General features: G+C 42.8%; 2 protein-coding genes across 3 annotated transcripts; both read left to right on the plus strand.

The window, feature by feature from the left end:
* The first annotated feature begins 10,601 nt into the window (after positions 1–10,601).
* Positions 10,602–24,445, plus strand: IL20RB (interleukin 20 receptor subunit beta). Its single transcript, XM_056335084.1, has 7 exons — positions 10,602–10,687; positions 16,299–16,436; positions 17,150–17,340; positions 19,555–19,679; positions 23,172–23,322; positions 23,629–23,771; positions 24,320–24,445. Exons 1-7 carry the CDS (start codon positions 10,602–10,604, stop codon positions 24,443–24,445), a joined length of 960 nt encoding a protein of 319 aa, XP_056191059.1.
* Positions 24,446–37,291: 12,846 nt separating this feature from the next.
* On the plus strand, positions 37,292–96,581 carry GSG1L (GSG1 like). Of its 2 annotated transcripts, XM_056338187.1 has the most exons (7): positions 37,292–37,680; positions 54,770–54,817; positions 71,592–71,744; positions 75,933–76,044; positions 80,763–80,930; positions 94,648–95,253; positions 95,742–96,581. In XM_056338187.1, the coding sequence occupies exons 1-7, from the start codon at positions 37,380–37,382 to the stop codon at positions 96,166–96,168; spliced, it is 1,815 nt and encodes a 604-aa protein (XP_056194162.1). In that variant the 5' UTR covers positions 37,292–37,379; the 3' UTR covers positions 96,169–96,581. The 2 variants fall into 2 exon arrangements, with proteins under 2 accessions (XP_056194162.1, XP_056194163.1); XM_056338188.1 differs by lacking the exon at positions 80,763–80,930.
* Positions 96,582–105,967: the final 9,386 nt, after the last annotated feature.

Here is a 105,967-nt window from a genome sequence, read left to right on the forward strand (position 1 = left end):
TAATGCAATAATAAGCCTGTGTATGTCAACTCTGCAGAGAAGATAATAGCTGAAGAGCTAGCTTTCCTTTCCTCTTTTCTAGACTCTTCTCTTTTTAGACTCATTAGTCAGACAATCCTGCAGACAGAAACCTTTTCTAGCATCTGCTTTATTTCAGCTTAAGTAAATTTCCTACAGTTGTATTGAACAGTTGAATAAAGTGTTAAAGGAATTAATTTATGTCAGCTTCACAGAAGCACTAATGAAATTACACACTACATAATTTTTTATCAATTTATGCCTGATATTGGGGATAACAATGTATAGATCACTCTAGATCACTGAGTAATGTTTGCCTTTTTAGAGAAGGAGTATTTACAAATATATATAATTCAAGGACAATAAAAATCTCAGCTATACTCTGTCCAATTTTTTCTCATTATACATTCTGTCATCCTTCTTTATAGATGACTACACTGAATGCAACAAGGCCGTGAGCCTGTTATGTCCAGAGTAAAGATTACACATTACATTAATGAGGCTTGCAGTTTGGAGCTCATGGTTTCTTCCCTCCTCTTGGAGGTGCTCAAATCTGAATTACATAAAGTAGGTCTTCTGTGGCTGCAAGAACATTCATCTTCACCAGAAACAAAAGAAAGATTTAAAAGTTAATATTACAGAAAATAAAAACTAACAGGGTTATCTATTCATTTTAGCTTCCATCAGACCTGTTCTAATTTCCATATGAAGTTAACCTATAACTTTGGCTAAGTACAGTACAGCTACCAGGTTTTTCTTTTAAGACCTACCAAAACATCTATAATCTGATATTTGTAAATGGAGATGTGACTCCTAACACTTATATCTGTACTGTTCTTAGTTATTTCTACTTTGAGCTTTTATAGACTTTATGATTTTAGAACAACCACCAGCTCTGGTGTCACAGAGCCCTCCACTACAGAAAACTCCCTGGATTCTATGATTGTAATATACTGGCAGCATTTCAGCTTTAAGAAATCTCCTTTTATTTATTCATGGAGTCATCATTTTATATGGAAAAGAATAGTAATAAATCAAAATCTCAGCCATTCATCATTTAGAGGGGTGCGTCACCTTGTAAATTCAAATTGGTTTAATGGTTTGGCACCACTTTATTTAATCTTCATTGAAGGAAGAACAGCTAAGAGCAGCCAAGCTTATACATCATTACATATATGAATCGAAGGAAAAAACAAGAAAAGCAACAACAGGAAATAAAAGAAAATGTTACTTAGAGGAAGAAAAAGGAGTCAGACAACCTTTTTTGTTTCAATTTAGGTGTTAAAAAATACTGTGCCTTTGTAAGATAATAAAAGCCCTAGGATCTGCAGGATACTGATAGTTCAGTTTGGAAGTTGGGGCGAGTGCTCCAGGGGTCTCTGGCATGCTTGTCTATGGCAGAGTTGAACCTTTGGGGGAAGTTTGTCAAATGTGGTTGACGGTGGTTTTGCCATTGCTGTGGTATGCTAGCCAAACACATTCAAACCTATTCCCTGCTCTATTGTGCAGGGACTCTAGGGGAGCAGCAATATAGAAGAGCTTTATAGCTGATCAAAGCTGTCCTTGCAGTCTTGTTTGCTCTTATCTCCAGTTCTGTTCTCCTCACAAGCCTTATTTCTTTGCTGTTTGGGGCTGCAGAATTTAATTTCATTAGAAAAAAAAAAAAAGTATCATTTAAATTCTGTGTTACTTAGAACAACTTTATAACTTAAGTGGGCAATAGGAAATAGATTATGAATTCCAGGGGAGTTCTTAGGTTGTGCTAATTAAAAGAATGAAGATAAAGCACAAGAAATTATTTGCACTACAAAGTGAATGTTGTAGGGACTACAAATTCTAGCATGTATGTTACTTCAGTAGAGGAATAAATGAGTCAGTCTATATTCTCCTATCTCTTTAACTTGCTGCTCAATCCTTAATGAGGAACAGGTCATGCTAGATTGTAGAGTCAGATGGAAAGCATCCATCCCCACTTCTTGAGTCAGAAAAGAACTATGTTTTCAAAAGGTAAAGAAGGAAGGAACAATTTTCAAATAGATGTGTTTACCACAGGAAGTTTAACTAAACTACTTTCTACTGTGTTCATTACCTCACATTTTAGCAGAAAAGAAGCTTCAGCGATAGCATAATAAAGGGATGAGATCTGGGCATTAACCCCTTCTAAACAAAACGTTAGAAACGTTGCTGTTTCCTGCCCTGTACCTTTTTTTCATTCCCTGACTCCTCCTTTCTCATTGACCTCTTCTGAAAATCCTCATGTTGTTGACATCCGGAACAGTGACTGTGTGCTTGTTGCACATGCAATGTGCTTGTTACACACGCGATGGCTACAGCTTTGTTCAGAAATTGTATTTGGTCAAGTAAGATGGCTCAATAGCTACAGGACAGGCCATTTGTGTAATCCCTAAAATCCCTAATTGTGTGTGACACTTGTGAGTTGTGTCATTCCTGAACTGGCCTTATTGTGGTAGCTCCAAGCCAAGAATTATTGTTTGCACTTTGGTGACTGATAGTGTAGATCTAGTGGGGAGTTGCAAAATAATCAATTTTCCCATCTTCTAGCCATGCAACTGACTAACCTAATAGTGCCGTCTATCTTGTACTTGCCCCTGCCTCATTTTATCATTTTTTAGACCATTTCTCCAATATCCAAGATAGTTCTAAATTGCTCTCCAAAATCTTTGCAGCTTTATTGAACATTTCTTCCGATATTCAGTTTCCAATGTGTAGACCAGGAATGAAAACACAGTATAGAACCAAGGCTGTTTGAGTGTCCATCCTTCTGATAAAAGCAATACAGAATGAAACCTTTACTAATAAAGTAATATCAACATACTGGATATCAGCAGCTTTTTCACAACATCATAAACCCACATTTCTCTTAATTCATTTACCCTACTGAAAATGCAGTAGTAACAACATTAGCATGCGTATATGTCATTCATTCCAGCTTTTGTGTGCTTTGCTGTTCCACCTGTGTTTTTCAGTCTCGATTATTCATCGGTAACAAAAGAACTAAACTTTTGTTTAATGTTCATAAGATTCAAAAATCTAATATTAAAATAGAAACAAAACACAAACACAAAAAAAAATGTGTTCAAAAGGAAAATAGTAAATGGAAAATTGTAAATGGATTGCAGTTTGTCAAAACATATTTAGCAACATGATTTTTCTAGAAGGAGACCTTCAAACTAGAGGGATCCAGTGGTTGTTAGTATTCTGCAGTGATATGCAGGCCTTGGCAGAATATAAAGAATTTTTAGAGACTGATTATGCATTCTTTTTTATTGGTGCCATGTTTGTAATATTTGTTTGTCCCTGGCTGATGCCACAGTAGGTGATATAAAAAGATGTATGAATTATTTATAAAAGAACTCAGTAGTCATCAAAGAGCAGTGCTCTGATGGTGTAGTATGCATGAAGGCCTTGGATAATAGATTACAGTGGAAGACACTGGAAGGATACATTTTGGTCTGCATGTTTTTTGCTTCATTTCTAGAGGTCTAGGCACTTTAGACATCTTAAGCTGCAAAAAGAAATTTTCCAAGTAAAAGCATGTTGAAGGTCTATAGTTTCTCCAAATCCTTAAAACAATGAACTTTGTCATACAGAAAGGTCACCGAATGTATATATTGTGTTAGCAGGTTCACTTAGATATTACCTGAGGCCTTTCATCAGAAAGACGTCAATTCTGTTTGTAAATCAGTATAATCCGTATGTAGGTGATTATTCATAATGAGCAGGCTTACTTCTTTTTTTTAAAAAGTCAATGTTATTAGCCTGATCTTAAAAGGGAAACAAAACACTGGTGGTTTCAGTTCTGCGTCTCCACATCAGCATTTCACAGAACAAACTGCTGCTGTCACTTAGAACAGTAAAAATGAGAAGGGATTTAACTTTTGGACCATTGAATGCAAAGGCATTATTATTTAAGATGAGAATCTGGCTGTGTATGAAATACCTTCCGTTGGGACAAAAGCAGAAGCTGCCTGGAGGGAGGTTCCTAAGAGTCCGCTTTCTGGTTCCCTCCATTTTGGACCATAGGAAAGAGGTGTGGCACAATCAAAAGCAGTAGTTCAGAACTTCTGAGATACGTTAAACGTAAGATGATGACCAGAGAAATAAAACTTTAGAGTCTGTATCTAGTCTTACTGAGAGGATGTCAAAACATTTCTCTGTGCTAGCACTGTTCCCTGTACCTTCAGAGAAGAAAACGTGATCCTTTCATTAATGATTCAAAGTGGCTAAGGCTATTTTGAAATAGATCAATGACCTGTGAAAACTGACACTTTGGCTCTTAGAAATTCAGGCTTTGCTCAAAGTTAAGTTAAGGTTGCCTTAACTTTTCTTTCATGCAAATGTTAAGAAAATTAGCAGGCTCCTTGAACAGAAGCACGAGGCAGAACTGTATTTTAAATTTTATTAAGGTCAGTTCCACGAACTTGAATATAATAATTCAATGTATATTGCCTATGCTCATTCACTTCCTTGTGCTCACATGCAGTAATAAGAAATCATGAAGTTTATGCTAATAGTATATTAGCTGGTGCCAAAGTATGTGCTTGAAGCGCAGGGTTTTAACAGAGGGTAAGGCACCTTGTGCCTATTGGCACCTTACCTCTCTTATCCTTCCTCCTCCACTTCTCCACCCATTTATTTAATGTGTGGTGTCTCACCTTAAGTCAAGACTGCAGACAGACGTCGGCAGGTGGTGGTGAACCTGTGTAACTGGATCAGAAGTTCCCTACTGTGTACAGGCAAGAATGAGGTATCAAAAAAGTACACTGAGCTTCAGCGGTTACCACATGGTAGATTGCTTTGTCCAAGCTAGTAAAGTCAGGCAGAGGTCAGAGAACCCTTCTGACCTTCTCAAACACCACATGGTGTATAGCAAAATGGCATTCCAGGAACTGTGGAGCATTGGCAGCTGAAGCTGGTAAAGAACAGCAACAGCAGAGAATTTAAGCCAATGTTTTTTGAACAAGTACGGGAGACCAGGTGAACTGAGAGACTACTGCCTCGGTAGCACCACATTATGGACTAGAAACTCTTCTAAGGGAAAGACATGACAATCTAGAGAGCCTGTGATGATCAGCAGCGAAGTGTATGGACCTACGTAACAAACTAAAGTAGGAAAGGTAATTTTGAGGGGATTTAGTAGAATTAATGGTCTCGGTTTTAAGCACATCTTTTAAACTGTCTAGAGTACAATTTTTGAATACCAGATGGATTATTCTCACCTGTCACAGCTATGCTATCAGATATATTTTTTTTCCTCTTAATTTTGATTCCTGAGATATCTTCAGCACAAACAGGACTCTCTTTAAAAAATCTAAAATTCTCATCCTGAGCCCCGATCACATGCTGAGTGAGAAATGTTTTCTGAGTTTACTTCCATATTCATCTGCCAATATCTGACCATCAGGCCAAACACAGCGTTTTTACAATAATGCATGGTGTCTCTCATAAACCTACAAACTTTAAGAGTCAGACATTCATGTGCACACTCCTGTACCTGTCCAGAGTATTCAGTATGGATGATCTTACAGACTTCTACAGGCAGTTACTGGGACCACACACAGACAGCTTTGGAGTCAGTCTCTATAAATTACTCTATAAAATAGCAATCTGTTCTCATCCATGGAGCTCCAGTACATATCATATATTGTATATAACCTTGAAATGTATACCATTTTTATCTTTTGAATAGCATAGAAATAAACGTAACCTTATGAGCACATTTTGCAGTTACAGAAGACATTCAATTGCCATAGCGCTGCATATAATGAGAGACTTGAGAATTAAAAAAATTAGTATTAGTGATCTCACAATGATTTCTTCAGTCACAGGCTGTAACCTCATATGTGGAAGCTCTCCCCAGACTGACTTTACTGCAACTCTACTGAATTTGGCTTAGTTTGTAAAGAAACAGAGAATGTAAGGTCTTGCTTTAGAAAATGACAGTAACTGGCAGAGATGACCTTCAGAAAAACAAATATGCAGTTCCCATGTTAGTGTCCTGAGAAATAACCATATTTAATATATATCATATATTATACAGGTATAATAAAAATATATAATATAAAGATTAATTTATAATATATATTTATATTATAAATATAAATAAATATAGAATAAGAATTGTCCCTTAGCTGAATACTTACATATATTCTCTGAAGTCTAAGAGGCTTTTAATACTGCAATTTGGCTCCTACACCTGCATAGATATTTCAAAACATGCTTACTTCTCTCCTGTTAAGTCATTTTTTCTTAAAATCCTTCTACACTCAATTTCCTCTAACCTACACTCTCTTTCCTTATTTCCTTACTTCTGGAAAATCTAAGATGGAATTCATGAAAAGCAACTGCTATATACACAGCAAAACTCAAAAATGGCTCACCCTATAGCAAGAAGGTATCTTCTTTGTTAACCGTAGCTCTGTTGTGTCTTTGGCAAGACTCTCTTGTTCACTTGTGCTTGAGATTCTTGGACCAGCTTGAATTATTTAAGCATTCATCTAACCCAGAGATACTTTTTTCAAAGAGGAAAATATTAATCCTCAGTAGAATATACATTAAGCTTGTTTCCAAAGTCAAGACTTCCAGATTATCTTTTGGCACTGAATTGCTGGATGTATCTGTTAGAGATTTCTATAATACGTTCCACCAATTTTTTTCTTCTATAATGGTACCTTATTTTGCCTCTCTTACTCCTACTGAATTTTGACAAAACCCAAAAAAATTAATACACTAGGTTTTCTCTATTTATGGTTCTAGAAAGCATACCAGATAGCAAGGTTTTTTAAGAAAAAAAAATAAATAAAATCTTGTGGACAGGGTTAACAAAGTACCTGTTTTTCTAAAGTTAATATTCTTTCTTAGCTGCATTAGCTGAGGATAGGTCTCATCTAGAAGTAACACAAATACATTCACAAGTATGTATTATAGCTTCCAAAGATTTTTTGTCTTTAGAAGTTATCTTTGACAAAATAAGGTGCCTGCAGCCATTTTGTGGAGCAACAGTGACATTTAGTGGTCACTGAAGCAATTCCTAAATCCTGTTGACCCTTTATTGTCTTGTTGACCGCAGGAACATTTAGCATACACTGTCTCTCACCCTTTCTGTACTTCACAGCTAATTTCCCCTTCCTCCTATACCCATACTTTTGTATATTGTAATGTAATATTTGTGAAGGGGTAAAAAGCAATTTTCTGTAATAGATTACTACAGACATTTTAACAACATAATTTTTTGTTTTGAGGGTCTTGAAAGTCAGTTCTTCTGCATATTATGATAAAACACTTAATAATAATGAAATCCAAGTTGTTTGAGAATCAGGCCAAAACAGCACATTGTACAAATCAAATTGCAAGGATTGGCTAGAACCACTATTTCCCTTAATTTTTCACTTGGTTATCACAGCATTCTGGTATTAAGCTCAGATTGTTCATTTGTGGGTTTGCTTTGAACCCTGAGCATGACGTATTTGCTTCTTCAAAGTCCCTGTTTCCTACTTCACTTCATAGGAAGTCGCTTTTCCCAGATGTCTTGATACAATTTACAATTGTGTCTGCAGAACTCTGCAAATAAACTGGAAGAGCAGAGCTAAAGCTTTCCTAGCTGGCATGCTGTACCACCACAAGCAGCTCCCTTCCTGACCTTAAAAGCCACAGGCTTAGGAGCATAAGGCGTCACTTACTCTGCAGCACAAGCCAAGCCATGGTCTGTCTATTAGCACAGAGTGAACTGCCAGTATGATTATTCAAAGTTACTCTGTTTTAAAATAGACATAGGTTCCTTCTGATGTAGGTTTTAGGAAAACTTTTGCAGAGCACCAAGAGAAAAATGGTCAACGCTGAGTGTGTGCAGCCTAATGCTTCAATACCAGAACACTGAAGTACATTCTTGAACCTACATACTATTTCTCACATTTCCTATGAAAGTTACAGCCTGTCCAAATTCAGCATCTAACTAAATTTTCCCTCCCTCCTATACACTTGTGTGTACGCTGCTATGTATTGTTAGATGCCAGCTAGACTTCGCTAGATACATAGAAGCAGTTTCAGTGAAGGATTAATAAACCATTGCATGTGAAATTAAGCCTACGAGTTCCTTTGCGATTGGAAGCATTAAATAAATATGAATGAGTGTTCTGTTTTGTTTCACTCTGATTTTAGGAATTCCATACATTTTAACAAAGGAGATCAAGTGTTTGCTAATGATCATCTGAACATAAACATGACATTTAGAGCTTTTGGCCCTATTTTTAAACATAATTATTTAGCTTAGCCCATTGACAGGATCCACATATCTACTGATGTGTAAACTCTTGAGATATCATCCTTTGTCCCATTCTGGGTCTCTAATACCTATAGAGAAAATGCTAGTTGAAAAACCAAAGGAGAAAATCAGGCATTGAGCTAAGGTAATTTTGAGTACTACAGCAGCAGCTCTTGTACTCATCTTGTCTGTATTATAGATTGCCATTCAATGGAAGGACTAAATTAATACCTACATAATTGGAAGCATTGAAAAAGTAGAGATGAGAGTCTTGGGAGAGAGTTGGACGGATAAAACAGATAGTTTTGCTGTTTGACTAATTATGGGAAACAGGACATGACTATCTCTTTCTAAGCATGCTCATTTCATTGAGCACTTAATTCCTGTTTTTCCACTTAAGGCAATATTTGCACTTAGTGTCCCAGTTTGGAGAAAGCTTCTTATTACCTGTACGCCTGAGCCCATAAGCATCTGTGAAAGCACAGCACTGCAGTTTTTTTCAGCCAGTACTAAAGTTATCTTTCGAGACTCCTGAATTTAAAGGGCTATTTCAAGGATGTATTGTCTGTCTTGATGAAACTTCTTCCCAATAAAGAGCTTTGACAATCTTTTCTAGATTTAACCACAGCCAGGAGTTTCTTTCAGGTAGTGCTATAATTTCTCTTTGAAGAACTTAAAATTGTGCTTTAATATAGTACTTCTCCCTCTAGTCATTTATTTTCTTCTGTCAGCCTTGTTCCTGCTCGTAAACAACAGCAGTAGTTGGTATGCCACTGAAGTGCAATACAGACACATCTGATTCAGCCAGATCAACATAGTTTATTTACCAGCAGCAGGAAGCTCAGCAGCTTATTTATGCTGATGCTTGGGTGTGTTAGTCCACGCTGCGCTTTATGCATAGCTCAACTTGGTAACTACTTCTTCCCCAACATACTTATTTTTTTCTCAAGCTTTCTTAACTGGTTCTGTGCTTTCCACTCACCTAGCAAATCTGTTACACACAACAGCTAACCTTACAGCTAAACTTGTTGTGATTTACTAAGAATGTAAACAAACCAACCAGCTGTACATATTTTGCTTTGATATCCTTCTAATTTGGGTATTCCCTTAGGAAATGTTGGCATATCTATCAGCAAGCCTTATGTTTGTAAACGGCCTTCTGGGGTTTGAGCAATTTATTTTTGGTTGTTTTTTTTTTCAGAATAGTAGCAAACGATTGAACTGTTTTCTTTACCTTCTGCATTACTGTTGATTTCCTCAGTTTTGCAAACTGAATGATCATTGTTGCAAATATGTTTGGCAAATGTCATGACCTATTTTAGAGTTCCCCTGTTCAATCACACGTATTAGAAACAGAACTACACTCACAGACCCTAAGGCAATCAATTTTTCCTTTTCTTGGTAGTGGCAGCTTTTTTTCCTCATGAGCAGCTAGAAAAATTGTTAAAACTCCATGGCAAATTCCAGTTTCTCAGTATGTCTTTGTCTTTCTTTTGCTGATTTTCACTTGCAAAGCCAAGCCTACCCAAACATTAATAAACCAATTTATTGCCAATTTATTTTAGGGGTCCTCATTTGTCTCAAACATACCAAAAGCTCAACTCTGTTTACATATTCTGCCAGTTTCCCTTCTGTCCAGTTTTCCACTATTTCCTTGCAAGGTTAAGCTGGTGGTTAACTTGAAGCACCATGTCAAAGGCTGTACAGTCTCTTTTTTTTCTGGATGTAGATTTTGAGTATCATCAAACTAGTGTTAATCAAATTTTATGCAACAGAATCTCATTTCTGTCCTCCTCAGCCAGTGATTGTGATGCTGATGGTAAACTGTCTAAACTGACCACCCAAATATAGTTTTGCAGCATGTTGGATTGATTTGTATGAGCAAAATAATCCAGAATACCTCCAAAGTAGGCAACTGTTGGAATTTACCCATAGTTTCTTACTGAAACTATGTAAACGAGCATTTACAGCTATATAAGCTACATGGAAATGTCGAATGAATCCTGTTTCCTCCTTAAAACATCTTTAATACACGTAATTGCTAAGTGAAACAAAGTCATGACATCTAATTGAGCAGTTGCACAGACCTGTAAAGAAACGCTGGCATCAGATTACCTGGGCACTCCCTGGAACTACACCCTTACAAACAATGTGTGTGTGTCTTTGGCATTGGTGCAGGCAGGCAGAGAAGCTGTGGTTTGCAATATTCCCCTGGAGTCTTCACTTCGCTCACATCATGGCTGGCTCAGATAGGGCTCCCTATCCAGGAGGGGAAATTTCTGAGCTGTGCAACAGGGTATGAATGTGGAAAAAGGCAACAAGAGTGAGCAAAATGTCATTAAAGCACATCTGCTTCTTCCTCTGCGCTCTGATTGCACCAAATCTCACAGGTAAATGGCTAAAATATCTTCAGTTGACTTAAGTCAGAAGGCAAAGGGGTTGTGAGAAACAAAAAGGGTTTTGTCCTTTTGTTAAAAATGCCTCTACAAAACTTAAACCAAATAGTATGAGGTCAGGTGATCTTGCATTTTAATCCTTTGTCTAAAATTAATACTAGAAAAAGACAATCCATAAGTTCTATGTTATGCAAGTCAATTCTGAAATCTAAATGGGAGTTTCAGTTTGAAGGAAATTATCTTACTGACACTGTATTTTTCTCTGCTCTTTTGCTGTTCTGTGGGAAGCTGAACTTTAAAGTCCTCTTTCAAATGCTGATCTCTTTGAACACAGGGTATGCCCTGCCTGTGGAGTGGATGCAGGGTCAGAGAGGAAGGGTGTGAAGTGTTAATTAATAGCTCAAAAATGTTCAGTGAGGGTCTCCTTCACCATGGAAGGAGGCTGTATAATTTGTGATCTTCCCCAAGTAAATACTAGGCTTTTCTAGAAGGAGTTTAGCTTCAGATCTCCTGACGACACTTTGGTGGTTTTGCCAGTCCTCTAGAAAGCAAACATGGCTTGCCACTGTGCTCAGATTTTTCTCAGTTCCACCTTTCTAAATGTGCCATCTTAGCTCCTGAATTCACATTGTGTCTTGCTCCATTTTGTTCTCTGCCTCAGAAAAAATAGTTGCATAGCTTCCTTGGCCAGCAAAACAATTTAGGTAATTGTTTATAGTTCTTAGTTGCTAGCTACGGAAACCACTGACTCAGCACCAGGTTGCATATGCTCTGAAAGTTTATTCTATGGAATAGGAAAGATTATGACAAATGTTTTTTTTAAAAGATGGCAAAGCTGGGCAAGTATTCTTTAAAGAAATCTGGGTTTGTTTTTACTGTATTTTTGTTTCAGGTCTGGCTAGTTTGTGATGTTTCTGCTGTGTGTAGTGACTGCCAGCCTTGCTTAGCTGCAGACACATCCAATTTTGTCTTCTACACTGAACAGTAGGAAAGAAAGGTGGGATAGCTGATATTGTGCCCCCCATTTTCTTGGTCTTGACCTGAAATATGAAAATTTGTGTCCTAGTGTCCTTTTTGAGCAAAGAACATCGTGTGATTATTTACATCTAAATCTGCCCTGCAGTTGCACAGAGCAGACAGCAGGTTAAGAGGGTGTTCCTGGCTAGCCTGGGAGTCCAGGCTTTGCATCCCGGGTGCTGGGGAGAAAAACAGTCAAGGGGGGTATGCCCTGGGGTCTTGCCTTTTGCAGTCAGTTTGTGCAGGTGGCAAATGGGGGAGGGGATATTCCCAGAGCCCTCAGGTTAGATTTACAGCCAAAGAGATGGTTTAGCATAATTTACTACTGTTGTCTGAAATTGTCACCATTTAGCTTACAAAGAAATTCCTTTAGCTTTTTGTGGTGTTACAGACATTACTCTGTTTTCTTGTCACCAATAGAGTGCAGAATTCTCTTGTCATTTTCCTCTTCACTGGAATTTCCTCAAATGCAGAGGCAGACAGTGCTCAAAGATACAAGAAGCTAGTGACTGTTGTCCTCCAGATTAGAAAAAGGAGATTAAATGACACAATGCTTGGAAGTTAAAAGGCAATACTTACTAACACAGCAGTAAGGAGGGATTTCTCAGCCCTGTATATAAAAGTTTAAGGGTCGTGCCAGAAAAAGTACAGATGAGCTGAAGTACTTCTGAATGGTATGCAACACTGATTCTGGAGTTACTGTATCTTCTTGTGTTTGTTGAGCCCCAGAAAGGAGAGGCTATTATGAATAAAGAGGTAATTTTATTAATATTTTTGCAGTGTTCACTTACATTTAACAGTAAGTAGTGGTGATAGTAGTGATGAAGTAACAGCAAGTAATGATCAAGTAGTAGTGATGAAAGATTATTGGGTTCTGTATTTACAGAGAAAGAACGGTATCAATACCTGTCCCAGAGCAATGAAATTTTAATAGAGTTTATTTAAGGTATTTTAAACTGAAAAAAAAGAATGTACTGGACTTGATCTTTTTTTTTTTTTAAATGTAAATTCTTTCAGACAGAGTAGAAAAACATTAAACAAAAGAGGTCATCACCATTCTAAACTGGAACCCATTCTTCGCGTCACAAAGTAAATGAAATATACTGCTGATAGGGTAGGAGGCAAAAATGCTATTTACAGAGAAAATCTGGACATGTCTTTTCTCTGGCATGAATGGACATGTTAGGAGTTAAAGTAGTATGACTTGAAAGACACCAGTTTGTTTTTTCCTGTGAGGCTATTTACATATTGCTTGTGAATCCAAAATAAAGTGGAACTGGCATGCAGCCTTGGGCTAACAGCTTTCTGGGTCCTGCCTGCTCTCTCTGTTCAGTTGTCTCCTGCACTTCATATGATTGCTGTCTCTTTCCCCTTCAGTATGTATAGACCAGAGTTAATGGAGTATTTTAGTACTGAAGCAACATACTTCACCGTTTATACTCAGTGCTTTCCCTGTTTATAAAACCTGAATTGCCTTTTCTCCCAGTGTTAAACATGTATTTGCTTGCAATCATTTTGTGGGCTGTTGCAACAGACAGATTGGAGAAACCACAAATACAATTTATTTGGATATGACACAGGATGCATTATGTCTGTACCAACAGTATTTTGGAAAAGCACGAACCTCTCTTCCAAACTACAGCTTTCAGCATAGCTCTGGGTCCCAGGCAGAAAGCAGGGAAGTGCATTTTTTCTTTTAACGGTTAGGGACCCCATTTCATTGGTGTACTGGCTGAAAAGATCTCAGGTTTTAGCTTCACACCTTTTTGATTTAGTCCTGAGGTCTGGCCATTGTGTTTGCAGTAGGGCATGGTTATGCAGTTACAAACATCTCTATACGTACAATCGAGTGAGCCATACTAAAGCTGAATCGTAAGTTTCACTCTAGTGTATTTGTTATTTAATTATTTAACTTACTAAGCACAAAATTTTATACTCATATATATACATATATAAGCTACACTTGCATACATATGTATACTTATGCCCAGATACCTCTTTCTATATTGTTTGATTATGGAAGGTAAATAATAACTTCCTCTAAGGATGCAGCTCCCCTCATCTGAAGGCAGATGTCCAAAGTAGTGCACTGTTGATGTGAACTGTTTGTCCATAACACTATACCTCATCACTACCATCTTACCTGCAGTGCTGGAGACTTGTTTTCTGTCACTAAATTGCAAACACTCCATGGTACTGAATGAACAGCTGCTGTGTGCTGTGGTTCTGCCACAGAACATACGTGGCCCTGTAAAAATCAGCAAACACACACAAGTATTAGGGTTTTATATCTTATTTCTCTTGGAAAAGAGTTCTTACAAGTAGCAGAATTTGTGCCCATCCTGAATCTATTAAGAACAATCAGAAACTTAAACCAGTGAATTTTTTTTTATACAGGTCCACGGCACTTTCATTAGGCCCAGAGTTTTTTCTAATGAAAGGAAGAAATCTTAGTGTCTGTATCTGAGCTTCTGTGGTTCCGCTGAAGTGATGCAACAGATCTCACTGTGCCAACAGGAGAGTCACTGGTTTTGCCAGCAAACCAGGCAAACAGTGTACTAAGCCAGGCATAGCCAGGAAATGAATATTGGTCTCAACCAGATAGAAAATAATTTTTGAGCCATTAAAAGGAGAATAATCCAAATCAGAACTATCTTCTGCTTTTAAAACTGGTTTCTAGGCAGTTTAATAAGCTTACTTAGTAAGCTCAGTACTATTGAGCACAAAAAAAAAATATATATCCAAAAAGTCCTAAAGTCAAGAACTTCAAAATTTGGAAACACTCCAGTGCAGTTCACCCCTGTTCAGACCTGGAACATCATTGTGTGCATGAGTCATGTGGAAAAATTAGTGTCTGTTCATGTAATTGAAGTCCGTTGCAGAATTCACACACTTAGGTATGCCAACTCCCCAAATTAACATGGGAACCAAGAGTACAAGGAAAAAATACCATAGAATCACAGAATGGTTTGGGCTGGAAGGGACCTTAAAGGTAGTCTAGTTCAACCACCCTGCCATGAGCAGGGACACCTTCCACTAGAGCAAGTTGCTCATCCAACCTGGCCTTGAACATTTCCAGGGGTCAGAAAAGTAGTAGCAAACAATCTAAATGTTGAGAAGCATGGACAATATAAGAGACCAAATGGGTGTTTAAGCTGCAGAGTGAAAGTCAATACTTTTTTTTAAGACAAAACGTGCCTTGACCCTGGCATGGACCCTCAACCAGCCAGAAACAATAGAACTGCTGATATGGCAGACAGTGACTCTTCCATTATCTAAATGGCAAGGAGAGGAAAGCTGCTCATCCCAGAGATATCTGGCTTCTAATTTAAATAACAGCTGAGCTTTGTGTCAACATATCCATATAACTTATGCCAAAGAATCATTAAAAGGGTTGGCATCAAGATTCTCCACATCATTAGTGATTTTATAAAGATACGAATACAGGGAATATTCTAAGGGCAGAAAAAGGACCAATGTTGTTCCAATGCTTTAAAAGAATAATCATGATGAAAACATTGTTCATGGACTTGTCAACCTGGTTTCGATCCTGAGTAAAACAACTGACATTAAATAGTTAATTTTGTAAACACAGCTTAAAAGACACCCTCTTCTTGATAACACTTAGCAAGGTCTATTTTCCATTAGTCTTTAAGTGAAATAGACATAATTTTTTAAAAAATCTTAGGAAATAATCTTTAGGTAACCTACATATATTGTGAAAGAACAGTTACAGTGTTTCTAGGAGATTGTTGAAATGACCACTGCTATGCTGGGTTGGTTAACCTGCTCCATCCGTTCCTCCCTTCTGGTGATTCCTTGGGAACCATTCCATGCTGAGCAGAGAAAACATAATTTTCTTGGGACTGGAAAGTGGCAGAACAGAGATAACTCTGTTCCCATAGTGTAGTGCAGGGTGTGCCCATGGGGAATCCTGCCTTCTGTGCTTTGGTCCAAACACTGCTAAGGATTTTATGTTAAGATGCCATAGGATAAAATTAACTACACTGTAGGTACTAACCCATACTTATGTTTTGACCATCTCAGAATAATGTAGTAATTTCATTTATAGTCCATTGAATACATCTATTCCATTAAGAGGTGCTTTGATTGCAGTCTGCAAGCACTTACATTATTAGAATCCTGCAACATGAAAAAAACTGTGCCAGAGCTAGGATCTTCTACAGTGTCCAACCCAGTCAAGTCTGGAAAGAAATGGCACTTTTCAAACCATAACATCCAGTGAAACAGTCTATAGAGTGCAATAGCATAACTGTTACTTGACTTCATTAAATTGAATTGGATAGCTTTATAAAAGCTTGACTTTTTTTGCAGTGTTTTGCTGATATGAAAAACTGAAATAATGAAAAGGCATGCTTTGCCTTTCTGTAAGCAGTGCCAGCCTAATTGCTTTGTCATTTCCTCTTTGGTTGTCATTTCTTCTTTGCAAAACCCTTTCAAACACTGAAGTAACAAGTAGTGAAATGGAGAGTGTGTACTTCTGATGCAAAACACAGTTTTGCACTGTTCTTCTAAGCTTTTTTTGTAGTACATTCATATACCTTTTTTCTTTCTTTTCTTTTACTGGGAATTTTAGGTGAAGATGCTTTGTTGCCAACACCTCAGAATATCTCTATTCTTTCTACCAACATGAAACACTTCTTAACTTGGAGTCCTGTGATCATCCAGGGAGAAACTGTGAGATACTCTGTGGAGTTTCAGGGGTAACTTCTGGGTTTTTTCTTCTTTGCTCTTTGAACACTGTTTACATAGACTAAAAATCCTGCACTGTTAGGATGTCTTGAGCACTGTTCAGTTCACAGGCATAAGAGAAGCTATATACTCCAGCACTGTTGCTCACAAGCTGGGGAGGTGTGGTGTCCTTTTGCTCCTATTCTGAGACTGTTTACAGATTAATAGATACCTAAAATTGCATTAAGCCCACATATGAAAACAGTCTCTGTCCAAAGATTTAAAAAGGTAGGAAGATTAGCAACAGTTTACTTAAAAGAGAGAAGAGAAAACATTTGAGATTTATTGAGTGTTAATCTTTTAAACATTTAGCACACATTACAGGAGGTTTCTGACACATCTTGAGCTATGACTTGTATCACAGTATGGTTTTGGAATTCTGTTTTACCAGGGATGATCAAGTCAAGTGAGTGGGCAGGATTTGATGCATCGACACTGCGTTTGCTATCCCCACCTCCTACAATATCACGCTGCATTTGGCTCATGAACAAGCTGTTTCTGGGAGATTTTATCTAGATAAGATCTAAAACACACCCATACTGGTTTCACACACTCCTGGCGTTCCAGTCCCAATGTATCCCAGTACTGGTTTTACCTGGAAAGAACTAGCAAGCAGCCTTAGCCTATGTCACAGATAGATCTCTCATCAGACTGTTGTCTGTCTGCTTTCTTTTCCTTTCCTCAGTGAATATGAACGCGAGTATGCCAATGAGAGCTGGATTCCGATCTGTGAATGTTCACTCATCACAGCCACAGTGTGTAACATCACAGAAGATATTTCAGCCACTGTGGCCTATAACCTGCGTGTAAGGGCAGATGTTGATGCTAGAAGATCAGAGTGGGGCACCCTGAAAGGTTTCTTCAATCGCATCACAAGTGAGTTCTGCTATTTGGCTTCAGCTACATTAGTCATGTTAATCAGAGTTCAGTGTTGAGGGATTGCTCATGTGCATGTGTGTGTACTGTGCATGTCACAAAGCCCATAAACACACAGAGCACAGCCTACTCAGCTCCTCTCGCGCCCCACTGGGTTTCACTCTTAGACAGCTACACTGTGTTCTTGGACATGAGTTCCTCCTGAGGCAGGGCTTGAATTTCAAGGGCTTCAATGATAGGGAAGACTACTCCAGACATTTCTTTTGGCAAGTTGGCCATTCTTGCCTCCAATTTTGAAGGGTCCTGATCAATTACGGTTGCTGTCAATGCTCCATCTATTCCATGTCACCTAGTCAGTTCTGAAGATCCAGAACTTGATCCTATGGAAGCACTCACTCTAGAAAGTCAACCATCTGCCTCATGCTGTCCTGGAAACCTTCTCACTTCCAGACATGATTTCCTCCTCCTATGTTGTCAGATCTATGAAGTAACCTCAGAAGAGGAAAGAAAAACAAATCACAGCATTGCTGCAGTCCTAGCAGTGTAGGGTATTTTCTCCACATCCTTCTAGCTCCAGGCAGAGCTTCGCGCCCAGCTCAACCCAAGGAGCATGTTGCAGCCTAAAATCAGCATATTATTTCCAGTGTTTCTCTGGAATCATTACCTCTGTTCTCTGCCATGCGGTCAGCTGAAAACTGTGGTGGAAAACCTCTGTTGAGGTCACTATTGGAGTGCAACTCAGTCTGGGATGAGCAGCAGTCATCAGTTTTAGCCAAGGAAGAAGTCTGAGAGAAACTCAGGAATTCAAAGCTCAGCCCACAGGTTCTGTATGTGGTTCATAGACAGTCAGGGCATCAGCATAGCCCACGGTACTTCTAGACTAAATAGCTCCAGTGTCAAACCTTAGGTGTAGAGACACATGAAATATGATAACACATGGAAAACACTTGTAAAGGTTCTTTCTAAAACCAACAATTTAGTTGGTCTTCTTCTTTTATCAAAATTCAAATAGTTAGTTGGTATTCAGTGTGCCAGCACAGAGATAAATATAAACGCTCCTGTTTGGTTAGTAGTGGCATCTTGCAATGTCCATTTGTCAATACATTAGCCTGATATTTGTTGTTAACCTGCAAATGTTACCACTTTTCAAAATTTTGAGTCATAGCATCAAGCAGATGCTCAGCTTTTAATTTAAAAGTATAAAATAGTTTTACAGGCCTCCCATATGTGACACACTTATGAACATACTTTGATTTTATGTTTTCATATTGCTTAGTATTAATGACAATTCACTGGATGCAAAAGCAAATTCTGTTAAGAACATCTCTTCTGTATGTGGCTATATATTGCTCTCCCTCCTTTCTTGAAAGCAAGGTTGAAACCGGTTTCACCTACAACAGAGTGGTGAAGAGTGGCATAGATAAGGAGTGCAAATATGACCTCCATACTGCCTTGGTTCCCAATTCACAAACATACAGTGTGTAGTTTCATCCATGCTTGATTGATTCTGATTGTTTCACTAATACTCCTTGCAACAGAATCCCAGATTGAAGCAAGTTTTGAATATCAAAGTAAGCGTGAAGCAAATCATCTACAGATTTACTTGCATGCATTTACAAAAACTTAAGTCATAGCAGGTCACCAGCTCAGGTCTTTTCAAAACTATGTAGATGCTGAAAGATAATTAGGATTCATGTGAACTGCCAGAGTTATCCTGAGGCTCATATTGCTTTTTCCTTCACCTTTGAATAACTGCCAAAATTCCCATGAAGCAGCAGTGGTTTCACAGCTCCTGTTCTGCATGTTAGTGCTAAGCTAATGCCCAGGAGCAGAACTGGCCATATCTGGTGCCTCAGCTTCTGGTCACCCAGCTGGTTCTGCTGCTGTTGATCACACAGGACCTCCAGGCCAGCCACTTCCTCCACTGGAGAAATTCCAAACCTTTCAAGGTCTGTGCAACTCAGCTATTACCAAACTCCTGTTTACAATGCCAGTCATGGTCCTCCTTCTGCTCAAAGTCTGCTACTGTATCTAGACATACTGGGAAGTAGAGCAGAGACAAGTTTCTGCCCCACTGAAGCAACCAGATATTATTCCAGATTAATATTACTGTGCTCGTGACAGCAGCTTCCCTTCCTCTCCCAGCTAGGAAAAAAAAAAGACAGTTTAAGGGTTGCCTGTGATGCAATAACAGTGCTCTCTCTGTGTTGGCAGCTTCCCTGACCCCACCTCTGATGAAGGTCATAGCAGATGGGTATCATTTACTAGTGGAGCTGGAAGACATGGGGCCTGCTTTTCAGCTCCGTGTGCTCTACTGGAAGAAGGGCCAGGAGAGTAGGGTGAGTTTTATCCTTGGGTTTAACAGGGAGCCCACATACTTATAGAGTGCAAGCATGCAGACATTGCCCAGGGCTTGTTCGCCAGTCCAAGCTCCTGCTGTGAGGCTGGATGACCTGCCTGGAGTCAAGGTGTGCCAAATTCCTCTGCACTTACCAGTGGGTTGCTCTTACTCCCATTGCCGCAACACTCTCAAAACTAGTAGGCTACAACAAGGCTTTTACCATCAGGCAGATTCTACTGTCCATGCTGTATGTCCTTCCTCCAGAGATCAGACCACACCACTCCTCTTCCAACCAACCACTTCTCCCATGCTCCTCAGGGCTATTTAACCACTTAGTGGGAATGAGCTACAGCTGCACATCACCCATGTCAATCGACCCACTGCCTCTGAGGCAAGGCCACAGCTGCATACCATCAATGCCAATCAACCCACTGCCTTCATTCCTCTACACCCCATGGGAAGCTTGTTTCTTTCCACATTTCCTTCTCTGGGAAGAGGAATCCCCCAGGGACCTCAGTTATTGAAAGAAACCAGAAATCAAGAATGGAAGGTGTTCATGCTGATTTTCCTCTCTGAATGTCATTTGGACACACAATTAAGGTGTTGCACTAAGGTGCTGACAAAGTTTTCTCGGGAGTTTTTTGTAAAACAGCTTGCCTGTGACAGCAAACTGTAACTTGCTTAGCTGAGGGCATTGCTTACACCTGGGTAATACTGAAGCAGTGACAATTTATGTTCCATTCAGGTCTTCTTGTTTTTACTAGACATATTTTTTCTTTTTCTCCTGGGAATTTGGTGCTTCTATAGCACCTAAGAACATAAAAGCATGAAAGCAGCCATATAAAGTCAGATCATGGGACTATAAAACCCCCCATCTTCCTTCTGCCAGTGGACAATGGATATGACCAAGGAAGATAATAAGGAGAGAGCCTGTGTGTAATTACACTTAGATTATTTTCTGAGATTTCAGAGAGACAGCTCCAGGAAATTCCTGAGGCAGACATGGTATCATTAATAACCCTTGATGAATTTTTGTTCAATTAATTTATCTGTTCTGGTTTTCAAGCTATGTAAACTTTTACTATGTACACCTTTCTGTAGTCAGGAGTTCTGCAGGTTAACTGTTGTGCAGTCTCAGCCTTGGTTTAGCGGGGAGAGAAACAATTATTCCCTATGTGCTTTCCCCACCACTCTAACAGGTTTATATTGTCTATTTTTTTCCAGGCCAGGGACTCCCAGATTGCTTAGTTGTTGACTGTGGAAGCCCTTCTAGCTATTTTTGCCTTTACCAAGGTGGGCTGGGAGTAAACCTGCACGGTTCGAGGTGCAGGAGCACTGTAAGTTAGCACCGTAAAACAAAACAGGTCTTCACACTCTTTTTCTTTTCCCAGTAATTGTTAACATAGGTGACTACCACAGAGCTATTCCATGAAACCTGAACACCAGGTTCCTGTTTCTGATAAGGGATGCTCAACTAAGGTTCAGTCACTGTAAAAATAAAGGGGTAAAATTCTCATGAGCATCATTTTGCATTTATCTGTGTTGAATTTCATTTTTCATTTTCTTACAAGATCCTCCTGCCGTTCTTCACAGATGGCTGTCACCTTTATTATTCTGAAGTGGTGTTTTTAGTGTCATTAGCATGTATCAGTTTTCAGTTTTCTTCCTGATCATCCGTAGCAATATGATGGTGATCACAGATCTGCATGGGTCTCCACCATGACTTCTACTCTGAGAAAGGATTAGCAATCTAAGCATACAGAACTCTTTCTCGTATCAGGAAGCAGCAAGGGTAGGGCTGCTCACTGTGAGCAGGCAAGCCAGGAGCAAAGGGTGATCCCAGTGCAAGCAGTGCCCTCCCCAGTGAAGCACAAACCCACAGAGTGTGACCACAGTGGACAGAACCAAGTACTGGTAACAGGGTCCATTGCCAGCCCCAGACAAGGCAAGCGCCAAACCAGGCCCAGGGTCTCTACAGGGACCCCAGCCAGGAGCAAAAGGAGATGGGAGCAGAGGCAGGGCTTGACGATGAGGCTGCAGTGTGCTTAAGGGTCCACCCTGGAGACAAGCTACATACAAAGTATATCCGAGGTCCCTGCTGGAGACAGGTCTGGAGACAGGCATACTTCCATCATAACTCAGACTGGGACTGAAGGTCTTAGGCTGAGCTTAAATGGGGCTCCTGAGCTATGGACAGGAGAGTGAGGACAGGGAGGCAGACAGGGCTGGTCAGGACCATTCCAGCCTGGTTAGGGCACTCAGAGCTCCGATGTCTTTTTATCCCATGGCTATTAGCTTAATAAGCTTTTGAAATAGATCTTCTTCACTATCTTTTGGAAATGCAAGTAAATGAGATCAACCTTGTCTGTGAGCTTTCTGACACCTTAGAAAAAAGCATATAGATTTGTATGTGATTGCTTTTTATGAATGAAATGTTAACTATTCTTCAGTATATATTAGCCACCTAAACATTAATTCCAAACTTCAGAATACTTTCTACTAACTGGACTGTCACAAGCATCAGATTTGCTGGTCAGTTCATGTCCAATTCTCTGCTGGGGCTCTTAATTTTTTTTTTAAATGACTGTTGCATTTGACATGTCTGATTTGAGGTTTTGCAAGAGGTTACACACCTCAAGTAGTCGCTGACCTGATTTTGTCGTTGAAATCTTCTCAGACTAATGGCCCTCAAGATCATGTTTCAGTGGAGAAGGCTATTTTGATGGAAAGAAGGACTTGCCCTGCCAGGAGAGCCTGACTGGCTTGTTGGAGGTGTCCATATGTGTGTGGTGCTGGAGGCTGATCAGGCCTTCTGTGAGGCAGGCTTTGCATCTGCAACACAGCAAGATTCAGGAGCAACTAGTTAATTGTTATCTGTCTCTTATGACTGAGGAGACTGGGAGTAGCAATTTCATTTTGCTAGCAGTTAATGGAGTCCTATTACAAGAAAATGATGTACTGGTGTTCATATGGTGTTTAAGGGTTGCTGAAGTGTTATAGTTGCACACACCAAATTCACTCACTCCTCACTAGCCTGGTCCATCTCCTGTCTGTGCTCTAGTCATGAGAGAGCTCTCACACCCCTATCACAGCATGGTTCTGGCACTCCTATCATACCATGCTAGCATCAGCATGATTTTGGTATCCTAGCAAAAACTTGGATCAGTCAAGATCAAGACCCCCCTTCCATGAGGGGAGTAGGTCATGGTCCAGTGTTGTGGACCAACATCATGATTATGCCTCTTTGGCTCACAGCCCCTTGTTTCCATCCCCTCCTACCCTTCCAGACACATGTGGTCTCATTCTGTACTCCACTGTGCTTCCTTGTTTGCTGTTTTTCTCCCTCTCCCCTCTTATTCACGCAGTCCTCTGTCATCTCCTGCTGCTCCTTCCTTTTCTCCCAGTAAAGTCTGGGCTAGCATCATGTTAGGACTCCTCAGTTATGTCCTTGCTCTATGTTCTGATGCTCTCTCCCCTGGGCTTGTGGCAGATGCAACAGAAACTGGTGAAAGAGGTCAGCCCAGTTGTTCATCTGGACACCATGGAGGCAGGACCTGATTATTGTGTAAAAGCTCAGACGTATGTCGAGGCAATCAACAGAAGTAGCAGCTTCAGCCAGACACAGTGCGTGAGGGCACAAGGTAACACCCAGCCTTCCTCCCCATTGCCCAAGACAGATACCCCAGCAGCTCTTCCTTTCATTTCCACCCAATATCTCATGTCTTGTTTGCAAATGTGCTGCCCTTTTGTTCCTTGGGGGAGGCAAAAAAGGAAGACTCAGGAGTGCAGCCCTCTGCACTGCACTGGTATCCTTTCCTGGAGTGTACTAGCAAAGGATCTCACCAGGATGGGTGGGAAGAGCAGTCACAGAGGGTGTAGGCTGACTGCACTGAGTAGTTCATCCTAGCAATCTCTCTGAGAAGTTTTGCTGCTTCTGTTATTTCTAGGTGGGACATCCATGTGGCTGGTTACTGCCCTCATCTCTGCTGGCTTTGCTGTGGCTGCTTTGGCCCTGCCTTTCCTTACCTGGAAAACAAGTAAAATCTTTCAGTATTCCTGCTGCCCTCTTGCAGTCCTGCCAGACACACTGGTAAGTTGTGGGGTTTTTATACTTTATTGGTTTTTAGGGTGCTGGGTATTATAGGAGCATGAGGCAGGCAGCGTGATGACCTGTGCTGCAGGGGTCAGGCAGCACACGAGCTGGCTGCGCAGCTGTCACTGCTTTTGGCCCAGAGCCCTGAACAGGGAAGATGCTCCTGGTGCTTGTGGAGAAGCATCTCGGGGGACATGGACTGACCCTGCCTCACAAGCTGCTACCTGAACAAAACAGCTGTGTCACTGGCAGTGCTGCTCCATGTCCCCAGGTACCAGCACTGAGCTTCTCAACTTCTTCGTGAGGAGAAACCATCATCAAAAGCAACCTCTTTTCTCGTGCACTCAGGAGGAGTATGTTTAAGTCAGCAGCTTAAATGTGCTGTCCAATTCAACTGAGAATGCAGGCAGCAGCTTTTGTGTGTGTGGCTTCCTGAGCACTGGATCTCTGGGCAGTTGTGGCAGGAAGGATGAAAGGAATAGTTTGTGGGGAAAAGTAGAAGATGGACAGACCAGTTCATCAGCCTAAGTGCATTTGTTTTACAGCAAGTACCAGAGCCCCCCACCCAGCTGGTACTGTGCGGCAATGAAGAAGCTGAGCAATGTGATCTTATGGTGCGTGTGGTGCCCTCAGAAGAAGTTCTCCGACTGTGGATTCAAGAAACACTTTAGAGCACCCCAGAAAAAAACAGCCTGTGGGAACAGAACTTCTAAGCAGAGCCGCCAAATTTTGCCCCCACCACTTTCCTCAGAGTGCCAATAAGTAACATGGTTTTCTTCAGGTCTAAGAGCTGCTGCAAACCAAAGGTGTTGTGTATGATGAGCATGTGGCCTCTTGTGGTCCCCTTTGTAGCATCTTCCTCCATCTACATAAAAAGCAAGTGAAGATCACAGGTGACAACTGCATGTTTCTGTTCTCCTTCATATCCATACCCATGACCAGACATGAGTTAACTCATGTTCCCTTTACCTCTGTCAGCCACATCGATGGTCCCAAGGCAGAGCCCCCCCTTCAGCCACCAGGATTTCACCAGAGCAATAAATGCAGAGCCCAGTTTCTTACTTCCAGACAATTTCAGCCTCATGATTTTTGCCTCAGTAAAAAAAGAAATTAAGCAGCCAGTAAGAGCCTCTCACATGGCTAAATCAGCTGGAATGAGTAGGAAATTATTTTTTTTAAAGCTATAGGCCCTGACCTATGCTCATTTAAAAGGCATCTGGGCTCATTTAGAAGGATGCTGGGCATCCCTGTAGTTCAACACCACACCTGAAGCCAGTCATTGACTATGTCACAACTGGAGTGCCTATCTTGGCTAGCAGAGGAATATCAGGACATATGGATCAAGCATCACAGCACTGCAATGTTAGTAGCCATTCCAGGCCTGACAACATCATTATCTTCCAAATATCTTGTCCTCTTAAGGAAGGAAATTGCAAAAGACAAAGAGAAATTCCTTCTAAATACAAGTAAAATATAGTTTGTGCGCATATTACAGTTATGGTTGTCACTTCGAAGGAAAGTAATTTATTACCTGTGAAGAAGAGACCTGCGTTAGCAAGGCATGAAAAGACTTCGAGCTGAAAAGCTTTTTGCGAAGACATCAGTGGATCTAATGAAATGCAAGACAACGCTTAAAGAAGGTGCCTTTTAAAATTTCATTCTTGCAACCTTGCATCAGGCCATCAGGTGGCAACGAAGCACCGTGAAAAAAGTAGAAGTGACAGGCCTGCTGGTACCTCTGTTCTCTGGGGAGGCAGCTCACGCCCTGGCTCCTGGTTAGCACCTCACTTTCCCGTTGCAGCCCAGTTGTATTCCTGTCTCGCTAGCTTCTGCCTGGACAATATGGGACTATAGTGCTTTGGTGTTAAATCATAATATTGGTACTGCTGAATATGTAGCAAATTACAGGGTGAGAAAATCTGTGCAAGTCTGAGCCTTGAGGAGTCAAGATTAAATTTTACATTGTTGATACCTGTGAAGTGCCTAGTTGCAAACACCCATGTGATGCTGGGAGCAAAGAGGAGAAGGGCCTATGCAAGGGCTGATATGGCAAGTGCTAAGGGACCCAGCAGCTCTCTCGCCTTCCCTGAATCAAGCTGGGGTGGCCGTGGGAGGCAACAAACAACTGGCTGATTCCGGCAGCAGGCAGTGGAGAGCAATAATTTTGCTGAGGACAGGCAGCACAGAAGTGCACTCCCTTGCACGGCTGTGCGTTCTTTGTCAAACAACCCCTTAAATGGCTTTGCCCAGTGCTTGAATTTTCAAGGCATAGCTCCCCACTACAGATGCCTTAGTAGTAAGTCTGGTTTAGAGAGCTCCTCTGCCTCAAATTTATTCTTATTTTATTCCCCACTGATTTGGATGAGTTCAGTGTCTTGGTTTCTAATGTGCCCCACAGGAGTGCCCCCATGCAGGAAAATGTCCTGTTGTCCATTCCATTGCTATAGGTCTGAAAAGCCTCAGCAGTTCCTCCTGTATTTTCCCTCCCGACATTGTTACATTATGGCAGTTACCAGCAATTGTTCAGGAATACAGAGAAAAGCAGGGAAAGAAAAGGCCCTTGAATGTGAAGGGCTTTTAAAAATTATTTTAATGCATGTTTTCCACCTGCATATTAAGCATAGAGCATATGTTTCTTTCTAACCTGCAATAACAGATTTTATGCCCTTTCTCATTGCCAATAAAGCAGTTAAACTGTTGTACCAAACTGCGCAGACAATGTTAAACAAAAGAAATACCTGAAAAAAATTCTTACAATAGGGAGATGGAAGGGAATTGTTTAAGTGCTGCTACCATCTTAGCAAGAGCATATTCAGCTTGCATCAGGATATTCCAGTTCATGTCTGTGGAGACTTGAAGCCAAAAGTGCGATACTGATTGAAAGTCCCTCGAAAGCTGCTCACTTTGAAGTATGTGCTGCATTTTCTTAAGCCTGATAATCATGGTATAGAACAAGAGCAATTCCTTTGCCATCCATGTACACAGTACCGTGGTGGCATTGGTACAGGCAGCTGCCATCAGTCACTATCTTTAGTGCACTTCTGCGCACTGCAAGAGTTAATCATGCCTTAGCAGTCATGGCAACCGCTGCCTTTGATAACTGATTTTGCTTCCACAACCATGATACTACATTTCAAAGAAGGACCAGACAAGTAACTGCAGCAAAAAGCAATGTGTACTGATGAACTTTGGTGTTTCTTTCCATTGATGTGGTAGTAAGTGGCTCCATTTTTTCAAAATATACTTCTTTTTTATTTTCCTCAAAAAAAAGTTACATGAAAATAAAGCACAAACCTGCACCACCTCTTCAGTGGGTTTTGTTTCTGTGCTGCATGGAACCTGTGGGATGTGATTCCAAAAAAACAACTTTTTTTGTGAAGACTTGGAAGAACAGAAGAACAGGAGAAATGCTGATAAGACTGGTTTTCAAAGGAAAAATGAGTCAGTCTATTAAATGCAGACCAGTAAAAAGACTGTTGATTACATGAACATTTTAAAAAAGAGTTACATATTACTGGCTTGACAAGAAAGCGAGGAATTGAAATATCTGTTCCATGACACTAACTGGCTGGAATACAGACTAATTTTTCCTGTGAAGTATATTTCCTTAGAAGTATATTAATGTTTCCAAATTTAAAGTGCTGATATTAATATATAGTCCAGCATTTCACTGTCCAGTCAAACTGAAATCTTTAACTTAATAAATTACCATTTTAAATATTTTCTGCATATGTATGTTTTGTTTCTTTAAAAGTTACCTTTTTTCTTACAAAATCAAAAAGTAACCGAAATCACTGCTTTGACTACAAATCGATGCAATTTCTTGTGAAGGTGGTACTGTGTCCTGCAAATGAACTGCTACAAAGATAATAAACATCTAAAACACTGCAGATAAAGATGTTTATTGTTTAAAGACTTTATGTACAGATGATTCTGTTGCTATTAAAGTACAAAGCTGCAGAAACAGAAAATTACCCAGTTCAGGTCTCTTGTGGTCTTCTCAATAAATGGAACTATAAAAAAATTCAGAAATTACTAAATCAAGGTATATAAGGAATTAAAAGATGGCAAGGTTAAGTGAAATTGCCCAAATAAATACTGCACACAGAGCCCTAATTTGGTTTCATTCAGCGTATGTGCTATAATTTAGCTATTACCACAGAAATGGCTATTTCTGAGGAGTTTAATGTCTGTGATTCGCTCGGGATCAAACTCTGACCTTCATTAACAGCCAAGGACGTGCTCTCATGGTGCAGGCCAGCAGGCAGTGATCCCACCCAACAACATCTCCTGTTCACCCCCACAGCCTTCAATCCCAGAGCGAGGTTTGACAGGAGCTTGCGCTTGCTTTACAGATCTTCAGCACTGGAATGAAAGAGAGAAATGAGGAAACTGGCAGCCTGAACTTTCCTGGTGCAGCTGTATTTAACGATGTTAATGGCTAACTTTGCCCACACCGGGGTGTGTCGTGCCGCCCCGGAGTCTGTCATTCCTCACCCGGACCCAGGAGGAGAGCGACAGCTCTGCAAGGTGAGGTGAGCTAGCAGCAAGGTAGGAAGGGCTGCTATCTCCCAGCAAGGCACAGCTCCCCTAGTCCCACACAAGAAGGTCCAGGGGCAATGGTGGGGGTCAGGCGTAATCACTGGACAAGTCTGCAGTGATGAGGCTGGTGGATCAGGACTGGGGCATCAAACACGGCCAGGCACAGACAGAGCCAGAGTGTGGCTCTGGCAATGACCAAGGGCCAGGGCTTGAGTTCAAAGGCTCCCCCAGCAGAGGGGGGTCCTAGTAAGAATTTTCACAGTCCTCCCCCACAGCAGTCTGAAATCAGGTGACATGGGTGCACCATATCAGAGCTGGTCTTGGCCATAGGCCCTCCAGCCACTGACACCAGGGGATCTACTGACCTCCTCTACAAGTAAGCTGAAGGACCTGTGTCTTCATTGTCCCTTGGGACATTGACAATATTTGATTTTTTTGTCATTTTTTTTTACATTATCCTTAATTTTTTGATGAGACATCTGAATCAAGAGCATGAGGCCTATTTAAAGACACAGCACAGGCTTAAAGTAATACATTCCACTTATTAAAAATGACTTTAGGAAGAGCAGAGAAGTGATGGCAAGGTGAAATAGCAAGGTGAAGAATGATAATACAAGCAATAAGGCATCCTTCAAAAACCTAAAGTCATATCCAAATGAGAAGAAACAGGAGGGATCAAAATTTCCATCTGGTTAAATATAAGCACACACTAGATCAGGAGAAAAAGAATTTGAGATACAACTTCTTACAACTATCTAAACTAATAATAGATCCTAGAAATGGGATGCTTGCCAGGGAGTCTACAGGGCCAACAGATGATCATGTATCAAGGGAGCTCTCAGAGAACTTAGAGCAATGGCAGAAAAACAAACTAAATTTGTAACAACTTCGTTTAATGTGAAGGAATTTACGAAGGTTCCCATGCTGAATTTTCATGCCTGAAAGCATAGGATTACCTTTCACAAATGGATGTGCTTGGAATGTTTGTTCATTAGGAATGTTTGTCTACTAGGAACAAAATGGATAAATTACTCCAATATTCAACCTGGAGTTTCTCTGTGTGTGTGGGATATATGAATACTAGCTGTGGTGCACAGCTCTCCCATGATCCCAGGATAATCCAGGCTGGAAGAAACCTCAGGAGGTCCCTAGTCCAACCTCCTGCTCAGAGCAGGGCCAGCTCTCATGTCAGAGCAGGTCAGTCAGGGCTTTACCCAGTGTGGGCTTGGAAATCTCCAATATCGGAAACTACACAACCTTTCTCAGCAACCTGTTCACCTTGGCTGTCCTCGTGGTGAAAAATGTCTCCTTAAGTCTGGACAGAAGCACTCTTGCATTATACTGGGCATAGTACTGAACTTGTTTGTCAGGGTCCCCAGTAGTTTTGATCTAGGTGTGAAGTTAGCTTGGAATTGGGGGTTGGATCAAAAGAACCCCAGTTAGCCATTCCAACCACAAATATTCTACACTTCACATTTGGCAGAACTATTTTAACTGAGTCTTCCTACCTCTATCAAATCATGCAGTCGATTCTGTCTTATGGGGGTTATATTAAATATACAGAACAACAGATTTCCGTGAAAACTGAACCATTTGGAGACTACCCGTAGAGCACATGGTAGAGAAAAGGGAGAAATCTAAAAAAATGCACACAGCCTTAGAAGCTAAGTAGAGAGGTGGAGTGTTCCCTACCTGAAACCTTGTAGGAAAGTGAGAATAGTGAGGGCTTTTCCCCATCCAAAACTCAGCCAAGGAAGGGCTTTGAAAGAGTAAATATTCAAGATCAGCCGTGAGCCTGGAAATACAACCCCAGACTCCTAGGCTGAGCAGGCAGTCCTTAGGCTACTGCTGAACTTCATCCCTCCTGCAACTTCATTCCTTTTTAAGTTCCCAGAAGATTTATTGCATTTTTCCTTTGAACAATTGCTTTTTTATTCTGCCCCCCTGCTGAAGCCAGATAGCTCACATAGTCCTGTGAAAGCAGTCTGTGATACAAACCAGCTGCAGCTCTATACTTTTTAACATATTGTGGTCTTTGAACCAACCTCCCACTGTATAATCCCTATCTGTTCACTGCTGTGCTTTCATTCTGGTAAGTACTGTCCTGCTTGTCCTCCAGGTTGCCCATATATCTCATCCCTCCTGCTGCTATCCAGACAGGCTGATGGCGAACATTTTCTCTCTTTTTGCCAAGTCCTGGCCTTGACTTCCTCTTCTGCCATCTGGTACAACTTCATTGTTAATTTTGACATTGTTCCCATCACTCTGCTGAGTTTGGTGCTACCTCAAATGTCCTGCAGTTTAGAGGATGTCTCTCACCATGACACTGTGTCTCATTATGGGATAGTGTTACCCAGGCCTTCTCAGCTTCTCATATTGTCCATACAGTTTGGAATTTTCTTACTCACTTCTGCATAGCCATTCATTTTTCTTCCAATGCACTGTGAAATATTGTCCCCTGCTAGGCACAAGCTTCCTGTGCACCAGCCTGCCATCCGCCTGTTGACCTTTTCTCTTCTACTTGGAACAGTTATGCAATTACCTAGCTTTTCCATGAAGAGACATTTTTACTCTCTTGTTTTGCTTTTACTATTGATCTCTTAATTTTTACTTCTGTTGCTTTGTCTTCTGCTCCCTTCCCAGGGGGAAAGACTTCTGCTCAAATTGAGATTTGGTAGCAAAATGTTTTAAATCTCCTTGCTGTATGTACAAATTTGCTGTGTTCTGTAGCTTCTGCCTCAACATAGACTGCAGTATTTTGCAAAATTCAGCTTTAGCTTCTAGAGCCAACCTGACTACCCTGCCTTCCCATGGTTGCCAAACTTTGCACTGACCTTCAGGATCACTACCCCGTCTTCCATTTGTCTCTGAGCCAGCAACACTACTTGAGATCATGAGCACAGCCTGGGGGCTCTTGATCCATTGGCTTGGAATATGCATTCAGTGACAGAATGTAAGCTCATTCTCTGCAAGCCATACTGGCCCCATCAGAAAGCCATCCCTGTACATAAGTAGCCTCTCCTGCTCTGCTCTGGTAAAGTCTACTTTCCCAAATGTATTTTGTACAGGATACAATTTCTGCAGAGAATATACAGAAACATGAACCGCAGGGTACAGAGCCTGCTCAAACAAAGCTGCCTGGCTACCCCTTTTTGAACTAAAATCTCATTGCCAAATCATATTCTACCACTTAGAATTCCTAGGCATAGAGATGAATCCTCATTATGGGAATAAAATACATGGATATACAAATAAACAACATTATTCTTCACATAAATGACATCAAATGTACAGAGTTTACTCCTTTGCCAAGCAGAAACTGAAAGCTATAGTCATTTAAATATTATAGCTTCTGTCCCTAAAAATATATTGATAATAGAAGGGGGAAAATGTCTTTTAAAAAACCCAAAAAACAACGGATGGGCAAGGGATATCTGAGAGGAGTTAAAATGCTATTTCAGAGTTTGAATCTATTTTGAGGAAGTCAAATTTTCATTAAATCCATCTTAAATCTGGTTGCTTTGCCACAAGGGCTAGAATGCAATGTTTCTGAGATCTCTGTGATCTCAAAAGGTTTTGATCAACCGTCAGTGACCAACTAGTGCCAGTGTAACCTTAGCAATGTTTCAAAAAACGTAAGTGATATAAATGAATCAATCTCTAGTTAGGGGATTAGGCAATTCAAAAGGCACAGTGGGATATGGCAATATATAACTTTATATAAACATGGAAATCAGGTGCCTGGATTATAAAAGAGCACGTTTGTGTAACTGGCCCTTTGACACTTCTCAGCATTGCTGTTTATTGTGGCTACCTTTGTTTTGCGGCTACTATTTTGCCAGGCCAAGGAGTCTACGAATACTGAAAGGCTCAAAAGCTACTATTAAGGCTTTGATGAGCAAGAATGCTTCTTTTATTGTAGCAATAAAGAATGTGAGTTCAGCTTCTAGGGTACTTAAGTAAGCCTCTAACTTCTTGCAAAAACTTAAACCTATCTGAGAAAAGTTAGCCTTAACAAAAGTACTAAATATTAATTAAACTTTCATCTTAATCCAATCCAACAGTATGCATCTTGATTGTGAAGAAATAATTCTTGTAACTCCAGGGCAGAAAAATTTCTAATTTAGGGTCAAAAGTAGGATGCCATTACATTTTATTCACTCCCAGAATAAGCAAACACATGTAAATGGCCTATTGGGAATAGTCACAGAAATATCTTACTTGTTCAGCCATGACCTTTTGGACTGCCTTTTCAGGCAACTTAGCCAGTCAACTCTCCTGGACACGATCTACAACATGACTCAGGCCTGTCACTTCTTTTCATCTCCCTTCCTCTCCACCAGCTGCTGGAAGAATTAAATGCAGATACCAGATAAGTGCAAATCTGTTAGCATCCCATTCCTATTATAAATATATGGACCACCCAGTTCTTACGCAGAGAGTAGTGCTGGATGATTAATCTGACTCTGTTGGTGACAGACTGCAAATCAGATTGCTGCAGAGACCCCATTTGTTATCAGAGGAAAGAGTGCTTATAGTCTGAATGGCACAGTCCTGGTGACCAAGCAAGGATGAGCAACACCGAAAACTGATTAAAATAACCAAACCAGCTATACTGAAGAGCATAGTTAGGAGCGCCTTGTCTACTGACCAGTGACACTGGGCCAAGGAAATTGTTATGGGGAAAACGTACAGGAGAATAAACATTTTTTTTTTGCTGCTTTCCTTTCTGTCAAGACTGCTAAAGGTCTTCGCTACAGTCGTGTCAGAAACCATTTTTTGCCTGGTCAATTTAAGAGGAGAAAAATTTTCCTAAGCAATCTTCTTGTGCTTGACTCAATGCCCACAAGCAAAGTGCATAAAAGACACACTTCAAGTCAGATGTTAAACTGAAAGACCAAAATTTCATATGGTATAAATATGCAGCCCACTTTCAGATATACACTAGTGGGATTGTCCATTTGCTGAAGGCTTAATTTCTGTAAAAAAATCTGTAATGTCTCTCAGCATCATCTCTGAGATGAACAGGATTGTACAGCTCAGCCTGTGGGCTCAGAGTGCTAAGCATCACTGCTGAACACAGACTAGTCTGGGTCAGAGTTCTAAGCAAAAACTAAAAAATGAGGTGAAAACAACAAAAGGTAGCTTATATATGGAATGGAAAGAAGACAAACTATGCATAGTTGACTAACACACACAGTAGTGATCTGAGGAAGTATATAGACCATTTCCATCCTAACCCACTTCTCCAAATAAAAAAATCAATACTGTTATGTGACTGAGGTAAGGAAAAAATTGCCATTTTGCTGGACAGAGTGGGGACGGGGTAAGTATACTGGGGGCACACTAACAATTCTTATTTGCCACAGTAAGAGATCAAGAAAAAGATGAGCTGTGCAGATCACTATTCCAAAGGAGGAAAATTCTGACCAGAAAAAGAGATTTTAAACCATTTGCAAGATGAATTAATTAAAAAAGTGGTTTCTGTGGCTCTGTGGTGCTGAGAAAAAGCACAGATGAGCTACCAGATGGGGTCCAACCCAAGGTTGGTGGCAGAAGGAGGTGGGAAGCCCAGTCCAGTGACAGCTGAAAAAGACAATACAAACACATAAGAAAACCCAGGAGGATAGACCTGTAAGAAATGAGAATTTTAAGAAAAGCTGTAGGGTTTTTAAAATGTTGATTTAAAACCAACATATAATTCCATGCAGCTGACACCACTGGTCTCAAATAAACAACCAGACTAAGCTCACCAAGCCCTCTGTCATCACCAGGGGACCCGAAAGTCAGGCTTCCTCTCATTTCAGTGAATGTTGCTTCTGTTCCCCACTAGTGAGAAAGGGCTCCCTTGCAAACGCTATCATTATTTTAAATCCTCTGGGTCAAATTTTTTTCGTACTTGAGTAAATACTGAGGAGTAACAATTTACACTGATCCTATAAGAAAGTAAAGGAAGAGGGGTTTAGCTATAACTCATGAAGGTAGTTTTTCTCACAACATCAGAGAAAAGCTATTGCTGCAAAAAGGATTTTAAAGGTTCTTGTAGCCACAATATGAAAACTGCTTCTCTATAGCATTCAAACCCTTCTGTTTTACTATTAAATCTAATACCACATAAATACAACTTAATCCAGGCATCTGAAATGCCTTCTGCAACATACACATGATCTTTCCATTTTTATACACAACAAATCTGATAAACAGATTATATAAAAAGAAGTCATCGGAGCATTACAGCATGAGTATAGCACAGACTAGTTTCTTTCTTTTCAAGTAATGCCAACATATACAGCCAGAGTAGTCTAATAATTGGAAAAAAAATACTTAGGAAAAAGAAAAAATCATGTTAAAAAAATTCCCTGACTTTGAGCATAGTTTACTTTGTGCTGAATATTTTTAAATGTTTAAAATTCTAAAAGCTCTCTATCACAAAAGAAACTAAATTTCTGCTTTCTTTTGCTTTTTTTTTTAAAATATACTGCCACCATCTCTATTCTCAACAGCCCTGTCAGCCTGAAAACCATGAATAAAGAAGATAAGGAGGAACACAAATAGAAATATCTGTTAGGATTAGAAGTAAAAACAAAATTATCACAGATAACCAAACTCCTGGATGCCCACCCCACAGGGAGAAGCAGAGTCTGCAAAAGTTGGTGCTGAGACCAGAATACGCAAGCCATGGAGCAGCAGAGAGAGAAGATTTGTGAGAAAAGACCTGCAAAGACCTGTAGTCACACTTGGAAAAGTGTGATGATTCAGATACTGACAGCCACTTGAAAGATAATCCTGAAGAAGAGCACTAGCTTTCTTTTGAAGGCATTCTGTCAGAGTTTAAAGTGCATTGTTTATTCCTCTAAGCAGGTAGATAAGCCTGAGAAACACACGAACATACAAATTCTTTACTAAGTAGGATGTTCTGCAACATGAAAATAATTGAAGTAATAATCCTGTTGTCCTCTAAATAACTATCATCTGTATTTCTTGCATGCAATTAAACCCAAGCAAATAATGCTGATTATTTGGCTGCTAAGACTGGAACTGGGAGGGGGGGTGGAATTCAAAGAGGACAAAGGAGACTGTGCACAGAGGCACTCTGCTAGCACAAGCCACTGGAAAAATCCAGCACTGAGGAGGCAGCAGTCATCATGTACAAGCAGGAGTGGGCAAAACGGAGGCCGCTCAGGTAGGGAAGTATCTGCAGTACAAAGCTATTTCACTAACCTTGTAATTTTGCCATCACAATTGTTCTCACAGAGCAGAAGTTTCTAGTAACTTTCTGGTTAATTTATAACATAAAATGGCTGAAGTCAAGTGAGTCGGTTTAAATCGTGAAAAATCACATTGACAGTTGGGACCACACATGCAGAACAGGCAGCAACAAGAAGCATAATACGGAGTCCTATGGCTACCTGTGAGGAGGGCATCAGGGAGGCAGGAGCACATCCCTGAAGTCCTGTGTGGTGGCTTGCTAAGGAGAAACTTCACCTGGTTCTTGCTGGCTTTCTTCAAGGAGCTGGAGAAACTACCATGACAGTTAATGTCTGCAGGCAGTAAGGCATAGGATGAGCTTTGCATATTGAGTCAATGTGCTGACTTAACAGAGTACAGGGTGTGAGATGAGAGCATTGTCCCATCTGCTAGTATGAGCCTGTGTGGCTGCTTGGTTATTTCCAGGGCTTGCTGGAAACCCACTGCTGAATTGCTCTGAGAGGCCACAAGCATCCCCACAGCCCTTGCAGGGAGTCCAAACAAGGCTGGAAGGAAATGTCACTCAGCCCAAAGTCCAGGAGGTACGTGCAACTTCACCACAGAAAATTACATTCATCTACTATGGACACAAAACTGTTGTGTGACAAATGTGGCCAAACTCAGTGCTTGGATACGAGGTCTTACAGGTTGTACCACCACCACCATCAGGCACCCTGGTCTCCCCACAGCACTCAGTATTCACCAGATAGCTCTGAGCAATGTGGAAGAGGTCATAAACTCAAGTCAGCCAACAAACAAGAATGGACGATAACTTCTCTCTGAAAATGTGATACTATGCAGTGCTCCCTGCTCTCAGAGCATTGCCATCTGGCGAGTAAAGGCCAGGGTTTGCTCTAATTAGTTCTCTCCTCCTGCACAAACCAGGACCCTCAGAATGTCCTACAGACCCATGTCAAACAGAACCTCCGCATGCACTGTGGCTGGGAATGAAAGCCTGAGAAAAGGACTCCACCTGGTATTGAGAAAGATGTGGGGTTTACTCATTACACACATTCAAATCTAAATTCCTCTGGGGCTTTGCTGACTGCCCTGAAGACAGAGATTTACACCACTATGCTGACAGCAGAATCAACCCCCTGATGTACTACCCGCTAGCTCAGAGCAGGAATGTTAAAGTACCACTCCATCCCTCCTCCTCCTCCTGGATGAATCTCTGCCCTCTGGTATATGAAAAACGTATTTCACAGCTCCAAATAACAATTCTTTTTGGGACTAAGATGTGACGCCTCCCCCCAGCCCAACTCAACCGTCAGCATGCTGCAGTGGTCCCCGAGGTCTGCCGAGGACGGTGGCAGCAGGCAGCAGCTGTCCCTGCCGCCTGCCTCCCACTGAGTTTCTCCTGCTTCATCCTACGGGAGCAGAGGACAGCGAGTCCCGCAGCCTGCAGGTGTCTCCCAGCGGAGGAGGCTGCGGAGCCCCTTGGGATCATGTGTGGTACCCGAGCAGATGTTCACTTGCTCTTGGTGCTGTTTGTGAGGCAGACCCTCTCTGATCCTGCCAGCGCACTGAAGCACACCAACTCCGAGAGGACGGCCGCACTCCCGCGCCTGCAGCTGCTCCTTTAACATACAAAGGCAGGATTTCAAGTGAAGAGAAGAATGGGAGTCTGGGTGCAGCGTTTCCTTCACTGCTACAACAACAGATTGGAAGAAGCTGAGAGTTTTGATGCCTGGACAACTGGATTCTGAATCGTGAGAGGCTTTGAACGCTCCCCCCCCCTCCCCCCCCCCCCCAATAAAACAAACCCCTTTGACTTCTTCTCTCAGCAGGAGGGGGAGGGAGGGCGGATTTACCATGAAGACAAATCGAAGATGCAGAGCCCTGCTAGCAGTGAGTCTGAATCTGATGGCTCTCCTCTTCTCTACAACAGCTTTTATCACGACCCACTGGTGTGAGGGCACACAGAGGGTTCCCAAGCCGAGCTGTGGGAAAGAGAAGAAGACAAACTGCCTCAACTACAGTGGGAATGAGACTGCAAATGAGACAAACCAGAATGTGGTTCATTACAGCTGGGAGACAGGAGATGACCGCTTCCTTTTCAGGTATTTCCACACTGGGATCTGGTACTCCTGTGAGGAAAATATCAATGCTGCTGGTAAGTATAAAACAACTTCCTTCCAGCTTGTGTTGCTTTGTGTTTGGCTCGGTGTGATAAACACACAGGCAAGCTGTTCTGTGCTGTATCTTAAAGCAGATTCGCCCTGCAGAGAGAGGCAGGATTTTAACAGTTCTTTTGTTGAAAAGCAACCTGTTTCCAGTGAGGGCAAGGATTTGCTTGTTTACCTGCTGGCTGATGCAGGGTCTGTGCTCTAAAGCCAGCTGAAGCTCTGAGAAGCAGTATGTCCTACCCTCCTGGGCACTGCAGCCAGAGACTGGTCAGTGCCTCCCTTCTGGGAGCTGCTCCATGGAGCGCACAAAAGACAGCGGCTGGTAGTTGTTAAGGAGGTTCTGACATCTAATTGTAATTGCTCCTGAAATATCCCCTAAGACAGTAGTCTGAATGACAGGGAAAGCACAAAGGTCACAGTTTTTATTATGCTGTAGCCTAGAGTGCCTCTTTTCTGGTATCCCTTAGGTAAATGACCACCCACAAACCCTTCCTGGTGGCTGGGCTGTATGTTTATTGGAGTAGAGAAATCGCAGTTAAAGGGCACAACTGGGCACAAGAAAGCTCATTTCTGTTCCCTGCTCAGCTGTTTACTGGCTGAGAACCACTCAAGAAGACATCCCTCCAGCTTATCAGTGCCTTCATTTCCTTTGCTGTACCCTGGCACTTACCAAGAAATGAAACACCGGAGGGTGGATGGAAGGTAGCAGCCATGGGACTGATTTAAGTCTCAACAGATGCAAACTGACAGTCCCTACTCCCAGAGCTGTCTGGTAGAGCTAACATCCAAGCTCTGCTTTTGAGAGAGCTTTTTTCTAGATTATGTGACTAGAAAATAAAGTTTACAAATGTGACACAGTATGAGATGATGATGGCTCATGGATACTGGTCCCTCTTTGCTGAGCTGTTTCTGTTCTATCCTGCCATTGCCCAAGGAGTAGACCGGGGAGTTGGTCCTTCAGCACTGTTGGGAGAGAGGAACAGTTATTCATCCTACATGTTGTGTCTTTGAGGACACAAGTTCCTCAATAATGGAAAGTTTATTAGACCCTGGTAAAACTACTCTGTAAGGATGTACTATCAAGTTGGGCAAACCTGGGGAGCAGCTCACAGTCCATTTCATCCCAAGGTGCTGTGTATACTCACTGGAATTTTTGAGGAAGGTGCTTCAAGAATTAGTTGGTCATTAAAACTCAATTTGATGTATGAAAAGGAAAGTTCATTAACTCCAACCTTGGGACTGTCAATAAATAAATAGCTCCATGCTGAAACGAGGGCACCAAAGTAACCTTCCTGATGTTTGAAAAAATATCAAAAGAAAAGATTATTTGTCTTACTGATTTGGAAATAAACTTAGGCCACAGCAACTTCACTGGGCAACTCTCAGCAAGACTCTCCAACTTTTTGAGCATCTTAGCTGGAATTAGGACAATCAAACATGACCGAATTTCTGGCAGACATTGAAAGGTTTCCAAGCCAAGATTTATGTGTGAGATAAGTTGTAACTGCATGACTCCAGCCCACTCAGAAAACTGAATTATCTGTGGGAGAAGAGAAATACAGTGATCTATTCTGTACTGGGTAAACAAAGCTGTGCTGTCGTGGGTGATTTCAGGAGATAGCTGGAAGCCAGCTTTAGAAAGTTATGGTGAAAGCAGGAGAGAACGGGTTGTTTCTCCCTCCCACACCACCACAGCAGCCACACGTGTGTTTCATCTTACTTGAAACAGTAACTTGGTGAAAAGTACTCTTCAGTTAGCAGACCAGGAAGGACCAACCTTTGGAAAGAACTCAGCCAGGTGCAGGGATATATTGGCTTAGACAGACAGCTGCCTAGTTCAGGATTTACCATAGGTTTTTTTCTGGTAAGGACAGGAACAATGTAACGGACACAGGTCTAAATCTGTCCCTAAGAATGTCAACATGAAATAACCATGAAAGTTCTTCATTCAGAATACCAGACTGTCATTACGTTGTCATGGCCTTTTGCAGCCTGACTGGTGATCATTATCTGAGCTCCAGGGCAGTGAGGCCCAATCCAACAGCATTGTGATCATGCTTATACATACACCCCCAATGCTCGATATATCTGTGAGTAACCCATCTCATAGGCTCATCACACCGTCCACAGCATGCTTACTGACCACAGCCCTGTAGGTATCACAAGTCATTATGGCACCATGTTGTTAATACACATCCTAGGATGTCAGGAGAACATCCAGAAAATACTGCTAACCACACAGATAGTAGTGTATTAAATTAGTCAGAATCCCTGACTTGAGTGCACTTCATACTTTCAACAGCATCTTTCTTAAAGCTTTACCAATAGCATACTGAAAATGACTGCAACCGCATTACTCCAGGCAAAGTCCTTTCAGTAGCCATTTCCACAGCCTCACACCTCTGTCAGCAGAACATATGGCCACAGCCTATGGTCAGCACCATTCCTACAGCTCCTGTCCTATCCCTGAAGCCTTGCTGCCCATGTCTAAAGTTAAGTAACATGAATCCCACCAGGAACACATGAGTGCCAGTAACACTCTCTGTGGTTGTGATGCTGTCAAAACTCTCCAGAGACCCCTAACTTTCCACATTCTTAATCTAGCCACCAGGTCTGTCCCTACAGTCACAGTACTGTCAAAACTTTCTGCTGTCTGCATTGGTGCAGCTGCAACACCCCAGATATTGTAGTGCAGACACAATAGGACCAGTTTCCAGAAGGTTGATACTGCAAAGGACAGGATTGCAGGGCTTCCAGTTGGCTGGAAGGGCTGGGACTCAGTCATATCTTAAAATGACATTTAGGCTGCAATCAAAAAAATTTTACTGTTCTCCTCCTCCCATTGTTTATCTGAAATGTCTATTTTGATTCCAGAGGTTGAGGTGCAAAAAGCATGCTATCCACTCTGTGCAGGGACTAGCAAAGTGGGCCTTCATCTTGTTGCAGATTTCTAGTTTTCACTGACATCTCTAACAGAGATTGAATGCTGCGATTATTTCTGAAATAATTTGTGACTCCAGAGTTTATTTTTATCCAGCATACCTAGGATGGCTAAAGAATCCAAAAACCATTTAGCACCTGAGAAATATAATTGTGAATCCCCTCTGGGAATAGAAGGACAGGAGCATATATATTACATTGGTGGGTGTGTCCTGTAATTATTTAGCACAATTTCTGACTCAAAAATATGCTGATTCCCCATCTACCAAAACGAGAATGAAGGCTCTCCTTTTCAAAGTGGATTTGATGCTTTGGATTCCACACAGGTGGAGGTACCATCTGTAAATTGAGCAATGCACCTGATCTCTGGAAGGGGATGAAGCTAAAGCATACCCTGTGAGCTCTGCAGATATTGCTGGTCACACATCCTGTTCTGCACTCACATGCTGCACAGGGCACTTGGTGCCTCATCCCAAGCCACAAATTCCTTGGACATGGCCAGGTGTCTCAGAGCCAAGCTCTCTATCATTTAATTTCTTTTTGAGTATGACTTCAAGTGCATATCTGATGTCACACTTGCAGTCTAGGTCTGTCCTTGTGTCAGTACAGGACACCTCAAGATAACAGGCAAGTGATGTATTAATAGCAGCAGTAATAAACTAACCAGTAGATTCCATGACTCAAGAACATACACATCATGAAAAAATTAACACATGAAGTAGGTAAGGTGGCATACCTTATCCTAACAGGTAAGAGGAGTTTGAGAGCTGGGAAGCAATAATGAGTTAGTTTTGCTCAATAGTGTGTTTGCTTTGATTTTAATAGAAAAAAAATCCACAAACTCAGAGCTTGTTTTAGTTGCTAATGAACAGGCAATCTCAGTAATAACATCCACATTCAGAGGGAAAAGCAGCTGCCTTGATGCCTTATAAGAGTACTGTCCCATTAAATAAATGAGCATTTTCATGTTGCTCACCACACTCCATAGAAGTCAGGTAGATCAGGAATGGCTATGTGTAGTTCTGTTCTTGGAATGATATTTTAAGGGCAGGGGGTCTGTAGCTCTTTGCATGCTCTGTACCACATATTCCTTAGCACTCTAAATGGTAAAGAGGAAATGGTAGAGAGGAACTTGCGTGGTATATAAGGATGCATCCAAATGGGCTGTAAATATGGACATCAAATGCACATTTGTGAAGGGCCCAGAGAATGAGAGAGGTATACCCTGCAGAAATAAATAAATAATGTAAAGACAAGAACTTGCCATACACTTTCACTTATCCAGAGCGGTACTGCATCACCCTTCTCCCCCACCACCGTGTGGTAATAAGCATATGTGATTCACCATAGGCGGCTGTCCAGAGAGGGGGACCGGGGAAAAGCACCTTATTACTGTACAATTAAAAGCAAGAGGAATTGAAAATTCTTGCTGGATTATGAGAAATACAATATAATTGGCATGACTGAAACCTGGTGGGTTTATTCGCATGACTGGAATGTAAAAATTGGTAGTTATAAATTGTTTAGGAAGGGAAGACTGGTAAAAGGAACTGAGGAGGTAGAGCTCTATATTAAAGATAAAATTTCCAGTGATGGAGAAACTGAACCCAGGGGGCCTGGATAATCTCCGTCTGAGGATGTTGAAATAATTGGCACATGAAAATGCAGGGTTAGTAGCAAGAATCTGCACACTGCTGTATTCAAAGACTGGGAAAAAAATGTATACAGGCCACTTGACCCAGCAACCTTAGGACAGTTTTCAGGGAAAGTGCTCACAGCAACAAATGGGTTTTATCAAAGGCAGGGTTTTATTAAAGGTGAATCTTTTAACAATATGAATAATTTCTTAGGGAAGAGTAATGCATTAGGCCCAGTCTCTATGGATTTACAAAAAAAAGCATTTGATGGAATGTCCCACTGAAAATTCTTTACAGAAGAACTACAGAGAGGAGAGAATGGTAACAACATGGTGATAGATGTAGGCATGCTTCCACACCAGGGAACGCTAAATAGTCTGAGCCTCTTCAGACTGGAAGGAAGGCACAATGTACAGAGAGCTATGATATTGGTGGGGATCAACTGGGAATGGCAGAGCTCAGACAAGAAATAGCGTTGACTGCTTCTGCAAGCTAAGAACAATAAGGCATAGCAGACAAAAAGAAATACTCCTTCCTACAGAGCTCCCTGCCAGGGAATGCTGTGAAGGCCAAAACTGGGATTGCATGGATGCAGGGAAGAAATAGCCATTTGTGTTACTAACATTATGATTTGTGAGCAACCTCTGACAGGGAAGTCCTTGAACTACTGATGCAGTACTGATATCACAAGGGGAGCACATGGGCAAAATCACCCTATACCCACCCTTTTGTTCTCCCCTAAATATCTGTCATGGGATGACAATACAAAGATAGTGAAGTATGTAGATATTTTGCCTGAACCTGTAGTGCAGATTTTACTTTATTTATTCTAATGGGGATAAATAGAGAGATTGTAAACTGACTACAGAACAGTCACAAAAAGGCTGTGGCAAGTAATATAAATAGGGAAATTATTATAATGGAGATCAGCTATTTCTAGTTATCCTCAAATTTGGGTTTACGACTGATTCTGTTATTGCTGAGATTAGCAAACTAGGAAAAAAAAATTAGGGATACAATTCATGTCACCTAATCTGTAAAAAAAACCACAACAAAAACAAAGGCAAGATGAATCCCATAGCAAACCTGTGGACATTAGCAAATGTAAATGTCTGTGCCTAAACTGATCGACGTCATTGTTACAGTCAGTGCGTATTTCCTGGGAAGATTAAATTCCTACTCATATGGGATGAACTGAGCCCTGGGATTATATTTTTTCCTCATTGGCCAAAAAGGAATCCATATAAAAAGTTGCCATTTCTAACACAGAAGTCTTAATTTGAAGAGAATAATCCTACTTTAAATGAACTCCTTACATATGCTGAGACACAAAGTCTGGGAATACTGGCATTAGAGAGGAGAGATTTTTCTGCATAAGTAAAAATGTGAGCTGGTCTGATAGAGTTGCAAGAATAGTACTAAAAATCAAAAAAAAAGCAGCTTTAAAGCACAAAACACTGAGGCATAAAATTCTATGAGGATACAGGTAGTTAGCAATTGCAGGCAAAAGATGCGAAACAAGTTGTGGGCCGGTATTTGTCTGTGGGGTGACTGAGCTGCAAAGTGCTGTGATATAAAAGAAAGGTGTTATTCTAGGGAAAAATTAGCACCACTGCGCAAGGTTCAGATAACACCGGTGCATTTCACTAATGCCATCGTGTATAGTTACGGTAAGAAAAAGGGGGAGGTGAAACAGATGCAGAGTGGGATTTCTAAGTAGCTAAGGAAAAGAGAATCTCCTTCAAGAAAAGAAAAGAAAAGAGAAAAGAAAAGAAAAGAGAAAAGAAAAGAAAAGAGAAAAGAAAAGAAAAGAAAAGAAAAGAGAAAAGAAAAGAGAAGAGAAAAGAAGAGAAAAGAAGAGAAAAGGAGAGAAAAGGAGAAAAGAAAAGAAAAGGAGAAGAGAAAAGAAGAGAAAAGAAGAGAAAAGAAGAGAAAAGAAGAGAAAAGAAGAGAAAAGAAGAGAAAAGAAGAGAAAAGAAGAGAAAAGAAGAGAAAAGAAAAGAAGAGAAAAGAAAAGAAGAGAAAAGAAGAGAAAAGAAAAGAAAAGAAAAGAAAAGAAAAGAAAAGAAAAGAAAAGAAAAGAAAAGAAAAGAAAAGAAAAGAAAAGAAAAGAAAAGAAAAGAAAAGAAAAGAAAAGAAAAGAAAAGAAAAGAAAAGAAAAGAAAAGAAAAGAAAAGAAAAGAAAAAGAAAAGAAAAAGAAAAGAATAACTGGTCCTCTTTAGTATAACATTTAGTATAAAAATGAAGATCTAGAGGGGATGTGATGGTACCTTATCCGTATATATATATATATATATGTATAAATATCAAGAAAACAATAGGACTTAAGTAACTTGTCATTGAGAAAAAAAGCGAAAATCCAAGAAGGGGTTCCTAGAGAGGGTGTCTCTGGACTTCACCTCCACAGAGGGCAGTGTGAACAAAGGAAACCCATGGGCTGAAATGGATACTTCTTGAAGTCACAGAAAGAACTGGACCAGGGAAAAGGAATGTTTCTGGCACGAGGAAGCTTGGAGTGAGTCCTGCATAGCTGATTTGTTGGTATCTTAAACGAGGTCTGAAAGGATTCATCTTGGTTTCACTGCCTTGCTGACACCATGTCTATATTCTATTACATGACATCCATGCTTCAGGGCTGCAGTGGGTCACCAGTAGGAGCCAAGAAAAAAACAGTTGCTGACTTGGTGCTTACCATGTTCTCTGGAGGGTTTTATGCCTTCTCTAAAGCATCAGAAATTGGCTACAGGTGGAGACAGTGTGTGAGGAGGTTGCTTTGCTGCCGTTGACATTATTACAGCTTCTCAGTATCTAATTGGTATGTCTGCTCATGCACTGAACATTAAACTGATGATCTAATTTGAGATCAGAAGGGAAATCTCCCTCAGGCTAGATAACAAGGATAGTAACAAATTTTTGCCTTCCTTTACAACATGGGGAAGGTCCATTTCAGAAAAGCACTTGTGAACTTCTAACAAATCCCTGTTTTTTTGCTCTCAGGATAAGATAGGCCTGGCCATAGGAATTTAAGCTATATGATAAGAGTCTTCAGATCTGTTCATGTTCCTCACGTTCACTTTTGCTTTCTTCTTGTGGTACATGATAGCTGTGGGTTTTGTGGTGGTGATTGTTTTATTATAGACATTTGGTTTTTTATAGGATGTTGGGGATATTTTGTGTCTGCAGTGCACTGGGAATTTTGGACTTTAGGTCTTCCTGATCTTGCTAGACAGACTAGCTATATGAACATCTATCATACATAAAATGTGGATATAAATCCCTGCAGGCTGAGACTCATAAGAGTAAAGGAAGGGACTAGGCAATGAACTACTTCTTTCTTATTTGATATGTTTCTACCTCATGAGCAAAAACTGTGTTTCTTTCTCTTTGGATGTGTCTGTCCTCAACCATTTAACCCAGTAGCTTTAAAGGAAGCATCTGAGGGGTTCTGGTATTTTCTCATAAACAGAATAAACTTCAGAGTGCTGGAAGACTAACACATAGGTCCCATATCTCAAAGAGAATGGAGATGCTTACTCCAGTGTCAGTGCAAAATATGAACAGATACATTCATGGCTACAGAAACAAATACAGGATGGGATATCAATCATCATCGTATCCCGTGGTTTTTGAATTATACCAGGATCAATGCTGATTTTAAAACTTTCCTTGTATGGAATTAACAGACACGGCTTACTAACAGATCTCAAAATGGGGACTTACCAGGGAATAGGGCTGCTTCTAGCAGCACCCTCTGTTAATCATAAAGTGGCGTAATGCTTTTCAGTATTCTTGTTGGTAAACAAAATGGTAATATAAATCTTTCCTGATCCAGCTTACAAATGACTACAGAAAACAGTAAAACAGTAAATAATAAGAAGCAGATGTTATTACTATGGAATGACATAGCTTGCAGAATAGTCACAGGCAAGCAAAATTCACTTTAAAGTGTTCTAGCTTGCATTTAGCTGCATTGGGGGTGGGGGGGGTGGGGGGCAAGGATGCAAACCATGCTTACAGTGTGGGAAACTGATTTAAGAAGCAGAGCCATTCCACCACATCTAGACCCACTAGGTTTGGAAAGACCGAAAAAAGCATCATACTGTCATTCAGCCGGACTTCACTGAGCATCACCTGGTCAGAAAAAAATCCACTAAATGAGAATTTCTTGCAAAGTTATTAGGTACAAGCTTGGAAATACGGTTCACAAGAGGAAATACAAGCACAACTTTTTTTCACTTGATTTCAAAACGTGGTCATTCATTTGCAGTGTAGTGCAGTGTACTTCCTTTAAAAGTCTGTGGCTGAAAGGTTAAAGTTAACTCAGTTCCCATACCTGAAGTCGGGTTTGCCTGCCTGGAAAACCAGGATGCTTCAACCCAAAAAGCAACTGAGTGTCGTTGGATTAGGAGAAGTTTCTGGAGTTCACTTTGAAACAGGCAGCCTAAATTGCAACAGCTGAGGAACAGAGAGCAGATAGACACACAAATGAGGGAAAAAATATTGTTACAGTGTCACTGTGTTAACAGTGAAGAAGGAATACAGGTTGATGTAGTACAGGCTCTGACATTCAAGGTCCCCTCCCCTCCAGTAATCCCTGTGTCCCTTACCTACAGTCACTTGCATGTGTTTCAAGCTGCAACCTCAGGACTCACGTTCACAGGGACGTGCCAGGCCACCAGAGTAATGCTCTGTCCCAAATCTGTCTTTCTCTCCATTTTGGCACGCATCAACTTTAGAAGTTTTCATTTTCTGGAGTAATCGCATCAGTGAAAAGAAGTTTTCTTCTTTGCTGTCAGTGACTTTCATATCTGCCTGCCCTGCTCATGTATCTCTGGAGCTAGGGCACCAATCCAGTACAAATACTCTGGTTGGGCATTATCTGGAGAGAAACACTGGCATGGATAAAAGAGAATCCGTATTGATCCACAGCTAATAATTGGAAGGAGTGGGATATGATTGGTTACTTACTCTTTTGATCTTTGTTAATCACCAGTCTGAATGGAACTGCTAATGCAGTCACACAGAAGACTGCAGAAGGTATGTCATACTTGTACAATGATAGATTTCAGCTACATCTTCTGCGAAGAGCATCATTTCTAGCCTTTCACAGATTTCTGGGGAGAATTTATAGTCCCACAGATACTGGACTGCTGATAACTACCTTATTTTGGTATAATTACACCCACACAGAGTAAGCACAGTGTGACAGATGGGCACCTGTGGGATGAGCAGGTAAAAACCTTCCTCTTCCTGTTCCACGGTTCAAAATGCTTAAAGCAACTCAGAACTCTTTGTCTGATTTAATGTTTTCCAAATTATAAAGTCAGGTCTAATTTGACATCAGAATCATTGAAGGACTCTCTCAGCACCATTGTTTCCTTGATTCTCCCAATCATTTAGAAAGCTGAACTATTTTCTAGCTCTCCAAATGATAAATGTGTGCACACATCTTTCAGGCCTTACTAAGATAATCAGATGAGTCTTGTGACTTGGATGTGTTTCAATTAGATGTGATTTGAGAGCAGCCTGTGGAGATGTTTGCTTTCAGATACTGTGCAAGATTTTTCACATCAGGAAGAGTTTCAGCACAGAAAATGCAGTTGCCATGGCATATAATCCCAGTTAGCACGAACACTCTGGGCACTCCCTGCTCTGCCCGCACCCTCTGCCCACTGCACAGCTATCTACTGCTCCAAGGAACTGAAGGGGAAACTCCACAGCGTGGATGATACCTCTCTGATAAAATTATTACCATTTCTTTGTGAATAAGTGAATTGAGGCAAAATGCATGCCTGAAATTAAAAAGTGTAAAGCTTAAAGTTTTTCCACTTTAAGAGGTAGAAAGTTTTAAGAGTTTGAATTTGCTGAAAAAAACCTGTAGTATAGCATTCCAATCTAAAAGCAACCCCAAAAGGGAAAAAGGCTGAGAAATCAACCAAATTCTCATGTTATTTGGAAGTAAGAGAAATGTTGATGGGCAGCAGCTATGAATGACAGCTGTTAGAGTGAAAGACAGCAATTGTTTTCATAGTTCAAGACATATTTAGTGCAATTCTGGACGAACTTGTTTACTTTCCAGAAGAAAATATCGCTCCAGCAAAATCAATGTGGTCAACTGAAAAATGTTGATTTTGCAGATTAATACTCAATTTTTCATTAGAAAGAAATCAATTAAATACTCTGTCTGAGATCTGCTTAATCAAAAGTGGAATATTTCACTCACTAATTAACCTGATACAACGCAGCTTGAGTGAGCTCATTAACCTGTATTTTCCCTAATGTAGTACTTTATTTCACTGAAGTTGTGTTGGAGTCCTCAGCCTCGTCTAGGCTGGGATCCCTTGAGGGTTATGTCTTTTTTTAGACAAATACAATGATTTTACTCTCAGTAGATGATGTGGGATCTCATCAGAATCACATGACTCCAGATATAATTGGAGAGATAAAGATTTGTTAAGGCCTATTGGGAAAAAAGGGGACCTTGTCTTTCGTAGGCTGGGAGCCAGTGTTACTAAAAGGGAATGCTGTTTAAATGAAATGTAATCATTTAAATTTCCATCAGAACTGTACTTTTGAACTCGTAAAATTTTATGCAGAGTAAGTGAATACAGACAGCTTTTTCTTTTCTTTGAGATGAAAAGCAGAGTTATAACAGAGATCGTTCAGAAATCACCAGATTTCTTTTAAGTCACATTATTTAACTAGAATATTTTGAAACCATGTAGTTGGGAGACATACAAACTAGGATTTTTTAGAGTTGTTTTTATTCTGCTGCCCTGGTTGTTAATGAGGCATCTATCACTGGCTCAGAAAGGAAAGAACTTGGGAGTGTAGGACCAGTAAGTACAATCCAGGACATCAACTTCTGATCCTTGCTATTGCAACAGCCACGTTATAAACTTAGAATACTATCTTAAAGCCTATGCTCTTTTTGGAGTGTTTTCTGCCCTCTTCCCAGTTTCCAGTCTAAACCACCAGTTTACTGAGGTAGACTCTGGAAAAATCCAATCACTGTTGCACAGTGTGGGGTCCTGAAGACGGGCGCACACAAACCATACATTTTAGACAACTGGTGGAAGAAATGGTAGAATACACACGGGTTTCACAAAGGCTTACAGTCAGAGTGACTCCAGTGCGTACAGTGAGCTTGGAAGACATCTGTGCACTATAGTTTAGACCCAAACTATATGCACCTAGTCCTGCCTCTCCAGCTGCCTTATAGAGTTCCCTAATTGCTCCCTAGAGTTGTCCATAGACCTACAGCGGAATGGCAGCCTGCATCCACTTTGGAACTGCAGCTGAGCAGATCTGTCACAATGCAACTGCACTGTGCCCACGACAAGGAGTGCAGCCCATAACAGGGAAAGTAGCCCAGTACACCGAGCAGACCTGATGGTCTATGGAACCTGTTTGTCTTCATTCTCTGAAAGGACCAAATTTGAGGGATTTGGAAAAGCCACTTCCTTAGCTTTTCCTTTCAAATTATTGTTCAGGCTAGGGAGGTACAGATGTCTCTGAACTCTGCCTGAGGAAGGTAGGAGGAACAAGCATTTGCTTCCAGCACAGAGTCCCAGCTGTCCAAAGTATGTGTGACACTGAAGTAGGACTCTTCAGTGGATAAGGTAACAGAGCAGCCTCACTACCTCCATGGGGAAGGCGAGGTGTCTGGGGGACTGGTCTACCTATCTGAGGTGACAGGACATGTGGGTGACCCCTCCACCGTGTGCGACTGCTTGTCAGCAGTGTCCTGCAGTGCCTCCTTCCCATCCCTACAGAAGTTCTACTCTTACCAGCTCATTTACTTTCTCCAGAACACAGCTCTGCCAGCACAGTGCCTGCTTTTCACACAGCCTTCTACTTTTTCCTGAAATGATTTGATTTTGAAGACATGAGACAATTTTCATGACAAGTATGTGCCACAGACTTGAAAGAGCTGGAAGCTCAGGACTTCCCTCCATGTTGCGAGCAGCAGAAGGAGAATAAAGAGCAGGGGCTTCAGGTGGGAAGCAGGACAGAGATCATCTCATGCTGCCACACCTTTCTCTGTGTCCCTGGCACTGACACAGTGATAAAATCCACATCTTCCTGTACAGTGATTCCTAAGAACACGCAGCAGCCCAAAGCTGAGCTTTCTTCAGTAGGAACTACTGAGGAGCTGGAAAGCATTTGACCTGCACTTCTGCGGGAGCTTCCACAGCTGCAGAGCCATGAAATGGGAAAAGTCTTAATGAGCCTGTCTGAGCAAATGCTGTGTGTGCTCCTAGGCAGCAGATGCCAGGAGACTTTAAGGCCCAGGGGATCTCTCCTCCCTTGACTGTTTGCTGCTGGTGTCCTTCCCAGTTCAGGCTAGGCGCATATTGAAGATGCAGGTGCACACACATGCACATGCACACACACACATGTGCAAGCATGCGTGACACTAGTGTGGCTGGCCACACAGGCCAACCCAGAGAGAGCTGTGCCTTTACCAGCACACACAGAAACAACATCACTCCCAACAGCAAGCTTGCTCCTCTTCCTCCTCTCTGGCTGAGCAGGTTTGCAGATCGCTACTGAAACCTGCACATCCCTTCCCTCTGTAGATGCACAAGCACATCACACTAATGGTCCCTCAGATATTATCGTGGGCTGTAAGTTTATCTTCCATACCAAGACTGCAAGACTCTTACCCAGCCACTAGCTTGGGCCTTGGGCCTTTCCTGATATCTGTCCTCCCGCTTTTCGGCTGGTTAGGTTTGAAGCTCCCTAGCAAATTAGAAATACACATAAACATGCACATAAGTAGTATTATATTAATTAATTAGGATTAATTAGAGAAAAACACACACAATTTTTGGGCTGTTGCTGGTATGAAGTCCCGACCCATGACCCCTTCTTGGGAAGCCCAGTAGAGACACAACTGAGCCCGTGCAGTACCAGTGGTTGTGAGGGAATGTATTTGCAAGGGCTTGCAGAGATGATGTTTCTACCTCACCCTTGGGAAGCCATAAAAGAAGGCAGTATCAAGTGTTACTGATGTTTAGGTGGTCGGTCAGCCCTCTCTCCTCAGCCTCCAGCAGCTCCCTGACACTGCTGAGCTCCAGAGAGCTTCACATACACTGTACACGGGCATTGCTCCCACGTGGAAGTGGAAAGCATTCAAGCCAGGTCATGCCTCTTCTTTCTTATGTGTTACATGCAGGAGAGCACACTTCTTGGCTATCTCTTCTGTCAGAATCGCTGCCACAAATGGGTGAAGGCAGGACTATCAGGGGAATGAATCCTAGACACTGTTCTTGTTGCATGTCTAAACAGCCTTTTCTGTATTCTCTAAAGAGTCTCCAGGAGCCTGGTTATGAGGAGAAGATGCATCTGGAAAAGGGCAGCACAGCAGGATAAACTCTGCCAAGTCTAAAATTAAACTTAAGAGAGCTTAAGAGATCGGTTATACAAGATACCCAAAAATAACTTAGAATAAATCCTAAGAGGAACAGTGAAAGCACTGCTGACATCTTCAGTTCTCAGTGCGATGCCTGTCTGCATGTTGAAGTACGAATGTGGTCTATAAATACCACCAGTGGTTACCATTGAAAATGGAGGAGGGGTTTCCAGTGCTCCAGCAACAAGAACAATGGAGGGAAATGTTCTTTATCAGGAACTGCTTGTGCAATTCCTACCACAACCTTTAGCAATAAGTCAGGCCAGGCATTAACCACTGAAAATGAAGTGACCTCCTTCCAAGCTTTTCTCTGTCTCCAATCTACAGTCATTTCTCTGTGCTACAGCTCCAAAAGGACTTCTGAACACTCCAGCATTTTCTGTCCATATTATTTAAACTGGAGGCCTCAGCCATGTCCAGCTGTCCTGGGAGAGGTGGGGGTCTGGGCAAGCTGATTTGAGGGAGGATGAGGATGCACATTCTTCCAAATAGCCTGTGATCACGCTCTACATCGGTCCTGCAGACAAGACACCTGCAGCCAAACACTATGGTACCACCAGCCTCTGCAGTACGCACGCAGGTCAGAAAGGCTTTGTACCTTGCCATGTGTCTGAAACACAGCATGTATCTCCAGCTCTCAGAACAGCCTGTGCAGTTTCTGTAGTAGCAAATGCCATTCCTCTTTGGCTGGCTTGGGATAACATGCTAGAGTCAGGTGTTTGTTAAAATTTTCCAGTAATAGAGCTTCAGATTCAGTGCAGCTTCAGGTGAGAGATGATTCAGTGCTAGCCAGTTAGCTTGAAGTCAGTTTAGAATAAAACTGTGGTAGACGTAACATCTTGCATCCGAAAAGAACAGCCACAATCCCAAACCACAGATCCATATGGCTAGAATGAAAAACCCTGATTAACCTGCTTACATCGCATCTGAATCTAAAGGTCACTCTCCCAATATTCCTTTGATTTTATGTCAATGCTTTCCTGACATACCTCACACCCTAAAACTCAGAGTCTGGATGAGAATGATTCCTGCTTACAGCACAGTATTTTTCATAGTCCACCTGTATCTCTGGATTTCTTGGTCAGGGACCTAAAGTACACCAAGTGTGAAAAGATACTGAGGGAGGTGGCCTTCTTCATGTCCTTAAAAGTAGAAGAAGGATGACTACAAAGATGACAAAGCAGCTAGAGAAGTTCAGGTTGGCTGTGAGGAAACACTTTTCCTGAAGGGTAGTGCAGCCCTGGGACCAGAACAGGAGAGAAACTAAATAGTGACAGGAGAGTCACTAAATAATGAGTGTCACCATCCTTGAAGTATTTCAAATGTGGCTGGGAAATTTCACACCTGACCTGGTCAGGTGTTAGTGATAGTCCTGCTCTGAAGGAGGCTGGACAAGAGACCTGCAGGCTTCTGTCAACACAACACTTCTGGGCTGCTGTGATTTCTGTGATCCATCACTTATCTTTCAGTCTGTCTGCCACAAAACTTAATAACTAACTCATCTGACATTCCTTCTGCTCAGGTATAGACTGCCCTACCTACCTCTTTGGAAACAGAGATGGTGCTTTGATAAGAACTCAAGTGTCGCTTCCTTGTCTTGACTGTCCTCTTGGCCATGCCTGGATTCACAGAGTAGAAATCCTCTCCCCTGCCACGGAGATATTTAAATGTTCGTTTCAATGTCAAGTGGACCTTTTCTTTTAGAGCAACTTATTCATACACAAACAGGCTACAGTCTATGTACACAACATTTTTAAGCATATTTAGCATAGGTTTAAAACTGCAAAAAGTAAATTTAAAAAGTGGTAATAGCAGCATTATAATAATAGATTGTTATTTCAGCACAGTTATAATTTGAATGGTTATGTTTATCTTAATCCCACCAACAAAGACACCAGAAAGATTAACATCTTATATTGGTTTGTATATATAATTAATTACAACTAGGAAAAAATTACACACTGACTTCAACATCACTACAGCATTTCACTGTTTATTCTTTTTTAATGGCTTACATTTCCTAAATTGGTCTTTTGACTGTGCAATTAAAATTGAGAAAAACTAATATAAAAACCTACTCCTATAGCTGTCTGCATCAATTAATGTCTTAAAGGTCAAAATGGATTCTTCTCCATTACCTCTGGCAGGCATGCTGGGCTCTGATTCCTTGAGGCAGGCAGGCTATGGGTCACCCTGGAACATGTCCTGCTGAAGGAGACACATGCACTTGGTGGATGGATGTACCTAGAGCAGAGGAATTGTTTTATAATCTCTGACTGCCTGAAGAAGGAATAAGAAAGGTCAAAACATCCACCCTTAAGATACATTTTCTGCTCAGAAGCACTAGGCTTCTCAAAAACGTCTGCAAAAATGGAGGTGGAGTCCTAAACAGAGAAAATGTAATTTAAAATGATAAACAGATGCAGCAGCCACAAAGCAGAGGGAGTGGCACAGGGCTCTGATGGTCACAGCAAGGCATTTGCCTGCTTTGTCAATTTTTTTTTTTAGATGCTATGCAATTGCTTAGCTTGCTTTGTGCTTCAGGTTTTGTCTGTCCTAGTCACATGTGTTGTATCTGTTTGTTGAGATGTCTGTGCCCATGGCAATGCTTCCTGGAGCAAGGAGGTTCGGTCACACCCTGGTGGGGCGCAGGCATTGTCCTGACCACGAGAAGGAGAGCAGAAGCGTTGGTGAGAGAGGCCTGTGCCCTCCCAGCACCACCCCTCTGCAGTGTTTTGCGCTCTGTCTCTCCATCTGACGTGCAACACCATTCCTGGCCTTGGGAAAGAGTCTCACTGACCCCACAGGGATCCAGCCATCAGAGAGAACTTTTTTCTTCATTAACTGTATTTCATACTCCTGATGAAGGGACTTTAATCCTAAGGGAGAGTCCAGCCTTGTGAGCCCCACATTTTTGGTGCAGGATGCAGGCACAGGAAAATGTCTGCTCTTTGTGTGAGACAACCTAGTGAGCCTGTAGAGAGTCAGGTGGGAGCAAGGACAGAAACACCAGTCAGAGAGAGGAGGCAGAGCAAAACCAATCAACTTCTGTCTCCTAAAATAATCCTTTTCTTTTAAAGGTGAAAAATGTCGAAGTTTTATTGACCTTGCCCCGGCTTCTGAAAAAGGTAAGACGAAACAGTCAAGGCTTCTTCCCATTTTACAAATTGCACCAGTATTGTTTCTTGTCGTACTTCAGTGCCAGGGGAAACATTACTTCCTAAGCACACGAGCACCTACATGTCATCCAGATTACACACAGTCAGGTGAAACAAATGCCAAGGGTTTATGACAGCTGTTTACTTGGTTTATGCAGATCTGTCATTTCTCTGATGCATTTTCTCTTCATTCAGCTGATTTTTTTTCAAGAATATAAAGATCTATATTGTAATACAGACATTTCTTTTCTTCCTCTAGTGAGGAAGGACATGCTACATGGTTTCCTCAGGCCATGAAGACATTTATGGTCAGAAAGCTGCAGTCACAGTACCAAATGTCTTTTGGTGAAAGCAAATCATCTAGATGCTTGTTTGCTTGATTTACCATTGAAAAAAATATATATTCAAGCGCACAGAGACAGGCTGCAAAGATTTTCCTTGCCCTGGCATTGGAGTTGTAAATTCTCAACACCAGTTTAACCCATATTTCAAAGTAGTATTTATCAGGAAAAAATGGGTAGGGTTCAATTAAAAAAAATGGGCAGCTGAGCCCATTCTGCTCCCTGCTCACGACAGAGTGCTCTGCCCACAGCTGAAGAGGTGCACGAGCCTTGCAGTGCCCTTCATACTAGCAGTGGGCTTCTGGAGAATCCAAAGGACAGATGAAAATTCATGTTTGTACAAAGAAGCGGTGTATTTTGTTAGATCACTTGAGACAATCACAAAACCTTTTGGGCATACAGTACCTCCATCAGGTCTGGCAGAGAGGCAGTAAGTGGTGTAAGGAACAGTTGTTCTTAGTTTGTCTGAATTGCTGATCAGCTGGACAAATTGAAAGAGAAGAGCAATTACCATTAATAAAGCAGTAGGGTATTTCTATGAGAGAAACAGTAACAGAGACAGCCTCTGTGAAATTCATTGTAAGTAAACGTAAATAAATTATGCACATAAGGGAAGAACAATCCTGGGATTACTGCCACTAAATGGGCTCTGAGTTAAGTCTTACACACACAAATGGGACCTTGGGGCGTAACCATTCTTATGAAAACACTAGCTCAATACTCAGCAACAGTCAAAAAACAATCAGCTAGAAAACATTAGCAAAGGATTTGAGAACAGAGCAGAGAGTATCCTGTTGCATGAGGACTGTAACCAAAGCTTCACCTTTATATAAAATACAGTGTGTTTTTTTGTCCTTTTTAGTCCAGAACACAGAATGGCATCAAGGATAATCATAGGTCTGGAAGGTTCTGTACAAGGACAAGACTAAGACTTTCCAGCCTGAAGGAGAAGCATGTGAGAAGAGATATGATGGGCATTGATAAAGGCATAAGAGGAACTGAAAAGGCAACTGGGGGAATGGTAGTTCACTGCCTTTCCCAGTGCAAGGACTAGTGGGCATTGCATGACACCTTCAGGAGACAGACTCAAAACAAGCACAATCTGTCTGTTGCAAAGGCAATGGGATGTTTTCATGCTTTATCCATCTTCTGTGAAAGTTCATTATGGTGCATAATGCTTGGTTGCATCACCCACACACTTTCCAAAACAGCATTTAGCGCTTTAAGTATTTCTTTTTGTTGTGTGAAATGCTGTCAGCAAATTTTTTTTTAGTAGAATTTTAGAGTTACTGCACAGTGTCACTGTATATTTCCAGACTATTCTATTCTTCCTTTTTAAGGAAGGCAGGCCCTTCTGCTGTAGTGATGTCAAGAAAGTTGTATCTATTTCTGAAGTTTTCCAATAGAGTTGTAAAGCATATTGACAGAAAGAGAGGAGAATGCTCTGTCAGAGATGGAAAATGCTGACCATCTGACTCACAAACAAAGCCAGGATAAATTCCGCAACTGTAGATCGTTGGACACTGCAACATACTTAATCTTAATTTTTCACCATCAGTCTTATACTGTCCAGAGATACTTCCACCAGATGTGAAGAGAAAATTATGTCGGTGATGCCCAATTTACTTTCACTGCAGAATTCTTTAACTTCTTGACTTATTTGGCTCTTTTCCTATTAAAAAGAACCTTCCACTCCCTTAATTTCTTCATCCCCTGTCAGCATTGACTTTAATGGCCAGAGGCTTGTCAAGTACTCAGTTACACCCAATACTGGGACAGATTCTCAATTTTTCTTCCAAGTAAACGAGATATGATAAAACGCAGAAAATATCACAGTTTGAGTTCAGTTATACAAACATATTGTGGTTTTCACAGTCCATTGTGTAACTGGGAATTTTTGGACTAAACATCTTCACAATGAGACTTCATCTTATTCAGTTTCCGTACATATTGTTAGCATCACTTACAACTAAAAAGTGGTTGTTCAAGCTTCAATTATCTAAAATGTCTCAACGAGTACATGCTCCATTACTGCAAAATGAGCACTCAGGTTTTCCAAAGTTTTCTTTTCAGTAGGTTTTCCCTGATCCAAAGAAGACCTCTATCTAACCAACTGTTAAGCTACACACAGGCTGTTGAAGCCTGGGCCTCCTTCTGAGCACATCATCTTCCACTTTTAAGACATGCTAAAAGGAAGCCTAAGAACAAACTTAGTCTAGTTGTACAGCTAGTCTCTTCTGGAGTCTGTCATCAACAGCAAGTCAGTACAAAACTCCTTGATAATATTTAAAACCTGCTTAGCATAGAAAAGCTAATCACCAAAACTCACAGTAATATAAAACCATTTATGCTAAGGCAAGCTACATCCTTACCACAAATCTTGCATTCATAAATGAAAATGTTTCTTATTCTTACTGTAAAAATGTAATAGCTTATGCTTGAGCTTTCTATCTTTAATCCGTTTGTGCTGATCTCTAGTGTAGCTGGATACTATATCTCTGATCAGTTATTATTCCCTTTGCATATATCACACCCATGACATCTACTAAAAGGAGGCAGCAAAATTTGGGGGCAAACAGACCCACAGTATGGTATAAATAAGCGTTTCCAACCCACACTAGGAGAGCTCTTCCCTGCATTTAAGGCAGCTGCCAACAATCTGTCAGAACCTTGTAAGCCTAACATTGAATTTATTAGCTATTGCTGGTTGTTAGTGCCAAATCTGCTTAACAAAATCAGCTTGGTGATGGTAGATAATAACTAGAAAAAAAAAACATTTTCTGTGTCCACAAATATTTCTTATTACAATTTCCATTTGCTGTTGATAAAGGATGATAGGGTAATAGCTGGTTATATTGGCCAGGACTTTTAATAGGCTCTCACAGAGCAGATGTTGTCGGATCCCATGACGTGTGCTATTTTCTAATGTTTGTTACAGATGTGAGTAGAAAGCTAGCAAGTTATTTCCAAAAGGAGTCACAAGGGAACTGTCACAGTAGGCTGGACCTGATCTTTCAGTTCTGAATTGCTCCTGGGGTCTTCTCCACAAAACTTAATCACAGTTTTGTTCCTGCTGAGTATTTTGATATCCAAAGAATAATATGATAACCTATTTAGTGAGGGACACTTACATGATACACTCAGTTTTCAGCTGCTTGGTCTAATTTTGGATGCGGCTTGAAACCTTTCCTCTCCCTTTGGGCTGTTGTAAGCCTTCCTAGAACATCTTTCTGCCATGCTCCCTGTTGCAGTGTCCAACCAGAACACTGAGGCTGGGACACACTCCACCACTATCCTCCTCTCCCCATACCTTTTGGGTGCACCTTCTAGCTCCCCTTTACCGTTGCATCAAATCTGCACCTGAGAGGACTTCCAAGAGGCCATGGAGGATAGGTTCAAAAGGAAGAGACCAAGGCCAAGTATTATGTCTGGAAACTGTGGCACCACAATGGAAAGCAAAATGTGGCTATATATGTCCCATCAAATGATCTGATAAATTGCTTCACTGACTAGCATAACACCACAGCTATATATGTATATAGGTCTGTTCCTCCCCCTGCCCAGAACTGTGTGGGGATTCAAATTCCCACATCCTTCTATAGATGCATAAATGTCAGCTGTCAATGACAGTGACACCGTGAGAGCCAGAGGATGGGGAGTCACGACCAGCTGAACTCCTTGTGTAAGTGAAGGCTGGGATATATACAGTGGAAATAAGTTGGAAGCAGAATTTTTGCTAAAGAACTTTGCTGGGGAAGAGTGAGGGTCTACAGGAAACATGGGGCCCCCAAGAGTTTTGTTCTCCAAGGCTGTGACTCAGGCACTTCCAAGTACCTGGAGTGCCTCCAGCACATGCTGAAATGAGGTGCTCCAGCCTGAGGAGTTCTGTTGCAAAGTTGCCTCAGGAACAGTCTCAAAGGTCAGCATTGGCCCAAAATTTAGAGATGGCTACACCAACACAGGACAGGAGTCACAGGACAGACTCCTTACAGGTGTGGTACAATCTGGTCTAAGTTACTCTAATGCTCTGTAGAACCTCACTTGCTTCAGCTGTGGTACTTATGGAATAATATCCACAATGAATGGCAAAGCAGCAGGTCATCAGCAACTGCCTATATTGCAGTGCTTTCTGCTTATTTATAGGGAAATTCACATGTATAAAACAAACAAGACTTTTTAGAAACTATAGAGGTTGAGGCAAGGCAAAACCTTGCAGAAGGAAAATGTTCATTGCTAGTGAGCATTTAACAGTCCAAAATGTTACAGGGGACTTTTTAAAATTAAAGACTGTACTGGCAGAGGTAGGAGATGCCTTCTGCATGTCCTCTACACAGCCCATAATGATGCATCCTGTAGAGATGAAGCAATAAAAATTCTATATTATCTAAAGAGTAGCTGGCAAAACTAAGGTAGCACATGGCAAACAGCACATAAATAAAGTCTCACCTAAACACAGCACAGAAAAAGAGAAATCTGAGCCAAATCTATACATGCTTCGAAGCCAGCACTACAACAGCAATTAATGAGAAGAGAAACTAGATGCCTGATTCTAATGGATACTGACATAATAGGTGTACCAGAAATTTGATGGGAGAAAGATAATTAGTGGGACAATAACGTCTTGGTACTGATTACACTGAAAGACAAAGCAGATGTCAGGTACTAAAGCTGAATCAGAATAACAAGGTAATGTCATTAATGAGCAACAAAATCTCTGTGGATGGATTCCATGCTCAGATAAAAAATACAGAATTATATTAGTGATCACCCATTGGAATAACTTACAGTAGCAGGGTTAAACTTGATATCAGAGAAGGTATAAGGATAGAAAGCAAAACAGTAGGAGCAGACTTCAAAACCCCATGCAAAAACTGAGAAACATCATGCTTGGAACAATGCAGAGACTAAAATTAGGACAAATTTTATGAGCATGGAGAAAAGAGTTGCAAAACCTGTAACTCTTGACTTATTCCTGAGTGGTGTGGGGACCATGATTCTAAATGTTGGTAAGAAATACCTCGTATCCAGGACTAACAGAGAGAGATTCAGTTCCCTTGCAGAAGCAAGAAAAGTTAAAAACAAAAACAAAAAAACAAACAAACAAAAAAGTTGCGAAGAAGGGTATGCAAGAAAAACGAGTTGATTAAAAGTAATTAAAAGGTTCAGCTAAAAGGACAGATGGAGCTTGAAAACTTTGACAATACTAGATATACTACAGACATCTAAACTATTCACAAATCCTTCTCAGTCACTCAGTGACTGAGAGAAAATGGCAGATAATATTTGGTGTTGGTAAACGCAAAGTGGCGAACATGAAGAGTAATCCTACCTTTACATATATAGTGATGGGTTCTGAATGAGCTTTTCCCCCTCAGGATAGAGTTCCTGGAGTGATGACAGACACTTCTATGAAACCATTAATTCACTGCTCTGCAGACATTAAGAAAAGATAAAAAGAAACATTGGGATCATTGTAGGAAATAAAGAACAAAACAAAAATGTCACCATGCCACCACATGTATTCATGATGCACCCACTCGCAGCACTCTGTGCACCTCTCACCCCTCCTCTGCCAGCCCCAGCTCAAAAAAGTTATGATAAAATTGAAAGAGGTAGAGAGAAGACTTTGACAGTTATGGTCAAGGATAGGGAATACTTTTTTGTTTGCGGACAGCGCAGAACAGATTTCAGGCTGGAAAAGAGACAAATGAAACTCGTAAGAGCCAAGTTAAAAAACAGACCTCCTTTTTTGGGAACTGGGTAGCTCTTCTTGAGAAGAAAAAAAAAAAAGAGGACAGATTTTCTAAAAGGACCACTGAGAGACCTGCATCCAGTGAAAAGTAATGTAACTGGGTTTCCCACAAATTGTACACTTTCCAAAACAGTTTCTACTGTCTTCTTGAATATTTTGTATTTTGATCGCATTAGTCTTAATATATCTGCAATAGGGTATATACATACCCACACAGACACATACCTGTGCACTTGTTTTAGGAGAGCTGTCATTAAGTATGCAGGAAAAAATGTGTTACTAACATTTTATCTGTGTTTTCTTACACATCTGTTATGAAACACTGAAGTTATTTTTAAAAACTCATCAGATATACAAAGATAATACCGTGCTTAGTAGCTGAATTCCTAATTCCTAAAAGGAAGCAAGTCCTGTATTTCACACTGGTGATGTCAAAGACACAGAGAATACTGGTTCTCTGCTGTGGACAATGACAGCCACAGGGTCTGAACATAATTTCTCAGCCCATTGCTGAGGGGGGGAAGTACATCACATGCCCTGCACTGTAGGTCTTCAAAGGGAAACATTTAACCCAAATACATTTAGTAAGGCATATGGGCTAGTCCTTATTTAGAGTATTTTTCATTGTCTTTTCTATTACATAACTCACTATATTACTATTACACCAAGAAAAAAAAGAAAATAAGCACAAAGTTATTCCACAGTCTGCTCAGTATCATGCACAAGATTAAATTCAAAATCAAGGTCAATACCAGAACTATAAAAAGTCACAGAAAACACATCATCCTGTAGAAAAGATTAATTTTAGGATTCACAGCTCCACCTCATCTTTCACAATCAAGAAACTAATGAAGAACTAAAGTTAAACAAAATAGAAACAGCTGGCATTTCTTCTCTCACCTAAGCAGTTTCAGGTATTTGTCATATGGTCTCTCATGTCTGCAAACAGCAGTCTCTTCTCTGGGTGTCGGCCCTTTATCTATCTTGACTGTCTTACTTGCTTTACAACAACAGGTAGTTTTAGGTATCTCTGATAGCTTTTAGGATCATGAAGCTTCCATTCTTTTGGAGGGACGTCTCTCATAGCTCTGTGGTCTACTTCTCCCAGTGTTTTTACACTGCAGCACAAGAGGAGCAGGCAGATGGTCTGATATTATGAGACTGCATTAACCAACAGACGGGCTGACTGCTCAGAGCTGAGTCCCTATGCCAGCCACAACAGCATGCTCAATGTTTATTTCTTTCACCATTTTTTATTGATCACTCCAATATTTCTGGCTTGTAATTGCCAGTATTGGAGCAGCAGAGATGAGCAAATTACTAAAACAATCAGAATGCAACTGGAAGAGAAAGCATGAGATTTACATGGCACTTTCAAGCTTACTTTAATGCTTTTCCCAAATGAGATGCACATTTCTCAATGTGTACCCATTTGTATATTTTTTTCCTCTCTTCTCTCTTGCCCTGAACATGAAGAGGAGAGCTAAAAGTGAGAACCAGGTGTCAGTTCCAACATAGCATGTAAGTCTGGAAAAGCCGAGCAATGACAGCCAGAGTCAAGAAACATAAGGACACCAAATATAGACCAGGAGGAACTAAGCAGACAGGACCAAAAATGTGGAGAAAATTCCATTCAACATAGGTAAACAGAATATTTTTAAAACCAGTAGTGAAAAAAACCAAACACCCACTAGGTCTATGGAGCACTCACCATAAAAACCAGCACCTACTACACATTTTGCAGCTGCCAGTCTGCTCACAGCATTACGCTACTAGCTCTGGAATCAAGTATTAAAGAAATAACAAGATTTTCCCTGATGTGGCAGACCACTGTGTGGGCGCCACAGGCTATGGATGGTCAGCATCTTCCTGAGAATTAGATCTCGATAAGGAAGTGCAAGAGGGCTGTTGGGGCCACTCTTTTCACAGCTATCTCTGCTCCCTTTTGCTTCCTTTCCCAGGAAGGGTGACAACAAGGGCTGCAGTTTTTCAGTTACTAAGAAGTTCTGGGTCCCTCACACACTCTTTAGCTCTAACACAGTACCTTACAGAAAGAAATTTATCTTTAGATTTCCATCATCAAAAAACAAACCAAGGAGAAGGATCGATTCCCATCTAGCACACAGGTGCTCTCCCCCCATCTCCAATGCAAGTGTTATGTTCATAAAGCAGGCCATACAGCCCTGAGGCTGTCAAAGGCAAGCGGGCACAGCTTTTTGTTGCTGGTAACATGACCACAGGTAACAGCTTCCCATCTCCCTGGCTGCTGCAGCATGCAGGGAGACCAAGAAGAATAGTGAAACATTTTTGCACAAAGAAGGAATAATGCCTGTACCACGACTTCCTCCATGCAAACTCACATCACCCAAAACCAAGTTTTACCCTCATATGTGGTTCCTTTCCTCCCATGTTGGATGACATCTAGCTATTTGACTTGTCAGCCTCTTGTGGTTTCCCTGTGTTGTTCAGCCATTCAGGATCTTGGGGACAATGACTGTGAACCATGGGCTAACAGGAGCACTTTCTTCCTCAAGTAGCAGCATCAGTGTCTGGGGCTAGCAGCAATGCCAATGAGGAGGTAGGGATGTTGCACACTCTCCAGGACAATGTTGCTTGAACACTTGATGTCCCTTCAGCTGTCCAACAATGCAGCACCCAGCTTGTCCTTCGAGTGCAGTGCTCTGGATTTCATCTCAGTCAGCTGCGATAATCCTAATAGTTATTTAGGAGCACACACTGCTCAAGCTCCACTGTTTCTAGTATACAGAAGGTTTTTGTCATATGATGAACCCTGATGTAGAAAAAACCCCAGAGCCTCTACTTGTTTGTATCAGAATTTCTCAGACAGGTTAAGGTTGAATTGACAGAGGAGTGACTTGAAATGATGCCTCACCATAGCTCAGACTATCAGGCTCTGACTATCAGAGCAGATGCGTAATGCTGAGTTATGAGGAATGTGGCAAACATAAACCTTTTCAAGATCTCTTTGCCTGCCTGCACCATTGTCCAGTCTGATTACTTGCTCAGGGACAGCATGGCAGTGTGACAGTTCAAATGAAGCTGCTTTGGTCAGATCCTTGAACTCATCAGCCAGGAGGGCAGTTGTGCTATTAGGAAGGCTGGTAAGCAGCAACCACAGATCATCTTCAGCAGAGAGCAGAGACTGAGACAGTAGGAGGATGAGATCCCACTGAGGCATTCTGAATGTGAGTTTACCCCAATTAGGAAGCTAATTTTCTGTCTGAAAGGGCCCTCAAAAATCAATACAGAATCTGGACTATTGCTTTTTGGGCATTGCTCAGGGAATGCTGGGGCTTTCAGCAGGAAGCATCCCATAGCTTGGCAGTTAATACATTCACTTATGTGGGTTTTTTTTTATAATTCTGGCATAATTTCCAAGCTACTAGCCAAAATGCCTGACTTAAATTTTCATGTACACAATTCCTGCCTATGCTGCATATAACATAGTTAACATGACTCAGCAATCTCCTTCAGGAATAGCAAAATTATTTTCCCAGAAGAGATCCTTTATGAGCAAACAGCTCATGTTTATGGATTAAAAACACTTTGAACTCTAACGGCAATTTCTCTGTTGGCCACCTCTTCAGTGCTGCCTTGAGAACATGTACTAATATTGGATCTTTGACAGTAATTTTCATGACCTGACCAGCCTAGAGAAGCAGCCAGGAGGGGATTTCAATATCATTATTTCATCTGGAGATAGGACCTCACAATCTGGCATCAGAAACTGTTAGCGTAGTAAGCTGGCACCAAAAATCAACTTTTCTAATTTGCCAACAAGTATAACTCCATGCCTGCATGTGAATGTAGGTGGTAGGAGGTATAGATGTGTATTTAGGCTCTCTAGAACTAGTTTGTCAGCTGTATTCATCTCCAAAGCTCAACAATAATCGAAATTATGGAACTTTGTGGTTCCAGAAACAGCAGTAAATGCTCCTTTATCATCCTGCTCATAATCGCATTCAGATGTTATCCACGTTCTTGGTATTTCAGCCCAAATTGCTAACGAGTCTAAGAATGGCTTTAATAATACGACACAAGACAACTAAGAATTATCTTTGCATGTTGTGGGGAAAGAGCACAGAAGAGCATGTCAGTAATTTCTTGACATTTCTGAGGTCAGTTTAACCAGAAGTCTCTCACAGAAAAGTCTGCATCAGCGACTGTTGCTTTTTTGTGACAGGAAATTGCAGTGGACCTGAACAAAGAATACTAGATGTTTTGCTATGTATTTTTGCTCAGGATACTGTGAATGGTCCTTGGTGTTTCGTACTCCAGAGGAAAAAGGCCACATGGATACCAACAGAATAACCTGTGGCAACAACAGCAGTTACCCCAGTTTCATATTTATACTTCTTAACTTGGATACCAAACAGGCAAAATCAGCTCAAAACAACTGGAAGTCATTAACCACACTGTTCTTTAGATTCCTTAATCAGGAATTCACTGAAACGTGGTACGATGCTTCGAGTCCTAAGCAGAATTTCTATGACATTTTTCAGAATTCCTATTTCAAAGGAAACTGGCATGGGAGATTCCTGACTCAGAGTGCTCCCTGGTGAGAGGTAATAGCGTGTTCATTTACAGTGCCTTCTTCCCTGGTGATCTGGGCTGACTTGAAATAAACTCGGGTTTTGTGAAGAACTTCTGAGCCGAGACTCATTGCAGGCGGAGGTAAAGCTTCTTTACCTTGCTGTCAGAAAAATATTCAGTTTGTTTCATTCATTCAGAAGGTGTCTGCAACCTCCTTTTGTTAACACATTGTCTCTGGCAGATGCACTTAACATGATCACCACAGAAATGCACTCAGTATCTATGAATCTTCTTTCAAAATGTTGATGCTGCCCTCCGCTGTCTGACAGAAATGCAAGGGACTGATCTTGTCAGAGGGTTCATGAAGTACTTAAGTTCCTAAAATTTCAGCAATCATGTGGGTAACAGTTATCTTTTCAGCCACAATGAAGAGTTTGTTTGCTTCACTTGGGGTTGCTGGAAATGAATTTCCTTGGCATGTAACGATGCTGATGCAGTGGCTAAGTCCATGAGGAGGTGACACTGATGCTTTTCGCTATGAACTCCACAGAGAAGACAATCTCTTAGTGCATTGTTGAGGAAATAAAAATAGCTCCAAGGCACAAAGAAGTTTAGTAATGTCCCAGCTATTTTACTGATCTTGAAAAATCAGAATCTCTGGCCAATGACAGAAGCAAGAAAAATATTCTTTTAGCAGGGGTATGTTTTCATTTTAGGCAAAGCTGGTGATCATATAGAGTGCAACACATCTTGAGATAACATGACAGCGGTATGATTCCTTCTGAGGTAGGAATCCAATGACGTCAGTTGATTTATGTAAGTTTTTCTGGTGGGTCCCAGCTTTGCCATCTCAAGTTCCAGGTGAGCAGCTCAGCCCAGGTCCTGTACTTCCAGTGTTTTCACTTCACAAGGAAGTTGTCCAAAAGATGGTGACCGCTTTACCTCCAGGAACAACTTCAGAGTCTGTGGTGTTCAGCATCAAAACAATCCCACCTGTGACATACAGCATAATATCTGTGGGGCAGGAGCAAAGATTCAAAGTGGTCCACAGTACACAATAGTAACTGTCATTGTCAGCAGCACTGTTGAGGACATGGTAGACTGGTTGGTGGAGAAGTACCAGAGTCAACAATGGCTGGAGAAGGTGTATTAGAATAGCAGGTGTTGATGGTTCCAAGATTAGTGGGTCATCAAGATCCATCAAGGCCCATCTACCCATACATTATCAGACACCAGGTTGAAAGACACAGGACAACAAGCAAATCATGATGTGTAACAGAGACATGACAGAACAACAAGACAGATCACTGTCAGCTCCTAGCTGGAATGAAAAGGGACATGCAAACCTATCACATTTTTGCTAACCTACAAAAAGCCCAGAAGACATGAGGAGGACTCAACAGCTGGTGTCCTCTGTATTATTTCAGGGAATCCTGGGAAGAATGACTGAATGCATGCGTCTTGGTGCTTGCAAGCTGGATGGACTCCTTGCACATACTCGTGATTGTGAGAATGTGTGTACAGGAGTGTAAGTGAAATCAGTTTTGATTTAGTTTTGTTTTAAAGACTGTCCTTTCCCAGGAGGTTTCATGTTGCTGCCACAATGGCACAGCATTATTTCCGACAAGGTGAGCAGGGATGACACAGCATCTGACAAATGCTGCTCATAGTGAGGAGGAGGCAGGCCAGAACCTGAAATCTTTCTGCATTAGGGAAGAATGTCCTTGACATAACAGGCACATCCCGCTGTACACAAACCCACAGCACCTCTCTGCACATGTAACAGCCAATTTGATGAACAGGCAAGGAAAAAGCATAAACAGGACAAAAACAAACAAACAAAAAAAAAAAAAACAACAGAGAAAGCTGATGATTTATAGGAATACAGACCCTCAGATACAGGCCATCCAGGTAGGATTCTCCAAATGAATGGAGTGCTGACTCTTCTGAAGGAAAGTTTTTTCACAAAAGCTGAGTTAGGCCAGACAAATCCCTGGAGCAGAGGACACAGGCTGGTGGGAAATAAGACAGACAGAAAAGGTGACAGCAGAAAAGACAAGGAAAGAGAAAAATCCTCTGGAGAACTTCTTCCCTGTCACCTGGAATAACTGAGGTCTCCTCAGGAGAAGGAGCTCTCTACTTTGCAGGAAGGAGGCTGTAAGAGATTGTAAGTAGAAGTAAGTGATGCCAAGTGACTGCCTCATGAATCTCATGTTGAGAGAGGAGCAGTGGGAGATCACTTCACCATCAGCACAGAACAGAAAGACACTGTCTCCTGAATTAATAACCTGAATCAACTGTTCTGCTTCTGACAGACACAGGAAGATGCAAAACCCAGATATAGCTTGCATTTTCTGGATGTTATTATTTCAGATTAAATTCAAAATCAAAGCAGGCAGGACAGGACATAATCAGAACTATGCAAACTCTGCATGTGTAACTTACTTTCCCCCACACTAAATGCATTTTAAAAAGGCATAGAGCAAATATTCAAGGTACGCCAGGAAATAAGACAGAAGAGTTAGAGTTCTTTTCCAGATAGGAATAGGGTCAAAAAAAAGCAGAAAGAATTGACTATGTCTTCCAGGGGTAACTCACCTGGTCATTGTCTCATTGGAAAGAGGTTTCACAGGACAGCAAAACTCATGTCTCACTGAGTTGTTCATCAGGGCCATAGTTCAACTCTGTTTCTACTCCTGTTATCCCTACCCCAGTTAGTTTCCTCCCTCCAGCTGCTTCCCCAGCACAATAGACCTAGGAACTGTGAAATTAAAAAAATCATAGGATGATTTAGGGTTGAAGGGGCTTCTGAAGCCTTCAGTCCAAGCCTCTGCTGAAAGCATGTCCACTAGATCCAGCCGCTCAGGGCCACATCCAGTAGAGATTTTAATGTCATCAAGGACAGAGATCACACAGCCTCACTGGGCCCCTCTTCCAGTGTTTGACCACCTTTTTGCTTAGCTCAATCTGGAATTGTTGCAAATTTTGTCTCCTACTCCTGGTTCAGCTGGTTCAGCTCCAAGGGCTAGGCTCTATTATCTATGTACCTCAGTTAGGCAGCTGTAGAGAGCGAGAACTTCGCCTCTTCTTGTACAGGATGAGAAGGTGAAGCTCTCCCTGCCTTACCTTGTACACCATGAGCTCCAGCCCCACAACGCTTCCTCACTGTCCCCCATGCCCTTAGAGGTCTTTAAATTATGTCAAACCTTCTCCAGCGTATCAGGTTTGAAGATCTTCCAAGGTTATCCTGCTGGCAAAACCACTCTTGTCCCATTTGACCAGGTAGATCCTATTCCTGTCACCAGCCCTTGTTCCTTGTGGTTAGAGAAGCCAGCGCACTCCCTGCGACACCAGCCACACAGCCAGGTCTTCCTTCCTCCTGTTCCTTTCTCCTTCACCAGCAGGATAAAGAACAGCCACCGGGCCCCATACCCTCCACCCTCACCTCCCAGAGCCCTCCTGTCACTCTGAATGTGCACAAGGCTGCCTCTAGCAGCGTCTCCTCTCCTGCCTTCTGGCCACGTTAACCTGGAACCTCCCATAGAGACGTATGTGCATCTCTCCAGCTTCCCATTATTTCTCAAGCACACTGCGCTTCTGTCTACAGTATCCAGCTTCAAGCACTATTTCATAGGTGGGCAATAGATAAAATAGATAAAAATTGTATAGAACCAAGATGTTCTAGAGATACCCAAAGAGGTCCTTTAGTGAAGCTGGTATCTTAGGCAGCAGCTTGTTCTTTCTGCAGTATCTTTACTGCGGATGTGGATCAACTGAACCCCCAAGCCATCAACAAACCCCTAGATCCCTTTCTCCAGGGCTGCACTCCAGCCTCTTGTCCTCCAGTCTATACATACATACAGGATTATACTGTCCCAGGAGCAGAATCCATTATTTATCCTTGTTAAATTTCATCCAGTTGGTGATTTCCCAGCACTCAGATCTACCAAGATCTCCCTCCTCTCAAGGGACTCAACATCTCCTCCTAATTTAGAATCATCAGCAAACCTTCTTAGCATGTGCTCAACTCTTGTGTCCATGTCACTGATAGAAACATTCAAGAGAACTGACCTTAAAACTGAGCCCTGAGGAGCACCACTAGTGACTGGCCACCAGCCTGATGATACCTCACTGATCACAACTCTTTGAGTCCAATCCTTCTGGCTAGCTGTTCGCCCAAGGAAGCTGAAGACAGAGCCACACTGGAGTCACTACTACAGCACTGCCCTTGTGATACCAGCAGTGAGTATCCTCAGGAGTAGAAACAGAGCGATAAACATCTGGGCAGATATGTTGTCTATTACCCTTTCCAGTCTGGGCTGAAAAATGTATAGAACCACGGAGTCATTCAGGTTGGAAAAGACCTATGAATTAGAACTCGTTAGTTAGGGCTCCCTGCTGCCCCGGTTTATAGTCAGGTTTACATAATCTGATTCTTGCCAACTCAAACCATTTCATCATTCTCCTGTGACAGAAACTTCTGTTTGTGAGAAAATGAGGCAAAATCCGTTATTAATCCTGGTGATTCACAGAACACCACCCTTGCTGTCTCTCACTGGTATTTCTTTTTGGAAGCCTGTGCCAGTTGCCCTGATACCAAATTGCCTAACAGGAGTGAGGTAAACAGCTGTTTGCTGTTGATAGATGCAATATTACACATACAGTCACTGCGAGAAATTAGAAGGTTTATTTATTACAGTCTCTGTAGTATTGTTTAAAAACTCAAAAGGTCGGATACAGTGGCAACAATGAATAGCACATATTAATCAGATGTAATTATAAAGACAAATTCCCAGACAAATATGAGCTGGGATCAACTTGGTCATTAAGAGGACACTCAAATATTTGATAGAAGTAAGACTGCATATCTGGTTTGATATAGGCATTATCACACATATGTTCTTACCGCAAGAAGAGAATGTATTAATACAAGTGAAGCCTGTAGCAGTCTCTATGGTTACAGCGACAATTTCTAATATAAGCCATTGTCTTCAGATGCTTAACTTTCCATGTTTCGACTGCTTAGGCTGAAATTTTCCATCACTGCTCATTGTTTCCAGGTGAATTCTCTAGCAATCAGGTTAGCAAATGTACCGAAGAATTCTAGCAGATTCTCATGCTGAAACAGCAATTGGAAATTTGGCAGGGACTCAATATTATCATCTGTTACCAACCTCTCAGATTTACCCCATGGCTTGGTGACTTTAAAAGGCCCAGCAGATCATGCAAGAGGTTTTGTGCTGAAATTTCCGAATGTGCTATCTATAGTGAGCGAATCTGTCTCAGCCAGACCCACTTACTTGCGCACAGCCCCAAGGTCCTGCAGCACGCGCAGGTCACACTTGCATGTCAACTCTGCCCTTCCTCTGAGGGATTGTACCTAGGGGTTGCGAAAACGGAAGGCAGTCCAAATTTTGCGTCTGCAGCTCTTCAACTGTGTGAGTTATAAATAACTGGCTCTCCCCCACTGGTATCCTGGCAGTTTTTGTATTAGTCCCAGCAGCAGAGACCTGTGCAGTGGATGCAAACGCTCCAAGTCAGAACAGTCATTCGGCAGGACACCACTTTCTGTGAAAGAGTTTCTAGTAACAGGCCCCAACATTGTATTGTGATAAGAATTTTAAAACCTAGACTGAAAACGTTTTCTTCGAACACTCTTGTGAAAAAGAGGTATCCAAACCTGTCCATCTCCACCAGCCCATACGTCATCAGGTATCATGTCCCATCACCTCCATGTATGCCAGATTCTGCTCATCTAAACCATGACACAGGGAGGGAAAACAGATTGTGTGTCTTATGTTTTGGGTCAGAGGAGCCAAGAGGTTCTAGAGATACCCAAAGAGGTTCTTCAGTCAAGCTGGGATCTTAGGCAACAGCTTGCTCTTTCTGCAGTATCTTTACCACCCTGATGCTCTTCACATCTTCATTCACCTCTTTTTTTATTTTTCAGAGTTTGGGTGGTAGTTTGCTAAATTTAAGCTTTCTGAATACACAATTACTCCTAGATAGTCCTGATTTCCTAATCAATTTTTACAAACTCTAACCTCTTAAAGTATTTACCAAATAAGTGTCTGGTTGCTGCTCTGTTGTATTGCAGGTGTCCTGTGGTTATCAGTAGTATCCGAGGTGTTATACATCATGCTGTTAGTCGTCGGATTCAGCCTTATGTGCCTCGAGCTCTTTCATTCAAGCAGTGTGATAGATGGGCTCAAGTTAAATGCCTTTGCTGCTGTCTTCACTGTGCTTTCAGGTATGAACCTTTCCTTTCCCTTTTGCCTGAGGAACCACAACAAGACAAAATTCTAAAACTTTGAAAGAATAAAACCTGGGGGACACAAGACTCTCTTATCCCCATTTAACTAGCATATTTTTCACCATGATTTTTTTGTTCCTTTGAAACAAGGACTGCATGATAAATTTGCCTCTTGCCAGGGAGAAGCGAAAATAGATATTCCTGATTTCACAACAGCGATGCAGTAATTAGCCTTCCCCCAGCCTGCACAGCCGTTACCGTAGCCATAGCCTGAGCCTTCCTTTTTCAGCATCATCGTACTGATTAGCCAATAGAAAATGAAAAACATATAGTGTTGATAATTTTTTTTCCTGTGTTAATCCTGAAAGTAGGTGAAGGCTTGATGCTTCAAACCAAAGAAGCCCATCTTGTTCATTAGCAAAACTAAGTATGAAAAGGGCTCTAGTAATCGCACTGAGCAGCAACCTCAAGAGTAATGTGGGGACCTGTACATCTCTCAGGACAAGTGTTTCAGGTTATTTTCATGCTTGGTCTGTACCTGGAGCCCTTCAGTGTCTGAACTTGAGGAACTCCTCTAAAAGAAGTTATCAAATCTATCCATGTAATTAAGTGTCCCTTTACTGCTGTGCTGGCTAAAAGCTCCACTTCCCAGGATTTATACAAGCATCGAGCCACAGCTGGTTTCTGTAAGCACTCCTGCATGGACCTCTCTGGCAGAAAGAACTTCTGTAATAAAAGGGCATTTTATTCTGCTGTATTTCAAGCTGAAAGAGATTATAATGGGCAGTGTACATTCTGTGAAGGAGTTTGTATCTTCAGAGATAGCTTCAAATTTTTAAATACAATTAGAGGTATAAAACTTAGATCAGAAGCAGAGCTGAGAGGACAAAAAAAAAATCTGGTAAAAACTGCCAAAGCATGTATTTCAGCTTTGAATGTAATTTGGATTTTAAAAAAAGTCAGTTCAACTTTCAAAGTCAAAATACATTGAATTCTTCAGCATTCAAGCAATTATTTCCATGCTGTTTCTGTCTCTTCACCATTAACTGTGGTTTTAAAGTTTGTAAGAATTATGAAGTTTGCTTTCCTACACAACTTTCTATTTTTATTTTGTCCTTCCCTCTTTATAAACACATTGCCATGGTGTTCCAAATATAAATTTTAAAGTTTGACAGGGAAAAAAGATAGAAAAATAGGAAGAACTGAAAAAAAAAACCCCAAACAAACCAAAACCAAACCCCATAACACTGCTAGATTTTATTTTCAGTAACAGAGATATCAGAAGAAAGAAGAAAAACATATTTGTTTAAGTTTAGCATATTTATAATGACACAGCTCAATAGAAATTAAGTAACAAAGAGGATTTTGCCTTGGAGCAACACACCTCTCATTAAATCCATGCTAGAATTCCCCCTAAAACTGCAATGGGTTCCTCATATTCTCATAGCTCAACACCTAAAGGTTAGGAAAAATTATGCTGATAGTGTGGCCACTTACTGCAGTTTCTCAACCTCTTATGAGTCATTTAAAAAACAAACCCCAGAACATCATGATTTTGGTATCCTTTGTAACTTTATACAAATAAAAAAACTTACATATGTCTCTCATGTAATATTCATAATGAAGTATTTTAATTAATGTGATATATTTTATAAATAATATTTTTGGTAAAGTTATCTGAACATGCTTTAAAAGACCTTGTCTTTTCAAATTTAATTCCTTAAGTTTTCCCATTACTGACACCTAGCAACCGTTCTGGTCCTGCAAGGCCAATGATCTTGAGACAGCTGTAAATGGTCAGTGTTTCTGCTCTCCCATCCACCCGGTCACTCCAGTCCACCAAATTATCAGGATTTTCCACCTGCAAGCGTCTGTTGCCCTGGACCCCAGGTGGGTGGGCAGACAGGCATTTTGTCCTCTTTGCCCAGCTGGAGGAAAAGATGACCTTGTAAATACAGCATTTGTTGATTTACATTACAGCTGTTAATTTTATCTAAAATCTTACAAATAAATGTACAACAAAAAAGTACCAGAGGATATCCCCATGGAGAACTTGGCAAGGCACACCTAAAATAGCCCACACCAATGGGTGGCATCAGGAACAAGCCAAATCAGAAGTGCATGAAGTAGCACAATGAAAGTAGGATTCGTATTGTGCATGGCATAATGGCACTGCCAGCGCAGCCTGGCACATGTCTGCCCCCACCCCGCCCCACCATGAGGCAGATAAAGCAATAAACACCATGTTTTCGCTGTGGTCCCCCAGTTGCAGCAGGATTTGCTGATGACCTCCTACTCACCTGTATCAGTGGACTGTCATGCTGGCCTCCCACACGGCAAAAGGCCTGAACGTTGCTGAAATGCCATTAAGGTTTTGCATGACAGAACAGATCAGCCTTGCTGAAGGTAGTGCTGGCTGTGTCAAACCTCCTGATGGCTCTGAGTGACTATGACATGTCTCAGGGCAGTCTGTAATATTTTATTAAGGTTGAAAAATTACTGACAGTAGGTACAGGAACAGCAAACCACAAACTTTAAGATCAATGTTATAACTGTCAGCTGGAGAAAAAAAAATCCACCAATTTAAAAAGTACAGCAAGCTCCCAGTGAATTCTGGAAATTAAATATAGCCAGAAACAAGCAAGGTGTGTACCAGTTTGCTGTGCTCCCATTAGGCCACCCACCTTGCTGAAATACCATTCCTTCCGATGTGAATTGCTCTTTCCACCTCCTAACTTTGCAGTGTGTCACACCAACATGAAGCAGCTGAGCAAACCACTGCAGCTTCTTGTAATAAAATGTCTTCTTTCAGCCTCTGCAGTTGTTTGCATCAAATATGACATTTGTCTTGCTGAAGGTCCTGCTTAACATACCCACAACACAAACATGACGTTCCCCGACTTCCCTCCCCCAGAATTGCCCTGAATCATCTACGTGTCTGGTGAGACTAATGAAGAGCTTTAGACTCTGAAAGTAAGCAGGAAAGAAAAGCAAAGAGTTGGGTCTGGGGAGGGAAAAATCAGCATCTTCCATATGGAGGAAGGGCAACCGTGGAAAAAAGTAGATGGTCAGAGAGAACAGTAAATGGCAGCTTCGGTTACGGTGCCAGTGTAAGGTGTAGGACCACATCGTACCCCACCGTGACAGAACACCAGTATTCCTAACTGCCTTGAACTGCTGATGCAGAACAAGGGAGTTTTTGACATCTGTAGGTCCAAGGTCTATTTGGGATATGATGATCCTGCCCCACTCTTTAGCTAAGTGCCTGAACCCATGCTTTTCGTGAGCTCAGCTGGGAGCATAATCTGCATTGCCAAGGGACTAAGCACACACATCCCAGATTATTGTACCTAGAAAATTCTCCAAGCATCAGAGCTGCTCCTGGCCACCACTCCTTGAAAAGCAGGGTCTGGTTTTCCTCAGAGAGATGTCTAAATGTAAAAATCAGACAGTTTTTTCTGCTTAAGCTGAAGAACCATGCTGGCCAGCTAAGCGGCAGAGCAAACTCAGGCTACCCTGCGATTTATCTGCAGCCCTGTTCTTAACACCATGGTGAGTGGAGCATCTAATCTTCACCCAGTTGTCATTATCTCAGCAAAATATAATGGTGGCACAAAAGCAAGCATCATCAGCATTGTACTGGCAAAAGTATTCCTGTGCTGTCCTCTCGCCACACATCATCAGGAATACTGAGTTCATTTAACTTCCTTGTGTAACTTCCAAGTGTTTTATGAGTGTTCAAATTTATAAAGTTTAGCAGCTGTTCAGATAAAATATCATTGTTTGGCATTAACACTTTGAATCTTGAATTGCCTACAGAAGTCTCTCTCCTTATTCTCTTACCTGAGGCCTGCCTGCGATGGGCTAAGTGAGATAGCTTGTGGGTGGCATACCCCTGTTTTGCAGCAGCAAGGTTGGTGGGGATGCTAATTGTGCAACGTTTTCTTCAACAATTTTCTTTCTTTAACTCTTCTCTTAATTGAGAATTCAGTATGATGTAAAATAATGAGTTCTCAGTCACACCTTTCCTCTGCCCATGCAACTCCCTCCTCCACAGTAGAATAAGAGGCATAAAAGTACAACAAAGACTTTTCTGGAGCTTTCAAAGCACTTCCAGCAGTAGCTATCTCAAGAATTATAAAAAACATTAGCACAAAAATTCCTGTTATAATCCCTGCTTCTCAGGTCTCTTGGGGATGGTGGCACACATGATGTATACTCAAGTTTTCCAAGTGACAGTCAGCCTTGGGCCAGAGGACTGGCGACCACATTCATGGGACTATGGATGGTCCTTCTGGTAAGTGTCACCACTGGTTAATATCTTTTCATTTTTGAGTTGTTCCATCAGTTTGTTGAGAGATTGTACATATCACAGATTTCCAGGAAGATGCATGTAAATTTCCAGCTGCCAAAATGCTAGGAGCAAAAAACCACCATGGCCGTACAGTTGTTGAGGTGTAGAGGACAGTTATCAGTGACTGTGCAGCAGCAGCTGTGCCTATCAGCAGGTACATAGCATTTGTAAATAAACAGCAACCACAATTACCAACACAGATTGAGCACTCTCATTAAAGTTCAATTTAGGTACATAATTGCCATGGCATTTCAGAGACTTTGAGCTTTTTTTTTTTTGCTTTTTTTTTTTAATTAATGTCTTAGTTGAACCTTACACTGCAGCTTTTAACACAGCCACAGTGGAAGGTATAGTGCTCCTGGCACCTTAAGACTTCCCTGTGGATCATGGCAAGAAGGCTTGGGAAAATGGTCATGACATTTTGGAAACTGATTTTATTTTTACTTTTCCCATTTATCTTCTAAAATTCACATAAAAAATAATTTGGCCAAGATACGTCAACTGTGTTATATTGCTTGCAAGCTTATAAGAAGCTTACAAGGAGACCGTGGAGAATAGAAATAACTGCAAACGACTTTCACATCCCTCTAGAGGCATCAGCCTCTTTGCACGGCTAAGGAGAATATTTTTTCATTGCTAAATATAGTGTATTATTTTCATTCCATCTCAAAGCAGAGACAAGAACCTTTGCTAACACCAGTAAACAAACACAAATGCTTCTTACGCACAGCACTACAGGGAATTATTAGTCTTTCCTTCTCCCCTCACTGTATTGTGTTTGATGGGAGGAGTTACTAATATTGTAGTAACATGTTACAAAATATAAATTGCATTATATTTAAAATACAGCTTATTTTGTGTATCAAAAATTAATATTTATTGCATGTGGTGATGAACTTCTAAATAAACTGCAATCATATATTTATAATATTTATATAAATGTTCGTAGCAATTCTGTGGTCATAATTGTATAATTATTAATATCTTTAAATAATAAGGCATATCCTCTGTTAATTTGTCTTCAGAACTCTATTTAATAATTTACTGCAATACTCAAAATTCAGAATATTGTTAAATGTCTAGCATGATAAAGCACTCATTAGATCATTCCCCTTCATCTTGTGCAAGACAAGAAACCCCGTGTCTCAGAGCGGGCATCAAAGGCTTGCAGGTCCCGTAGGGCATCACGAGCCCACTCATCCCACCCATGCTCAGAGAGAGCTGTTCAGAGCCAGCATCCCACCTGCGCTCGCAGCCGGCAGTGCTGCCGCTGCCCTCACCACAGCTTTGCCCCAGAGCAGGCGCACCCCTGCCCGCAGCTCTCCCCACGCAGCCACCGCCAGGGCACAGCAGGCTTTGGTTTAAAGACCCTGGGGTTAGGCTTCACTGTGGAGGATGCTGGAGATACCCACCAGCAGAAAAATACATGGGAGCAACCTCAGCTCTTCCCATATTCCTGAAGTGGGACCTCAGCTTCACTCTATCCAGTAACTGCGGGTTCACCCCGAGCTCTGCTCAAGCTGTTGCCGTCACAAAGTAGCTTCTCAGATTTGGGAATCTCCCTCCTTTCCACTAATACCTTCCGAGGCAACGCACTTACCTAGGCAGACGCTGGGCACGGTGCAAACCGCAGCTCAGTCACAGCTCCCCCGGGGCAGACGTGAACAGCGCAGCGTTTCCAGCCGGCAGCGGTGCTCAGCAGCCAGGGGAAGGCCATGGAGTTCCTCATGCCACGTCAGTGACTGGGAGCAGAACTGGCAAAGGAAGGTCTGAAAGTCAAATGCAGCAAAAACAAGAGGCTTCTTCCTCCCAGCTAACACTAAACCACCACTTCCATAGGGACTAGAGAGCTACAACCCCTCCTGGCATCCCCAGACTTGAACGCCTTCTTTAAGAAGGGTTAAAAACAAACACCCACCCAGTCTGGTGGAGTTTGGGAACGCTGCACATGCAGGAATTTCCTTCTGCTCGATCTGGGTTCAGGTGATGGCCTGAAGCATGAGCTTTAAATACCCCTGAACCAGTAGTACAAACATCAGCATTGTTTACAGCCTTCTGTAAGAAGTACCACTGCATCATCCTCCCAGACACCTGTCAGAGCATGGAGAATTGCAACGCCACTGAAACGTGGGTCCTGGGAACACTGTCCCCATGGCCAAGAGCCCAAGGGCATGAGTGCAGACCTGGACTGCCATTCGTTTCCCAAGTGCCAATGGGAAAGCTATTTTTTCCGTGACTCTATTTCCCCTCTATCGAAAGGGGATGACAAAAATACTCCCCTCAGATAAGGAAGGGATGCTCATGATCTGCTCAGACACCCCAGGGTTGAAAATGCATCACTTTGTCCCTGTTATCCTACCCCATTCCCAAGCCTTTGGCAAAGCCTGGAAGGGTGTTTGTGCTCTGGCACGAGCCAGGAGTAGCCCAGGGAATTCTCCACTGGCTCTGAGGATCAGGGGATGTTCAAATTTGCCCCTCCTAGAAAAAAGAAATATACAAAACCCTGAGCTGTTTAGGCCACAGAGGAACTTGAAAGCACAGCCCTGAGCTCAGCTACCAGAGGCACTATAGGTACAGTCCCACCACATCTGGGGCACAGCTGGCACAGAGGGGCATTGCTGTTAAAGAGGCCTTCACCTAAAGTAGGATGGTACTCTTACAGGTACGAGAACCACTTTTTACACTGAAATAACATTTAACCAAAGTCCATAAAAAATCTCAACCATATCAACCATAATTGTCTCATTATTATGATTTACCAAATGCCAGGCCTGAGGTCACATTAAGAGTCTTCATTCTGTATTTCCTTCTCTGAACCTTTCAGCATTTCTGAGTTAGTGATTAGAAATTATCAGAAACTTTCAAGAGAAATTTTTCTCCATATGTCATTCCCCAGGCACCAACCAGGCACAGTGAAGCATGTGGTTTCAGCTGGCTTCTTCCTTGATATTGTTTAGGAGTCCAGCTGGAAATATTTGGAGCTCTTGGAGGTTTTCCACACGCTCCATGTAGGAGGAAGACACTTGCCAGGATTCCCTGTGCCTGGACAGTCACACATAGCATAAATTTCCTTTCCACTTCACCCAGCTGTGGGAAATCTAAGAGAACTTCATCACCCCGGTGTTCACTGTGCTTCCTTCTTATCTGACTGCATCTGGCAAAGGGGCTCAAAAATGCGGAGGAAAGGGGCTGCCTCCACAAGCTTCACTGCCATGGGAGTCCCTAAAGGACTTGGTATGCACTGAATTTTGAAATCATTGAAATGAGCCGTTTCTGTTTACTTGAACCATTTTTTTCCCCCAGATTTTTCAGTGCATGAATAGGTGCTCTTTTTCAACTTTCATCTAATTTGAAATGAGAAACTGTTTCCTTGTCTGCAGATCCTTTGCAGAAAGGGAAAACAGCTCATGCTGAGGGCTCTGTTGATAATGCGTATTTATAAGATAATCCTACTGTGGCTGTATTCTTCCTGTTCTGCATAATTTATATCAGTGTTCAATTTGGTTATAGGAAAGGTGAAAGCAAGGCGCAGGTAAAGTGTGTAGCTGACACAGATGATTAACTTAATCCAAGTTAGTTAGGAAGCCACTGCGAACTGTAGCTGCAGCTGATGGGCTGAATGTGAAGTCAACGGGAGCCTGAAAGCAGATAAGCTCTGCAAACAAAAGGAAGATTTCAGTGCCTTTTTTGTAGCTCTATTTCATGCTCAAAATGCATCTAAACTCCGTGGGGTCATGAGTTCCTCCCCAAGCCACATCTGAACTGGAGATCAGGGAGATGAAGGCTGGAGGAGAGATGTGGAGGGAGGGCAGAAGGCACCTGGGGGAAACCCAGTCCAGAGCAGGGAGCAGAGCAGCTCCCAGCTGAACGTTCCTTGCCAGGAGGCCCAGGACAACACCGGCTGCTGTTCCAGCCTGGCATTGGGACAGTTACTTTTATTTCTTCCACTTTCCTTCTCCCTCCATCTCCCCATGCTTGCAGGTTGGTACTTGAAGGTGTCCTGCTACCAGCTGACTGAGATTGGCCAGCACTGCCTGTACACTGGGAGCACTGCCCTCAGATTTAATCTCTCCACAAAATGCAAGCGCTGTCTTCTATTCTGGTCAGGCTTTTAGAGACTGGATATAAGCCAGGAATGCTAGAAATGTCCATGAGCCAGGGAAGAAGGAAATACAGTAGTCTGATGAAGGCACAAAACCACAGAATTGAAACCAACCCTGCAGTAGCATTGTGCAGAGCCGGTCTCCCATGGACGCTGGAGAACTTCCACTGGTCCAAAAGATGTGTTCTCTGGGGTGGGACTCCTTCTAGGAGTTTGTGACTGCTCTATAGATTTTAGCACTTATCTGCAAGGGTCTGAAACATTTCAAAGGGAAATTGAGAGGCATTTGACTCTTCTGTCAGAGCACATCGAGTGTTCACATTAGCCACTCTGCCACATGGTTGTCCATGGGATGAAACCTGTGCCCAGCCCCCAGCCCAGCATCCTGCCTGCATGCCTGAGCATGTGCCACAGGTCACTGGAGGTAAGATGAGGAGAACGGGTTTGTCACCACCGACTTACCTGCCTAGTTGCATCCTGTGTATGTGTGTCTCTTGGCATCAGAAATATAACGTGAGCTGCTGTCTTAACCCAGCTCTGCTGGTTTCTCTCTCCACAGTCTGGCATGGGGTTCTTTCACCTGCTGCATGGCGGCCTCCGTTACTACCTTGAACTCTTACACTAAGACTGTCATTGAGTTCAGACACAAGCGCAAAATCTTTGAGCAGGGCTTTCGAGAAGAGCAGAACTTCCTAGACCAGGAAGCCATCAAGTACTTCAGAGAAAGGTCAGTGCAGTCAGTTGCTCGATCAGTGGAGGTTGTCACGGACTCTGCTAGTCGCAGAAAATCCAGGCTCTCACCGATTTCAGCACATGTGGGCGAAGTCTCTGAGATACTTGGAGAAGATGTGTGTTAAAGACAAATACAAAAGATCCTCCTTGATTTGTTTTTTCTTAAATTTTGTGATGTCCCAGTGCCTGCCTTTTCCTATATACTCACACAAGACTGACAAGTCCCTACAGTGTGCATCCGATTCATAGGAACTCATAAGAAGCTATGCTGCCAATACAAGCTGATTTTCCCTCTCTGGAAAGGTAAAATTGTGGGGAAACAAATGTTACAGCCATCTTTTCTCAGCATGTGTAATAGGCACCTCCCAATAATCCTAACAGCTGCTGAGACATCTTCCAGCCACTTTGGAGTTGCTATCTTCCATAGCCACAGGCCTACAACTCATGCTAGGCTCCTCCACACAACTCATCCTCCTGAGCTTCTCCACACAAGCACAGCACATACATTATTTTGCACTGCAGAAACATCCACACAGTGCCACCCACGCTGCTGCCAGGGCCTTAGACAGGCTCTAAGTCCTGCCTGAGCCTTGAAGGCCCAGATGCTCCTTCACTCTGCCCATCACCACACGCTACTCACCTGCCGCACTGCTGACCCCTTGCACTCTTAGCTGGCCCAGGTGGCTGTGCTGGGATACTTGCTGCCCTTATTCTTTTATGATAAGTTTAAGGCTTTGCTTAGAATTGCATAATGTGAAGAACACACAAATATTGACCTCACACAGCAGGGAAGGTGTGATGCACTCCACAGGGGTACCTTCACGGAATGAGGAGCTGATAAGTACAGAGAATCCTCACCAAAAGCCTATTGTTGGAAGTTACATAGAGATATTTCGGGGTCAGAGAACATAAGGAGGATTCGTTCTTGTTCTTCTGACCAACGTGGCAGTTTCTCAGTGGTAGAAAAGAGTGGTTGGGAAGCTCTGGGGAGACAGAAAATTTGAAATGATCAGACATTTCAGTAGTGAAGTGAGGAGCTCCCCTGAGCAGGAAGAACTAAAGAACTTCCATGCTTGTTACTTTGCTTTGGTTCCCCAACCTAAACTAATAGTCCCTATTCTTACAGTTATTCCTTAGCCAACTTCCAAGTTTTCACTCTACGTTTCAGACAGTCTGGAAGGATGAGCGAAATGATTCAAACCACCATGATTTTCCTAATTTTGCATTTAGAGGTTGACACTGAATTTAAAAAAATTCTGTGTGTGAGAAAAAACCCTCAAACACAGTGAAGAGAAAGCGGTCAGCATGTGCCTCAGGAGAAACCAACACACAGTGAGGGAAAACACTCAGCCAAGGGAAAACAGTCAGACAAATTACTGAAGTGAGAATTGCAGATGAGAGACCAGCAGAATTGTAAATAACATGTTGAGTTCTATCGGGAAATGCTAAGGAAACTTGATAAAGTACCCATGCCGCCCTTTCTGGAACAGTAAACAGCGCAAAACATTAATGGCATAGAGGACTGTAACCCCCTTTATCTCACATATGCATTGTGTGGTTTGCTTTTGATTCCTCGTGCATTCACCACGTTACACAGCCCCCTCTCCTTTCAGTCTGAGAGGGCTTCACCCCAACACACCAGATGAACAGGTGAAGGGCCCCAAAGAAAGACAACAAACCAAACACAGCATTGAGGGGTTTTCAGGTCTCTTGGAAGGAAGGTTTGAACTCAACCTAGGGAACTAGCCGGCTATTTAACACACACATGCCCAAGGCGAGTGACAAGCCCCTCCTCGGCCATACAAAGCAATGTGTTTTTAAACTCTTCTTTCATACGTTTCATTCAAAACCAGCTCCATACAAGGCAACACGCATACAGAACAGCCTGTTCCCTGTGACTGCTCTGCATACTGGTCAGAGCCACCCTGACCAGTGTACAGAGACAACGCTGTCTCTACCACTTGCTTTATGACTGGGCTGGATGTTTTGTTCTGTCCTTCCAGTTTCCGTGCTTGTTTTGAATTTGTGTGAACAGTGCACTTATCTGTCACATCCTCCAAGCCCTTCCACACGCACTTGGCAAACACAGCTCGAGCATGTGGTGTTCCCAAACTTCATGATTATGACTTTCTTTTTTTATATCACATTATTTTAATTGTTGTATCTGAATACATAATAAGAAGCCCAGAGAGAGTGTTACCATGGGATCAATTTAGAGATTTAAACTGTGCAGCATGACTTTTTTTTTTTTTTTTTTTTAAGTTACCATACGCATGATCACCTTCACTACTGTGACCAGGGAATCCTCTGGGACTGCTGGGCGTCCAGGGGTCATCAATTGGCAACACAGTGTCCGTACGTGCTGTGGGTGCCAACAGTCCCAGCAAGCACACAACTTCCCCTTGCTCCCATCTTCCTTTGCACAAACAGCAAATAACTTCAATTCTCTTCCCTTCCTATGCTTATATATACCCAGGGATACTTCACATTCCTTCCTACTCCTACACCTCCATATTCCTTTTCATATCTCATAAATAAAACCCTGCAGCCTTTCTTCCTTCCAGGTATTTTGCACATTTTGCTACCCTCTTTGCATGTTCCTTTGCCTCAGTACACATCCAGCACCCACTGTACGCACGCATCTAGCCTCTGTGTTGAATAAACTTTGTGCAATGGGCAGTTTTCTAAAAGCAATATATTTCTAGTGAAAGTTAAAGCTTTATCATCATTCCCAATAGCTGCAGTTTATCTTCTGGGAGACAGGGAAGAAAAGAGTTAGCCGCATTTTAACTCAGAAAAGTTTTTTGTTGGAATATTCTTCTACAGGTCCCTGTTCCCAGAGAAGAAATTTACTTTATGAAAAATACTGACAGTAAAATAAAAACTGCTAATATTGCAAGTACTATGTCAAACATAATATTATTGTATTTCACTTAATTTTAATCGCATGTAACTGCACATAACAACAGAAGATTTACTAGAAATGTATTAGATGAAAGACCTGAAATGTTCCCTTGAGAGCTCCCAGTTCAACCAGTGTGCACCATGTTCACCACCCAGTGCAGGAGATGCAGGGGATGAGCCACATCAACGCCTGGCATCTTGTCCTGACCTGAGTTTCTCCATCAGCTCAGCCCATCCCCTCCCCTAGCACGTCTGCATTACTGCTGCTCGTTAACTTCGGTCTCCGCATCCTAAGAACTGCCTCAGTGGTGCAGAACATAGGAAAGACATTTAGAATTACATAAATATCTGTGTACACCCCAAATGCTGCTCCACTGCCTGGTTTGACTCCACCTTAAGCACATACAGTTATCCAGCCCTAAGTCCACACGTAAGCACAAGCAAGTTGCAAACAGACAGCTTACAGAGAGGCAGCCAAATTCTCTTGACTCCCTGTGACCACAAAGACACAGACTTTGTCTCTCAATAGCTAAGCATCTCGCTATTTCTCTCACTGGGAAAATATTTAAATGGCTGCTAAAAAAAAATATCAAAGATTGATGGTGTTATATTCAACAATCATTTCATTCTGAGGCCTGGGATACTTTGAAAAGTCCAGACAAAATAGACTGTAGTTCACACCATAAAATCAAAAGATATTATATCTCTTCAGACATAAAAGCTATGATAGCCCTCAGAGTAACTGGAAGCAGAAAAAGTAAATGATACAAGATTGGAGGTGTTATTCATGCATTAAGTGTTCTATAACATTGTCAGTAGAATTATCTGCAATGTGTCAGCTTTCACTCTTTGTCCTGTTATTGGCTGTTCTCCCTTTTTCTCTGGTTTTTCTTTTAACTGAATATTTGTCTATAACTTTTGCTCACCTTTTTCAGTTGTTTAGTTTATTAGGTGTCAGCTCATAATAGGTTATCTCTCTTCCTTCCCTCTCAATTTCTCCTTCTCCATTTCACATGAATAGCCTTGCCCCATATGATCTCGAGCATGGTCCATTGTCTAAGGGTTCACCCCAGCCAGCAGGGAAGGAACCTCCACATCTGCTTCCTTTGCTATGAGGCTCCTTCCAGATAAGTCAAAGGGACAAGAATTCTTTGTTCTCACCTATATAGTCTGATAAGCTGATTGTGACAGTCAGCTGAAGGGATGTCGGCGTGCTAGGACCGTCTCCTCTTCCACTGCCCAGCTATCTGGCTTCTGCAGTGCCCTGCAGCGTAGGTAGCAGTTCCAGGGCTGCCACCCCTTTGCCACTGCCGGCTGCCACGAGATGCAGCTGCTGCAGAGTGGGGTCACACCATGCCATCCCACACTTTCCTCCCCACCCTGCACAAGTGTACCCGTAAGGCCCCAAGCAGGGGTCTGGGGTAACCTCTCCAGTGCAGCACTCACTACAGTGCACTCGGACTACCACATCTTCAGCTTTCTCAATGTAACATCTAATAGATGTGCAATCATCTAGTTTGGGGGTTCTAAAAAGACAGTGAGAGGAAGGCAAGATGGAAATCAGCAGTAGATGCAGCAGTTTTAGCAGCTTTGTCCAAATGGCTGTGTAATAATTAGGACACGTTCATAAGAACTGTGAATTTTGGACCAATTGGCTACACCAACATTACTGTCGCACCCATTCAGGCAAGGGACAGTGCAGCTAGGTGATTCACACTGAATGTCTGTCCCAAATTTGTCCGCGGTTTCTTGCCTTCCTTTTTTTATATATTAAAAAAAAAACCCTTTCAACTGTTCCCCACCACCTTTCCCTGCTCCCAGAACTCTGGTGGACTTTGCTTTCAGGTAAAGAAGGAAAACTTTCCTCTCTGCTTCTTTGGTATGCTGGGGAAAGGCAGAAAGCATTAGTGGGGCAGATGGAGACCCTGGGGTGACAGCCACAGCTGCCGGAACAGGGATGATTGTAGCTACAGGGAGGAAGGTCTGGGGCAAGGGAACATAGAGGCTTGGGGTGACAGTACGTGAGGATTGAAGCCAGGGGTCAGGGACAGGGGCCCTGGAAGGGTGCCAGTCAAATCCAGGTGAGCTCCTCGTGGAGACCTAGTCATCACCTTGAGCAGGGAATAACAAGTTAGTGAAGCGGTATGAGGAAACTGGCATTACCCATCACCCTCTTTTACTGCTGATGAGAGGAGAAAGAGCAGCAGCTTTTGGAAACGCACCCATATGTGGTCAGGCTGCGTGAGGCGGGGGTGGTGCACCCCTCTGGGACTGGGGCCGCTGCAGACGGGGGGCTAGCCCACCCAGCCTGGTGGGAAGGGGGACCCCAGAGCTCAGCACAGGGCTGTCCCCAGCCTGCCAACCCACCTTTTGCTCCCTGGGAAGCAAATCTCACTTACTAGGTGCTGTCAAACCATACAAATTTAGCAAGAAAGTCTGGAAGATGCAGCCTTCCCCGTGCACTCAGCCCCGCGCAGCGTTTGCCAGCTCGCGGTGCCCACCCACGCCCGCTGTGGCATGGCAGCCGCTCCACAGCAGCCCCCTTCCCCATGGGGCCCTTGCTCTGGTCTGCAAAACCAACCCAACGTCAGGCAGATGCTACCGGGGACATGCTAGAGTGAACAGAGTTCAAACTGCCGTTGATACTAGTGCAGACAAAAATGTCTCTGCAGGGATGGAAAATGTCAGTTTGAAGTGCTAGGAGCAGTCTGAAACAGACGGCAGGTCCAAGGCTGTTGCAGAGATAATAAATCAGGACTACTCCCAACATAGTGAGAATCAGAACTTCTCAAATCATCATTCACATATGCTTTTTTTTTTTTTTTTTTTTTTTGCTTTTCTGTACCTTTCTGTAATATAGCTTACTCACAGCTTGCTTTCTCTAACTCCATTGTACTCATTTAAGGTGTTGTGCAGATCATACCAATGCTTTCCAAAGACATGCTAAACTTTTGCTCCAGTTTCCTCTTTAGCCCCCTAGATATCTGAACAGATTTTAAGCTACTGACCTACCATAACTCCCGTTTACAGAGTCAGTATCTTTTTGTAGGGACATCAGTAAGAATTTCCAATCTGACTATCCACCTTTCATTAGCACACAGGGATGACTATAACGTTCTGCCTTGGATTTATTCTGTACTTTATTCTGCAACACAGGAAGGTTTATCTGCAGAGCCGTTCCTTCCGGAAAATTACACGGACTGGCACTTAAATGGTGTAGCACTAGCAATACACCCACTTCCAACACACACGTACTGTACAATGCTGTTAGTCCCTGACACTTAGATGCATCCTGAAGAGTGAAAGAGTGGGAGAGACGCAGCCCTGAGCCCCTCATTTCTATCCCCCACGGCCTCTTTACATGAGCTTTCCCCTGAGAGGGGCAAAGCCAATGGAACCAAGTCCTTCCTGAGACCGTTACGAGCTTCGTAATGGGCCTGGCTGGCTATAGATGGAGGAGCCCAGGTATGTTGTGCTCATGTTGATTCTGACCCTTCCATTCCTGTATGTTTGGGAGCAGCCTTTGTTTCTGTTAAAGGTGCTACTTCTATATTCTCTTTTCCAGGACTGAGGAGGAGAGGGCTGAGGCTGGGGACCTGAGGTTACAGTGCCTCCATAGCTGCTCCCCAAATAGTAAGTGACCATGGCTCAAATATGTCCGATACACAATGGCTTGTACCATCCCCATGCTGGCTCCTTGGGGTTAAGAATAAGGCTTGGAGTAGGAAGCTATGGAAATAGAGGTTTGTAACTTTGCCAGACAGCGTTGCCCAAATGATAATCAACTAGCATACGAACAGTGCAAAATTCTCCAAGATTCAATTTAGGATGTGCACATACCCTATAATTTTATGTTATCTCAAGAAGCTGTGACTTCATAGTAGTTTAAAAATATGCTCTAATTTACACCTGTATAACTTTCATTATCACTACCTTTTTTCATCTATATTTATCATCAATTCATGATGATGCATGCTATTGAATATAAAAATGATTGAAAGCAGCTTTGGTAGACAATAACTTTAGTGTAATTAATGCCATTTCTTGCACTTACTCAGAAAATTGCTATGCTTTTATTCAGCGTTTGCAAAAATTCTTACTTTAAGCTATGGGAATCAGTGGTTCAATGTACGGAGCACTATTGGAGCATGGCTCCTGCCCTGCTCTGAATACTACACTTTTCCTTTACTCTCCAGGAAAGATGTGGGCAGTTTCATGCATCTATTTCCTTGCAGAGAAAGCAAGCGATCCTTCATTCAGCAGGAGGGAGGCTTGGGAAAGTGACTTGCTGACTCTGCACTATGAAAATTTGGAAACCTCATAGCACTTTGCTGCTTCAGTCTTGCTGAGATGCACGTCTCAGCCACATACGCATGGAAGCTTGGTGTCCGTAACCCTAACAATTGAGGGTCCTGCTCCCTCATCAGACCTGCTGGAACAGCTCTGCAGTCCCATGTCACTGCAAGTGGTCTCCCCACAGGCAGAACAGGGCTAGCACTGCTCTCCAGCTTGGCTTGGCATCAGCTCACTTGGTAACTCCTGCTCCTTGAAAATGCCATGTCAGTTACGGACCTTTCGGAAAGCAGATCCACATCCTTCATTTTCACGGGCCTGGAAATGTCTATTAGTACAAAACGGATCTGGGTCATATTTCCCAAGAAAATTCCCCACTTGCCAAGCTACTGGCTTGTGCTGAAATATGCTCATTTCATTACAAAGACTGTCCAAAGGTCTTTGTTTCAAAGAATGAATAACAATTCTTGACATTAGGTGTTCCAAGGAATAGAAACAAGGGTCTATTGGTCCTTTGCCCAGCTCTGCCTCAGTACTTCAAGTTCAAGGACACCCAGCTTACCTCCACAGGTGAGCCGATAGCGCTGCAAAAGCAAACTGCAAATGAGAACTCCGCTATCAGGTTAAAGAACAGTGGCCATTCTTCAATATTACATCAGTTTCAGCTTCACACCAGCTACCTATCGTAAAAAAATCAGATCAATATTTATGAAGTGACATGAGTGAAGTTCTGCTCTCAGTTCACACTAGGTATGAATCCAACCTAAGCTTTAGAATCTTCATTATTTGTGCTTGTTAGGGAGGAAAATACATTCGTTACTGCTGCTCAGGATGGCACAAAGCCTCACAACCTTCAGATGAAAGTCTTCCTGGAACAAGCCCCATAACTGGCCTGTACCTGAGCAGAGGATCCTCCTTAATGTTGTTTTTAGCTTCCTGCACTCCCACTCTTTGTCGCATTACCCATGCAACGGGCTCATGGCCAGCAGAGAAGCGTTAGTGGCAGGAGAATGACATGAGAAGTGCTTTGCTAAAAGTCAGAGCAGCCACAAAGGTTACACTGGCCCTTTGGCTATCCAGGGGCCTGCTGGGATGGAAGAGGAGGGCACAGCACCTAGAGCAGACCAAGACCTCACCATTGCTTGGCCAACACACCACCTGCATTGCACTAGCAGGGTAAATGCCAGCAGATCGTTCTGAGCTCTCCTTGAACACTTCACACGGCAGTGGTCCTGTACCAGCAGGACACAAGGAGGTATCACCAGAAGTTATTCATCTGTTCACTTCAACCAGCATTTCGTTCCCTAGAGGACTTGTCTGCTGCCCTCAGAAAAGCTCTGAGGCTCTTCTGGTTTGAACCAAAGAGCATATAAGGAATATTCACTCATTCTCAGCCATCACGTCTACAAAGACAAAACAGAGCATCTGGTCCTTGTTGAGAGGCAAGTGTTTGGGGGGAGTGCTCCTATAGAGTGAAAGAGAAAAAACTTTAAATAAAAGAACAAGACTGAGCAGTCATAGAAGACGAACACCAGCTGGCCAGGTGATTTTAGAAGAGAGAATATTAAAGGTTTGTGAGCAGCCCAGGAGGCCTGTGAGAGTGCAGGTAGCAAGAAGGGCCTTATGCCAAGCCAGGACCAGAGCAGGATCTCAGGTTCCTCTGTTGGCGGGAGTAAGCTATCCATTTTGAGAAGTAGCCTTAAATTATGAATTTCATCAGAAGCTTGATTCCAGAGGACCCCTGATCAGGGCAATGCAATATTCAGTCTTGACAATTCTGTATTAAACCATTTAATATCCATCACAAAACTATAATTTTCCTTTAACAGGGTTTAAACCTGCCTGAGCTGGGCTAAGAAGAGCATCAGGAAACTCTAGCTACAAATTGGCATCCTCCAAGCTGCCTTCCTGTGCAAACATATGGCACTGGCCCTTGCACATCTAGTATCCCCAGTCATATTTCATTCATACCAAATTTAGCATTTCCATTGCAAAGCTCTAACTTCATAACAAAGCTCAACCATTCTTAATAGTCTATTTGTTGTCATTTTTGACGTTGGAGATCTCAACTTTTTCCTTCAGATGTGCAGGGCTGGGGGATCTCAATGCACAGCTTGCGCACGGTGGCTACAGGAAAACAACAAGAAGTTTTACACTAGGATTTTTTTTTTTTGCTTGCAGTTATTTATTACCAAGAAAAGCTCACTGTTATTAGGCTTCAGACAGCAACCGTACCTGATTTCAGACATCTGTATGTCCATGCCACTTCCACCCTCTCCTCCAGTCTTCTCCCAGCTCTAGGCATTCATATGGTGAGCTTGCTGCTTAGATCGATGTGCCTGGGACCCACCAGGCGGATGGGAGAGGCATGGGTGATAGCTGTAGAACAAGGGGTAAGAGAGAGGTGAGAGAAACATCACATAGGATGAAGAGGGACAGGTATGGTGGCAAAGCCAAAGAGGGGATGGGCAGCTCAGAAGAGCCAAGAGCTGAGCAGGAAACAGCAGATTCTTACCATCTGTGGCTACAAGACTTGGTTGTTATTTGAGGCAGATAAACCCAGGGTTTGGGACACCAGCTTTTCTTGTAGGACACTGAAAGACTATTCAAAATTAATTCAGCATTAAAAAAATAATAAGGTTTTGGCAGTGTGGGCATTATAGGACGGTCACCTGACAAAGAGGAGGCCTTGAAAAAAAATAATTTTATTCTCATATCATCACCCTGCAGGCATTTCCCCTGGGTCCATCCCACAGCTCTTCTACCATCCTCCCACCCTGGCTGTCTACAGTAAAATTTATGCAACCAGCCCCTCAGTGCTTCACTGTAAAACATATTGTCATTTCTTTCTATTAAGACAAGATCATGAGAAGAACTCTAGACTTAAAACATGGTGAAAATAATTCATAAAAAAAAAAAAAATATCCACTGTTTTTTCTTGGTCACAAGTGTCACAGAAGCAAAGTGGTGCCAGATTTACAGGCAACTTTCAAATGTCTCCAAATTCAGTGCTACAAAAAGCCTACTGCACAAGCTCAGCTGGAGAGGGCAAGGCACAGACGGCAGACAAGGTCACTCTGACAACGGGGAACATGCTTTATATGCTGAGCAGCACAGGGCTGGAAGAAGGCAGACAACAAGGGCTTGACGCATTTGAAGTGTCGCTCAAAGTTGAGTCAAGGTTTCTCCTTGTGGAGGTACCTGACAGCTGCAATCACCTTCCTATTTCATGTCAGCATTGATTGCAACTCCGGGTCTTGCAATTCTTCCTGTAATTTATTCAGTTCATAGTGATTCACTACATAAAAACAGGTGGAAAAACATCCATTCTGATAAAGCACCATGGTTACAGATCTAAGATCCAGCCTTGCTATATTGAAAGCAATGGGAATTTCTTTCCTGTCTTCAGGCAAACCCTTGCCCACTAGAAAACTCCAAAGTTATAGGTCTCAGCTCTGTCCTCATTTACCTCTGCTAAAATCCAAACTGACATTTTGCTTTAAGAAGCTTCATATTGTTTCTTAAGCAACCAGTTCCTCTGCTTCTGAGATAAGCGCGATGATAAAAGTAAGTTCAGGCCCATGTTCAGTGCTGCAGTCAGTGAAAATTAAAGAGTGGAAAAGGAAAGCAAAATAAAGTCATAGTTCATAATATTTTTTTGTTTCCTCTAGTGTACAGGTGAATTGGAAAAGTTTCTTACATAAATTTCAGTGAGATTAGTTACAAAACACATTTTCTGTCACACTTTTAAATTGTATCTTTCAATAAATGTTCCATCTCCTACAGCTAATCCTGGATTTATCCAAAAAAAACCTACCCCAAAACCAAAAAACCCAAACTAAAACAAAAATTCCACCTTCCACAAAAAAGATAACCCTATCCAACACTGCTAAAGATGTGAAATGAAGTATTTGGGATTGTACATGCACCCAAACAGCCTTTCAGTTGCTGTGCATATTATATTTCCCCCCTGGAATGCAAGTAGGGATTGTTGCTCACTTAACGTTCAGATAGTTTTACACTGTAAGATATTTGAGGACAAATATGCATATTTTTAACAAAAAAAGTTTAAACATGCCTTTTTATTTTAGTTGCCTTAAAATGGGGTTTGCTCTTGTCAGAATAAGTTTCCTACACGTTGCTGCAGCAAAAAAGTATTTCCTGAACGTGGGGTTTTGTAGCGAAGACTAAGCAATGCCCGAGATTCAGCTCTGATTTAAATAATTTTAAGTAAATTTGTGTTATTTGAGCCAGAAGATCCCCCTTTTCCACTCCTCCTCTTGGTCCCAGAGCAGCCCATGTGCCAAGAGCCAGCTCTCCCCCGTCGCTGCCCTGGGGCGCGGGGACGTGCTCCTTGGGCCAGAAGCTCTGGCTCCAGGTCCTCGCACCTTTACCAGGTTTGTGAGACTCTCTGGGGAGAAATGAACAATCAGCTTTGCACTTCACCTGTGCCAAATTCCAGCTTTCGGAACACTCCCACAGCACGACCAAACACGCTCTGAGCCATCATTCCCTGCTTTCAGGAGAGACTGAGAAACAGCAGCTCAGTTATCAAAGGCAACATGAGGAGGATGCCCGGGGCCGGACTCCTGCAAAGAAGGGGAAGCAATCCACCTGAGCCAGGGGGCTGCAAGTTACACGATTTTTCCTTTAAAACCTTTTGTATTTACAAGGGACTATCCTGCAACCGGCACTATAAAGTCAGTATGGAAGAGGACAGCCCAGAGGCTCCAGTGGAAGAGAAGGATGGTGAGGTGGGACTCAGAGGCAAGAAAAGTGAAAGGAGAAAGGGAAACTAGAGGGGGAAATAAATTCCTTTCAGAGAAGGCAGCAGACTACTAAAGCACAGAATAACACAGGGTGGAGAGGGCCTCCAGAGGTCTCTGGTCCAGTCCCTTGCCCACTACATGTCCATTGGACCAGGCTGGATCAGGCTGCTGGGTTCCTTGCCCAGCTGAGTACTGAACACCTGCAAAGGTGGATACCCCAGTACCTCTCCAGGCCTCTGTCCCAGTGTTTGAACACCCTCAGGGTGAAAAAGCTTTTCCTTCTATCTAGTTGGCAATTCTTGTCTTCCATCCCTGTTCAGCCAGTTTATGAAGGCAAGGCACTTCTGGGGACGGAGCCTCCCTCTGACACTTGTGCTCTGGTTTTCTCTCCTGCCTTCCATCTAACTAATTTTATGCTTCTTTCTTGGTTCTGTTCTTATACAGTAGCTTTGCTTTCCCAATTATAAAACCTCTAAATTTGATTTAAACCTAATAATTACACTGTGATCTAGTAAAGGCCTTGATTAACCCTATTGAAGCCAATAGATGTGGGGCATGCTTTTTAGGACCTTAAAAATGTGGTATTTAATTGCATCCGACATTGAGAAAGGTGCAGGGAGGTGGAGATGTGAATATGTAGCTAATTCAAACCCCGATACTAACAGGACAGGACTTCACGCGCTAGATCTCATACAACCCATCCCTACCAGGATTCTCTGCTGTCTTCCACCACAAGAGACAGACGAATATACCAGATGCATGAGAAGACTCGGTTGGTCACTGGTACTGCTACAAAAGTTTGTCATGTCCTTTGGCTGTTAGAAATCCTGTATTGTGATCTGCACAGTGGGTATGTTCATGTTCCCCTTCAAGGTCAAGGCACAATCCCAGTCTACAGCGGTACATCTTCCTCTCTTGCCACCAGTCTTGCCAAACTAAGTAAAATTTAGCCATAGAAAGAAAAGCATTGGGATGTCTCCTGCCTGGCAGCAGCCAGGAAAAAAGTACAGGAAACAATACTGAGGAGGAGAAGTCTGGCATCCCACGTGGCTGGCTTTGCCAGCCACCTAAAATAGCTGGTCAGCCCCGTACACAGGCTACAGCTTGGGGGAGGCAGCGGGGAGAAATGTCTTTAACACACTAAGCTGTATAAAAGAAACATCCTATAACGTCACTGCAGGAACAATGATGTCATTCTGTGCTGCCCTTCTGTTTTTATCTTGCCTGTTTATGCATCCCCTGATGGACTGGGTAACCGTGCAGAGCCACCAGAAACCTGAAGCACGTGGGTCCGAGGTGAAGGCACATCTTCACACTTTGCAGAGAAAACCAAGGGCAGGTGCTGTGGCAACCTGCCAGCCAGGTTTTACCCTTTTGCACTTACTGGAATTTGTCAGAGTCAATATGCCAGTAGCTTGCTTCCCTTCCTGTCCTTCCCCCGCACTAAATCCTTGGTTCCCACAGAGCTGTATGGCTTTTGGGAAGGAGAACACTGATGTACCAGTGATTATCACACTGATAATAGCTGAAAAACACTTGGTTAGCAACAGGGAGGAGCTGGTCCTGGACTTACCGTGCCTTATTCTCAAACACTTTGTTCCTGGTCATGAGAAGCCGAGGGTTTTATACAGACATAAGAAGCAAATCAGCCTGTGGGGAAATGCAGTTATGGGAAACAGGCTTAAAATTGTCTTATAAGCCTTTAGCCCAGTCCAGAGGAAAAAGTGTCTGTTTGTCTTTCTTTAGGGCTTCACAACACCCAGCTCTAAATGCCACTAGCACGCAGAGGAACAGGAGTGACCATAACGCTCAGAAAATACCCCCATTCGCTACGCCAAGCTCTTCCAGCGACACATCAAGCAGCTCTTCACTTTCATCAGAACCAACCAGCCAGATCTCCATGGTTCAGGATCAAACCCTGCTGGACATTACCTCCATCACTAGATTGGCCCTAGGAGAATCACCAAACCCTCAACCATTTGAGCAAAGAGATAAAAACGTAGCAATATTGTGTTCCAGCCCACTCGGAGCAAGGACTATTGCAGTACCTTGCCCGGCCAGCCCCAGGCTCAGTCTAACACCCAGCTCAGCCAAGCCACAGCAATACTCTGACTCCTCTCCAGGCAGCCCAGGGATCAATGCAACCTCCTTCTATACCTTTTGTCCTCACACAGCACAAAACGTACAAGCTTCAGCATCAGATCACACACTGACCCCAACCAGGAAAAGCACAAGGCCTCCAGCAACAATGACTCCTGAAGAGAGTTCCCAGTCTCCTGGCTATTCTAAAGCTGGATTAAAGAATACAGGAAAGGGTTTTGAATCAGATCTGGAAGATCCTGATCACGAAAGGTACGTATCCAGACCATACACATGTCTTAGGTCTTCAAATGACTCAACTTTGTATAGGGTCATTAAGAGCCCCTCATAAAAAAAAAAGTTAAGTATCTTTTATGACGTAGATGTTCCCAGCACCTGTTTTGCAGTAACAACCCTGTGCTCCCCACTAAACCCTCTTCTCCAAGAAGCAACATACCGCATTGCCATACATTCATATAGCTCTCCAGACCTGCCATCAGCCCCTCCAGCAGGGCACAGCCATACGGCACCTCCTTGCCTTCCACATGAGAAAGCCCACCTCTCCCTGTGCTAGCGGAGAGAAACTCTGCTGTTCCTGCGAAAGCTGGCAGACCAGAGCTGGGGCCGGAGCGCAGTGACGTGGCTGGTATCTCCCGGCCCGGCCCGCAGGCCCTGCGGTCTGAGCCCCGGCAAGCTGCGCCGATTCCACCCCTCTGAGCCTCTGAACTCCACACTGTGTCTGCCGCTTCTTTCCTTGGCAGGAGATTTGTAACCGCGAAGGAATTCCAAGCCATGGAGAAAGAACTAGAAGATGTAAAAGACGAACTGAAATGCCTGAAGTGGAAGGTGAGACACATTGGCGAGACTGTGCAGCCCCTGGCTGAAGACAGCAAGCGCTACAACGGCTATACCCTGACGGAGCTCAAGGCAATGGTGCAGTTTGAGGATGACCCTTACAAGGCTGCACACAAGATCCTAAACGCGCTCTTCAGTGATGTCTACTTGCTACAGCACTCAGTCACCGAACAGGCCTGCAAGTCCCGGTCTCTGCCCAAGCCCAAAATAGACCCAGAGCTGTACACGGTGTACTGTGACATTCTGAAAAGCATATTCCCTGCAATGAGCAGCCAGACCTTGAGGGAAGAGACCCAACACGTGCAGAAAAGCACTCAGAAAGATGTGCAGTAACACCAGACCCTGCAAGATGTTCTGCAACGTGAGAAGCCTCCGCTGATTTTAGAGGACTGAACTGTGGTAGGTACCGCTGGTTGAGTCCATCCCTTTTAGGTATGAATCATCTGTAACGACATTGGTGAGCTCTGAGCCCTTCATGCCACTTGCCCAATGAGACAGGGTGGGAAGGCATTCTGCATACTCCCTATGTTATAGAAAAAAATTGCCCCCTTAGTGTGTCTTTCAATATATGAACGTTTCCTTGTTTCCAGCAACTACAAATGCTGACAAAAGAATCCAGAGAAGGCAGTGTATGTCCAGGCAAGGGCCTTCTCCCACCCCCAAACAGACCAACCAACCAGCACTTGGGTAGTTTCTATTTTCTAGAGTATATCATTCATTAAATGACATTACTTGTTAGAAAATTGTGCCTGTTCTTCTGTTTTTATTTTTTCCCCTCTAAAAATGCTTTGCACATCTAATCAATCATCTTACCTTGAATACACACTGGGATGAAACCTGGGCATGCAGCAAACCACCCTCCCCTGACCATCTGCATTGCTGAGTTACACGGGAGGAAAACCAGGGCAGAGAGGTCAGCAGCTCCAGCACCCCCGAGCAGGTCTCCATTCCACCTCGCTGGGGGCCAGGACATAAAAGTGTGCAATATGCCCCTAAATCACCAACCCGCTAGTGAAACAGGGAAAGGTCTGTGACCTCCCTCTCTCCCAGCCTCTGACAACTGAGCTGACAGACCAGCAGACACGTGTTACCAGCCGTGCTTTGCCTCCCCGTGACGATGATGCTGGAAGGCTGGCCCTGCTGCTGCGGAGCCTGCCCCCAGGGAAGGAGGCTGCTGGTCATGGAGGACATGGAGGAAAATGGCCCTGGAGCTCCTGCTTCCATGTCTGGGACCCAGCAAAGTGCAATGGATGAGCAACAGTTTGTCCATCAGGTTCTGCTCACAGGGCTGGCCTTGCAGCCTGCTTTCTCTTTATGGTTTCTCTTTGAACAGACCTGGAGGGATGCGCTTGTGCCACTTTGCTTGGTACCAATGGAAGATACTGCTTCCCTACCCTACTGGTTCACCCAGCACCTTTCAGAGAGTCACTGACACTTCTTGGGAACAGTCACTTCCCTGGTCTCAGTGTGACACAGACATCACACCCCAGCACGTGTCCATCCTGCACACTGCTCCGGCTCTCTGCCAGGCCACAGGACAGCAAGAGGAACAGAAAGTAACCTGTGAGCTCAGCCTACCTTTCCCTCTGCCGGGATATAAACCACTTCTTAAGTTTATTCCAAAAAGAACGGGGGGGGGGGGGGGGGGGGGGGGGGGGGGGGGGGGGAGGGGCATAAAATTGAAAAAAATGAGCAGATCATTCCTTGTGTCACCATGGCTCCAGACATCTTCAGAGATGGGAGGGGCAGTCCATTCCAAGGACACACTCTGTACCTTCTCGGCTCTTCTGACATTTGTATGAGCAATCCTACCTGTCTTTCAGCATGATCCATCTATACTGTTCTCTGCTGGGCTTATAAATGCATATTTTTAAGCTCCTTGTTACTAGCAATTTATGTTACTTGCAAGCCAATGTGCAGAGGCACAGCCCTTCACCTGCATGTCCTCTCTGTGCCACACCACAGCCCAGCTCTGCAACCGTGCCCAGCACACCACCGGGCAGCCACGGCAGGACACAGGGTGGGCACAGCATGGCACAGCGCCACAGCAAGGGACAGGGCACAGGACACCTCCCCGCGCAGCCAGCCCCTTCGCCGGCAGGCCGGGGTCGGGGGTGGGATGGATGGAGCGCTGGAGGTGCAGCATCCCCCAGAGCAGATCACGCACTCTGGTGAGCACTGTCAAGGTTCATGACAAATTGTCTGGAAGGTGCTGTGCACCATGGGGGGGATGATAGTGTCTCACACAAGCACTCCCTCCAGCAAGCATTTATATTCTGCTTTCCTGGATCTTTCTGTAGGAAAATGCATCCCTTTGGTTCAGGCGGGTGCAAAGAGGCTGGCCCTCCCCTCACAGCGCTGTAGGTGCTGCCCCAGGCTTGCTTTTCTGTGACAGACCAGACCCCGAGTCACCTGGAGGCCTCTCTTCAGAGCTTTCCATCATCTCCAGTGGACACAGAACTGAGGCATCAGCCATATCAATCCTTGTATGTTGCATCGCCTGCTCTCTCTGCCTGTAACATCGTGACGCAGTTGTTCCTATACGAACAGGCTCTGCGGCATCCCATGTTCATGAGGCTGGACAACATGCTCACATTAGCTCTTTTAGCCTTGTTCTCCTCACGCCTACTGGACCTACCTAACAAGGTCCAGCACAGGTCTATGAGTTGTTTATTACCCTGGCATCATCAAGGCCAGTTCTGTCAGATATTGTCAGTTCCAGGTCCCTTTCAGGTTTCAGTGTCCTCCTCCTGGCTCAGCTGTGGCAGGATTCACCTCTGCCCATTTCAGAGATGTGCATTAGGTCTTTCACTCTGACAGCCCCGGCATTTAGCTGTGCCAGTGGAGCTTCCAGGTTATTTGCACCCAACTAGAGCTGGCCAGTCCTGCCAGATCTTCCACACGTCATTATCAGGTACCTGCAACTTCTGAGTCCTGCAGCCTGTCCCCAGCACCTCGCCACCACAGCAGCCCGTGATCGGCTGCAGGGAACCTGGGGAGAGCAGCAGGGCACAGCCACCGCATCTGTCCTGCACAGGCTGCTCCTTCCTTCTGCTCCTCTGCTGTTTGCACCTCAAAGGCAGCTCTGCCTCTGCGAGGTCAGTTTGGTTTTCAGTTCCTACGTTATCTGCAGCTTTGTGAACATCTCCAGTACTTGAGCCGCCTTCCGTAACGTTAGTACAGGGAGAAAAATCCACTGATTTTCTACTCATTTTCCTGAGCGCTTCCTGCTGTTTGTATTCCTGTGCAATACCATGTCCTTTCATCCTCTTACCAGCCTTAGCTCTCCCTACCAGCTTTGCTTACCTCTTGTTTGCTGGGAAGAGAAACACAATTCTGAAGAGCTCTTCTGTGCCCAGTCTGTTGATTTTTTCTGTGGTCACTCCTAAACACAGCAGGAGAGTGAAGGCTGAACGCCTACACCTGCAGAACGAGCCCCTCTCTGTGGAGGGTAACAAAACCGAGTCAGCATAACAGGCGTAAGCCAGCAGTATCTTAAATACACAGGCCTGAAAGCAATTTTTTTGCTTTCACTTTTAACATCCCGCATTTGCCAGAAATGTGTCGTTACAAGCATTCTCTGCCTTAAGACTTTAGGTCTTGCTGCCTGGTGTTCAGACAGAAAGGCAATTACACAGTGCCATTATTCTGACAGTTAAAAAGATTCAGCCATTGTTCTTCTTGGACAATTCATGCTGATGTGCACCGTGCCGGCATTGCTCCTTAGCCTAAATAAGCCTTCTCTCCAAAATGTTATCACCTTCACTTGTATAGACAGACAGAGAAGGCAATCAGACACCTAGTGAAAAATTAGTCTAAAAATCCATGTTGCATTCCATCTACCCTCCTTTAAACCACAGAACTATTTTTTTCCGCGAACACGTACTTTCAAGTCTGAAGACCCAATACTGAACTAAATTATTTTTTTTTCTTTCCTTTCTGAACCACAGGCATTACATTTGCTATTCTCCAGTCGCACCCAGAGCCAAAGATTCATTAGTATTACACTTATTAAGTAACATGCACTGTCGGTTATGTATTCATCCCTGCATATAACCCGAGGACCTAAGAGCCATGGCACAGGTTGTCTTCCCCTGTGCCATCTCCAGGAGCAGATGTCTAGCCAGAAGTGTGAGGACATGAATACTTTTTCCAGCCTCAGGCGATCTGTAGTTTGTACTGATTGATTGTGTTAAATAAGCAACCTATTAATATTCACCATGCTGCGGCTCGGTAGGCTTCAGTTGGCAGAACAGATCCTACAGCAGATAAGTTATGTTAAACAGAGGGTCCTGATCCATGCTGGTCATAGAACTGCAGAATAATTCAGGCTGGAAAGAGCCTCTGGAGGTCAACTGGCCCAACCCCTCCCATCAGAGAGTATTCTAGTAAAAGACACCAAATAATAAGATCTGTGCTGCAGAAACGAAACCATCGCAGTACAACAAACATCTGACAACTGCCACACACCCACCCCCGCAAAAAAATAAACCACCAAAAGCCAGAAAAAAAAGCCAAACAGAGAGAAGCTGTACAAACAACCTGCGCTGGAACCATTTGCAGATCGGATCCACCATAGGAAAATCTGAAGAGTTATCATCTCCCAAAAGCACAATGCTGGGAGATCATCTAGACAGGAGCTCTCCACAGGCTAATCAGCCTGTAGAAACTTAATTTACATCTGCATTAGTGATAAAGAAGATAAATGGCAAAGTTTCTGTAGCGCTGTTTTGGAGGGCCCTTTACTACGGTTAGATCTACAGGCATTGCCAATTCACTTTCCCGACTTCTCATTAATATCTCTAACGCATAATTGCAGTCAAAATCAGTCACTGAATCACACATTTTATGACCTCGTGCTTACCCCTTTGTACTGTTAATAATAATATCCCTGCATAATGTGAACGCTGTCTGCAAAACAAGTCCACCAGCCCTTCTGGTTTATGACTTAAAATATAGCAGAACCAGTTTTAGGCAACTGTCAGCATCTTTATATTAATTATCAGCATCATCTGCACTGAAATCTGAGCCACAAGGGTTTGGGCAGTACCATTAATTACCATTAATCCCTTCTCCATTCTTCCTACCTGAACGCCTCTTCTCACGACGTGTTCTCCATACGTGTATATATCTAGCTCCTCTTACACACTCCAGTTCTACTTGACTTTATTAATTTTCATGTTAAATCTTAAAATCTTTGTTTCCCAAGGTGAAACTGCCCCAGAGACCCTTTTCTATTTCTTATATCCATATGCTTCTATAGGTGGTTACTTTTCACTATGAGCTAAAGTCCTCCCCTGCGGACCCCTCCTCCCTTGGAGGCTGACAGGCAAACAAGTGCCCCACAAGTCGCCCCCGACCCTTATTCTCAAACCACAAGCACATGACCAAGGTGCAGATCTCCCCAGGGCTTTAATGCTACTCACCCAGGAAAAAGAGTGACACTGGGGGATCCCAAAGGATTTCAGACAGAATACACAAGGACAGAGCATGCCCTGATCCACCCAAGAACAGTGCTAAGAAACACAGACCTTCGCTTCTTGCAGATTTGTTAAGAGTAAGTTTTCTCAGTGCCCCAAAGAGTGATTAAAATACATATCAATGTCTTCTTGGGTCACTGGGTTCTGATCAGATCTCCCATTTTGAGTTAATATTCAGATACGTTAGCATCCCAGAGAGATGAATAATAGGAGCTATTTCATTTCTCTGACAATATTAAACATAATGAAAAGTCTTACTATCATCCCACATCCTTCTCCATGAATTCTGGCCACAGATAGATCCCCTGTTGGTAATGGAAATGTCAGTTTGATTCATCTGTTCACCAACTAATCCTTACCAAACAATTTCCAATATATAGCAAGCCATCCAAAAACATTCCTTTGGAAACGAGCCAGAACCGCCATTCGTTGCAGATTAGTTTTCACCACTGTTTAGGCTTACACCATTTCAGGTAGCTGTGCTACTTACTCTATTTTTAGCAGTGCCTCCAGCAGACCAGGAAAGAAGCAGATCATAAGACTTCTGCTAATCTGCAAATCTGAAATTATAGTTGGGAGATGAAATTTATTATTACACAGCTAGATGACGACAGCAGAGATGACCTTTCTGCAATGCCAGAAGCCTCATCCATGCTGATCTAGGCCTTTAATCAGTGGGGAACAACAGAGATCAGTATATACAGAGGAAAAACTTTTTCCCTATTAGGACAGTCGCGTATTAGAACAGATTGCCCAGAGAGGTTGTGCAGCTTCCATCCCTAGAGGTTTTCCAAGCCAACCTAGGTGAAGCCCTGTGTATCCTGGTGTCCTGATTTTGGCTAGGATAGGGTTCATTTTCTTCCTAGTAGCTGGTGCAGCATTGTGTTTTGGATATAGGATGGGAGTAGTGTTGATAACACGCTGATGTTTTCATTGTTGCTAAAGTAGCGCTTACTCTAAGTCAAGGACTTCTCAGTTTCCCGTGCTCTGCCAGCGAGGAGGGGCACAAGAAGCCGGGCGGGAGCAGGGCCAGGCCAGCTGACCTGAACTGACCAAAGAGCTATTCCATACCACAGACCATCATGCCCAGTATATAAACCGGGGGAGTTGGCTGGGGGCTGCTTGAGGACTGGCCAGGCATTGGTCAGCAGGTGGTGAGCAACTGCATCGTGCATCGCTTGTCTGTCTGTCTTGGGATTTATTCCTCTCTCTCTTTGCCCTTTTCATTATTAACAACTATTTCAATTACTAAACAGTACTTAACTCATGGATTTTACCTTTTTCCAGTTCTCCTTCCCATCACCAGCATGGGAGGGGAGCAAGCAAGCGGCTGCGCGGGTACTTAGCTGCTGGCTGGGGTTTAAACCATGACACCTGGTCTGACTTTTGTAAGACCAGGTAAAGATTTGTAAAAAAAAAAAAAGACGTGTAATTGCAGAAAGCAGCCAGGAATATCTTCAATGAATGGGAGCACAGAGCCATGAATAATAGGCAGGAACAGCACCATCAGTGTTTTACACTTGCTAAGCGCCCCTTGTAAGCAAGCAGGGCTGACAGTCACCTGTGTCTCAGCTCAGCTCGCCATGCTGCCCGACTCATTTTCCTGCCAACCACTCCGTACACTCAGTAAAGCTGCTGTGCTGGTGCTGCCTCAGTCCTCGCCCTTTTTGATGAAAGATGAAAGCTCTCTCTTGCTCAAGATGAAAGTTCTTTCCCCAGCTTGTTACAGACAGAAACGTCTATTCTGGCAGCCACCTTATGCTGCCACCAGGCAGAAGAGAAATCTTAGTGAAAATGATAAAAGGGCGCAGCTGCTCCTAGTTCATTATCTTTACCGCAGGGACCATCTCTCCTCCTAAGTACAATGCTCCCCTTGGGTGGAAAGCCATTTCCCTGAGAAACCTTCACAGCCATTGCAGCTTCTTGTGTATTGCCCCCTACCCTTATGCCTACCATGCTTACCTTCCATCGGAGCCTGTGACCAACATCTGTTTCAGCTCCAGCTGTTCTGATGGGGACACAGTTTGGCAATCGGTTCGGTCCATAATACCCAGCCATGCTCACACTCAGGAGGCAGCGGCTGGGTACCAGGCTCCTCCTGGCCCATACAACAGCTTCTTTGCTGAGAAGATGGAGACTTGGCTATTCCCAAGGCTATTCCTTTAGCCTTCTCTGACATTCACCTCCACATGCTTAGCCCAGGCAGGAAGAACTTTCAAAACCCACTGTGAAGCTCCTTTTCCAGTTAGATCCTGGTAAGCTAAGGAACATGAGAAGCTGAGCTCTGGAAGAACAGATCACATATAGGAGTAATAGTTGAGCACAAGTTAATTGTGTCTATCCGATACATCTCCTTAGATTTCTGGTTCCCTGGAATGCCCATCTTCTCAGGAAACCTGCACAAACTCTGTGCATTTTTTGAAGTCCTATGAGCAACAGAGCAGAGATGCACACTAAGAATTTGTGAGTCAAGTGGACTTCAGCCGCACCAAAGAGACCTGTTGAAAGCCAAAGGCGGGATTTCACTGTGGTCTCACTGTATAATTGGGATCTTCCAAAAATCAACAGCGTACACTGGGGATGGCTGCTAGCAGATCACGAGGTGGTGGTTTTCCTCTCCTAATTAGAGCCAAAGCAGTGAGCTATGACTGGAGGACCATGCAGTGTTGGAAGCAATAGTTCAGGCTGGGAAACTCCTATCCTGCTGACCATTGGGATCCTCAGCCCTCGGCTTCAACCAGGGGCTAAAGAAAGGAACACTAGAAAGCCATCAGACAGAAGGTCTGTAGCCTTGGTTTTCCCTTTGCCAGTATTTTCTAGGTTATTAAGAAAGAAGTTGCAAATTCCAAATGTTTCCTTTTACGCATAGATCTCAACACTGCAGCACTTCACAGGGTCCTGAGCTGGGGTGACAGGAGCTGATGCTATTAGGCAAGGGTGGAAAATTGATCTTTTCCCAGCAAGATTTAGAGGGCAGTCGGACAGGAAATTACTCCAGCTGGGCACTCTGTCCCCATCCCTCAGCTCTTCCTGCAGCTAGGAGATTCACTCTGTAATTGCTTTCTTAGTCCACATTTTATCCTCAGCTGACAGAATTCCATTAGGGTGATACAAGCTGTGTGATAAAGGGATGTTTGTGTCTCACATGGGCTGTAAGTCATTTCTCAGCAAACAAGCAAATAGTCACAGAAATGGGCAAAGAGACCACTGAGCCAGGAACCCTCTTTCTTTTGCTCTGAATACCAGGACCTTGGCACTCAAATGGAAGCAAACATTCTCCCAGTCCGTTACACTCCTCTCTGCTCCCCTCCTTGCTCTTTAGAGGAGACATGCCAGTGCCCATCTCAACGAACACTTATCTCTGCAGTATTTCCAAATGGACAGTAACTGAGCAGGCAGACATGCAGCACCAGCACCCCTAGGAACGAGAGCCCCGTGCAAACAGGAGCCACTGTGCTGTGACCACAGCACGGGGGTTGGTGACACCACAGATCCCGGACAGGCGGGGGCCCACGTATGAGAAACTAGATGGCATGAAACTAACGCTGCAACACGTCTGAGCCCATACGTCTGAAGAGCACAACAGGCTGGTCACACCGGCAAGACACAGAACAATGATTCCAAACAGGACCTTCGGGACTGGTTTGGAAGACAAAAGGAGTGACCTCTTAAGCATAATGATGCAGCTAAAAGACATGATGAAAAAAGCCCAAAGGGAATACAGGAGGGTGCATCAAACGCGGTAGTGCGCACAGTTGCGATACCTACAGCACTGGTGAAGCCATTACCAGGCAGCTCCAGAGTTCACATTTTTTGAAGACTGTTGGAACAGATTCGGCTACCTCAGCGACTCTTAACAGAAGAGAGGCTCCTGTTAGAGCTCAGCCTCCTGGACCAGCAGACCCGGAGCGTGGAGGCCAGCCTAAGGCATCCCTACGCACTGTGTCTGCTCACACCAGCGCTAGTTCAAACTCCAACCACTTGCTATATTCCCCTGGGCAGTATAGAAACGTATCGAACAGCGAGCATTGCGGAGGCAGAGAGCAGGAAGGAACAGGAAACGCTTCTGTCTCACACAGTAAAAGCCACTGAGTCAATCAAAGGGAAAGCAGAGATCATCCCCCGCGTGAGCCACAATTCAGGTGTCAATGCAGCACTTCATGTTTGCTCTTACCAGACTTGGGCTGAGAAGCGAGCTTTTCCTGGTAACGTCAGAGCGTTTAAAGACTCAACACTCACCCTCCCTCACCTGTGCTCTCATCCTCACATCATCACTGGCAGCAAGTTGCTTGATCCGCTGCGTTACCTGGTACACAAGATCTCTGTCCAGTCTCACACCACCCGGTCACCCATTGGCACTGCCAGGATCCCGCAGGTGCTGCCAGTCTGGCGCACATCCCTGAACCGGCGGGGCTGAGCATCCCCGTGGGGAAGGAGCAGCACACCGGGAACATGGCAGAAGCCCAGCAGGACCCGGAGATCTTACAGAAGACAGCATCACCTAAGCAGGATGCTGTAGTGCAGTTTTATGTCCAGGCCCAGCCTAAGCCATGAGAAGGGCTCGGTTTAATTTAGGTGCCGTATGTAGCTGCTCATGTGCCTCTTACGGGTTTATCCTCCCAAAGAGAACGAGTCTCCTGATTCAGCAACAC

Source organism: Falco biarmicus, chromosome 4, assembly GCF_023638135.1.
Source record: "Falco biarmicus isolate bFalBia1 chromosome 4, bFalBia1.pri, whole genome shotgun sequence".
NCBI lineage: Eukaryota > Metazoa > Chordata > Aves > Falconiformes > Falconidae > Falco > Falco biarmicus.

Bases quoted from the DNA above. Each gene is read 5' to 3' on its own strand.
- GSG1L (XM_056338187.1), top strand. From the start codon at position 37,380: ATGAAGACAAATCGAAGATGCAGAGCCCTGCTAGCAGTGAGTCTGAAT. The intron at 37,681-54,769 runs GTAAGTATAAAA...TTTCTTTTAAAG, and splicing joins GGAAAATATCAATGCTGCTG to GTGAAAAATGTCGAAGTTTT. The intron at 76,045-80,762 runs GTAAGTGTCACC...CTCTCTCCACAG, and splicing joins GACTATGGATGGTCCTTCTG to TCTGGCATGGGGTTCTTTCA.
- IL20RB (XM_056335084.1), top strand. From the start codon at position 10,602: ATGTGGAAAAAGGCAACAAGAGTGAGCAAAATGTCATTAAAGCACATC. The intron at 17,341-19,554 runs GTGAGTTCTGCT...CTGTGTTGGCAG, and splicing joins TTTCTTCAATCGCATCACAA to CTTCCCTGACCCCACCTCTG. The intron at 19,680-23,171 runs GTGAGTTTTATC...GGCTTGTGGCAG, and splicing joins AGAAGGGCCAGGAGAGTAGG to ATGCAACAGAAACTGGTGAA.